At 38.0% G+C, this 144179-nt stretch overlaps 5 protein-coding genes across 8 annotated transcripts; 3 read left to right on the top strand and 2 right to left on the bottom strand.

Annotated features, from left to right (window-relative positions):
• Nucleotides 1-7896: 7896 nt before the first annotated feature.
• On the top strand, nucleotides 7897-29043 carry htr1d (5-hydroxytryptamine (serotonin) receptor 1D, G protein-coupled). 2 transcript variants are annotated; one of them, XM_056767820.1, is made up of 3 exons: nucleotides 7897-8366; nucleotides 9069-9453; nucleotides 26822-29043. In XM_056767820.1, exon 3 carries the CDS (start codon nucleotides 27364-27366, stop codon nucleotides 28492-28494), a length of 1131 nt encoding a protein of 376 aa, XP_056623798.1. In that variant the 5' UTR covers nucleotides 7897-8366; nucleotides 9069-9453; nucleotides 26822-27363; the 3' UTR covers nucleotides 28495-29043. The 2 variants fall into 2 exon arrangements, with proteins under 2 accessions (XP_056623798.1, XP_056623796.1); XM_056767818.1 differs by lacking the exon at nucleotides 9069-9453.
• A 33310-nt stretch (nucleotides 29044-62353) lies between these two features.
• On the bottom strand, nucleotides 62354-66535 carry tmem30b (transmembrane protein 30B). Its single transcript, XM_056767928.1, is given in 9 exon segments — nucleotides 62354-63453; nucleotides 64235-64441; nucleotides 64532-64642; nucleotides 64645-64674; nucleotides 64764-64854; nucleotides 64934-65041; nucleotides 65144-65251; nucleotides 65563-65755; nucleotides 66395-66535. Coding segments are annotated over 8 exon segments (1020 nt in total). The 5' UTR covers nucleotides 65749-65755; nucleotides 66395-66535; the 3' UTR covers nucleotides 62354-63274.
• A 479-nt stretch (nucleotides 66536-67014) lies between these two features.
• On the top strand, nucleotides 67015-76769 carry kdm1a (lysine (K)-specific demethylase 1a). Its single transcript, XM_056768573.1, has 21 exons — nucleotides 67015-67071; nucleotides 67817-68104; nucleotides 68438-68603; nucleotides 68682-68815; nucleotides 69035-69113; nucleotides 69454-69546; nucleotides 69664-69770; nucleotides 69863-69944; nucleotides 70060-70154; nucleotides 70529-70546; nucleotides 71048-71190; nucleotides 71272-71362; nucleotides 71450-71584; nucleotides 72674-72747; nucleotides 72878-72989; nucleotides 73118-73250; nucleotides 73331-73518; nucleotides 74580-74694; nucleotides 74784-74911; nucleotides 75404-75550; nucleotides 75647-76769. Exons 2-21 carry the CDS (start codon nucleotides 67841-67843, stop codon nucleotides 75830-75832), a joined length of 2490 nt encoding a protein of 829 aa, XP_056624551.1. The 5' UTR covers nucleotides 67015-67071; nucleotides 67817-67840; the 3' UTR covers nucleotides 75833-76769.
• A 2233-nt stretch (nucleotides 76770-79002) lies between these two features.
• luzp1 (leucine zipper protein 1) lies at nucleotides 79003-120270 on the bottom strand. The gene is made up of 4 exons (XM_056767417.1): nucleotides 119931-120270; nucleotides 88999-92128; nucleotides 84092-84272; nucleotides 79003-83957 (listed from the first exon to the last, which is right to left on the bottom strand). Exons 2-3 carry the CDS (start codon nucleotides 91930-91932, stop codon nucleotides 84114-84116), a joined length of 3093 nt encoding a protein of 1030 aa, XP_056623395.1. The 5' UTR covers nucleotides 91933-92128; nucleotides 119931-120270; the 3' UTR covers nucleotides 79003-83957; nucleotides 84092-84113.
• An 8087-nt stretch (nucleotides 120271-128357) lies between these two features.
• On the top strand, nucleotides 128358-132123 carry ptafr (platelet-activating factor receptor). Of its 3 annotated transcripts, none has more exons than XM_056767028.1 (3): nucleotides 128386-128440; nucleotides 129127-129284; nucleotides 129419-132123. In XM_056767028.1, exon 3 carries the CDS (start codon nucleotides 129419-129421, stop codon nucleotides 130508-130510), a length of 1092 nt encoding a protein of 363 aa, XP_056623006.1. In that variant the 5' UTR covers nucleotides 128386-128440; nucleotides 129127-129284; the 3' UTR covers nucleotides 130511-132123. The 3 variants fall into 3 exon arrangements, with proteins under 3 accessions (XP_056623005.1, XP_056623006.1, XP_056623007.1); XM_056767029.1 differs by having other exon boundaries at nucleotides 128388-128440; nucleotides 129097-129284; XM_056767027.1 differs by lacking the exon at nucleotides 129127-129284 and having other exon boundaries at nucleotides 128358-128440.
• The last annotated feature ends 12056 nt before the right edge of the window (nucleotides 132124-144179 follow it).

The raw sequence follows: 144179 nt of genomic DNA, 5'->3' as shown, positions 1-144179 counted from the left end.
TGCTATCATTAATCTCTGAATGTTCCTTTTTGAAAGAACAAAAATAGAGTGACTCACAAGCTGCCTTACATTAAGTGAATGTTAAAATCTCTACGGTATTGAAGTTTGGTGTTCCTTGTACCTGTGCCTTGTGAGATTGATAAAATGCAGTATACAATAGATGTAAGTGCCTTAGAGATTTCCATTCAGTGCCAGTTGTGTTTTTTGGAGAAAGCCTGACACTTCAGATTAAAGCTGACATATGATTTGGGATGGTACCTGGGAGGATATATAATTAAGCCGCTATATAATCAGCGAGCACATTCTTTCTTTCGGATCATTCCAAATGAGGCCCTCCGCACTAAGAAGCTGTTGATTTTTCTTTTGTTCATCAAGAAAACGGCTCTAATTAAAAAGACTTGAGATGTTTTCTCTTTCTCTCAATATAACTTTGATCAGATCGTTTTGCATATATACTTCGCCTAGAGTCGGATTCCATTCATCCACACAAGCAACAGCAATAGGAGCAATATCCGGCAGAAATGACCAAAAACATTTATAACTACTAAGTAATGGAACGAAGCTTTCGAGTGCTGCAACCTCACAATATCCACTCACCCACACATATACTATATCTGAAACCAGTGCACTCTTGCTGGTAAGAATCCATGCTGAGCCTTTAGAGTAGAAACTTAAATTTGGGCACGAGAGATAAACATACACAAACCATGAATATTTGTGTGTGTGTGATGCAAGAGGATATGAGACAGGGCAAGCCGGGCTGTCTGGTGATGTGCGCATCCAGGGCATAAACAGAAGCAGACATTTCTTCTTCTGTGTTTTGGGAACATATCTGGAAAAACGTGGACATGTTTATGCATCTGTAATATGTTATCTTAACATTCAAAAAATGCAACCTGCCTTAAAGTCTACAAATTTGCATGGATGTCTGGGGATGTGATTCTGGGGAGGAAACGGTCTCCGAAACCAACACAACAGTGGTTTGAACATGAGTTTGGTTTTAACATGAGTTGGTATACTGTATAGATAGCATTCGTCTCAATCTGATCATATTCATGGGCACCAGAAATTTGAAGAGGAAGACATTGTGTGTTGATTGAATGCCACGGATAAATATATCTAGAAGACAACTCGTAAAGATTGAGTGGAAAGGGTCAAGGTTTTCAATCCCATTCAATCAGAAAACAGCTTAATGTGAATTACAATGAATACAAGAACACATATTTATCCGCACAGTCTCTCACACAAATACAGACACAAAATACAGCACATGATTATCGCCATCGTTTGGTATGGCTGTGAATAATGCGTGATGGGCCAAAATATTGCAAACAAACTTATGTTTGCTAGATATTCAATTCAAGTTTATTTATATAGCGCTTTTCACAATGTGTATTGTTTCAAAGCAGCTTTACAGGGGCAAACAGGAAAAACAGAAAAGTTAAAACACAGCACAGTGCATGGTATTTATACAACGAGTAAGTTCATTCTAATAAATAACATCTAATTTCTAAATAAATAAATGAATGAATGCAGTCTCCCGGTGAGCAGGCCAACACTGCCCTGCTGTGGCGAGGAACCCAAACTCCAATGATTGATTAATGGAGAAAAAAACCTCGGGAGAAACCAGGCTCAACCGGGAGGGCCAGATCCCCTCTGACGTGTCATAGCTGCACTCAGACTGGTGACATGTGATTTTAGTTTAGCATTTAATACCAAATATTGTAACTTCAGCATTAATAAGACAAATAGTCCGTCTTTGCTCTTGGTTGGGGATGTAGTGGTCTGAGCTGGGATGGTCCGATGGTCATATTTCTCTTGGCAGATGGTGGAATTGCCTTAGATGGAGCTGGGATGGTCAGTCAGTCTGCAGCTGTATCTGGTGTAATCTCAAATTGGGGATGGGCATCTGTCGGTCGTCTGGACATGGTGGAACTTCTTCCTACCTCGGGATGGGCATCTGTCGGTCGTCTGGACATGGTGGAACTTCTTCCTACCTCGGGATGGGCATCCCGAGGCAGAGGCGGAAAGAGAATAAAGAGAATAATTAGCGTAGCTGCTGTTCATTAACTATGCATTAAGTGAAAGCTTGGCTGAAAAGATGTGTCTTTAATATAGATTTAAATTGGGAGAGTGTGTCTGACCCTCGAATAGTATCAGGAAGGCTATTCCAGAGTTTAGGTGCTACGTATGAGAAAGCTCGTCCACCTTTGGTGGATTTTGTTATTCTAGGTATTGTCAAAAGTCCTAAGTTTTGAGATCTCAGCGAGCGTGATGGGTTGTAACGTGATAAAAGCTCGGTTAAGTAAGTAGGTGCTAAACCGTTCAGGGCTTTGTAAGTAATTAAAATAATTTTAAAATCAATGCGATACTTAATGGGTAGCCAGTGAAGCGATGATAAAACTGGGGTTATGTGATCATATTTTCTTGACCTAGTAAGAACTCTGGCAGCTGCATTCTGAACTAACTGTAGTTTGTTTATCGATGATACAGGACAACCACTAAGTAGAGCATTACAATAGTCAAGCCGTGAGGTCACAAATGCATGAATAAGCTTTTCTGCGTCTGCAACACATAAACTATTTCGTAATTTGGCAACATTTCTAAGGTGGAAGAAGGCTGTTTTTGTGATATTTGAGATGTGATTTTTAAATGACAGGTTGCCGTCTAATATAACGCCTAGGTCTTTAACTGTATTTGTTGGAGTAACAGTGCAGCTTTCAATTTGCAGGCTGTAATCGGAGATATTCGGTTTACTTAATTTTGGTGCTATAAGTAATATTTCTGTTTTGCTAGAGTTTAAAAGGAGGAAATTACTAGTCATCCAATGTTTTATGTCCTCGATGCACTCTGCCAGTTTGGATAGCTTAAAGGAATCATCTGGTCTTGATGAGATATATAGCTGAGTATCATCTGCATAACAGTGGAAGCTAATTCCATGTTTTCTAATAATGTTGCCGAGGGGCAGCATGTATATGGAGAAAAGCAAGGGTCCTAAAACCGATCCCTGTGGTAATCCATAATTGACTTGCGTAAGATTTGACGATTTCCCATTTAAATGGACGTATTGATATCGGTCTGTTAAGTAAGATCTGAACCATTGCAGTGCCTGTCCCTGAATACCGATATAATGGTGTAAACGATCTAGTAGTATTTTATGGTCTACAGTATCGAAAGCAGCACTAAGGTCAAGCAGGACTAAGAGTGAGATGTTTCCTTTATCTGAAGCAATAAGAAGGTCATTTGTAATTCTAACGAGCGCAGTTTCAGTGCTGTGATGCGGTCTAAAGCCAGACTGAAACTTTTCGTGCATGTCATTATTTTGTAGGAAGGTACACAGTTGAGTTGACACTACTTTTTCTAGTATTTTAGACAAGTACGGGAGATTTGAAATCGGTCTATAGCTTCCAAGTTCATTTGGGTCTAAATTTGGTTTTTTGATAAGAGGCTTAATTACAGCCAGTTTAAAGGGTCCTGGGACATGTCCTAGATTAATAGACGAGTTGATTATGTTACAAATGGGCTCAATTACAGCAGGTAGTAACTCTTTTAATAAAGTAGTCGGAATGGGGTCTAATAAGCATGTCGTCGGTTTGGATGTTGCAATAATTTTAATTAAATCTTCCTGATTTATAGGAGAAAAACACTCTAGCTTTTCTTTTTGGGTGACGGTTGAAACTAATTCTTCCGACAAACTTGGAGGTTTGGTTTTAGCTATGTTGTCTCGTATTATTTCGATTTTCTCTGTAAAAAATTTCATGAATTCATTGCTACCAAGGTGCGGCGGAATACCCAGGTCAGGTGGAGTCTGTTTGTTTGTTAATTTAGCAATTGTACTAAATAAAAACCTTGGATTGTTTTTGTTATTTTCTATGAGGTTACGGAAGTGCTCGGCTTTTGCTGCTTTTAGTGCCTTTTTGTAACAGCTTGCACTCTCTTTCCATGCAATTTTAAAGACCTCTAATTGGGTTTGTTTCCATTTTCGCTCCAGTTTACGCGTTTCTCTTTTTAGGGCGCGAGTGGTGTTATCATACCATGGTGCTATGTTCTTTTCATTTATCCTTTTTGACTTCATAGGTGCGACCGCTTCTAATGTATTAGAGAAAATAGTGCCCATGTTGCTGGTCATGTCATCGAGCAATTTTATATTCGTTGGAAAGGTTATTAGAGAAGTCAGATCTGGCAAGTTCTTTACGAAACTATCTTTAGTAGTTGAGGTGATTGTTCTACCTTGTCGATAACGAGATATACAACTGATTTCTGCAGTGCGCAGTGTACATATTATAAGATGGTGATCGGAAACATCGTCGCTTTGAGGTATAATATCGATATTGGTTAGATCGGCTCCGTGAGATATAATCAAGTCTAGGGTATGATTAAGGCGATGAGTAGGTCTATTGATGTATTGTGTTACACCACAAGAGTCTAGTAGTTCTTTAAACGCCACAGCTAATGGATCGTTAGCACTGTCTACGTGGATATTAAAATCTCCAACAATCAGTACTTTATCGACGTTAACCAATAGATCCGATAAGAAGTCTGCGAACTCTATCAGAAAATTAGTGTAAGGCCCAGGGGGTCTATACACAGTAACCAATGTAAGAGAGACCAATGATTTTTTACTTTTGTTTGGAACTGTTATGTTCAACGCAAGCATTTCAAATGATTTAAATGTATGCATTGTTCTCCGAGTAACGGTAAGAAAGTCTCTAAAGATTGTTGCGACACCACCACCTCGACCAACCGGACGTGGCTCATGAATATAACCGTAGCTTGGAGGAGTAGACTCATTTAGACCAAAATAATCATTTGGCTTAAGCCAGGTTTCAGTGAGGCAAAGTATATCAAAACTGTTGTCTGTGATCATTTCATTTACAATAACTGCTTTTGGATTTAGTGATCTAATATTAAGTAGCCCAAACTTTAGGCGTTGGTTTTGCTCATTAAATATATTGTCTTTTGGTTTAATCATGATAAGATTTTTTCTCTGACTTTTAAATAAATTATTATTTGGTTGTATTATTCGGGGGACAGACACAGTCTCTATGCATTTGAAAGCAGTAACATTCTTAACAGTTGGGTGAGAAGAACACAGACTGTAGTTAAAATTTGTACTTACTAGTCAAATGGTTCGTAGTATATATGTGATACTCTCTGCACATTTTGTTTGGTGCCTTACAATTTGTCCACAGAATGAGTTGCGATAAACCTCTCAGCTCCCACATTATCCACACCGGCATTGGGTTTTTGACACACATTTCTTTTTGATTTATAGACTGGTGTCACACGTGGCACAATGAGCTTTCCATTTCTCATAGTAAAAATAATCATGCAGCGTTTTAATGTTTTGTTGGCTTGATAATGGATCCTGTCAGGACAACACCATCCCCTATTCTTCCATTCTAGGTGGCATCATTCTTTACCAGAACTGCCTGTCAGCGGTGAGTCAGGTCTTCACATAGAAATGACTGAACAAATGAACTGATCTTTGATTCATGTTGCTAAACAATGATGTGATCTTAATTAAGCGACTTATGAGCTACATGGCACAGAGATGACACGGTTATTTAGAAGAAGTGGTGAAGGCTTTGTCTTGTGGCTCAATCTGAATCCCTCAGGGAACATTTTAAGCATCTGATATATGGTGCCTCTGCCATGCGGTCTTCACAGTGAACATCTTAGTGAACATTCATGCTGCTTAGTAGGATTAAATATAGAATATTTATTTTAGGATACAGTCTCTGCAAAGTGGACTTTAAAAACGGCATAGAGAAGTGTATTGATCTCTCACTTTAAGAAGTGGAAAGGGAAATATATCTAACAGTCTGTTGAGTACCATGTGAAGTTTGCCAAAAAAAAAAAACATGTGAAAAGGGTACAAAATTTATACTTATAAATGGGTTGTTGAAAAATAAATGTGATCTGACAGCAAATATACATAAGAAAAAATGTATCTTCATTGTTATTTTATGTCATAAATATTAAAGGTCTGATTTAAAGGTTTTTACATACCAAAATATCAAATTCAATAAGTAATAGGTTATTTTCTGCCCAGGTTTTGAGGCCGGCTCTGCAAACGCTCGGTTTTAATGGGTGTGCCGCATTGAAGACACTAGGAAGTAAACGCCCACTGCTTTGATTTGATAGCAGTTTGCGTAGTTGGAGCCTTCTGTGAATTTGGTTAGAGATGTAACTTAAGGTTACACATTAGCAACATTCACAGTTTTCGCACTGCATTAGTATTATCTGGAGATCTCCTGTGATTTATAAATGACCTCCCCACATCAGTATTTCATGTGACGCATTCGCACGGGATGATTTTACTCAAATTTACTGACTTATTTCCCAGATGTGATGGCAAGGCTTTGCGAATAGTTTGTATAGCCTACTTGTTATCCGTTTAATGATATATGACCGTACCTGTCAGCATTTGAGACCCTTGATCCCGAACCGGACAAAAGATCACCGTGATCGCGGGTCTCAAATGTTAGAAAGTTTCCATGATAAATAAACAAACGGGAGACTCCCTGTAACTTATGGATATCACCCAGCACCCGAAATCATACCAAAAAACATCAAAACAGCCTCCATCATTCGCAAACGGTGGATAAAACCCACCGAGCCCTTCCAATCAAAGAGATGCCGATTCGCAAGGGCTTAAGATCACAGACAACTTCTGCAATTAATACAAAAGACTAGAGGTCCCCAGGTAATACTAATCTCGTGCGAATAGTGCTCAGGGAACATCAAGCGATCTTTAACAAAGCATAGTGACGCATAGTTCAAAAATGTTTAATTCACATAAGATTGCTGCGCCATTCCTATCAGTACCAATATTGAGGGCACAACACTGCTTTTTATCCCTTTTGCCTTGTTCACAAAGGAATCCTATGAGAAATGAAACGAACAAACTCTCCATGTTTTTCCCACATGAGCTGGAACATCTTTAAAAATAAACTTTAACCCCGCATTCCTAATATCGGAATACGAAGGAAGGTTATGGAGCGACTGTATTCTTACACAACCAGGGATGGCACAATATTTAGCTAACGGCATGTTTGTTTATTGCTTGCTCTTTCTACCTGGTTTCGCGCCACTTGTGGTACTTCAGTTCTGTCATGTGCGAACCAGTGGGCGGGGCAAGAGAAGTAGTCCTTGATATTTTTCTGTCAAGGCGGTGTTCAGCCTATCAATGTTGTCATAGATAGGTGCATTCCAGAACCTGCCGTTCGCTGAGCCTGGTGTCAGTAACAGATGTAATCTCAGTAACAAGGGTGTTTTCAGTTCTGACACTTACATGATGTTCGCGTGAATATGTGAATACTTTTGATAATAAAAACAATATATTATTAACAGTTTGTTTTCTAAATATTCGCTGTGTCACACCATGACAAGTGTATAGTATACTTGTCAACCCTACCCAAATGCACATGAATGTAGCCATTCTATATAAATATTATAAGAATGCTTTATTATAAGACATAGCCTAATATGTTACTAAACAGAAGCAAAAATAAAATAACAAAAAATGATCAGAGTGACAATTTGCTTAAGTGACCTACCACGATCTCCCCTGCTCAGTGTGCAGAGACCCAGTAGGAGCACAGCTGTGTTACCTTAAGCTTGTCTTAGAAAACCACCGGAAGATGTGATAAGTCATGTATGCATGATCACCTAAAGCTTACTGAGCGCTTTAATCGCAGACTTCAGCTATTATTATTATACGTAGCCTGCACATTGTCAACAGCGCCTTATTACAGCATTTCGGAGTGACGGATAGGCAACACACAATTGCAGCTGTTCCTCGCCAACTCTCCAATTGAAACGAAAACGAAACGTTTAATATTTCTTCTTTAAAAGCACTCGGGGCGTTGGATATAAATACGCTTTCTGAGAAAAAAACGTATACCTCGAAGAACAGGAACGTTGCGGCAGGACTTTGCGCTTCTGACAGATAGAAAGAGCGAGAGAGAGAGAGAGAGAGAGAGAGAGAGAGAGAGACAGAGAGAGAATGAAAGAGTGAGGGAACACAGCAGCACGGGACAGTCTACTCGTGGGTACTTTAGTATGGCTGTATACAAAAATACATGGTTTTCATTTGGATATATATTTTAAACATTATCTTTATTTGTAATGACTTCTTGTTTGGAGTCGCGTGCAACTATACATTTTCCTCAAGCGTAAAATCAGCTGGATAATGCGCGTGAGCGAGTCGGCGCAACACACAGCATTAACGTGCCCGTTTAGGTTTAAAAGTAACGGTGTTTTGGATACTCGCCCTTAAACGGATTGTTGACTTTTATATACATTCTCGAGCTTGTTGACATTTCTGCGGGGACAGAAGGAAAGATTGCGACTTCAGTTTGGTAAGTTTTTGAAACACCTGACGGTATCTTCCTTCATCTCGAACTGATGCGATTTGTGTTTAAAGAATGGCTATAAAAACTCTGTTCAAACGGTTTTTTTTTACTTTAAACTCTAATTCAACATGTATGATACTCAGTAGGCGATACATTACGTGAAACAAAATGGTTATTTAATGTTTTTCGTTTACAAAGATCATATTATAGAAATTTTGATCGTTTTTCGGGAAATGCTGGGTATGTTGAGTATATTAGATTACACACCGGACATAATTAATTATTACATAATCCGGTTACTGTGTCCTGAAGTGCTCCGGGATCAGAATGTAACCAGTCAGGCTAGTGGTCATTTCTGATTTGCTCATTTGTTGCTTTTTATGACACTAAGATGCTTTGATGACGATGTGTTGAAGTTAACTACTAACTGCTGCAATCACAGTCTTCCATAATGAGTATTGCCTATGGTTTAATCAACAGTGTTAATTACCAGAAAGAGTAGGTTGAGTGTCTCACACACCACTTACTGCGTAACATGCATGACCCAGAATCATAAGTTGTGTGATTGTTTATATGTAAATTATACAGTTTACAAAAGTGTTACAATTATAGGCTATTGTGTATAAAGGGTCGCAGCACAGCGGAACGTCAACACGCTCAATCAAGTATATGCATAATAGCTTTTTACTTCTCTCTCACTCTTTTTAGACTTAATGTCACTCCCTTTCACTATGCTTGGGCACCCTGTCTGATCTTCTCTCAAACACACGCCACACACATTCTGAGCACACAACTGCAGCGTGGAGATGGACATATAGTTGGTGAGAATGTGTTGGCTCTTTGGATGCCCAGCATGAATCATCAGTAGATAGCTGTGACTTCTCAGAGTAAATCCTCTGTCCAGAATGCCTCCGAATGACCAACCGCTGCACTATCAGTGAAATGAATGAGTGCAGAGATGGATCCTGAAACGTTAAATCTGAAGAAAAGATGTATGCCTGATCGGTCCTGATATTCTGGGAGAATATCCAGAGGAGATAAATATCATTATTTTGCTGAAAGGATGCACTTTCTTTTACACGTTTTACATTTGGTATGAATTGAATCCCTTTTTTCTTTTGAGGTTTAGTTTAAAACTCAGATTGATAAAAACACTTTTGTTTTCCTATCATTTGTTTTTCAATTGACCTAAATTATATTTCCATCCCCTGACCCTATACTTATAGAAAAAGCCTCATAAATACTTTTAATAGGGCATTGTTTACTATGTTTTAAGACATTTTCCTCACATTGACCGTTGGCTTGTCACCACTACGCTGGCAATTTTAGGTTTTACTACTCTTGTGGGGGACATTTGGTCCACACATGAGGCTGACACACACACAAAGAGGATTCATACAGTAGAGGTATTCTCTGTGGATAGCTGTCCATCCCTTGGCCTCATCCAGCTACATGAAATCAATGTAAGACGCATTATTCTGAGATTAAACGTAGAAGGAATGAAGGATTGGGGGAAGGGTTGAGAGGACTTTACACACCTCACACTTTTTCTGTGCATCGAGGTCCTCACAAGCTGCGAAACATTGCATTAGTGTAACCGTAGCAACCCCTCTAGAGAATCAAAGCAATTTAGGTCTTTTCTTTATGGATAACTGGCTAATGCAGGTAGATGGTGATATAGTCAATACACCATTTCATAGCCTAATCACTAAATTTATATTCCACTTTGATATTTGGTTTTATAAAGGGCATTATTAATTATGGATTTTTAAGCATGCATCTAAATATGTTCACCTTGCAAAGTTTTTCACTTAACATATTGGCAATTTCTATTTATATAAAATACTATGTTTGAGTCTTACAGGGATAGTTCATCCAAAAATGAAAATTCTGTCATAATTAATCACCCTCTTTTCATTTAAAACCTGTATGACTTCTTTTCTCTGCAGAAAACAAAAACCATTCACTTCTATTTTGCAACCATTGTTCGCCAACCAAAATAAATGATGACAGAATTTACATTTTTGGGTGAGCTATCCCTTTAAGTGTTGAGATTTAAGGATGGGCTAATTAGGCCCTTGTTCGTAGGAACCTGCTGGAGAATGGGGTTGTTAGGTGCCAATGTTTGAATAATGAATGCCATTTTCTTGGCAATCGCATGCATGTAAGCCTATGAAATTGACTTAGAAAGGGCATGAAGAAGGTATTCGGATACTCACCATTCAAGTGCATGAAACAGCAGGCCCAGGCAAAACCCATTTATTCCTATATTTAGAATAGAGAGGTTGAGCTTCCTTTAACCAGGGCTTCATTTTTGTGCAAAACGTGAAAATATGTTGAACCAAAAATGTCATTGTTTTACTACATGTATAACAGAATGTCCAAGGCAAGCAAATCTTTATTATACAGTGAAAGTGAATGGTGACCACAGCTGTTCAGCATTATTATCAGTGATCAAGACTAAATCAAAAATAGTCTAACAACACATTCTAACCAAAAGTGTTGTCATGAGATTTCTTCTATAAGCAATTTGTCTGTCTATACCTAACGCTGACGCGACAATCAATCAGAACAGTTTTTTTTCTGCAACTAAAGAGTGCACTTAGTAAGATGCGTCTTGTTCTCATGACTTCAGTTATGCCTCACAGGACGTATTCTATAATTTCAGAATCTTAACGTATGTAATCAAATTACAGATGCTAAATAGATATGATTAGATATGTAAATTTTGGCCCTTAACGATAATTCTTTTAGCCGATAACCGATATATTGGCCGATATACAAAATCTTAATATTAATATAAAATTCCGTAAGACTGAAACGAAAGGCAAAAAGTAAAACTGCTTTTATTTGAAAACATTGACTGCAGAAAACAAGGTAACAATTCGTTTTTTTTCTGAAGTAGAAATGGCTGTTGCTCGTCACCCAGCACTGTTGCGACTGGTTAGGACAAAACCTCTGATTAACATAGAAAAGATACCTTTTCAGTGTGGTCAGATTGGAAATGTCAAACTATCATACCAGAAGCTCCAAGCCTATCGTATTTGGAGACAATTCTCTTACACAATTCAAACGCACAAAATACAGCTATTTATCTAGACAAAGTTTTTTGACACGAGCGTCAGAAGGCTTTTGTGTCATTGCCTGAAACAGGTCCAACCTGCAAAACTGGCGTCCTTTTCCCATTCCCTTTTTTAGTTCTTATTTTTAGGCAGCTCTACAGAATCTGTCTTCTTCCTTGCCTTTCCCCTGTCTTCACCCTCCTTCAGGACTGATCTGAGCGCCGCTGTAGCGGAACGTTAACTTGTGCGTGGGATTGCTTACCTGTGCTCGTGAGAGAGAGTTATTTTCCACAATGAATGGCCGAGAAGACGTAGAGTGAGGCATGTGTTACTGCACGTTCATGTTCTACTTACAATAATGACAGCAGACAGTGGATCCAAAACTAGATCAATGATTCCCGAGAGCCATATAATTACAACGACCATCATTGGAAGTGTCACAAAATTCTGAAAATATTGTACATTATTGGATTTTTTCAATATTGATCGTACATCGTACAGAGGTCAAAGTTATGGTACAATTATTTTACCTCTGGCAACACTGTACCTTTTATCGCGATACCTTTTATGTTGCAGCTTGGTATTGTGTTTGGTTAAAATACAGTGTAAATCGTTTGATCAGCACATATTCTGCCAAACTACTTTGGTATTCCATAAATAGCTAAAGAAATATGTCTTGGAAACAATTTCACAGTGAGTAAATGATGACAGTAGGTCAAATCTTAAATGCAAATCATATCATAAACATATATATGATGTCCTACAATTTTGTGTTCTGCACTCTACACTATATTTGACATTAGACCAAATAACAAAACTGTTTAATCTGACTAATCTGATTTAATCCAGTTTTTATTTTTCTGAATCCATCAATATTATATTTCAACTCGCTTTGGCTGAGGTAATTCTGAACCCTACATATTAAACTGAACAAAAGGATCAAAAAGAAGCTATATCCGTAATCCTAATAGGATAACCCTAATCTGGGATTTTGTAGAGAAGCAATTGACAATATGAAAAACACAATATTCTATCACCTGCACCACATCTGTGCGCTGAAGTTATGTGTTGTGTGCTGACATTTACCTTAAAACCATTACCCTATCTGTAATTTGTTATACTGTAAATTTAAATTTTTCATTTACAGTATTTAGAGCGCACTCATATTTTTGCATGTTATTTGCTCTCTCTCAACCTTTCTTTGTAATCGTTTTCGCAAATGTGTGAGTTCATTGCTCTGTAATATATGATTACATAAGATATCTAAGTACCTCCAGATCATTAGCTGTAACTGCCTGACTGTTCTATTTCCACCCAGTCATTAGAGTTCGTTTCTATCCACTAGAAACTATGGCATAACATTTTTGATGAATTTAGCACATCTTGTTATATGATGCATATGTACGGAATTGCATACAACATTTAGTTCTGATTCTCTCATCGACAGCAAGTGGTGTTCCAAGAGTGCCAATATTTTCGAATAACAGCATCAGGACACAAGACTGATAGTAGCTGGCCTGTGTCCGCCATGTGGTTGATATTCAGCTCCTGTTGTGTGATAGTTCTTTAGTTGATCACCATATCAGTCTTTAAACAGCATGACACGGAGCTGTTCAATTAAAATTCACAGCAAAGACTTTGAGTGCTGTGTTTAAGTGCATGGTGTGGAAATGATTCTGTCATCTATTCAGTGTCATGAGGCTCAACTGGTGATTTCAGCCCCTAAAGTCTGAGTGCTATTGAACACATCAAATTCGGTGACAATGATCCGACCCCACCACAGAGAAAAGAATAATGCTTGCAGCTTCAGAGCTGTGAGGCTGTGAGACTTTCAAGTGAGGAGCCTAAGGTGGTTTCCGAGGATTTATCTCAGTTTTCCATTGTGCTTTCAATCTTGTCATGCTTTTCGAAGAATTACAAACACAGACAATCTCAGCACATTCTTTGAGTCATACCACACACAAATACCACATTCACGTATAGAAGCATTTACACAGACTTGGGTCTTGACTATTTTCTATTGAAACAGCTGGAGTGGGTCATCTTGAAGGGCTTGCCCTTTTTGAATTACGCACAGTTTTGTTTTACTGTATACAATGACATTAGCATAATTTACTTCTTGCGGTTGTCGTGCTATTCTCATTCTTTAAAGAACTGTATTGGATGAAATGAGTGAGTGCAGTATGAGTCATCAATTTTGGGTTCCATTTTCCAAAACGAGAAGAACTGTAGATTTTCATTTACCTGCTTAAAGTGAAACACAAACAGTAGATGATCTCAAAACTAATCGACATGAATGAAAAGCCAAGGGTTATTTATGGGGTCCCAAATCAGGGCCCAACATACTTTACTCTTCAATCCCATAATGAAATAAAACCCCTCGGCTGTATCAGAAGCTCCTTCATGAGGCTTCTTCGGCTCCTGCCTTCTTTGAACACATCTGATGCAACTTGCAGATGCTTTGCATAAACCTAATGTCTTTGAGGACTTTTGAGTTGCTGAACATGTATGTGGGTGTGTGGTATAGAGTTGTTTGGTGGTTTAACTGTAATCGCTTCTGCTCATCACCGCCTTGCAGTGTTGAAATAATAGTGCATTTTAGCCAATCTTGGTGGAGTGACAATGAGCCAATGGATATTTATTAGTGTCAGATTCATGTGATGCACAAGGAGAGCTAGTTTAAGAACACATTGTAGCTTCATCAACCAGTGCCCTGATGTTGTTCATATTTGTGCTGACTCCATTTCAATTGGAAATTCATCTACAAGACTTGTGCCATGTTTCAAATACACTATACAATAGAGCCTTAAAATCTTTTAGCCAGTGAAAAGATTTGCTTAACCTTCTGAAAATGCTGATGGTCAATCTGTTTTTATACATACAGCGACTGAAATAATTAAGACACCGTTCCAAATTTTCTTTTCAAATCAGAATTTCTAGTTGTATTGTGGTCATTCCAGGCCAGTGTCTGTTAAATATTAACAAACTCAAACCTCAGGAGTGAGGCATTGCTTTAAAGTGAATATGAACTTGTTTTTTTCTATCATGAATTTAACTGAACTTGTTTCGATTTTATTTAATTCTAATGATTTAACAAATTTGTTGTCCCATGACTTAAATCATGCAAAGCATCGTTTTGACTTTCTTTTTATTTTTGTTGTTATGATATCTCCTCTACTGCTGTATTTAATACAGACACAGGAAAAAGTAAGTTATTTTCATTTTTGTTTCGTATAATATTTATAGGTATTGTCATTTTTGTTTAATTCTGGAAAACAATGTTGCATTTATTTGCAGAAAATTAAACGGGAAAAGAGAAACGAGTCAAAATAACAGAAAACATATTCTGTATTTTTTCTGACTTCAAATACTGCAAAGAAAGCGTACAGATTTTAATATCTGATTTCAGCAAGTTCATGTCAGAGCTCTTTCTGCTTTCAACACTACTGATTGGTCTTCGCTCCACTGAACTATTAAAATCACATTTTTTCCAGGTTCCAGCATGTCATAGCAATCTCTGTATTCTATGGACCTTGACATGATGGACAAACTGAAACTTTAAACAATCATCAAGCATAAAACACAAAGTCTTCCATTATTGCTCTAGTCTATGCCTGGTTTAATCATGTGTAGAGTTAATAAACTACTGCAACAAAACAAAGGATTTATAGCCGAGTTAAGTGGCACGTAGCAGTGCGTCAAAAGCAATTTTCTCCTATTATAGTCAAATGAAGCTGTCTACACTGGACGTGTCCGTTGCGCCGCATTGCGATGCACCTTTTGACCAATGCTCTGCTCTGATATTAGGGCTGCAGATGTACTGCCGACATGCCTTAACGCCAGTTTATCTACAGTAAAATGACATTTAAATCTCATGTGTTCATATTTTTGTCCTTGAATTCTGATAGATTTTTTAAATGATAGTAAAAAATTTGGTGTTGCTTATAGTCTCTGTTTTACTAAATTGCACTGCTAATATCATAATAATATGTTTCTATTTTCAATGTGCATTTTTTGAGCTCATAGCTGATTGGTTTGCGTTGGTGAACATTCTACAAATGTTACAACTAAGCAAATGATGACAGATTTTTGAACACAGTAAACTATTAATTTCAGCTTTCTGCATTCTTTAAAGGTCCAGTGTATGACATTTAGCGGCATCTAGAGGTGAGAGTGCGAATTGTAACCAAAGGCTCACTCCACCCCTCCCCCTCCTTTTCGAAGCACTACGGTGGCTGACACAGAACTAAGATTTGACACATTTGACACTATTGCCCAGATGACGTATTAAGGAAACACGCTCGGTAGAGCAGTCTGTCCGTTTAGAGCTACTGTAGAAGCAGTATGCCATGCAAGGGGACCTGCGGTGTATGTAGATAGAAAAAGCTCTTTCTAAGGTAATAAAAACATAACGCTTCCTTATAAGTAAGGTCTTAATACACCTCTGAAGACATAGATATATATATTATATTGCATTTCTGTCTATAGATCCTCAGGAAAACTCTTGACATAAAAGCTTTGAAAGGAGTGAAAAAATAAAGGCTTATCTGCCGGAGATGTAGTAGTTAATTCAGGATTTTCTGTAACATAATTTAGTCAGTGGGATAGATGATTAGAGGAGGTTTAAGACGACAAGAGATTAAACCAAAGGAAAAAAATCACATAAACAATGTAACAGGCCTTGAGCTGCTTAACCAAATCTACGTCTTTGACATTGATAAATGTGGCCCTTCATGTCATTCTTTAGTCTGCTGTTTGGGTTTAGTTGGAATTGTAGAGAAGCTGATTGAGAAGCCCACGAGAGTCGACAAGCATCTTCTATAAAGACACAGTAAGATGCCGGCTCTGAATGTGATTAAGGAGAATCCTGTGAACAGATCAAAGCAGAGCATATCTCTTTTATTCAACGCATTCATTTCGACTATAAAAGAAAATGTATTTTATGTCATACTCCTTTCTGTATAACACAGCACTTGGAATGAGGACCAGTAAATGTACCACACTAAATCACTTCGCTTGTATAATCTGATTCGTTTTAGCTAACCGCAGAGATCTTTCTACAGATCAGTCTTAGGTTGACCATACTTTCAATCACCCAAATGAAAAAGTTAAATCAACCCTTGCTGACATTGATTTTTTTGTTTTCCAGCACATTAAAAGGATGTCAGCCTAGTGTTGTTTGTTTATTGATACTGTATTTACGAATGTCTGCATCTCACTTCAGGAATATTTAACCCGTCTTCACACAGCCAGTCGTATCTATCATTCAAATGCACCGCAAGTTGCATAGAGTCTGTGCCACTTTGGACGGATGCCCAGGTTTCAAACTCCAGTCACACACTTCACCTGGTCTTCAATATTTAACTCAGAAAAGCAAACAGCCATCTTGCCTCAACAAAACACCCTCACAACTTTCAATCCAGGTCTTCTTTCATGGTTTGGGTTCATCGAGGTCTGATGAATCACATCTATAGGACATTTACACTGAGAGTGAAAGGGTCAATAGGTCAAGGAAATGTAAGCTGTGCTTTTATTTGATTGGGGAGACCACAGAACTGTGAACGTTGCATTGCAAATGTTTAGCGCCTTTAGAGAACTCTAAGATCATTGCACAGTTTTATTCATTCTTTTATTTTATTTTCTTGTAATTAACAAATGCTTTAAACCTTCGTCAATGGAGACGCATCTCCTCGAAAGAGATGGAAAGCAGAGATTATATTATTTTATTATATCATTCATACTTTACTCTATCATCGCTGGATCGTTGACTGTAGCTATTTTTTGCAGCAAGCACTGTCCAATAGGGATGTGGATCTCCCGACTGAGGATGATGAGATACGCATCGCGATACATAGACGATGATGCGATACATTAAAGATACATATGAAGCAGCTACCGATGCTACGCGATCCGATTCACCCCCTATAAGTTTTTAATGGAAACTGGTATGTGATGGATTTTATTGGAGGGATGTTTTCTGGCAGATGGGAACCAATAGAACTTCATCAAATCCTATTGGAATTGCCAAAAACACAATACAAAAGTGAATTTTGTAATGGTTTACTGACATGCCTCCTGACTTTCATAAACAGGTCTGACGTGGATGAGCTAGCTATTGGAAGCACACGTTTTCAGCCGCATTAATGCGCCTCAGTGGACACAGCGCCTTCATTTTCTTATCTGTTTACAGATAAAAAAGGCGATCCAAAAAGTTTTCATAGTTTTCTCACTAGGCGTCCTGCTAGCAGTAGTGGTAGTCACGCCAATAGAAGCTACATCTAAATGATACACACGCTGCCTTCATGTACTTTTTTTATTAACAGTTATTTCAGTTTACATAATTATTTTAATAGTTTTGCTTTACTTTAGTGTGAAATTTGTTGAGGAACTGCCTGTAGAAAAGGAGACCCAAGGCCATGCCATCCGAGAGTAAGATTATGCATTCCTTGACTCTAGTACTTTATTTTGATAATAATTCTTTAAACAAAAGCAAGCTTTAGGAATATATAAGTACAATGAATGATAATTTTACCACAAAGCTAACACTAGACCAATGGATCTCAATATATGGCACTCTACAAATTAAGGTCATGGATTGAACTGGTCATTTAAGCATTTTGCCTACTAGTATCCACATCATTCTGAGGAGACATAGGCTACTACTAGAACTGTGTATCAATTTCACTGGCTCCGTACACAAGAGCTAGAACATCAGGTGAAGTCTGTGTGCTTGGGTTTGTCGATTACAATACCAGACCTAATGCTGATTGCTGGGCTCTGTTTTTGATTTTGTTTGTCTTATCGTATTGCTCTTGTAAATCTACTGTAAAACTATAGTCAACCCACAGGCAGCGATGAGAAGCAGCTCTGAGCTTCTCTTTTTTTTCCCATCAACAGTCCTTTAAACACATCAACACCCTGAATAATATATTTTGTTTACTAGTCACTGTTCAACACTGAACCATCTTCAGATCCAAGCACAAGTGCAAGGGATGGAGAGGTTAGAGATGGTGAAAGGCGGCAATGGAGGTCAAACGATTTCTAAGAGACACATGAAGCCTTGCGGCTTAATTCACACTAAGTATTTTTTTTACTGGGCGATGTTTTTGGTGCAAATGTAACTTATATCAGATCTGACAGGAGAGGAGAAAGGTCACATGAGCTCTCTGTTGTGCTCTTGGATTGTAGTACGTTTTTTTGACCTACTTGTTTCGTCCAGCATTTGAATTTCAAATGTACAATTATGTTCTAAGCATTTGTACCAAACCAACTCACAATAAAAACGTCTCAAAGAAAGGAAATATAAAAAGACACACGTCCTTGTAGAAGTGTGAGGACGTGACCCGATTATAATGTCTTTAGAAATGAAAAACTATAACACCGAAAAATGCAGTGTACTGTAGGACATTCAGCACCAGTAAAGTCACCTTGGGGCACCAATGCGCCATATTTGTGCCACTCGCTGGCTTTTGCATGAAATAAATCTGTCCTTCATCATGATGCTAAACATGTTTCAAACGTCCTTGAACAGCTGCCCAGCAACACACTTTTAAGTCTAACAAATTGCGCTGGAACAGGCCTAAAATGAATGTAATGATTTGGTTTGGTTTGGCAAAGCAACCAGATATCATGTATAGATAAAATCCAAATTTCATCGAGTTGTCTTGAATCATCTCAAGTCATATGTAAGAGCTCCATCCAGAACCCGGTAATGTTTTCAGAGACACTAAATAAAACTTCAACCTTGATGCTGTCGTTGCACTATTTTTCACCCCATCTCACCTTAATAAAATGACTCTTGACAGTCCTTTTGCCCAGAGGACACGGTCATGCAACTTCATCCTCAAAAAGGACAAAATATGCTTTTGAAGTATACAAACTGTCGGGATGTATCAGCTCAATATAGGACAACGCAAACCCCATTAGATACCAACATCTGCTTGAACAGAGGGTTAAGAGATATAAAAGTCCAAGGCCTTCAAATTTCAAAGCTTCCGCAGCTTTCAGCGCACTGTCCAAAGGTGCATCAAAACCTCCTACGATTCCCTGCAGTTCTTTATCAAATGCCCATAAAAGGGGCTTCTTCAAAGAAGTGTGAAATTGGAGCGCTTACCTGATGAATCATCCAGGGCGGTGGAGGAAATACAATAGTTTTGTTAACTCTGGGCTGATGTTCCTCCTACACAAGACGAAATTTACACAAAAGAATATCTAAGAAGATAGAAAACTGAGTCATTGTGGTGCATTTAGCGTCGAAGCCGCTGGAAGATGCAGTTAATCAGGGGTGTTGTTCATTGTATTCGGTCTTGGCTGTTGTCCAGATTTCAGTTAGATCTGAAATGAATGAAAATGAGATTATTAACTTGGCTGCTGTATCTTTAATCCACTTGTAAGTATGGAGTAGGCTGGAGAGTATCTCTGTTATGCCACGAGCAAGTGCACAACCCGGCAACTTTCTGTCGCATTTTGAGAAACTTTCTCAGCACGTCATATTTTTTCGAGAGCACTTTTGCTAAGGTCTGTTGGCTTGCTGTCCGCAGCTGTAATTGAACAGGGCTTTCAACCTTAAACCTTCAGAACAAAAAGTTTTGAGAGTAATATGTCACATTGACTTAGTGGTCCCCTGTCATCCTGTCATAACAAAACGGTTATTGGACGGCTTAACCTGTTATTGATGAGCTAGGTAGCAAAAAGACTCCAGCCAAACTGCATCAGATTTGAGGAAATGAAAAACGTGTGCCAGATATTGTTATCGGTCTGCAGTGTTTGAAATGGGTTGGGTTCAAAGTTATTTGTTACGTGATACAAACATTAATACGAGAAATGGCATATTCGTACTCCACTGACGCACGTCCCTGCACATACAAGACTGATGCCATTCAATATTATCCAAACAATATCTCGGACTGCTTTGCTACCATGACTGCAGCTTATTTAATTTCAAAACCATTGGGATGAAACTAAAAAAAAATACCTAAACTAAATCCCTGACCATTTTCCACTCACAGAACAAACAACACTTTATCTGAGAGCGTGACTTGTTTTGTATTTTTTATTAGCATTACATGACTTGACCTGAAAACCCCCATGAAATCAGTTTCTTATTCATGTATAATTGAAATAAGAAGTCTCAGTGGGAAGCAAAGAAAGGCTTGGCTCTTTCTGAATAGTCTTATATACATTACAGTCATGATTTTTTTTCCTAGCAAGTTACAGCTTTCCTGTGGGTCAGTGGTTAGTGCATTGTGCTAACGATGCCATGATCATGGGTTCAATCCCAGGGGATTGCACATAGTCAGTCAAACATATGTATAGTAATAGAACAATGCAATGTAAGTCACTTTGGATAAAATCGTCTGCCAAATATGTAATTGTAAAACTCTTGGGGGATGGAATGTTCTAAATCCAGCATCTTATAATAATATTATTCAGGGATGGAACGTTCTAAACCCAGCATCTTATTTGGCAAAAATCTCTGAAGATTTGTCATTAGTCTTTTTGGTCCATTTTCTAAAAGAGCTACAGTTTAGCTATGAAATAAACATTTATAAGGTTGTGAAAGGTTAGGAATTAAACTGAAGTCTTGCCACTTTGCAGCCAAGTTTGCAATGCCGCTTGGCAGATATTCACATCATAGCAAGTCAACAGTCCTATCTACTTAAATGGTGGAAGACAGATATTTCTAAACTCGTTGGCAAAAACCGAAACTTTATAGCATATTTCTGATCAATGATTAAACCTGACTGTAGACCACCATAACTTTGGTTTGCTAAGCTTAAATTGCGCTACAAATCACATTTTTTGAAGTCGCTTTAGCTACTGCACATCCACACTGGGTGGCAAGCGCCTCACAAAGATCCACCCCAGAGAAAAATTTAAGTTAATGGTTAAAGACTGACGATTGGATCATTTTATTGGAAGGCGGGACTTTCTTCGCTAGAGAGGACATATTGAGCGCATGTTGTTAATAACTTTAATTAGCATAACAGCTAGGATTTTTTTGCGAAAATATCATATACTGTAAGGACTTGGTCTATAGGCATAGTCTGGAACATCTTAAAAATGAGTGACAGACGGTAATGATCTGTGCCAAGCTGTTTATTGAAAACATCGAGTTATTGTTGCCATTTTCATTCTCTTGATATTGTTATGTCAACCATGCAAAATTTAAAGTCAAAATCAACAAATCTATAATAAGAAACTTCATGTTATGTGTTTGTCAGCGTGGAAGCATTCGGGCAATACCGACAATAGATGTCAAAACATTTTGTGCTGTCTGAACATTAGTTTAATTAACCCGACAGCCTCAAATTTGTTCTTCATCCTGATGTATTGACCAGGGTTTTTAATTTTGTTATTCTGCCTTTAACCAATTATAGAGCCGAGCAGAAGTAAAGACAACATCCTGCTAACATTTGGAGCATGAACCGTCAGGTGGCTCTCATTAGCAGGCTGCCCGCTGGACCTGCTGGTGTGGAGATAATCCACTGTTGTGTCTGCAGTCTCACGTGAAGTATATGTTAATGATTACGCTGTTCTACTGAGATAGAAGCAAAAGCACAACATTCTGTGCCTTATTTTGTGTATTTTAATCCCCTTCTTGCAATTGAACATTTTCCAGTAAACCACAAGTTTTTGCACAAGTTTGGGGCTAGTTTCAGTATCACATGTGACATGGAGTTCACGCCCTGATCACAGAATACTTCTGGAATAGTCTGTTTTTTTTTGCTACATGCTACATTTTGTATTTGCTACATGCTGACATTATTTCTACAAACTGTATTGGCATGGTTGTTATCCTGTTTTGAGCACTGATGCATGCACAACACATCAACCATAATAACTTATTCACCTGTTACTTATAAACATAATGTGTATAATTTGAATGCTGTTCAATCCTGGTGTACATGCTAAGCACCCTCAAATGAACATAAGAGCACCCTTGGTTGGAACAGTAATGATAGTTTGTATTGCCAAAGCAGCATCCCAGCCAACAGTTGCACAAAGTCCCTATATCAACAGTACTAATCGTGCATGATCTTGGAAATTAGTCTTCTAATTTGCAGTCGTCAATAAGAGGCATTCTGCTTTAACGCTTTCAACGTACACATGATAGCGTTTGATTTATACCTTCAGCTCTCGCATACAGAAAATCTCATTTAATCCACTTCAATTGCTTCTCAGGATAAAGCTCCCTATATTTGATGATAGGATCATTTTCCCATAGTTAAATCCCAAATTGAACAATTCATGAAATTGGAAAAGCTTAATGTAGATCAGTGGATGCAATTCTTTGTTACATCACTTGCTGCATATGTGAAGAAAAACATGCATTTATTATACATTTTTATACAACAAAGAGAGTATTTTTCAATTACATTGAATACTAAACCAATTCAAGAAAGCCTTTCAGGGATCTGTTCTTTTTTCATAAAATATGTGTTTAGGCTGTCAAACCACTTTTCACTAATTGTAGAACAAGATAAGTTGACAGTTTTGCTACATAGTGCTGGATTGTTCTCGATTCATGATGGTTGGGTAAATTGTGACCCTTTCTGTGAAAACATGGCCGTACTCAGTCAATATAAAAAATATCATGATTAAATTTCCACAGAATGTACTCTACAAAAAATTATGTTAAAAACAGTAAATCATACAAAAATGGCTTACGTCGTTTTTTTTCTGGCAGGGTCACAAATATGGAAAGAGCAAGAATTTCAACCCAACCATGCGTTTTAAATAAACCAACCTTTTTTATTCTTCAGTAATCGTGTTGTTATGTTCATGATTTAACATCGTCTCTTATTCTAGGACCCTGTGGTCGTACACTGTGTACTGTTTTGCAAAGATTTTGCATAATCACTTTATCACAATGTAATTAATTCAATCAAATTTCGTCCTACTCTTCACTACAGTTTATAGACTGGTGGGGTTGAGGTCTTGTTGGCGACACAAAGAGCCTGCACTTTAACTACTGGAGCAAGCTGACTAATTTCAGGAGCATCCTCATTGATTTTGCTCTGGAACAGGGCCTGGGGCTAGTTAATCTGATAAAAGGTTATTCATAGGTAGCTCACCCACCTGCAAACAAGACACGTGATACTGGGCCTGATTATATGTGAAACTCATCAATGAGTCTAACAGGTACACCAGCCACTTAGGGAACAAAAATATATGGGAGTAAACTGCTAAAATTATACAATATATTACATGATAGGGCTGGGTGGGATGAAAAAAAATTATATAACGGTGTTTTCCAGATTTATACCAGTTTCCCGGTACAATGGCTGTATTTTTTTTACCACATTTTCTACTGATTGAGAGAGGAAATAGTGCGGCTTGTTGAATTAAAATGCCCTTTTATACTGTCATGGTGAAAGTGACAGTTTCCCCTATCATAACTGCAAAGTTAAGACTTCAACTGAATAGCATGGCAAGGTAACTTGCATACATATTATTTAAGCAAATAAATACTGACCCTTATTTCTCATCATAGGATATAGAGAAACAGTTCAAACTAAAAACACATCATATCATATGCTTATATTGAGCAGATATGAGGGGAACACAATCGTCTTTGGAAAATGTTTGTTCGTGAGTATATTTAATATAACGTAATGGTAACTTGTGCTGCTATTCAGCCGCAAGGTGCGTGATCCCATTGCGGCGGGAAATAAATATGTAACGATACCGATCATGCGCGAGAAGCACGCAAACATCCAAACGCCTCCGTTAAGGGCATTTATATAGAAAATTATGATTAATTAGTCGATCAATTATGATAAAGTAGTGTCGCGGCATAGAAAGACGCATTCTGTGTGAATTGCTGGTCAAAGTGCAACAGTGAACCCACGGAAATGGTTTCGCGCTGCGCCCTGTTCCTCACGTTGTTTAATCGACATATACCGGTAATGCGGTATATTAAAAAATCGTATAAAGACAAACCCACAGACCGGTATACGGTATGGACCGGTATATCGCCCAACCCTATTACATAATACCTTTTTCGAATTCTGGAAATTGGTGCTAATATTTTTCAATATACAGCAATATATCCATTGAAAATATATGGCTATATATTGAACGTAGAAATACATTTAGAAACGAAGACAACAATACATCTAATATTCAGGACATTTAATCTGTTTCTGACTGTTAAAGGGGAGTAAAGATGTTTGATTTTAGGTGTTATTTCATGTATTTTTGCTAAATAATAATGCAGGGAGGGATCTGTTAGTTTTTAATGTTTTATTACTTTGAAATTTAGAAGGGTTTCTAGTAGGCCTATGTTTAAATTCGTGTTGTTACCGTGGTGCTGAAGAGTCGGGACTGTGGTTAGGGTAGCTATTGGCCAAACATCAATAAGAATATATTTCTTTCTTTGAAAAAAAATAACTGTGGAATTCTCAGTTAAGTAATTGTTTGTTAACAAAGTGTTTACATGAGCAGGTGGGCTTATGCTATTGTAAATCAGATGTATTTTAAATCATTATACATGTATAGTGTAAATGGTTGTTAAACATAAGAAATATTTTTATATTATTACCATGAGTAAATACATTTTGTTCAGTATATTTTATATATACAGTACCATATCTTATCACATGTATAACAATATATTATAAAAGTGTATTACGAATCTAGGAATGTCGGATTCCTCTGGACTTCATTCTCTGGTTTGGCTACATTATATTACATAAATGCACAATATACTTATAGGTTATATGCTAACCAATAAATTTAACTTTGTCCACCAAAGCGTTTTTAGACAGCTAAAATAAATAATACATGTTGCCTTTCTGATAACGACCAGCTGCTGGCGCCTCAGAATGCTTTGGAGGCACTGCACGTTATTCCGGAGATGCGTTGGTTGCTGTGATTTAGAATATCCGCAACAGTTAGCCTACTTGTAACTAGTGTCTTGATTTAAAGAATATTCCTTAATATGAAAATGCGGTAACCATTAATTTTAACTTCTGCATTGTTGGGTATGATGGTTGGTCAATGTAGTGTTTGTCCCGCCTCTTCTCCACTGTGACGGCTGTGTAAAAGAGGACAGTGACGAGCTCTGTGTTGTACTTAAAGTTAAAAAGTAAAGAAATCATAAAAGACAGGGCAAAATAACTTGTGAAATATCATTATGATACATAGTGCATCAAAATGCGCCAAAAATGAGTCATCAAGTTGTCTAAAATAAGACAGAACCTTATGTGTGGTTTAACGCACAATTTACAGGTGGTATGGAGCAGGTGTACATTTCTTTCGTCCCTACTAACATTTTGAAAATACAAACATCTTCATGAATCCGAAAATTTGCATCAAAACGACTTTACGAACAATTTACGCCAAAATATGAAAAGTGGCAATTTCTTATGTGGTATTCAATATATTATAATATATTTACACAATATATTATGCTGTTTATTTTCTAATATTGCATTATGTCATTTAATATATTTTTAAGTCATATTTTAGGAAATAAGTAGGGGCATCACACAGCAAAAATTTAAATCTGTCCAACTGGCATCTGATTCAAGTTGCATGTATTCAATTATTGTCTGAAAATGAGATGTTTTATATATGCAAGCATATGGTGGAAATTTCCAATCTGAATGCTTGGTCCTAGACAGCATCCACCACAATTTTGTTTCATCTTGTTTGACATGAAGGGAAGGAAGACAGGTTTGATATGACTTGCAAAAGGTTTTTCCATAAATATTCAGATATCCGCACATACTCATACACATACAACCTCCTTAGCGCAGAAGAAGACTAAATGTCAAAATGCTCCGCGGCGCATATTGGGGGCTGATGGTGTTGAAGTGAAGACGTTGTCAGTTGATTTGACTGATGTTTGACCTGATGGCTGTAGAGTGAGCCGTACGGTCTGCTGTATTTTTCCGTCAGGCTTGAAGCAGAGCGCTTGCGGGTGTCTTAGCGTGATGTTAGTCAGACACAAGAACTGGTAACTTTATGGTGACAGTTTTCCATGTGAGGCGCAATACTCAAGGTACTCATCAATCAGGACTTGAGCCTGAAAACAAGAGCCAGGGGAAAAGAAGTGTTAAATAAGGCAAAACTTTTTATGCAAAGATGTTAGAAAAATAACATTTTTAAGCCAAGTTTTTAATTAGTGCAGAATGTAAGATAAAGGCAGAATGTTAAATATTTTTGAAGCCCTTAAAACGTTAAAATGTTTGCCCTTAATGTTTCTCACTAAATTAATATAAAGATCTACTTTATTGAGGTTTATCCTGGATTCAGTAGCACTGATCCATTATTCATGATCATTAATGATGTAGATTTTCAACATATTTCCAATAGTTTAAAGAGACCTAAACATAAAATAAAATAAATAATGACCTCACCCTCTCTTTTCTCTCTCTTTCTCTCTCTTAGGATCACTTGGATTGAGAACATCAAGCTGATCTACATTACCACACACAGTTTGTATTACCAAACTTGACACTTTTCATCTGGACTATCCTGTGGGCAATATTTGAAACTTTTATCGTTACCTTTTTGTCTTTGGGGAAACTGTCAAAGCGACTTTCTTTTCAACCAACTGCAATTATCAGCGGAACTACAGGGAATTAAGAAATATTCTGGTCAATTAGTCTTAAACACAGGGGAATAAATTAAAAAGTCTTCTAACTATTCAGATGAGCTGCAATTGAGGGTTCTCATGCCCTTGTGGTAAAATAAGGAACATTAAATGAAATAATGAGGGCGTAAGAGCATTAAAGCACATTTTCGAGGGAGATTACATTTACTTCGCTAAAACTCACAGATAAGATTAAACACAGAGACTAATAAAGAGTTTCAATGCAATAAAAATAAAATTTAAACAACTACAGTATCTTTAAACATGAATCATTATTCACAAATATCAGTCTTGGTTTTCATAATGAAATCTGAAAGCTGATATAAAGCCATGCATTATGGATCAGGTCAACAGCACAGATGAGCCCCTCAGCAATGTCACGGTCAGTCCCACGACCTTTGAACAATGGGATGACTCCACACTCCTCGGCCTTCAAATCTCCATCTCTGCAATGTTAGCGATCGTGACTTTAGCCTCCGCTCTGTCCAACGCCTTCGTGATCGCCACCATTTTTCTCACACGCAAGCTTCACACCCCGGCCAACTTTCTCATTGGCTCTCTTGCTGTGACGGACTTGCTAGTGTCCATTTTGGTCATGCCCTTCAGCATCGTGTATACGGTCAGTAAGACTTGGACGTTGGGCCAGATAGTGTGTGATATTTGGCTATCATCTGACATAACTTTTTGCACGGCCTCCATCCTTCACCTGTGTGTGATCGCGTTGGACCGATACTGGGCAATAACCGACGCCTTGGAGTATTCGAAGCGTCGTACCGTACGACGAGCGGCACTGATGGTCGTGGTAGTGTGGGTGATCTCTGTTTCTATCTCAATGCCGCCTCTATTCTGGAGGCAAGCCAAGGCCCAGGAACTTACAGAATGCATGGTCAACACCGACCAGATCTCCTACACGCTGTACTCCACATTTGGCGCCTTTTACGTTCCCACGGTTCTTTTGGTCATCCTTTACGGGCGCATATACGTGGCTGCTCGTTCCAGGATCTTCAAAACGCCAGCGACGAGCGGGAAACGTTTCACGGCTGCTCAGCTTATCCAAAACTCGACGGGCTCCTCGCTTTGTTCCCTGAACTCCACTTCTAATCAGGAGGGACAGGTTCATCCGGGAGGTGGTGGCGGTGGAGGTTCCCCTCACTTCACGAACAGTGTGAAAGTTAAGTTGGCCGATAGCGTCCTGGAAAGAAAGCGTTTGTGCGCTGCTCGGGAAAAGAAGGCAACCAAAACCCTTGGGATTATCTTGGGTGCGTTTATTGTGTGCTGGCTTCCGTTCTTCGTGTTTACGCTGGTGATGGGGATCTGTAAAGACTGCTGGTACCACCCTGTGCTCTTTGATGTCTTCACCTGGCTGGGGTACCTGAACTCGCTCATCAACCCTGTCATTTACACAGCCTTCAACGACGACTTCAAACAAGCCTTCCACAAACTCACAAAGTTTAAAAGATGTTACTGAGAGCGAGAGAATATGGAGAATATGGAGAATATGGAAATCCACTTCCCGTGTTTTGACATCTACGTGACTTAATTAGCCGAATTCTCCTGAAAATATACGAAACCTGTGAACCTTTGCCATTCATCTGCTGTGGAGGACGTTACCCGTATCCATAGTCTGTATTTATTTTCGGGAAACTCCTAAACACGCTCATAGTGTCTGGTCGATGTACATCACTGTTTGATGGAATCTAATGAGACAGCTTGTAAAATATCGTGCCATATTGTTGATGCTTCCTTGTAGTTTATGAATGCATGCTATGAGTCTGAATCCTTTGCTAGAGAGCGACATTCTACTCTCTCTGTGATCAAAAGCTGTCTATAAACTGCCTTATGTAACAAAGGATGAGAATGAAAGATAGAGTTTATTTAAAAAAAATAAAAAGTTGCAGTTTCCATAGAAACAAGAAACAGTGCATGGTCCTCAGAGGACCACGCTGAACTAAACGTTTATGGACATTAGCTTAGACTCCCTAAATAAAACTGTTAATTAAAGAACATTAAAAAACAAGCTTTAAGTTTTGTGGATTTTTGTGTATTTATGTGCAACATGTTTGCTTTGAGTTCTTTCCATTATTTCAATGTCAAAATTTAACGGTTTTATGATTATAAAGATATGGGTCTAGATAGCATGGTTTAATCACATATACCTGAGGGTCAAAAAGACTGCATAAAAGCAGCACCTTTACATTTAAATCTAATATGCACACAGAGGATTTGAAAAAACTAAAACATAAAAAAGTTATGATGAGAAAAAAATAAGAAATACTGACAATATTAACTCCTTTGTACGAAAGGTCAGATTGTCTTGCTTCAGTTGAAGCACGCAAGATGCTCTATAAAACATCTGTCTGATCACAGTAGATAACATGGATCATTAGGTTTTGCACTAACTATAGAGTCAATGCCAGCTCGAGGGCATGCTGTCATTGAGGCAAAAGACTAGACAATAAGACATTCTGATGTTCATGTGCATTTCACTTAAAGTGAAGTTATGCAAAATAGACAAAAAAATTTCTCTGTTTGAACCATTTCTATGTGTCATGATGGATGGTATCCAGGACACAATGTTGCAATACAAGGCAAATAGACAGCTCTGGAAAAAAATTAAGAGACCACACTAGTGTTTGCATTTGTTGGTGGTTATTCCAGTCCAGTGTCTGTTGAATTTCAAAGTGGTAGTTCACCCCAAAATGAGAATTCTGTCATCATTTATTCATACTTACCTTTTCGTCATTTTAACCTGAATGACTTTCTTTCTGCTGCACAACACAAAAGAAGATATTTTGAATAATGTTAACAACAACGGTGGTACGAAATTCCTTCTATTCTATGGACACAAAACCAATGTCAATGTGTACCGCCGTTGTTCGGTCACCCTCTCAGACCTTTTTGGCTTTCTTTCTTCTGGATATTCTTGCAAATGATGACACAATTTTCATTTTTGGATAAACTATCACTTTAACGAAAACAAACCTCAGGAATGTTAAACACAGAGTATGCCACGATGCATGAAAGCTGTAAAAAAGATTTATTTTTATAAACAAATACATGTCGAAACATTAGTATTGCATTGTTTAAAAGTGAATAGACACTTTGCCGTATTTTGAATCTTAGAACTTCACACGTTTTATTGTAATAATATTTAAAAAAGTGTACATGTGTTGCAAGTGAAAGAAACAATATCTCGTTTGGACTTTTGTGAGAAATGTCACTATTTCACAGAAGGAAACAAAAATGACAATTTTACTTAAACACATATAAACAGTAATATCAACTGATTATGAATATTGGGAATGGTCTCTCAATTTCTCTCCAGAACTGTGCTATGATCAAAATTCACATCCTGTTTACCTTGCAAATGATAAATGATGGTGCAGTTTTTGCAAAAGAAAATCTGGCTGTCAGAAAATATTTTGTCCATACAAATGTTAGATACTCTTATAATGTGAAGGTCATTATTTTGTCCTTTTCAGCCATCCCATTAATGCCGCTCCTCGCTTAAACTATCTGTGGAAAGTGAGACACCCCTGACTACAGTTCAACATATGAATAATTGCAACCTAGAAATTGGAAAACTTTGCCCTCCATCAGTCTTTCGTATGATGAAGGTCAGCTATGGTGGTTCAAAAGGTTTTTTGATAAGAAAACACACCAATAAGAGGCTATACGCCTGAGTCAGACTGGAATAATGAGCCATATCCCCTGAACGCATTGCCCGCGGGCCCTCAAACAGCATTTGAGCGAGCAGAACAGAACTGTTCACATGAGATGGATGGTTTGGATATTCACAGTGTGTATATTAACAGAAAGGGCTCTCTCTCTTTCATGCACACACCAAGGATAAGGTCACACCTCATAAAACACATGTTTAGAGACTCATTATGATTCAAAACCACCACTAAATCTAAACACGAATACATTCGTTCAGCAGGCCTCCGCCGTCTGTCTGGTACATGAAGGGTGATATGATATGCGTCTGCCTCACCAGTGTGTGGTCTTCAGTAGAGAGGGATTTTAAAGTCTTTAAGGCCACATGCAAGTTTTTCAAGTGAATCTGCAAAGGATCACTGCAACATGTTGTCTTTTAACTGCTAAAACGATCCTGTGATCCTTTAAACAAACCACTTTAATCTTTTATAGTCAAGAGAACTTTATTCCAAACTTTAAACCTTTGTGCAATAAGAAGGAATGTTACAGATTTTTCATGGAGACAAATGACTTTGTCTGACAAAGAGACATTTATGTTTGTGGGAGTTTTATCTTCCAGGAATTTCAATAACCTGCAGTCCACTGAGCCGTCATGTTTTGTTTATGCTTGTTAGGCAGCTAATTGTAAATCATGTGCTCTCTTTGAAAGATGATGTGTGATTCACCTCAAGGAACAGTTGTGGAGAGAAACGAATGATTTCAAAATATGAAAATGATTCAGGACACAGATCTTTCATTGAGAAGTCCGATACAGATCCAACATCAATAGTTAGTTTAGACAGTCCTGTATACACAAAATATATATCTACTACAACAAACTAATTTTGGAACGGATTTCTCTGTGTATAGCTAAAATTGTATAGCTCAGGTTAAAGTTAATCTTTTATAGCTCATAAGACATGAAAATAGTTGTTTTCTGATAAATAAGAAATACAAAATACACTGAATCAAAATAAATGTTGATATACACTAAGAGTTAAGAGATATGAAATATCAGTAAATAGCTTCGCTCAAATAACTTGTTCTTGGACAAATTTAGTCTCACTTTAGTCTGCATCCAATTCACAGTGTGTCACATTCAAAAAATATGTAAAGCAGATACAATTAAGCAAAAGTCTCCTCTAACTCTCTTTGTTTACTATATTGCTGTTTCGGAGAAACATTAAGAATGTTTCAAGAATCTCATTTGGGTATTTTCTTTCTATGGGAACAATTTTTTTTATTTTTCTTTGCTTCCGATCTGTTACAACAAGATTTCTAGACTGAATTGGTTCATTGCTTTAGAAATATTTCTCCCTTCTTCCTTCCTAATGTTTGCAAGTTTGCAGTTTAGCTCAATGCATTATTCATATTCGGCTGGCAGAAAAATTTGCAAATGAAAGAAGTTTTGTCTCATAAGACACATGTATTTTGGAACGGCTAAATGGAGACTCTTAAAATGAAACAAATTGGTTAGCAGTAGGGTACTAAAGGCCCCCCAGAGTAAAAGACCCTTTGCTTACAGCACACTAAACCAATAGTTTATTAGTAACTGTTGATTACAGTAAGTGAGAGGATAATATCTGGGGTAAAAAAGCCCCAAGTGGCTGGATCTACAATCCCACTGTGGCCAGTAGCACTACCGAATACACTATTAAGTTAACGGGGATAAAGTGGAAGGTGATTTTTTTTACAGAGTATGTGCAAATGGACACATGGTGAGTGCTACAATGAACATTAGTTTATGAAATATCAGCATAGCTTCATGATGTAAAGATGTTAATTTACTAAAAGCACATAAATACAGGGTTTCTAAAAAACTTGTATGTGATTTGAAAAGTGAAACCGATCTAGTCCAACACAATCTCACGTCAATTCGTAACCATTTTACGAGGTGGCTAATTTGTAATTTCGTTTTAGTACAATTTGCTTTCGCGCCATTGATGTTAGGTTAAGGGGTGGGAATTGGCTTCAACATTTTGCTAATAATCATACTTTTTTTTGTATGATTCGCTTTGTACAAATTAATATAAATACGAAATGTTTTGGCTTGCTGACAAGTTTTTCTATATCACTACCCCTATATCTTTATTATTCTATCTATTTCTTTGAGCTCAAATGTGGTGTCATTGGTTCTTCTATATTTGCCTTTATACTTGAATCAAAACCTCTATACCAATCTTGCTTTCTACCATTTAACTTGACAGAAATTATATTGTTTCTATTTTCAATAACACAATGCATTAGACAAATACATTTTCAATCTCAGGAGAATGAACAAATAGCATAATAAAAAATAATACTGTTCATGAGTGGGGCTTTTAGCAACGATGTACCTTGGGGAATAGCTTAAAAGTATTCACTTGCATCAACCTAAAAAATGATCATTCTAATCTATGTCATCAGCTCATAAATGAGTCTTTTTTGTACTCTTTCAGTGGTCTTTTCATCTCTGTTTTCTCTTCCAGAAAGGTGTAGTGAGCGAACACTCAATGAGTAAAAGGTAATCACAGGTGACACAGAGAAGCAATTAGCTAGATATCAGCCTCAGGAAACGTTTACATCGACAGCATCGCTGAATCAATTTAAAACAAATGGAAATGGAAATTACAAAAAGGGATACGGTTGGGGGGTTCGAGAGGAGAAATAGCCTGCCACCTCACTTTAGAAGGTTTCAGATGACGTTAAGTTTGCTCTAAAACAGGATGGAGAGGGTCAGCATGCATTTAACCTCAATGGGTGGTGTCTGTCTGTCCGCACTCAGAGGAAACAGAGTTTTATGAGAAAGAGAGAGACAACAGGCAGACAAAACACAGGTACCCATAGAGAACATATGCAGAGTTTAAATGAGGATAAGCTAAACATTAACTGACACTTGCAGGCACACGGAGCGGCCATCGGAGACCAAACAGACAGGACGGCCGGAAAAAACAAACTGAGTTTGCCCTCTGCGTGCACTTCGAGGAGACGTCTGACTTCTGAGAGAAATGACTGCAGCCATCAGAGCTTCTGGAGAAATCTGAAGCCCTGAAGTTAAAGAATGAATGAGGTGAATGTGAATCAAAAGAAAAGACATTAAAAGTCTTTGGGCGTTCTATAAAAATAAGCTACAGTTTGTTGTCCCATAACTTTTTAGAGGAAAAGGGAAGGTAGGAATAGAGAAAAATCATGTTTTGGTGTAACAAAAAACAAACAAAATTGAGCAATAATTTAATTTCTAGTGAATTATTTTCACACTATTACAAATATTTTTTTGAATTACGCACATTTATTCAAAATTATATAAAAAGCAATTTTATTTAAAACAAATTTCCCATTTTTTTGTGTCAGTAAATATTTGCTTGTCACCCCGCACGACTTTCCATCAAAATAACTTTAATACGCGATATCTTTCATATGTATAAATAAAAATATATATCAACGCAATCTGACTTATTTTACAAGGTGGCTCATTCGTGTGAATTCCTATTTCCTACAATCTTATTCGTATGTTTTGTCACTACTGCTCTGATTAATGCATCTTGTGTCATGATTCAAAAGAGAAATAAATCTAAAGACCCAAAGGAAATATTTTCCATAAACTATAACAACAGCGGCTAATTATGAAGTGTGACAGTACTGATAATCAGTATTGATGGTTTTGTCTAAAATCTGTCAGTCGTCCTACTGAGGAAGGTTTGCTAACAGACGGGGTTGCTCGGTTGGGGATGTTTCTAATAAGCCTCCCTCTCATTCCCAGTTATTACAAATAATCAAGGGACACCACATGAGCCTGCTGATGTTGTCTTGACAAATGACTTGACTGGAAAGCAAATATGAAACAGATGAAAGCCGAGCCAAGAAATATTTCACCGGGACACAGAATTGAGTGGGAGACTCTGATGAGAGACAGTCTGCAGTCACCGATTCACAGACTGCGATAACTATAGAACAAAAGGTTAAGGTATAGTTGAAAAAGCGATTTTGACAACTGAAATAATGGAGACCCACGAGTCTTGCAAGCTTTGCAGGATGCACACAAAAGGGCTCCAAAGGGCTCCTGTCACTATCACATTGTTGCATCATGAAAGGCTGTTTTGCTCTTGGGTAGAAGAACAGTTTGATGTGATTCATGATAATGGCTTTCGCTTGTGCATAACTGAGAGCTGTGGCCTTGAAATCATCTGTAATATAATATTCTTCAGTTCTTTTCTTCACGAGAAATATTTCACACAAAAGTTAGGATTTTGTCATCATTCACCCACACCCTCATTATGGTCCAAACCTGTGTTTTTGTTTCTTTTTTCTTACTTTCTTAAAACAGTTCCCCTATCGTCAATAGTTTTATCGGTTCAGTGTATGAAATTTAGCTGCATCTAGCGGCAAGGTAGCAAGTTGCAACTAACAGCTCAGTCAACCACTCACCCCTCAATTTCAAATCACTAAGGTGACTGACACAGGACGAAGATGTCGTCACGTTTTCACATCTTTGCTGAAGGAGATAACGTATTTACAAAACGTGCTCTGTAGAACAGTTTGTTTGTTTGTTTTGGGCTACTGTAGAAACAACATGGTGAATTCCATGCGTGGGGGACCGCGGTGTATGCAAATAGAAATAACTCATTCTTAGGTAGTAAAAACATAACGCTTCATTATTATGCCTTTATACACCTCTGAAGACATACTATTGTATATTATATCGCATTTCTGTCAAAAGATCCTCCACAAAATTACACGTTAAACCTTTAAATCTCATATTTGATTAAAAAAATCTTAATGCTTCATATGCTATTTATATGACAACGATTCTGCAAAATTAAAATGGAAATACTTTTATGCGCTTTGGTTGTTTGTTTACGTGACAACGTTTCGGGTGACTGAAAAGGCAAACTTTTCAAGAATGTAAAGTAAAACCTTTTATATTTTACAATGTGTAAACGGGGCTTAAAATAGCTTGTATGTAACTTTAAACCCTTACAGCAGATTCATGAATTAGTCAAAGGAGTCAACCGTGTGATGTGGCGGCTTCAAATTGCGCTTTTGAGAGAAGTACTTAGCACTGTGATGTTCAACACGGTTTATTAAAGAATATTAAAAAAGCCACATAAACAACATTACAAATTGTATGATGTTGCATAAGGGTCTGTATCCACCGAGGCATTTCTGTGAACCTACTGCATGTTTTCAATTGTTTCAAACAGAAATGCCGTGTTTTTGAAAACGCTAGGAGCTGGCGTTCTTTTCCGCAGGCTCCCGCAACTGCCGTTTTCAGGCGTTTATTAGAGGCTAAACATTTTGAAAACAACCTCTTCTCAGAGTTGCCATGACGATAGCTGCTATATACAGGAACATGTTGTGTACATTCAGTCACCTGGACCTGTGCTGTCAAGGCATATGTGATAGTTTGTTTGTGTCAAAGGACCTTTGCTTTAAACTTTTGCTAAATCCTTCCATCTCATTGAATCTGTAATTCATACAGCCTAACTTCATACATTTTCCTTTCTGTTATGAGCTTTAGAGGGTCAGTCAGGTGAATATATGACTGACATCCATGTGAATGAAATATGGACAATCACAGCAATGAGCATTCAGTTCTAAGTCAAGTTCACTGGATGAAACCACATGTAAATGCAACATTTACTTGTCTGATTTACTTTTTACGACCATTTTCTGGTCTGTCCTTTAACAAACTTTCAGCTGAAGTTCTGAAGATGCTGTTTCAGAGTCTTTCAAGATTAACTGGCAATCACTTCTCATGCAGAACTCTTATTGTCAGATGTTGAAAGATCTTGGCTGAACTTGTTAAACTATGGTGCCAGAAAAGAGATTAAGTATCGGCTTTAAATCTTACTTCACAACCAGTATCAGGAAGCCCAAGTAGATGATGAGTTCAGAGTTCAAAAGTCTTCTCTGTTCTTTCTTTAACATTCTTTCCCTACTTAATGAAAATCCCAAGATAAGGTAGATGGAAGATTTAGACCCATCAATAGTTCAGCCTCCATGGTAACCACATTTAATAGTTGTATAATGGTAAAGTCTTGGATAGGCTTGATACATTCGCTCCGGTTCAAAGTAAAGATGGTGTGCGCAGCAGTGAGACGCTGGGAGCCGTTTATAATTCACAAATTCTCTGTTGTAATATTCTGAAAAATTAAGTGGTGAAAATGTGGAGAAAATGTTAGCAACTGTGATGAGTAAGTCTAAATTTATACTAACCCTACCAAGGTAAAAGGTAAATAAGCCAACGATATTGGCTTTTCAATTTTAAGTAATATTATAAAATCAAACTGCTTTGAAAATAGTTGTTTTAATGATCAGACTAAAATGCTTGTTTGGGCATTTAACTTCAATACCAAAAATACTGTAAGTGGACAAACACTTGCATAATGACATAAATCTTTCTCAACAGGAACCAGTAATGAACTTTTATACTTTATAAAACAGCCCCTGGCACTGGAAGTTCTGGCTCTCTGGGATTATTATTGGACTGGGATTTGATGCATGTTGTACCTTCTGAGACTACTGTTGCAATGTCATCATTCATTTCTCCCCAATATATAGCTTTACATGCATTTTTCGTGTGCCTTCCAATTCCCAGATGAATTCTCTCCAGCATGTCAGGTCTCAGCCTTTTAGAAATGAAAAATGTATGGCTTCTGTACACAATGACATCATTAAGTGTCAAGTAAAACCCCACCCCCAAACACACCAAACCCCATGACTCAGAACATTTTCAACAAGCAAGTTGGTCTTCCTGACTTGGCATACATCTGTTTAATTCTTTTGTTTTCCTTATATCTTAACAAATGCCTCAGTGACTAAAATGAGAAATTCTTTTAACTGAGGCAACTTCCATTTTAACCATTTCAGTACTGCTAGACATACCATACTTACAATAAAATAAGCCACTTACCTTTACAACTGCTTTTTACTCAGGAATATAAATTAGAAACCAGCCCAGTTTTGCGTTTAAACAACATTTCTTATTTTTGTGAATAAATTAATAATGTCCCATGATTCCACCAAAATCTTTCACTGTTGCTTTAAGGCTCACAAAGTTCTATACACATTCGAATATCACCAACATGAGATGTAGAATCCAGTCATATATTTTTCTAGACAAAAGTGCTTTATCTCACAACTTTGTGTGTGTTGCCCTGTTTAGATCATATGACCAATGATAAGGTCCAGTGTTTCATTTTTGGAGGACCTATTGACAGAAAGGCAATAAAATATAAATAACTATTTCTTTTGATTTTAAGACCTTACATAATGAACATAATGTTTTTTAAACCTTACAATGAGCTATTTCTATCTAAATACAGCGCGGGACCCCTTGCATGATTCTGCCATGTTGTTTCAACAGTAGCCCTTAACTGACAAACTCCTCTACAAAACGCGTTTCGTAAATACATTCTCTCCTTTTGCAGGAAAGCAAAAACGTGACGACATCTTTGTTCTGTGTCAGCCACTGTAGTGCTTCGAAAAGGGGTGTTGGAGTGAGCCATTGGCTGCGATTCGCAACCTCACCGCCGGATTCCGCAAAATTTTCAACACTGGACCTTAAACACAAAACATGCAAACCAAACATTACACCCACAATTAAAACAAAACACATCTGAACAACTCCACAAAACACCAAAACATAGTCACAGTGAGTTGGCATCTTCATGACTTTCTATCTCAAACAAGCAGTACTCTTGTAGAGCAAAACAACAAACCACAGCGACCTGCAGCTCCTACATCCCAGAGCGAAGGATAAACAGCCTGACCTCAAATGCCAAGCATAAGAACACAGCGGCACAGATGCCACACTGAAATATCTTCTCAGTGACCGTCCGAGTCACAGTTGCACTCTGTAAATACCCCCTGTGCACAACCCCTGGTCACACTGAAACCAATAACAGTGTGCAAAACTCCATTGTGATTGAATCCAAGAATGTCCATTTTATTGATGTGTGTACAGCATGAAACAGAGGAAAATGTAAGTCGTTAAAGGAGCAAAACAAAAAATAAACGGCTTCACAACATTCAATATGCAGTATGTCCAATACTGTTGTAATGAAGAGAAGTCAATGATGTAAAAACAAAAAACTGAGTGAATTCCAACAGAAATTGCCTTTGAAAAAAATGCCTGAAGCAACGTGTGGGAGTCCAATGGCCGCTTCTAACAGCATGTGGAAGAACCATGTCTATTAATTGTAGTTTATATTTAATAAGGTTCATTACACAATGTAACACAATGAACTTAATATACACTAAAACATTGATGCTACATGAAAATGTATATAACCACAGAATTGTACAAGAACTATAAAAAGGTCGGTCGAAACACAAATTTGTCACACCGTGTTATAAAGACTCAAAGAAACGGTCATATAGAACTTAAATTTAAGTAATTTTGATGCAAGTAATAATAACGACATTTTATCACTTTCATAGCTCACAAATCGTGCTATGTATTATTGTAATTAAAGATTAAAATGTCCATATTTTAAACTCATTGCTTCTGCATACTTATCAGATTTATTCATAAAGCGATTGTGAATCTCTGGTTGCTTGCAAAACATCCACACAGAGAAACCACCGCGAATAATGCGTGATTTCCCTGTGGGTATATTCGCGTCAGAGTGGCCATGTACTGCAACTCAACAAGCCCTCATTAATATTGATGTAAATTGGTGTTTCATTATGATCCTTCGGGACGACATTGGCCTATGCTGATGTGCTTTGAAGAAATCTTGCCTTGTGTTCTTCAAAACAGCAGAAGACATCGATTTCATATATTTCACAATCCAATCCCTTACTTTTGAGTTATGATACCATTATAAATGTATTAGAAATCAGTACTAAGACATATCTCACAAAATATTTTACAGTATATAATGTACACTTACATTTTTCTTACTCAAGATCACTGTACACATATCAGCATGGTAGTGTATAGTCTATCGCTGGTCATGGCTCCTGCATGATGGGATGCTTAAAGAAGGCCTTTGGCACTGAAGTACTGTTTTAAAGAGTGATTTTGAGATTTTCAGAGGCTACAGGTTTAATAACACTGCTTTTTGTGGAAATGAATTATCACTGCTGCTGACAAGATCAAAGGTCTCTTACCCAGGTGAACTGGGAGCTGAATGCATTCTTGGTGGTTCACGGGATAACTGCAAGACGGAATAATCTGTCATAAAACAAAAAATGATGCAGAAGGTAGACAAATATTCTTATGTTATATGAGCAGTGGATTAAGATGTATTTTGTAATATTCCTTATTATATACGGCATCAGCCTACTTGAAACATTTGGATACAAGCTAAAGCATGCCATTTTTTATTTTTACAATCATGTGGCAGCATCTCAAATGTATAAGCTTTAGCTTTAAATATTCCAACCAAACATCATAATGTGAAAAAACGTAATCTACTGCACAGTATGTTAGACTGACTGTGAAGTGATGGGGTATCTCAGATACCTCTGGACCTGTGGAGGAGTGCAGTGAAAGGTGTGAAGTACAAAAAACATCCAATGCGAGTGGCAGATCTATGGGCAAAAACACCTTGTTAGTGAGAGGTCAGAGAGGAATGGCCAGACTAGATTAAGACGACTGGAAAACAACAGCAACTCAAAATAACCACAGGGTACAACAGTGCCCTGTAGGAGATGAACACACAACATGTTCAACATTGAAGTGAATGAGCTGGCTTAACAAAGTCCTACACATGGTTCCTTATGTGTCAAATAATTGTAAACTTAGGGGAACAATGAAGTGAAATTCACCAAAACTGGACAGTGGTAGGAATCAACCAGATAAAATACATTTCTGTTTCTGCCGTAAATTGCATTAACCAAAAACTGCATAAACAATATTTATGCATTACACAACATTCTGCATTGTACACTGTAAAATCTAATAAATTGATTAAAAAAGTGAGGTAAAATAAAGTAGTGTATTCATTTAAGTTGGTAATTTATTCATTAAGTTTACTAAAGTACTGTTGACTCAAAATCATTACTTAGCTTAACTTCTTATTAAGTTCACTTAACTAGGAATTATAGGGAACCCGATTGCCTGACATTTCTAAGTAAACTAAACTTACAAAAATAAGTAAAGACAAAAAGTAACAACTTAACAAACTCAAAACATTTATTTGTGTAAACATGTAATAACTCTACAAAACAATTGTAATAGACATATATTTTCACCATAACTCTATGTCATCATATCTGGAAGGTTTCCAAGGTCATCCATCAGTATGGCTCCTTCTAAAGTTGAATTGAAGGGCTCCAAATCCATGAAGAAGCCTGTCTGTCCTCACGCATCACTGTCAGAATCCCATATTAAGTATGGGGTTTATCACAATCACAGTCCTATAAAAGAGAAAAACAATATTACAATCCAGACAATTAAATGTGAAGCATCTCATTTTGAACATATACATATACAGTAACAGAGATTTAAAAAGGTTTTAAATGTAAATATTATACAAATTAGAGATTACGTAAATAGTATAATGAATTACAGAACCACACAACAAAGAACATCCAGAGTTTAAATGAAAGAGCACTAACAATGCAATGTTTTTTATACGAAAGTGTACAAAGTTAAATGAGTCATGTTAGCTTTTGATATGGGATTATAGTTCAGAATGCACCTTTAATGAATTAGATGGCTTTGATCAATTCTTTCGGAAACCTAAGTCTGCAATTAGGAAAAAAGATACATTAACACACATAACCCATGTTACATGACACAATACATATTTAAAATATTCTAAATGGCAAACTATAAAATTCTTAAAAAATTAAATATTCTAATAACACAATACTTACTATTTATTCTTCCACTGCATTCCCAATTGTTTCAGAAACCAACTTCTGCAAACAGGAAAAACATACAATAACATATATAACCACTGGTATGTAGGTTAATATTAAAACCAAACAAAACCAAACGAAACATTTAAAATGAATATTTATTTATTTTAATACATTTTGTTCCCTATACAACACGGCTCTAATCTGTCAGAGTTACGTTGTTTTCCCCTGGGTAGTCTTTACTGTACACACAATAACAATAATTTGTGTTCCTTAATTTAAAACATATTGATCTTCCAGGCTAAATGATTAGCATGTTAGCTTCCTAGTCGTGATCCACAAGAGTGCAGCAATTTTATGAAAATACTATCACAACGTGTTGCAATGTTACGCTAACTCACCTAATATTATGGTTACATGGTTGAAAAATGAATTTTTGGCAATTAATCAATACAATAACACAGACACAGACCTCAACCTGCTTTCATCGTGCAAGAATTCAAATAGACTCCACCAGCAGATGAGATATTGGCGGGTAACAAATCACCTGGAAAGGTGCATACCGCCACCTACTGTGCTGCACCTGAGAAGCCTTAACATTTACCAAAACTTAAAATATTAATTAGCGCTAAATTAATCTGTTGAGTTGTACCATGTTCCGTGGCAAAAAGTTGTCATTACTTGTTTAACCAAGTTTAGTGAACAATCTGGATCAAAAAATGTACGTTTGCTTAATATTTTTAAGTACTCGGCAATCACATTTAATTATTGTTGCTGGTAGTGATGGGGTAATAGAATGAGGAATGTTTTATTTGAACACTCTTGGCTCCAAAATAATGAGCATTTTTTGTGCTATTTTTATAGTGGTATTGCCGACCAAGTGCATCCCTTTATGACCACCGTCCAACCCATCTTATAATAGCAACACCCAGTAGGACAACTAAAATGTGGAAATAACTGATTCCAATGCCCTCCAAAGCTCAAACCAACAGACCACCTTTGGGAAGGTGGAATATTCACAGCTGTAATGTACAGCTGACAAATCTACTGCAAAAGCGTGATGGCATCAATAGACAACATGAACATTTCTAGTGAGGAAAAACACAGTCTACCTGTAGATAAAAAGACTACAATCTTTTGGTTCAGGAACATGGTACAGTAAGAAATCATCAATAAAGTTATGTGACAATTCGCTCCTATTTTATGTTTAAGATACTACATATAAAATTATGCAACCTCGTTTGTACTTTTTTCAAACTGCTTTCGCCAGACTCACAGCTGTGTTTAGGGGTTGGGGGTGAACTCCTGCTTGTTTTTTCTAACAATACATACATATTTTATAATTTACATCCCACTTAAATTCTTATGAAATTGCCAATCTGCAAAATAGTTATTTTCCCATGACATCAGATTGATTGATTCACAAAACATTCTCTGTTCTTCAAACATCTACCTGTCATGGTTCTGCCCATCTTGTCTTGTTTTTCTTGATCTAGTGGCAGAATCATGACAGAACCTCTTGTTTCATATGGAGAGAGGAATTTTGGCCCTTTTGGTGTTCTGTACTCCATCCGGTCTCGTCTCTGTTCCCGCCCTCTCGTTTCCTCAATGGTATTGTTAATGATTGCATACCCCGCACCTGTTCCCCTCTTGATTTGGTTCCCTTTATAATGCCCCTGAGTTTTCTGTCATCTGCTGGTTCATTTTGAATTGTTTGGTCCTTGTCACCTGCTTCATTTGAATTGCTGTAGTTAGTCTAGTCTAGTAATTTGAAATTATGTCAAGTGTTACCTTTAGTCTTGTCTAGTATATTTAGTCCGCGTTCTTGTTTATATCTCTGTTATGTTACCCCCTCATCGGTTTTTGTTTTATTTTATTATTAAAGTCTTATGTTACCCCCTTACCTGCTGTCTGCACCTGGGTCCTCTATCCTTGTTCCCGGACCTAACGTGACCATTAGACTATTTTAAAATGCTGGGTTATTTTCAACCCAGCGTTAAGTGGGTCAGAAAGGGACAAACCCAGCTGTTGGGTTAAATTAATTTTTTGGAATGTAAACTGCTGTGAAAGAAAGCTGAATTTGATAATGTTTTGAAAAACTATTTAAGGGATTTTAATAACTTGAGAAAATCTCAGTGTTATAGATTTAAAATTTGCAGTTTTTTCAATTTAGCGTTAGGACGAAAAGGGACATCAACAGCTGTGTTGAGTTAACTTGTGCTGGGATGTTTTAACCCAAAATGCTGGGTTGTTTAAACCAATTGATGGGTCAAACGGGTACAAACCCAGGTGTTGGATTCATCACTTTTTGAACAAACACTGGGGTTGAAAATAACCCAGCATTTTAAGAGTATAACACGGATGAAGAAAATGACAAATGGATTCACTTGTACTCTAAGGATCTGACATATATAATAAATGTACATGTATGTAACTTGAATTACATCGAAAATGGCATTTCAACTAATTTACTAGAACTCCTTCTTCTGTAAACATATAAAGTGGTGTGATGTTTTCTAAAACAGAAATACAAAATTGCTTTAGACCCACCTGTTTATAGATAAATATTATGTTTGCATGTACTCAAACCCTAACCGTATATGTAATATTTCACACTCAACACCTGCACTAAATCACTTCAAATTCAGCCAGTCATGAATGAATCATCCTGTATTTTTCTACGCTGTGCTTTTTACACAAAGTGAAAAATTGTCAAACCAGTCACATTTGTGTTTCTGTGAGACTAAAGCACTACAAACCAGAACATGGTCATGTTTTTTGTACAGATCCCATGACACACCGCATTGCATAAAATGCTGATTTGCAACACAAACAGACTGAATGCATGCTTGAGGATTCCTGCTGTGCTGCTTGTTGATGCATGAATTCCATTGTTTTTGTTGCAGCCGTGGCTCGTGTCATACCGTAACATTGAGTGAAATGGAAAAGCGGGTGCCCTGATTCATTGCTTTAAGCTCATGAAAGCATGTGGAGATAACGGTTCAAATTTATTCAAAACAAGCATACATTTGGTAAATTATGCTGCACGGTGCAATATTTGTTCAGATGTATGTAGATTTGGGAATATGTGACCAGTCTATGAAACCCAGCTGAAGTAATTTTTTTGTGATTTACTGTTGTCTATATAAAATTCATAAAATCTATATAAAGATCATACATAATGTAAAAAACATTCTTATATATATATATATATATATATATATATAACCTTGATATCTTTAAAGGGGTCATATGGCGTGAATACGTGTTTTTGTGTCTTTGGTGTGTTATAAGTTAACCATGCTGGTATTAGACACGTACAATTTTTAAAATTAAAGTGTCGGAAGAAAAGATGCATTCAATCTAAAAGCAAAATGCAGAGGGCAATGCAATGTAAGTCGCTTTTAAAGCATCTGCCAAATGCATAAACAAAAATGTAAATGTAAGATTAAAATCAAGGTTAAATGAAAGGTTAAAATCAAACGTTGATGCTTATTATCGCATAGTTCGATCTTGAGACGTAAAGTAGTTTTCACAGACTGGGTCACATGGGTAAATAAATAATCATTAACATTTAGAAAAAAAGTTAAAGATAGATGGATAAAACTATAAAGGATTATAATCCTCAAAACAAATAGTTTGATTAATTTGCTTAACACTATAAATAGCTTGTGATATTTAAGCAATCTGCTTAACAAGTTTTGTTTGATGTTATGAAATCAGACAATACAAAATGTGTCTGTAAAATAAAAGATTTCATGGTTAATTATGTTTTGACACCAGGGATTATAATTGTAAATTGGGCTATTAGAATAAATTCTTATCTCAATGAAACCAGACTGAATAATAAAACCTAAAGCCACGCACTGCGGAAAATTATACATTTGACACAAATCACAGAACAAACACACAGCAAAACAACAGGTCGAAATACTGACTATCATTAAAAACTGCAATGCGTCATTTTGACTCTCTATCGCCATCTCTGTTGCCAAACATAAAATAGCAAGCTACTTTAAATCTCTTTTTTAATTTTTCGATAAAATCAGATGGGTCAGCTAAAAATCCTCATTTCAAGTTTACCATTGTGCAACTTTGTGCTCAACAACGGTTTTATTCTTTTTACCACAAAAGAGATTGCATCTTTAAAGTCACCATAATATGGAACCGGAAAATCAGAAAATTCCAAGTATTTTACACAATGTTGAAGTGATTATTATAAATGATTTATCCGTGCACACCATTTATTTTCAAAATGTATTTGCACTTGTAATCTTTAATCAAAAACACAAAGCTTCTCTCCCCCTCTCAACAACAATTCTTTGCCACATGATGTCACACCAAAAAAGAGGAAGGACTATACTGTCTGTCCAATGGCTAGGCATTTTTAGCCCTCCTCTCCAGGCCCAACTTGCTACAAACCAATCAAGAAATGCAGAATAAAGCCCACCCTACATTTTTTCATATTTCAGAAGTCGTTTCACTCGGATTTACGTCACGATACGGAAAAGAAGCAATTGGCAACTTCCGTTTCAATTCATTCTGATGAAACTTCACCCAAACACACTCAATTAACTCTGCTTAAGTCCATCCAGTCATTCGGTGTAGAAATCCTCCATATTGGCTGCTATACAGTATACTATATATCTTTGCACATGAAACTCATTAATCACTTAGAAAGAGGTTTCATCATTAAGCTCCTGTCAGCCTGTTATATTCCCAGTTTTCTCTCCTCTCTCTGGCCTGGTTTCCTGTCAGCTCTCTCTCTCTTTTGATGCCTGTGGGTATGATTGAAAATTGGTATGCATAGAGAGGAGCAGAAAGCCGTTCCGCTCTTATCTACTGTACGTGAACGACGTGCGGCATAGACCAACGAGAATTAAGCGAGTGTGGGAGACCGTAGGCATTACTGAGCTCACATTTGTAATTACAGGCTTTATGGTATTGATTCCATAGTCCAAGACCTTCTTTCAATTCCAAGTCCTCCAGCCAAAGAGATTTGCACACGCCACACACTGCTTAGGCTAACCAATCAGTGATGGCCAAAGAAAAGGTCTGAATAGCTGATGAAACAGATGTTTCTTTATTTGTGTCTGTTTCCAAGAGGAAAACAAAATGATTTACAACTGCCATGCACAAACAATCTGCACATGTAAAGAGACAAAAAAATATTAAATGAATTGAATAAAATTCTGCTTTATAAACGATATCTACTATAGTAGATACAGCATTAAAAGTAATACAGAGAACAGAGTGAAACGTCTCCATACCCCACACATCCTATTCTGACTCTCTCTGTCTAATGTTCTCTCCTCTTCAAAAACTGATTTAATGCTTAACCCTGCAGGAACAAAGTTAATATGAGGAAAATATGAATTATGCAGAGACTGAATGGAGGAGAAGAGCTGAAGAGCAAGATAGACAGAAAGACAATATACAGATAATAGACTTTGACCAAAAAAACACATGGTCCAGAGCCCAGGTTTATTTATCTGATCTTAGTTTGGTAATGGAAGGTGGTTTAGCAAATGTCAGTATTACATATTACGTTCTGCTTATGTCACTCAAGAGGAGGAATATTGGAAGGTCTGGCAACCCTTTCATCAACTCTCCCCACAGTCTCAATAATAAACCAACTCTAGCCATCTGGTGTTATCTGTAACTTGTTGTTGGGAGGATTGAAGAAATCTGGGCTACTTTATATCCATACTAATCAGGAGAAACGTTGATTATGTTTTTTTTCAATCCGGATGTGAAATCTTAGTTAAATATAGTTAAAAGGGTATGGGTGATTAAAACCTGAACAAACAAGTGGAAATATAAATTCTCTTATTTTGTCTATGGAGCGCCAACAAACAAGCTTTTAAAAGCTCACTGTGTCGTCTGTGTTTTTTCCTACCTGTAATTTGGTTTAACCAGGCACAAATAGTGCTAGGCTGTGATTATTTATCTCATCTTAAAATGTGTTTTTTATGCAAATTAGCCTTATTAAAGCTCTATACGCCTGATGAACTCAACGTAGCATTGTGACTGCCCATTAAAGGTAGACGGTAAAGGTATTATGAATGTATTGTTTGTGTACATTTCCCATCAATTACAGCAGGAGAAAATTGCTAGCACTACTTTTGTGCCATTGCTATAGTTGACTTGCATTATTCACGAATTCATTTATTTATTACGGATAAACATTCATGAATAAACTTTAATATAAACCTTAATTAAATATCAACGTAAATGTCTTCTATTATATATGAATTCTTTTTGGGTACATTGAGTATGTATCCATTAAAAAATAAATCGCACTAATGAGTTTGCTGGAACATGCAGCACTTAACTGAACAAACATGTTTCGCTCTGGTGCCTCGAAAAGGGAATTTGCATCTGCTGAATCATTCTCATCCTCTTCGGATATTTTCCAATACCCCAGTTTCTCTTTCACTCCCTGTTTCTTTAGAGCACAGGGAGTTCAGCTCTTTCAGAACTATATGGATGTTAAACGTATCTCTCGGCAGAGACCTGCTGGTGCTGGAGTGGGAGGAAATTGCTGATTTACTCAACTTTTCGGCCACCTGCGCAGAAAATCTGAAGATACGTTATGGTGTCATAGATGAGCGCTTAAATGACCAAAACTAACCTACTTCCTGTTGCCTTGAGCCTGAATGCCATGAAAATATCCTCCCGTAAAGCATGTTGGGATTAATTAAAATGATGTAGAGACGTGTGTGTCAGGGCTGCGTTTTTTGCTGATTTTCCTGCTCATTTACCTCTGTTCACCTCTCCGCTCAAAGTCTGCGCAGTCAACTGGTGCTCTGTCAAACAGCAACACTTCCTCAGTCAATGATCCTACAAACTCGAACAATCAGAGAGAAAGACAGACAGACAGAGATTTACAGATTTACACAGTCATCTGATGTTCCAACACAGCAACATTTGTTTGAAAAATCATGGAGTAAAGGCCAGAATACAAAACACTCCGGGAGTAGTCTTGGATAATGACTACAGACCTTGAAAATGTCTTCACAGACTTATCTTTAGCCATCAGGTCTCTGAGGTTGTTACTTTATGTTTCGGCCTATGGTATTCTGAACGCCCAAGCACTGTCATTTAAGTACAACAAATCATCATTAATTGGGAACAAGCAGTTGGTAAACAAAGTTGATGCTGACTAAACCTGCCTCGCATTCGCTTTGCATTTAGAGAGAAGTGTACAGATTAAATATCTGCGAGAGAGAGAGAACCTTTCAACTTCACGCTCAAACGCTGTTCCAAGAGCAAGCAGCTAAATTATAATTCTACATTATAAGATGCCTTTGGACAAAATCTAAGTCAGAATTGTATGGTGCATAATAAGGCAATGGGATGACATTTTTAAATACTTGGCCTACATCCATACTGTATATAGGAAGGAAGAACACTATATATAAGGACTACCTGGCTGGTCTACGGCTTCTGCTGAGATTTCACAGTTTAAATTAGATGGACACTGTTATATACTGTAGGTGAACTAAGCGGTTAAAGTGCCAGTGTTAAAAATTAGGGTCAGCATGTTGTTATTAGAGAATAAATTTAACCGTGGTGTGGGTCGAGAAGACTCTAGAGAGAGTCACTTCTACAAACCCATCTTTATAAATTGGCTTTTGTTCCGTAGGTTACATTGGTCATTGGAATCTCTTTTTAATTAATAGTTACATATAAACAGCAGTCAGTCTACTTTCAGTCACTACAAAATGCAGCTATCAATCTGTTTCTATTTCATAAGTAAACATTGCGTAACTGAATTTGTTGCATTATTTTCTTTTTATTTAAATCTTTTCAAACAAGATATTCTGTTCAGGCACCGTTCTCCGGTGTTTTAATTTGTCTCGGTAGAAGCTAAATTGACACGCGTGTAATGACGTGACACATTAGTATGACATTAAAATTCTATTAGTTTTCAACTGATGCAATGAAGTCATACATCTGTGAAACAAAATCAAAGTGATTGCATCTCAAAAGGATATTTAACCAAGCAGTGAATTTATGGTACAATGTGTAATTTACAATGTGGTAAACTGTCAATTGCCATGTATTGTATAGCTTAAAAAAACAGGAAGTGCATTTTCCTCTGCTGGGCCCAGCTGCATAATCTTAGTAATCTTAACTAGTCTCACTAGCAATAAATTTGAACTAATCAGTCTTACTTATTTTAGGGAAGTGGATTTTAAGTTATTAATTAACAATATTGTTTAAATTGGAAAAAGTTACAACAGCTACTCAGGTTTAAAAACAGATGAGTCACGCTATACTGAAATATATGTGTAAATTAGAAGTAGCAATGCAACTTTGAGTTGGTTACCCTATCTCATTATAAGTTTTGAAACAGCGGCATTGTATTTACACGAAATGCTACGGCAATTGCACCGAATCACACCGACGAAAGGGGCGCTTTCAAGATCATTTTTTTTGTCCTGCCTTGTTATCATTTCTGTTTATAGGTCAAATACCATACTCCATACTTCCAATCTTCTGTCTGCTTCTTATCTCTTTGGAAAGGCTGGCCGTTGCTACTACCTGAACTTCGAAGCTAGCTGCACACCCCAGATTAGGCCAGACAGCCACTTAATCTCTGAGCCTGAGAGCTCTATCGGCAAAGAGCCAATGAACATGTGAGGGAACTCGAAATGACAGAAGAGCGATAGAAAGTAACGAAGAATGGGAAAAGGGATTGAATAAGCAGCCGAGAGAAGAGAGAGAGATGGACAATGAGACGGCAAAACAGACTGAAGGTAGAGAGACAGAGAATGTATAAATGGAAACTCAAATGACAGAGGGATAAGGAGATGGGCCATTACACAGATCACAGGAGGGAGATGGTAGGGTGGGCAGCATTCAATAGAGTGTGAACTTTATCTGGACGCAGTAGTAGAGAACTGCACAACGGAAATAGAGAGAACGTAATCCCTTCCTCAATTTCCACTCCAACTGCGATCAAAACAAACTGAAGATAGAGAGTTGAGATTCCCAGCCAGCGGTGCGTGTACACCTGTGGGTACCTGGAAGGGTTCTGAACAGCTCTTGAAAAATATGATTTCTGCTTAACTTTAAAAAAATATTAAATAACAAAGACAGAAAATCTTAGGGATGTCAAATTAAAAGGCAACCAAGGACAAATTTTTAAGAATGATCTACTGAAGAACATATCATTTATTCAGTTTTACTCCAGATTCAAGATTTGATTCAATAAAATAAGCGTCTATAATAGTAATTGGTTTAAAATAGAAAGGTGACTGACTTGAAGACAATGACATCAAAACTGAACCATTTCAAGAAATGGGCGCAAATCAGAAATACCATTTCTTATAAGGGTTCAAAAGTAAATCATTGACATAACAGGCATTCTTAAATATTCATGATTATGCTTTGAGTAATTTGAAGAAGATGTGTGGTAAAAATCTAGTTTTTAATGTTGTTTATGTGCCACAGTTCCCCCAAAAATGAAAATTCTGTCATGAATTACTCACTCCAGTTGTTCCAATCCTGTATATATTTCTTTGTTTGGCTCAACGCAGAGAAAGATACTTGGAAGAATTCTTGTAACCAAACAGTTCTTGGCCACCTTTCACTGCCATAGTAGGCAAATGACAATGGTGGTAAAATTTGCCCAAGAACTGTTGCTGTCATACATTTTTCAACAACATAAAGAAGTGTATAAAATAATTATTCCTACTGTGGTAGTCATTGGGGTCCAAGAACTGTTTGATTACAAGCATTCTTCAAAGTATCTCTCTATGTGTTCATCAGAGCAAAGAAATGTATTCAGATTTGGAACAGCTCGAGGGTGTTAGAAAATGAAGTCAGATTGTATTGGGGGGTGAACCATTCGTTTAAGGCTAACCATGTGCAAATTCATCATTTTAAACCTTTGCAGAGTATTTTCTCTATAAAACTGAAGTTTTCCAAAGACAGTTTAAAAATGCAGTTTGAAACTGCACCAATTAATGATGTCATTTACATTTACATTTAGTCATTTGGCAGACGCTTTTATCCAAAGCGACTTACAGTGCACTTATTACAGGGACAATCCCCCTGGATCAACATGGAGTAAAGTGTCTTGCTCAAGGACACACTGGTGGTGGCTGCTGGGATCGAACCAGCAACCTTTGATTTACCAGTCAGATTTACCAGTTAACCCACTAGACCACCATCTCCATGTCATAAACCTGTAACCAATCACATCAACTCAGTTGACCCCTGCGGATCAGCAGTATGTGCCATAGATTTGCAAGGTTGGTGCTTAGATTTGGTGCTAAATCGATTGCTGGACTGCTGTGTCAGCGCTCAGTTTCACTTTCAGTTTTTGCAGCATCTGGAACTGTCCAGTGCGACTGAGTGGAGGCGGGGCTAATATGCATATTCATGTATCTATGCATACCGAATGAAGCTGAGGTGTAGAGTTACATTTAAGCTATTTTAAGGAAGGGGAAATCATTTTCACAGCGGGAAATAAATGTGTCATTTTGATGGTCAAAGATTAGTTTTAAGACATAAAATGATCGTCCATAGGGAGACTTTAGGAAGTACCTGAATGTTACTGGGGTGAGGAGGAAGCCAAGGCAAAAAAAAAAACACTTAAGACCACCAATACACGTATGCACTATAAACCCTGAAGTATTCTCCCTCTTGCCCACAGCAAAGATCTTATTTACTTTTCTACATTGAAATATAGAATAGAACAGCAAGGCAGTCTCTCTCTCTGTTTCTCAAACTCTCTTGTCTTCACATGGAAGGTGAATAGAGATAGTCTCTCATAACCACCTCTACAGTAACACACCCTTGCTTGGGAGTCCTGGGGATTGATACCTGACAGCATCTCCACCCCTCAAAAAAGGGAGCTGTCATGACGCAGATAAAAGAATGACGTCTCGCTCAACTTGATGAGCTCCTGCCAGTCTCTATCCATTAACCAGAATGACGGCAAGCCTGACCTTTTTGACCCTGCTGTCAGCACAAAGAAAAATCAGCAATCAAACAATGCACTCCTCGCGTCAGGCTGTTGTCAGGGGTTACACACCACCGAGAATGGAGGCAGAGGTTTTACATGCTGTACATGAGTGTTAGAACAACATTAATAGAGCCGGGTCAAAGCCTCAGGGGCTGTGGAAATATAAGGCAGTATGCTCAGCATCCTCTTCCCTACGGCATCTGTGGCCTCCTTGAGCACCCCTAGCAGGTTCACAGCATTTCTGCTGTAGAAAATGCTTGTGTTCACACTAATGCACTCATGTGTCAGTGGTGATTCCCTCAAACAGAGCAAAGTAATAGGGGAGACCTGGGCTTGTTGTTTTTAGATTTATTACAGTAGGGAATGCAAGTTTGTTTTATAGTCATTTTCTGCACGGGCACATGTACATTCCTAACATTCTTCAAAATATCTTCATTTGTTTTCGGCAGAAGAAAAGAGAGGTTTGACATGACGGTGAGTAAATTATTTTTGTATTTAGGTGAACTATATATAGTCTCTTTTGTTGATTCTTTGTTAGGGTGTAGCCAACCTTTTGTTATGTTCTCAAATCAAACAGATTGGACAAGTCGATTGTAACACAAAAAGATTCAGTGTTTATGAGTAGGTTGACCTTAAATACGCTGTTTGGCTTTATAAAAGCTTAAATTAGGACAAGTAAATAATATAAATAATTCATGAAATGTAACACCAATTTGTATATGACCATTGAGATATAGGTCACGTAACTTTTCTTGAGACCATTAATCACGGTCTCCTCTAAAATAAAAAAGTAAAGGGAAAATGGGCAAATTCTTGAAAGGTTGCTTTATTAGTGTAATAAAAAAAGAGTTAAATGTAATACACCTGCTACCCTCAAAAGCTCTGTTAGACAGCTCTGAAGGCTCATGTCAACAGCCTGTGAATTTGTCAAAAGCTCTGGGCTGAAAATGCTTTAAATAAAACTTCCCCTCCCTTCTATGCCAACTGTTGCTGTTTCCCAGTATCATGCATTTTGCATGATGTCAGTGTTTGTGTTAGATTTCCCTCTCTGCTGTAGCTTTCCATAGCGCTCCAGTCACTCTTTACAATGCGACAACCTGCCAGCTGCTCCGTCAGTCTAAAGGGATCTTTTGAGTGAGAGAGACAGCCTTAGGCGTGATGGGCAGAGGAAGACAATGTGCGTGAAGGGCAGTGTCATCTGCTCAGCTCTGAGTGCTTTTGGCAGTATGGCACAGAGCTCTTTCAATGCTTTACACCATCAGACGTTGACACATGAGAATCAGATTGCACTTATGACACTAGAGTCAACACAACGGGTATGAAGTTCAGCAAATGTTGGAAATACAATAAATGTTCTAGGTTGTTATGTTGCAATAGAGAGAAAAATATCCTAATGAGATCTTTGATTGTGTCTCAAATACAGCACTAAGATTAATGTATTCAAAGATTAAAAGTTCATATGAAATTACTTACTTTCTTCTGCCGAACACAAAAGAAGATATTTTGAAGAATGTTGGTAGCCGAACGATGGCTATATTGACTTCTATTGTACAGACAGAAAACAAATGCAAGTCAATGGTACAACCGTTGTTCGTTGTTTTTAAACATTCTTCAAAATATCTTCTTTTTGAGGAAATTATTAAAGATAAAATTGACATGTGCTATGCACATTTCACACTTTATAGTTATTATACACTTTACATGTATGTCAACAATTCTCTCAATCGTATCTCTGCATGGTCAATTTAAAGCTGAATATTTTCAGAATATCTCAGAGAAGTACGTAATACACGGTGCATACTATGCTGGGACAGAGATACAACTTATAATTAAACCGGCACTTTAAACAAAGGTGATTTTTCAAAAGTAGCTAAGGATGTCAACCGTAAAGCCCTACGATGACCAAGCACTAGATCACAGCAACATGAGAAACATGAAGTGCATGAAAAAAACCTTGGGTGCAACAGTGGAAGTTGACAAATTTGAATCAATTTTAGGGCTGGAAGCAAAGCCTAGAATGATTACTGTTCAAGTGCTCCAAAAAAAAATATAGATATATATATATATATATATACTGTGTATATATATATATATATATATATATATATATATATATATGAAGAGCTCTTTTCCAAAACGCTATAAATCCATTTTAATAGTTTTCATGAAAATGACATTTTTTTACCTAGACCCATACATTTTGTTAATATTCAATTTATCCTGTAAATGTCTGTTTGCTCAGTCTGAACATGTTAAACAATGATTGTTAAATGAAACAACAATATTGTTGATTATAAATTCAAATTTAATTTTTTTCAAACGCTACAAATCCATCCTTTTTTCAAAATTTTTTTGGTTTATTTCTTTTTAAAAACAAACAAACAAGAGAACATGAAACATATGACATCAGGGACTCATACTATAAATTAATATACATCAAATAAATGCAAATGCATGAAATAAATAACAGCCAAATAAAATGAATAGTAACAAACTAAATAGTAAAATATATTTTCATTTTCATGTTTCAATATTTTCCACCACATACAACAAATAATTTAGTAAAAACACAGACAAATACCACTAACGAGCGAATTCTGATCGGTCGAGAGGACATATCGCATTTAGGCTAAAAACAGGTTCAGGATTTATAGCGTTTTGGAAAGAAACTGCATCTTGCAGTACATTTAAAGCAGGAAATATAGCGATTTGGCATGAAACATTGATGGAGCAGTGAATAGGTTTAGTACACAGCAAAATGGCATTACAAACTCTTTTTTTTTTATTTGGCACTTAATGCGTTTTGGAAAAGAGCTCTTCATATATAAAACAGACCACAGCATGAATTATAACTACTAAAAAAATGAAATGCTATAGTAAAACTATACAAACATATAGTTCAGAAAAAAAATCATGGATAATTTTCAAACCTCATATCACCTAATTACAATTTCTGAACTTATTGGCACAAGATGTCAATAAGGGTTGGTGGCAAGTGGCTGCTAAAATTCATTTATAGCTTTAGTTGCACTGCATCCTCATTTAAACGCTCATAAAAACAACAATGATGTGTCGTGCATGCCCAGCATCAAAAAGAGCCTCCAGAAATAAATAAGAGAAGGCTGCTCATTACGATAAGCAAATATTAAGCACACCATCATGAAAACACCAAATACAAAATAGTGTATTAAATGATCTGACCACTGCAAAACATCCAAACACTCTGGAAGACGTTGCTGTCTTATTACAGTTCTTACAACCTAGAAACCACAATGGCCTGAATCCCAAACTCTGTATAAGTTTAAGTCTGTATCAGTGATGTGACAGGGAGGAGCTAAATTTATCCAAGCAGACTAGGAACGAACACCCTGTTTTGCATAAAGTTTCTCTCTTATGGCACACATCGTCCAGCAGTAACATCTCTGTGGCACCAACACGAAAATTAAAGAGAAATACGGACAACCAAACATAAATCAATCTTTTTTACACTGTCATGTGACGAGGAGTAACCTTTGGGTTCTCAAGATCTAAAATAAATATGCCAATTCCCATCACTGTCACACTGCAAAAACAACACAACAAGACACTTCCTCTATGTGGCACATAGGGTTAAGTAAAGATTCACTTAAGCGTTAAAAAATAAACTGCTCAATGTACAAATTAGCTTGGATAATCAAATCATGCAAAATGATGCCTATTATCTTTTTATATTTCTTATTGTGTGGTGCAGAAACTTGTGAATTCTGCACCATTGAAAATAATTATCTTAAATGAAATACACAGTCGTTTGGCTGGATATAACGCAACCTCTTTATCTTATTTGTCTGAGTGATGAAGTCAGAAACGGCGAGTTTTCAAGCACATTAAATGAGAGCACAATTACAGTGATTAGCGATGAACTACCGCCATTTACTTCCAATTAGCGGAAATCAGAGTTTAATGAGAGAGATCATGTAGAAAAATTATACTATCTCCAGATCTTCCAAAGCTTTGTTTGAGGTCAAGATTCTTGAAAACGTCTCTCTTATGCAAATATTTTTATTGCTTGAGCTTCACGATTGATGTTTTCAGTCTCTTTTCCATTTCCTCTATTCTATTCTCATCCAGTCTCAAATCAAGTCACCTCATCAGAGGTGATCATTCAAAATAAAAAAGCTCCTATTTTCTGCTGATCATTTTTGTTTACGTCTCTCCCAAACAGAGAATTGTGTGCCTTGACATCCAGTTCTCTCTCAAGTGAAGTTGGCTAAAGACATTGTGGATGGATCAGCACCTGTGGGGGAATCTTTATCTCATTAATTTCCAGATTGATGGTCCCTTACCAAACTCTGCTGCAGGCTGAACTTTTCATATGTTTCATTTCAACTGAATGGAAGACAATTTAGGGATCTTTGAACACTCTGGGGTAAGCACCATCATTTGTGTAATTCACTAGTAACACTAATTGTACTTTTAAAGCTGTAAATCAGCATCCAAAACAAATCAATGGCAGCTAAAATGCAACACTATTAAATACAATTTAAAGGGACAATTCAACCGAAAATAAATATTCTGTCAGCTATTCACGATGCATTAAAACCTGTACGACTGTTTTCTTCTTTGGAACACGAAAGAAGATTTTTTGAGAAATGTCTCAGTGAATTTGTGTTCACACAATGGAAGTCAATGAGGTCCAGTGTGGTTCGGTTATCAACATTATTCAATTATGTCAGCCTGTCAGCGGAACAGCAGCGCTAGCGCTTCAGGTCCCTTGATCTTGGGGAGGGCGGCCAACCCTTTGTGTTGGCTGACCAGCAATGACACTAGGGCGGCAGGGAGGTCTGGGCCGGCCTGTTGGCGGTGCAGGGAGCCGGGCCATTCTGTTGGCAGGGAGGTCGGCACAATGATCCGAAACCCGGACACCCCACAGGCTACCCTCGATCAAGCTGGCGTGTACCAGATACCTGTGAGTATTAAGGGGGCTTTGTATCAAGCTTTGGTGGATTTAGGGTGAAACCAAACGGAGTACCTTGTGTCCGTGGCTATTCAATTCCGGGGCCAAAAACATAGCGTAGAGGTGGTCAACCCGCACCTCCAGTATAGACTAATTTTGGGGACGAATTGGCCAATGTTTTCGATGCCATTTGGGCATTCATGTGCGGGTGTCTCTTGGCGGAACCGAGGGCCGGAAAACGGGGCAGTGGCACAGGTGGGAGAAGCCGGGACCACTGAGATCTGACTCAGGGGAACAGAGCGCTGTGGAGAGGAGAATCGCTGTGGACTAATCCTATGGCCGGACATCTAGGACAGGCAGCCACATTGAATCGACTAACGACCCGATTTTTCTGGACGGGCATTCATGAGAATGTGCATAGGCGGTGTGCATCTTGTCCTGAACGTTAGTTAGTGAACCCACCGGCCACCCCAAAAGCACCCTTGTGCCCTGTTCTTCTCGTACAGGTTCCCTTCGTGTGAATTGGTATGGACCTGGTCGGGTGGTTAGAGGGATCTGCTCGAGGGCATCACTTTGCATTAGTCATAGTGGACTATGCAACGCAATACTTGGAGGAAGTGGCGCTCCACAATATTCCTGCGAAAAGCGTAGCGGACATCCGGTTTCGTTTAATTTCCCGTGTGGGAATCCCCAAGGAGGTTCTCATGGATCAAGGGACGGCGTTCATGTCACGGACCCTCCGCAAACTTAAAGGGTTAAAAAAATTGGACTTGATGGCTGGAGCCCCTGTTGTTGGCTGTGCCTGAGGTCCCCCAAGCCTCCACAGGGTATTCCCCCTTCGAGTTACTTTATGGACGTCATCCCCACGGGGTCCTCGACGTCCTGAGGGAAGCTTGCAAGGACAGACCTTCGGATAGTAAAGACCAAATTCAGTATGTCCTGGACCTGAGAACAAAGCTCCACACTTTGGGGAAGCTCCCAATGGAGAATTTGTTACAGGCCCAAGACAGACAAAGCCGGCATATAATAAGGGTGCCCGATTACGTAAAATACACCAGGAGAGAAGGTACATGTATTACTCCCAACATCGATCTCGAAATTACTCATCAAGTGGCAAGGATCCTTAGAGGTCACACGGCGAATTGGGGATCTCAATTATGAGGTGGTTCGATCAGACAGGAGCGAGCCACATCAGATATACCACCTCAACCTCCTCAAAAAAAAGAGCAAGGTGGATGCAGTGAAGCTGGTGAGTAGGGAGTAGAGAGTAAGATCTCGGGGCAGAGGTGACTACCAAAGTCAATCGCTCATTCTGTCTCCCAGTGGAGATCACCTCTCGCCCACCCAGATCACTGACATTGCCAGGTTGCAAGCTCAATTCGCGGATGTGCTCTCGCCCCTGCCTGATAGCACTAACCTCATCGAGCACCATATTGAGAATAAGTCGGATGTGGTAGTGCCTAGCCGGCCATATAGTTTACCTGAACACAAAAAAATCCTTGTTCAGGAGGAATAAGGTGCTATGCTTGAGATGGGGATAATACAGGAGTCAAGCAGCGATTGGGCAAACCCGATAGTTTTAGTTCCGAAAACAGACGGCTCAGTGCAATTCTGCATTGACTATCGAAAAGTAAATGCTGTGTCGAAGTTCGACGAATTTCCGATTCCGATTCCAAATTGACAAGACGGCTGCAGTTGCAACCTCGCCGAGACCCAAGACCAAAATGGAGGAGAGGCAGTTCTTGGGGCTGGCGGGATTTTACAGAAGGTTTGTACCTAATTATTCTGACCTCACCACCCTACTGACTGACCTCACTAAAAAGGAGTCGCCAGATCCCGTCAAGTGGACGGAGTCATGTCAGCAGGCTTTTACCCATCTGAAGGCTTCTCTGTGTGGCGGTACGTTATTGCACTCTCCTGACTTTACTCTCCCCTTTTTGTTGCAGACTGACGCATCGGACAGGGGCTTCGGGGCAGTCCTATCCCAGGAGGTAGGGGGTGAGGAGCGGCCAGTGCTGTGCATCAGTCGTAAGCTCTCCTGGAGAGAGACAATGTACAGCACCATTTAAAATGAATGTTTGGCAATCAGGTGGGCCCTCCTTATCCTCCGCTATTACCTCCTGGGGCGGGAGTTTGCGCTCTGTTCCGACCAGGCACCCCTCCAGTGACTCCATCGAGTCCAAAGCCTCAAGATTGAATTCTAAGCTATTGTTGAATGTTAGCGCAGTGGCGCACAATTTATTTATTTAATAAAAAAGAATCTTACGAGTCTCAGCCAAAGCTGACCATGTCTCCTTACATCTGTACTTGAACCTTGCTACAATCTTCTTTAGTGTTTTGAAAAAGACATACAGGTTTGAAATGACATTAGGTTGAGTAAATAATGAAAGAAATTGTAGTTTTGAGTGAACTATGCTTAATGCACCATACTGTATAACACATATCATATAGTGCATGCATGCCCATCACATTTGCATACATGAGTCTTATATATTTCTTAGAGCCGTACCTGCAATGGTTTTCACCAGCCCACTTTTACAGCAATGGAAATTCAATCCTATTCCACTTAAATAATTCAGCACAGAACGATATATAGATTTGCTTCTAACATCAGCCCCCCTGTCTCTCTGCTCTTCACTTTTTGGCCATAAATTTCACTTAAATGCCTGTATGCTTACTGGTCACGGAACTGCTCAACGTTCAAAAGAATGCAATCTTTGCTGTGTTGCAGATAACATAACCCCCACCCCCAACAGGCATTGCGAAGGCTGCCCAGAAACATTACCACAGGTGGATAATTGCTTGCTCATTTGGTGTTTACCCATTATTACGGAATAAGCGAAGTTGTGCACTCATTTGAATAAGCTTGTTTTCTAAGTAGGATGTGAAGCATTTTGAATGGTTGAAATCTTTTGAATGAATGTTTATCCACACTTCACAAACACTTTAAGACTGAAGCACTGTGATGACACGGCACAGGCTTGCAGCTCGGATCTCCTCTGTTACTACCAGGCATCAATATCAGCCATATGAGCTCTGTAAGTCTTTAAAGATTTAGCCTTCCATTTAAGTTTTCCGATGCTAATGGCACTCGAGATGCATGCTGCTCTCCCTCACTTGGATCTTTCGTGCTTGTTACAGTCATAAAATTGGCCACTACGTAAAGAATCTGTTGTTATGGCAACAGTTATTACTTCAATAATGACGCTCTCCATTATTGGTGGGAGTCCAATAAATGAAATGGCTGTGAAGAATAAAACGACATATGTGGAGCTTTCCAGACAGGCGGAACCAACAACAGGACAATGTCTAATACTCTTCTGTTTATAAAGTCTTTGCCACTCTTCTACAGCCGAAAAACATCACCCACACATGAACCATCATCCCTTGCACTTATAACGCTGTGCCTATATTAGGAAAAGTAAGAAAGAGAAAGATGCACCTTTGGCCTTGTTTTTCTCACTCTCCTTTCCGCTTTTCCAATATCAGGCCTGTTTCACCCATCTGAAAGAACAGGAAATGAAGGCAACCATATCACAGGCTAATAATACAAAAACAGTGATAGCAGCCCGGCCAGAACAGGCAGTGTAGACAGCATACAGCCATTAGTGTGCAAGATTTGCTGCCACCAGCTCTCAAAACCTAAAAACATGCCCATCCTGTCCCAGCTTGTGTCATTAAAGTTAGCAATTCACCAAGGTGAAGTTCTCATACTATGTTCCAGGTTTAAAGGACCCAGTCTTTTGCTGTTTGAGAGGCTTTGATTGTGTTTTTGGGTGTTTAACAATGGATGTCCATGTTTTTTTAATTTCAAAACCACTTTATATTTCACATGTTTCAAATCTATAGTCCGCCCCTGTCCTTCTTCTCACAAAACCGCTGGATTTCTACCAGTGCATATAATGTCCCTCCTTCTGAAACGCTCTGATTGGTAAAGCTGACCAGGTCTGTCGTGACTGGTTCACTTAGAGCCATACCATGCCTGTGTCCCAATTCGGGGGCTGCGACACTTTTATCATTTTGCAGGTTGTTTATGCTCTAACATCAACATTACACACTAACTAAAGGTTGAAAAATGTGATCGAGGGGAATGTGGCCTTTAAAACTAAAATAAAGGGATCTAAGCAGAGCTTAATTCTATCTTTCATGAGAGAGCCAATACAATAAGGACTGAATTAAGGCAACACTATATATGTTTAGACAACAGCTGCAAGTTTACAAAACAGAGAGAGAGAGAGGGAGGACGAGAGAGAAGACAAATACAAACAACGTTAACCCTGGCCGAACCATGCCATCTAGTGCACGTAGATTGGTATAACAGACAGTATCATTCTGTATGCATTTTATGAACACATCTGGTTATTTATCATTAAGTAGATACTGTTATAGATTCCTTCAAAATTAACATAGAAGGGATGTTTACGATATGACGTTTGTTTAATCTTATTGGATGAGCTACCAATGTGACCTGCATCAACATGTTTTATTATTATTTTGTGTACAATTATTTTATGTCAAGAATGTCTCCCTTATGGTTTTATTTTTAGTGACAATTCTACATAATTTCTATACAAAATTTTAAACACAATATATATTTAAAATTGTGAATGTCTAGGAAATAAATCAGTTGTTTGATTTTTGCTCTTTTTTTTTTTTAACTCTTGTTTGTTCAAAATATTGTAATACACCCATAACATTATCCCCAATAATGATATTATTTCTTCCCTTTGTCAATCATAAGGTTAAATGCCTTACCTAAATTCACCGTGGACCGAAAAATTTCCCTTGGATCCGTGGCAAACTAAAAAGTGCTGATTTTGTATTTGATGATAATTTATAAAGTTTGAAATTTCATACAATTAATAGCACTGCAATTAAGTTCTTGTATAAGAAAGAAATCAAAGCATTTTAGTAATAAGAGAGTCAATATAAATGATTTTATCCGCAATCTTCAAACATATACAGTACATGACTGAACTACGGTTTAATTAAGACTGGATCCAGCGGCACACAATGAGCCATTCAAATCAGATTTTCTTCACTTAAAGGCATCAATTATTCAATGCGTGCTAATGAAGTCACAGTGAATCAGTAAAGAATTGCCCCTTCACTATCAGATTTAAGTTTACAGCACTTATGGAACTCTTGAAACCTCTACATGAAAATGGTTGAGCCACAGAGGTGCTGCCATGGAAACATTAAAAAGGCAGCACGACAATATACATGTATACTCATTTAATAATATAAAACCGCAAATATTCAGGCCAATGAATTTCAACACTCAATATATTAGTCTAAATACACACAAAGTTTTAACAAAGCTATACATTTGACATCTAAACATTGCACCTGAGATCAAACATCATCTGTTTTTTATTTTTAAGGCAAGCTCTTTACTTTGTAAACAACATTTAAAACTAAGATTTCCTCCGTATTTGTCTAGCTTTAGGTTAAGCTTAGCAAAGTGCAGAGGATGACGAGAACAAACTTTAACATCACATTTTGTAAAAGAGCAAGTTAAAGTAAGCTGGTATTTTACCTTATACAACCTGAGACGGTGAAAGAATTGTACGTAGAAACATTTGTAACAGTTTCTGAGTGTCCATGACCTCTGACCAAACTTCATCGTTAGATTCTGTGACATGAATTCATTCGATTTCTTTGAATATTATCATTACAGGGTTTCCTGAAATCAACACATTTTTTATTTATAAATTCCTTATTTAAAAGCTAAGTTTTATCACGTTATATGTGTAACCATTAATGGATAGACCCTGTATGTCCCTTAAATAACCTAGTTTTTTTCTGACTATTTTCTTTTTTAAGCACAGGTACATTACATTATCACGAATCTTCTTTAAATTTGTATTTGGCATAAACAATGAGCATAACCACAGACATGACCACACACAAGGATCCAACCACTAAATAAGCAATGCCCAAGAAATCGTTTTTCCCCCCCATCCAGGACACGTTGCTGAAGACCACCATCTTACGTCCATTAAAATTCAGCACTGGGTAGTCTGGAAAAGATTTGGTTAAGGAACAAACATGTTTTTCGACAACTCATCCTACTGTAGCATAGTTTCTTAAAGCAATGTTTAAGAACAAGAGAAGATGCGTCAGAAACAAAACTTTACCTTTTCAAAGCAAACCTTTTCAAATCTCAACAGCTCCTTTGACTGCCATAGCAAGGTAGCAATTTACATAGGTACACAATGAATATTCAAAGCCCTGTTTGTTGGTTCAACATTCGGCTGTGGAGAAGCCGAGACACACCTAACCAGTAAAACCTGTTTGCCTGGATAAAAAGCATACACTGGCAAGAGATGGCGTCAGAATTTAAAATAGGACTTGTTGAAATGGAGAAATTACCAAAACAGAAATAACTAAACTAAACAAAAAGTAAAGTTACAACCACCGCTCATGGTACTGCAGTTACAGCGTTCCCATGACTTGTTTCAATGATTTTGATAAATAGATCAATGAATTTGAGAAATTTTGAGTACAAAAGATGACCTCAAACATGCTTAATTTGATAGTACTACAACCTTTGAAAGTATTAAATAGAACAGTTTAGTGTTGTTCAATACCTATATTATTCGTTCTATCCGTGACACACGAAAATAGAGATTGGAGAGCTCCATTAAAGGAAAAGAACAGCATCAACCTTTTCCGCTGAAAAATAAATACATTTTGGATTTGGAACAAGATGAGCAGTAAAGAATTTTTACTTTACTTGTGGGTGAACTATTTTTTGATCCTAAATTCTCTAATATGTTTTGATATTTAGATGAAGGATACTGTAATGAATTGTCAGAAAATAATCTCCAGCAGGGAGCCCTGCGGCGTAATCGCCCTCTGTGATTCTCCGATACAGCTTCCTGAACTGAGGTAACGCTGCCCTCCTCATCCACACAAGAAAATCCTGGTTCATAAAACCATTATTGTTGGGGTCTGTGAGGTCCAGCTCATATGCTGACTTGGCCCAGTTTATTGGCTTGTCTGTACCTTTAAATAATCATTTGAAAAACAAAACAATGTAACCTGAATCAAATTGTACAGCATAACTACATTATAGCAAACTTTAAGGTTAATTACCTTCAAAAGCATTTGCCAAGGAGCCGTTCACATAAGAAGGGTTCCTGTACTTTATATTGTAATCTGTCCACCAGGCGATTCCTTTACCATCAAGTGGCACACGCTTCTTGTGTTATTGACTTCGTGGAAGAGCTCAAAAGAATCTTTGTGGAAACAATAAAACATTAGCAATGCCCTGGAAAATCTCACACCATGCTTAAAACAGATTTCAGCTTAAAAAGTCAAACAATACCGTTGAACATGCTATTTGATAAAGCTCCACATGGAACGATGGGCTTATTATTGGAGTCACGTTGATATGGAAAGCATGAATCTTGTGGATTCTGGAGATAAACATAAAATGAAAGAAAGTTCTATTGCTTGAAATTAAAGTCCTAAAAAATATATCCAAGTTTGACAAACCTTGAAGTAAGTTGTATCGCCAGAAAGCTGGTTATCGTCCTTTGAAACACCATATTTTCTAAAGCTCTGATAGTAATTAGTCAGGCCATAGTAGAAGAAAACTGGACCCTGTAAGCAACATACACATTTTAAGATGCATTACAACATTTAACGATTTAAATATCCGATTTTAACAACAGACGGAAACAGATGAATATTTAAAGACTGTACCGTAAACATCTTGTCAAGGGAGAATGTGATTTCACAGGTGCAGTTTTTAGTACTTGGAGATGAACAGCTGAAACAGGGGGAGTCCTTCTCGTAGCCTGTGTAATCTCTCTGTGATATGAAGGAAGCATTAATCTTTAATAAACATTTCTCACCCTTCACAAACACCCCAGTATGACACCACCTTCAAACAAAATACCACACAGTTGTTCGGCGGCAGAGAACGCAAAAACTTACATTTGATTTATCTGAAAGGTTATCTTGTTGAAAAACAAAAATCTTTCAATTCTAATGGATTTAATAGTTAAATGGGAATAGCATTGGTTTAAAGAGAAACTATAATAGTCTCAGCAGGTCCCTACAGCGTTATAACTTTACAGTAAATGCCACACCAGCGTTGTTGCGTTTCTGTAAGCTCTTACCTCTAGTACTGTGATGGTCTGTGAGGTCAAAAAGAGGGCGATTCCAATTCCTATGAAGGCCAAGCCGATGATGAGAAACCCGGGTATGACAATGCCAGCGGAGAGTATAGGCTGCCATGCCGGGAGCCGCTGTTGAGTAAATGCTGTGTTATCGGGTCGCTCAGATGCCTCCTCTTCTTTCTTCATTCTTATGCTGTCCGAATAGAAAACAAGGTTTATTTTGTGACCTGTAACTACATTACATGTAGATTATTGACACACTATGAAACAATATAGCTTTATCAAGGAAAACTGGTGGTAGCGTTACATGTAGGAATGAGTTCAACTATTTTGGATCCCTTATTGATGTTAACCGTCATTTTATTGTTGTAAAAGCGTATCCATAGATTTTTAGTAGATTGAGATGACTATATGTACTACTATAGTTTTACAACAAATACAATGGTTAAAATAAAATAGGGCTACTATAGTGAAACAATGGTACATTTGTACTATGCTTTTACTATGAATATCATAGTTAAACTATCAAAAAACATTTTCATGTGACCTAACTAGACTTTAATCAAACAGACGAGAGGAACAATATTCCTTTAAATGCCCATTCATTAAACAATAGAAAAGTCGAAGACCATAGAGACTAACAGTATGTGATATTGATGTTTCACAATTTACACTTTTGCCACAACAATGCGATGCGTCGCAGGAAGTAAAAAGGAGTAAAAAGAATTGTGTTAACGTTACTTGAGTAAGATCAGCACAGTTTACGCGATCGCTCACGCTGAGAGTCTCGATCACATCAACTTAAACACATAAAGATCGCATGAAAACTCACCTTTGAAAGTGATCTATACGCTCGGTTTGGTCGTAGCTCGCTTTACAAAACAGTGAAAAAAACACAGGAGTCACACCCTCACGAATCCCGTATCTGCATTACCTGTCCCACCCACACCTGGATCTGCATTTTCCGCTTTGCACATGCTCCTCCCACATCCATACGTCACCGACTTGGTTCGCCCCACCAAGGAGAGCATGCATTTCTAGTTTGTGTGTGTGACAGCGCCACCTGTCGCATGATTGTAATAGTGCAACCAGGGCAGTATCCCTGCTTACTGTGTTAAACTTTGTTTAATAATCTAAATGAATGATGGACATGCGTTTTCACAATTCCTTATGACAATGAATATTTTATGAAGAGTCTATGTAACCGCAGCTTCTCGTCTTCTTTTTTAGGCAGTCTTGACCTCCCAGGCACGGGCTAAAGTAGTCAATGCGGAATTGATGCATATTTAGTCTAGAAGTGTGAAAACTGCGCATGCGGTAATGTTGGATAACGCTTTTGGAGGTCAGTCGAACCTGATTGTGCTTAAACCTTGATCGATTAGAACTTTGTCCAATTACAGAACTGTGCAATCTTCATTCCGCCTTCGTCTTTCTCTGATTGGCTGCGTTGGTTCCTGCGGGGACAGTCGTTCTGTTTCTTTGTGCTTTTCTCTCAGCAGCTGCGGGGAGGTAAATATAAATATTTTGATACATGGATCAGAGCACTTAATATGTAAACCTAACGTTTATTATATATACGCATAATTAGCATTTATAATTGCTGTATATAAATAATAAACAATACCGTTGAGCGGTTTAGAGGTTTTTTGGATTTAGATATGGGATGGGAACTCGTGCCGCTAGCAATAGCATCTTTGCTAATGAGCGCACGATACCTTTTGTTATTCTAATAGTTTCTTCAATTTTTGGATGTATTGTATTTTTTAGTATGTGTACAGTTGATAAAGTCTTGACGGATTAGATACATTTAGAGCTGTGGTTGGTTGCTCTTATATAAAGGCGGTACTGTAGCGTTTAGCTTCTAGCGCTATTAACACAAACGTGTAACGTTATAATACATTTAATTGTATTAGTGTCTGTTTAAAAATGTGTATAATAGTCGAAGTAGCATAGATGCAGTTTAAATTGCGAGTATTTTACGACTGCGATTGTTTATGATTCTGTCGTCATCTGTTAATTATTGTGGGATTAGACAGAAAAATTGGCTAAAACAAGTTAAGTTCATTGATCATGTATAGTATAAATGTGCAATGTTTACAAGCTTCCCTTAACTCCTATTATAGCTGAATAGCACGAGTGTTTTCAAATGGCTCTTGTTGAGAGCAGGTGCACAAGCACATTTGACTCGCCTTGTCTTGGCAGTTTTTTTTGCTGCAGTCTTCTCCACAGCCTCCTTCTTTCTTCCGTATTTTAGGAGAGGCATCTATCATCATCTGTAATGCTGTCCACTAAGAAGTCAGACCCAGGCTCCTCTTCTTCCTCCGGAGGTAACGGTGGTGAGCGTGCTCCTGACACCCTCTCTGCCCCCCAAACTACTACCGCTGGGACCTCTGGCCCAGGTTTACTAGATGTGAAAAAGAAAGAGAGAGCCTCCCCGAGTGGAGAACCAGGTGGGCCTCCTCTCCTGCATCCTCCTGGACCTGGAGGTATTGATCAGGACACCGCAGAAGGTCGCAGAACCAGTCGCCGCAAGCGGGCAAAGGTAAGCATCACTATTAGCTTGACCTGCGCAGATGCAGGATTCGCTATTTAGGAGCCAAAGTCAACTTCCAAATTGTTTGAATTAATCTCTGGAAATCAGTGAGTCTTGTGGCCGTGACGGTGAGTAACCTCTTTACCATCTTATTTATTGTTTGCTGGCCAGTTGTTTATACGTCCTGAAAGGAAGAAACTTTGTAAACCTTGACCAGATGTGTCATTTTGAAGATCAAATGTAAGATTCTGCCAGCCCAGTATAGGGAATGATTTGCTTGTTTCAACCCAGCTGAGCCAGAGCTAGGTTTTTATGAAGCCTTTATTGTGCCCCCTGCTGCAGGTGGAATACAGGGAGATGGATGAAAGCCTTGCTAATCTGTCGGAGGACGAGTATTACTCCGAGGAGGAAAGAAACGCTAAAGCTGAGAAAGAGCGGAAGCAGGTGATACCTCCTCCTGCTCCACCTGTAGAGGAGGAAAATGACAGTGAACCAGAGGAACCATCGGGTACGCAATGAACACAAGACATTGAAATGTTTGTTTTGCTGCAGTTTTGAAACGTTATTAGTCAACGTCTGTTGTCAGGTGTTGAGGGGGCCGCATTCCAGAGCCGTCTCCCACATGATCGTATGACATCACAGGAAGCTGCATGCTTCCCTGACATCATCAGCGGGCCACAGCATACTCAGAAAGTGTTCCTTTACATCAGAAACCGCACGGTATGCTCACAGCAATGCGTTTGACAACTAAAGATCCGCAATTGAATCCATTTGTGTTTCTGCTTGGCATAATTTGAATAAGATGAAAATGATTGAATTAGAATAAGCAAAGTGTACTCGTTCAAACTTGCCATTGCCGAAGTGGTTCTTGGTTATTAATTGGTTACAAAACTGAAAACACATGAAGAACAACAGAATGTTTTTTTTTTTCATGTTCAGCTTCAGCTCTGGTTGGACAACCCCAAAGTTCAGCTGACCTTCGAGTCAACTGTGCAGCAGCTAGAAGCACCATACAACAGTGAGTTTACTGACTTCCCATTTAGAGAACCCACGATCATATGTCACTTGATCTGGTATGTTGGATCATTGTGACCCAGAAAACAGAGTTTTACGCAATAAAGTGAAAAATAATAGTCTTAGCTTTCAAATGATATTGTTTTGCTCCAAACCATATTAGAAATAATTTAAATGTCGGAAGAAAGTTTATTTTTATAACATAAACCTCAACATGTTTCTGGGTCAGAGTGACTCAATATTAGGGGATCGGTCACATATGCATTTAATAAACTTGTGTTTTTGTAATTTTATTTAATATTCGCATGTTTGAGCTCAGTTTGGTTTTGCTCTTCTCTTCATAGGTGATGCTGTCCTAGTGCACCGGATACACAGCTATCTGGAGAGGCACGGGTTCATCAACTTTGGCATCTACAAGAGAGTAAAGCCTCTGCCAAGTAATAGCACTGAACTGTTATATCAAACACAAAGATATTTCATTACCCAACTGGTTTGCTTAATGACAAGATAACAGGATGACATCAGTGACATTTCCTGGTCTTATCTTCTTGTAGCTAAGAAGACAGGCAAGGTGATAATAATCGGAGGCGGGGTATCAGGGCTGGCGGCTGCACGACAGCTGCAGAGTTTTGGGATGGATGTGACTGTTCTGGAGGCGAGAGTGAGTACACACTGCTACAATTTATATTAAAGGTGCATAGATAGATAGCAGACATGTGAGTTGTTTCTTATGTCTTTACGTTCTCTCGATAGGATCGCGTAGGCGGACGTGTGGCTACGTTCAGAAAGGGGAACTATGTAGCTGACCTTGGGGCCATGGTAGTTACTGGTCTGGGTAAGAATTACTCTTAAATTCTCCTCTCACCAGCAGGTGGCAGAGTTTTTAAAAAATTTAATTGTTCAGCTGGCATGTGTTACTTGGCAACAATCTTATTTTATTTTTCTTTCAGGTGGGAATCCAATGGCTGTAGTAAGCAAACAGGTCAACATGGAGCTGGCAAAGATCAAACAGAAGTGCCCACTCTATGAAGCCAATGGACAGGCTGTGAGTGCTCATAAACATAGTAAAAATCACACATACAGATGTTTGTAAATAGATATAATGTTATAAATGTTTTAACGCAGAAATAATTTAGTCTGCATAATGTTCGTGTAAAGCAAAGGGATTCTTAAGACAGTGTATCCACGTGATACATATTTGTGAAGTCTCACATTTTTTAGCTAGATCGTGCTTTCTGTTCCGATCGACACTTTAGCAGTGTTAACGTTTTCTAATAAATTATTTACAAATGTTAATAGAACGAGAAAGATCTAATGTTCTCTTTCACTTTCTGCCCCAATCCCAAACTTTCTTTTTCATCCCGCTCTCTTTTGTTTTTATCTCTCTCTCAATTTCACTCCATTTTATTTCTAATACAGGGCGAGCGCTGTACAAGTGTAAGTGTTTCCGTTTCAATTTGATGATTTTGTAATTTGGGAAATCTAACTATGACTTAATAATAATAATAAGAATAATAATAATAGAAATGAATGTTTGTTGTCAGTTGTCTGCATTGTAATGTATTGAGAAATTAAGTTCTGTGTTATTTGAGGGCTATTTATTCCCTTAAGAAAAGTCTCCAGAATTTTGACTGTCCCAAAGTGACTTGGAAAGAAAATGTAATAGTAATTTTCTTTGGGGTTTATTGATATGAACACCGGATTTTAATATGGAGTAGAATGCCCACATTGCTTTTTTTCTATAGAATAAAATATAGTGTCATGCTTTAAAAACATAGACACAAATATAACCCATGTTTCTTTTAGAGTAGTATATTTGTTAAGTAATAGATTCAAATTGTTTTGTTTTTTGATAACTCTTCTGTAATTACACACATGTAACAAAGATAGATACTCTTGAGCTCATGGACTCACTTACTGGTCATATCTCTTCTGAAGGTCCCTAAAGAGAAGGACGAGATGGTTGAGCAGGAGTTTAATCGTCTGTTAGAGGCCACGTCGTACCTCAGCCACCAGCTTGACTTCAACTTTCTCAACAACAAACCTGTTTCTCTGGGACAAGCCCTGGAAGTTGTCATACAGTGAGTGGACTTGTCCTTTGTTTGTGTGTTGAAAAATATAATTTAAAATGACACTAAAATCAATTATTTTACATAAAACAGGCTGCAAGAAAAGCATGTAAAAGACGAACAAATAGAGCACTGGAAGAAGATTGTGAAGACTCAAGAGGACCTCAGAGATCTTCTTAATAAGGTAAAACACATCAACTTTCCATAGCTACAGCTTTGTTGCCAATCACATCCATGTACAGGGATTCATTCATCTATGGCTGTTGTTCAGATGGTGGGTTCGAAGGAAAAAGTAAAGGAGCTGCATCAGCAGTATAAAGAGGCCAGCGAGGTAAAGCCACCCAGAGACATCACGGCTGAGTTCCTGGTGAAGAGCAAACATAGAGACCTCACAGCACTCTGCAAGGTAGTAGACCAAACCAACACAGACCAAATGTGCATGCTGCAAGCTAATATACTAATAAGATGAAATGCCATATTTTATATAAATAAAGTTGCGGGCCGAGGGACTGAAGTACTTGCCATTGAAATAGATCAGACATTGGACAGCTAAATATCACCATATGAGCCTCTCTGGTGGAGTTTGCCAATATTTTCAGATCTTCAAAAAATCTTTTTACAAAGCAGCTGTGCTTTCCAATTCCTCCAAACACCTCTACACTCGGTAATGGAGCATAATACTATTCAGCCCGCTGTTTCAGTTGTTTTAATCTTGTTTTCCAAACCACAGTCTTACACTGTCTAACTCTTTAGCACCCACAGAGCTGAAAGTGAAATTCCTCCACTTGAACGCTTTTCACTGTTCAGATTTTAGCATGTTAATTCACATAATCACTCTCAATTTGCTTCCAGCTGTAGTCGAAGCGCATTAGAAGCAGTCAAACCATTTATGGTTAAAACAAGGATTTTGGCACATGCTCCCACTAGCATTTGACTTCATTTTAAACGTTTAATTGAGATGCTTATTTATAGCATCTGATTCACATCGAAAAAACTTCAGCGTCTGTTTTTGTAGAGTGCAGAATGAAACCAGCCACTATTGAAATTAAATTTCAGCATTCAATAGATCTCGTGCGTTCCTTTTAAAGAAGTCACTAAACAGCAGAAATGTGTACCCATACTTCTAATTTCCTCTTTATATAGAAGTAAAAACAGGCTTTCACAGACTTTGTTAAAAGACGGACATAGAGAAACCGTGGCAGGATGTTTTTGAGTTGTGTGATGTGGTTAAAGGGAAGGATTTAGCTTTAAATAGACACGGACTGGTTAGCTGGTTTGAAAGTCTGCTCAGAGGGATGACTCTGCCTTCTGAGACCAAACCACCACTGCTGGCCTCAACAGTGCCCTTCAGGGGACAATGTACACACGTGGAAAAAAAGACTCAGGTGCTCGAGTCAAAGGCAACTCTGAATGATTTTGCACTGTAAGGCCACTTTTTTGTTGTTGAAAATATGCATCAGTGTTCTGATCTCTAGTCCCCGTTTTTATGTTGCAGGAATATGATGAGCTGGTGGAGTTGCAGGTTAAACTAGAGGAGAGATTGCAGGAGCTGGAGGCCAACCCACCCAGGTATTCAAATATAAGCCGATCCAGTAATCTAACACAGTCAAATGAGATGTTGTCCTTCACATGCACGACTGACCTCTCGATTGAGATCAATATAACAGACAACGACCTTGTCTGATTTTGTCTTTCTCAGTGACGTATATTTATCTTCGAGAGACAGACAGATTCTCGATTGGCATTTTGCTAACCTGGAGTTTGCCAATGCAACTCCTCTCTCCACACTTTCCCTTAAGCATTGGGACCAGGTATTATACGTGCCACTTTTCTTTTTACTGTTTGAAAGAGTAGTTACAATAAATGAAAAAACAGGTTTTTCATATAAAAGAGTGTTTATACGTTTAACTCTCATGCTTCTCTTTCACTCTCTGCGCAGGATGATGATTTTGAGTTCACTGGCAGTCACCTGACCGTGCGTAACGGTTACTCGTGCGTCCCCGTGGCCCTCGCCGAGGGCTTGGACATAAAGCTAAACACCGCAGTGAGACAGGTCCGATACACATCATCTGGTGAGTCCATCAGCCTCTTCGATGTGTTGAAGTGAGTTTATTTGTGTACGTTAAAAGCCGTAACTTTCTCCCTGTCTTAGGTTGTGAGGTGATAGCTGTAAATACTCGCTCCACTACACAGACCTTTATTTATAAGTGTGACGCTGTGCTGTGCACTCTTCCTCTGGGGGTCATGAAGCAGCAGCCACCAGCAGTCCAGTTTGTGCCTCCCCTGCCGGAATGGAAGACCGCTGCCATTCAGAGGATGGGGTTCGGAAACCTAAACAAGGTAGGTTCACATTTGTTATTTTTGTGGGTTCAGATCGGAGTGTGTAATTTAATACGTTTACATTCTGTTCAATTCTGGTAAGGTGCTGTCTGTAGAATTGATCTAAAAGCCCAAACGGACTGCTTACACAGAGTTGTGTCAAGGTTAGGTCAAATAATAACTAATTATTTGTCACTAGTGTGTTTAATGGGTACGATTCTATCTGATCCCCCCAAAAACTGAGTGCCCTGAAGCGTCATCATACTCCTCCTCTGCACTCTTTCTATCTCACATCAACTGCAGCAGAAAAATACTGCAGTATTATGCAATTATCCCACAGCACTTCATGCTTTCTGTCACAAGAGGGCATAGTGTGCTACTCGATTCTGCCATAATGCTGTTCTATCAGAAACTGCGGTCTGCATATACTGCAGATTTTGGGATGTTAACTGAAATGCTTTCTCGTTGAATTATTGTATACTTTTTTGATCATTGCGTAGACTGCAATAAAGCATCCATTTTTTGCACTTTTGATTGTTTTGGTACCCAGCGTGCCTGTGTGTTAGTACAGCTGCATGTTTATTGTATTTATTGTTTCGAAAGCATTAACTGAAAGGAACAGTTTACCCAAAATGGAAAATGTTATCATTTATTCACCCTCAAATCTGAATGAATCTCTTTGTTCTGTAGAACATAGAAAAATATATATTTGTTCTTGTATACAGTTCTTGGACACGATTGACTAACATAGTAGGAAAAATTGCTTTATAAATTTCCTGTTCTGTTGAACACAAAAGAATATATGTTGAAGAACGTAGGACAGCAAAGCGTTCTGAGGCACTTTTGATTACCATTGTCATTTTTCCTACTATGGTAGTCAATGGTGGCCAAGGACTGTTTGGTTATAAGCATTCTTCCAAATTTCTTACTCTGTTTTAATTGTAACGAAGACATTTATACAGATTCGGAACAACGTGAGGATAAGTAAATGAATAAGAATTGTTTTATTTGAGTGAACTGTCCTTTTAAAGCAGTTTGGGATGTGCGCGTTATGAAATAATCTGTGTCCTTCATGTCTCCAGGTGGTGTTGTGTTTTGATAGAGTATTCTGGGATCCCAGCGTTAACCTCTTTGGACATGTGGGAAGTACCACGGCCAGTCGAGGGGAACTGTTTCTTTTCTGGAACCTCTACAAAGGTGAATGTCATTTAGTGTTATCAATATCATTATGTCCTCTTAAATTGGGATACTAAGATCAATTGTATTTTTGTTTTCTACCATCTCAGCACCCATACTGCTGGCATTGATGGCAGGAGAGGCCGCTGGAATTATGGAGAATATTAGTGATGATGTCATCGTTGGAAGGTGTCTGGCCATCCTCAAGGGAATTTTTGGAAGCAGTGCGGTACCTCAGGTGAGCCCAAATCCCTTTAATTAATGCCTTAGATCTCTTTAATTTTATACAAAATAAGTTGTAAAAAGGCATCTTGGTTGCCGACTAGTAAAATGGCATAATTCAGTTAATTGAGAATGTAAAAGTTTAAGTGGATGGCTAGAGGCTCAGAAGTTTCCATTTAAAATACGATGTTTTTATTTACTTGCTAAAGTTATGTTATAAGTAGAATAACAAACAGCATTTTATAGCAGAAAATTCCCTGTGAGGCGGTCTCCCTTCATAACCAGCTGTGACTGTACATTATACATACCATAGCTTTCTTGATCAGTTTTGTAGAGTTTTATACCATACGGCAAATACCTCTGTGAATAACAATTACAAGAGGAATGTGACAACACACACTCGTAAACTCAAACACACAAATTGTACAGCTCATAGTGCTTTGGGGTTTTTGGCGATCCTCCAGTGCCAACAAACTAAATGTGTGTTCTGTGTCTGTTGTCATGGCAGCCAAAAGAGACTGTGGTGACTCGCTGGCGTGCCGACCCCTGGGCTCGGGGATCTTACTCGTACGTAGCAGCCGGGTCGTCTGGTAATGACTATGATCTCATGGCCCAGCCCATCACACCTGGTCCTGCCATACCTGGAGCTTCACAGGTAGACAATTGTCTAAAGGACTGTTCACACAAAGGAGAATAACTAATAATTATTTTTGTATATAATTTTTTATGTTGGTTTTTAATGTCTTTACAGCCTGTTCCTCGTCTGTTCTTTGCTGGCGAACACACCATCAGGAACTATCCCGCTACTGTCCACGGCGCTCTGCTGAGCGGGCTGAGGGAGGCTGGAAGAATTGCCGATCAGTTCCTGGGGGCCATGTACACTATGCCACGGCAAGCTACAGCCAACCCAAACCCACAGCCCTCACCCAGCGTCTAACAGATAACTGAACATGTAATGCAGCTGAGAGAAGGACGGTGATGGTCCACGAAAGAATGTCTTGGTAGATAAAAATGGGGAGGGTCGAGTGAGGACACTAGGTGACTCCTTAGACTGGGAATGCGTGTGTGTGTTTATGGGAGAGTTTGTCTGCAAGAACATGCCTTTGGGGAAATAATTCACTAATCTGGGAGCTGAAGCCGGGATTTAATGAAACCTTTCACTCAGTTCCCTCCTGCTGATGCAGCTTTACTGGCAAAATTCTGGCTCATCTATAGTTAATAGGACAGGTGGAGGCTTCCAAAAGAATTCCTTGGGACGTTTTCCTGCTTTGCTCTATTGAAAGAGACATAAAATACTGGGATGATTATAAACTCTACTGATCTGCACTCTGGAGTTTTTAGTCGTGGTTCAAGACAGAGCATTAAAATTTCACTTGCAGGTTAAACTAAGTAAGACTCTTTTTGTCGCTAAAGGACTCAACTGACAAGGAGCTAGACATTGGATGCACCGTATAAACTCAAGTCATTCTGTTGCTTGTTAACCCATTCTGTTTTATTTTTTTCAAAAGAAAAATGTAATGTCAAAAGCAGATGTTATGAATTTGTCCCCCACATGTGAGTGTAGGTATCATAGCTTGCCCTTATTTGGCTTGTACTTTTTTTTATGTGGGAAAATTATATTAGCTGGAATGCAATTGTGTTGCTATTAAGTCTGTTTCTGTTAAATATTAGTAGGTTAAATTATAGCTGATTTGTAATGTCTTTTTGCTAAATATGTTGTAGGTCTTTATTTTTTATTTTTTTCTATATTTTGTTATTTCTTTGGCTATTAAAAATGAATGTGATCTCAGCTTCTTACCTTCTGATGTGACCTTTTTTTGTGCAGTATCCCTGAATAAATGTAATCTTATTAAATTAGAAAAGGTTGACTAATACTTGAACTTGAATGTTCTTTCTTCAGTATTTGTTAGTCTATACTTATGCTTCTGCTGATATAGTGGTCAGATGCTCTCTTGACCAACCTGCTGTTTTTTGCCCCTAATCTTTGTCCCAGTTTTCAAAACTTAAGTCATCTGGCTGGCCTGAACCTCTGTTGTCGTCTCTTTTCTGCTCCCTGTTCTCGCTATAACCCCTTTAGGCCTCTGGCCGTGGCCCCAGTTTGTGCGGTTTTGATCCTGGCAGCTGCATTGCATTGTGGGAGTCTGAGAGACCTGAGCTGATATTAGCTCCAGCAGTTTGGTTTGTGATTAGAGCCCTGTGCAGCCTACACCACAATGCCATAACCGTACTCTAGTTTATAATGCTCCGGTTGTACGGTTTTGATAATGTAAGCATGTTCCGTTCATTTACCACAGTGCTGGATCTCCCTCGGATCACGTGGGTATTGTGGTATTTTGCGAATACTTTCTTAAGATGGCTGAGTTACTATAACCGAGCTTTAATGTGTTGTGCAGGCTAAGGAGACAAATATATGGTGGTTTTATTAGGGGAACTAATCGATTTAGCTAAATATATTTTGTTTGTTGATTCCTCACCATCTTCATGGAGTTCCTCTAGAGCTTTTCCCAATGGACCCTTAAAAGGACAATTCACCCCAAAATTAAAATCTGCCATCATTAACTTGCCCTCGAGTTGCTAGAAATCTGCATTAATGTCTTTGTTCTGATGAATACAGAGAAAGATATTTGAATGTCAGTAACAAACAGTTCTTGGCCACCATTGACTACCATAGTAGGAAAATGACAATGTTAGTCAGAAGTGCTTCAGGGCTGTTTGCTTTCCTGCATTCTTCATAATATCTTTTTTATCTTCAAATTCATAAAGCAGTTTTCTACCATGATAGTCAAGGGTGGCTCAAAACTGATTACAAGCATTCTTACAAATATCTTCTCTATGTTCATCAGAACAAAGACATTTATACAGATTTGGAACAACTTGATGGTGAGTAAATGCTATTTTGGGAGAACTGTTCCTTTAACAAGACTAGACTCACAGCTTAACAGCTTTAAATGTTATAATATTCTCATCCACACCTGTGTGTCCTTAGGGACCTTTTGTGAATATTTTATTGCATTTCTTTGATTACGTAATATCTGGTGCGTAGGCGAGGCTGTAATTGGTACGTACGGTTTGAGCATGTCTGAACTCCAACCTGAATCATTTTGTATCACGTAGCACCCACGCAACACTACAGCAAAATCAGAACGTGCTCCACACAAAACCCCCCACACACTGACCCTGCAGCCTAGAGTGAAGATATGCAATGTGAACTTCACATGGAATGAAGAACCAACATATATGTGCAATAGTCTCATGTTACACTACACAGCTGAGTGCTCAGGCTTTGGTAGTTTACGTTTTGAAAATCATCAAAATTTGCTATTTAAATTCTTAATGAGTTCCAGTTGAATGCTCCATTAAAATAAAAAACATCTCTGGTAATACTGAAAAATGTTCGAGACTAAATGAATAGTTGATAAGATTGTTTCTTTTCTGTCTAGACCTTTCACCCTCGTCCAGTTTGTGAATGTTCTTTTAAATTCCCATGAAGTAGTGATTCATGTTCAGAACAGGATTACTGCTTTCGCAGCTATTTCAAATATTGCAAGCAGAAAATATTAATAGACTCTGGTTTTTAAAGGTTTGTAAGGCTTTTTTGTCTTGAATTCCTGTTTTTCTTGATCATTTCTATTTTCTGTATCTTTCAGTATTCTCGGCAATATAAAGCATGTGGAAAATGGCATAAAAAGCCTTCAGATCTTTAATTCTTAAATTGTTTCAGTTAGAATAGTTTTAAAGAGCAAAAATACATTAAGATTTAACTCTTTCATGCATTAATTATGATAACCTCAGTCTGGATAATTTGTCCTGTTTTGATGCTCTTATAAGGCGTAAAAACAGAATGCAAAGTAGATGGTCAATTCCGTGAAAATGTCAACCCAACATTTATTACTATACTAACAGCACGGATATCATTTTCAGGATTGTCATACATGACGGTAAATATTCCTCATAAATGCACAAATGAAAAATAAATTACATACTATTTTATGTTCTATAAAGAGATTTAGTAAACCATCAATGCTTAATTACCTCTTATTGTTTATCCATCTGCACAGGTCAAATAAAAAAATACAGAATTAAAATTAACACACAGAAACCCCAAAATGTTACAAACAAGTTGCTTTATTATATTAGCTTGAATACATACAGTCTGCAGTTCAGCCTAGAGATTTCTATCTTCATGCAAAATGCTGAAAACATGATAAACTGAAACATGCACAAATATTACAGTACAAGGGTGTTAAACACAATTTTGCGTGTTATTGCTGACACTGACAGGCAGAATACAATGAGCATCTGCCACTACACCAGCACCCGATTGGATCACAAACACTGCTTTACTAAAGAAACACACCCCCATATCTTCCTTCTTTTACTTACAGGCCTGTATTTTATGTGTGAAGAGTTTATGTATAAGGGAAGGTGGAAGCAAGTATCAGTGAACTTTTATTTTCTGTGGGTTACAGCACAATGTGTTCAGGTGTTCGTTTTTGTGTGTTTAAGGCCTGAAAATCTTTCTTTGGCAACACTTTTAATACGGCACATAAGATAAAGGAACCCTGAATGAATGTAAGGAACAACAGTAAGCCACAGTCTGAGTGGATAATAAAAGATGAGGCGCTATTAAGGAGAAACTATCCCAGTGGATCAGCATTATACAGAAGCCCTGGCTCAACATATCCATCTTATTTTTGAGAAACAAGTCACCCTTTGACTTTCCTTATGAACAAGAGCTGGCAAATGTTTCGAAAGCTAATGAATTAACACCTTTAACAATCTACAGACTGTAATACTTTATACAAACACAATGTGAATTTAACAAAATGGAAATTAATATATCAAAAAAATCACTCTCCAGGAGCCCGATAAGGTACACATCTAAAAAAAAAACAAGCAAAGAATAAACATTAAAGAAAAAAGGCCCACTTTACAAAATTACAATTTTTTTTTAAATTAAAACATCCGATTACAGTTTCTGAAATCTCGTTTTTTGAAAAAAGAAGTTTACAGAGAAATATTTACCCTTTATTCATGCTTTTGTAAAGCGGTTCGTTTTATTATACCCTAGAAAAATACATTGGAATGATATTTGGCACGTTGTGACTTGAACACATTATAGAGCACTTGGCCTTTAAAAAGAAAGAGATTGATTCTAATTTAAATCACAAAATACTTTGCAGTCTACACAAATGAACTGGACAGTCCATCTCCCCGCCCAGTCGGCTCAAATATAACCGCAAGTTAACTTTCTCTGTAATTCAGATTTAGCCAGTGCAAAAACACACGTACATATATATACACATCTTAGATGGCTGTACATTCAGTTAATTAAAGGGGAAAGCAAAAAGAGAAAAAAGACTAGAGAAAATGTATAGAGGTTTAAAAGCAAAAGAGTAATTTAAGTGCTGGTTAAGTGCAGATTCTGGAGTGTGATATATAGCAGAGACCTTTTGGGATCAATGGCAGCTCAACCCGTGGGCATTACACAGCAAAATCTTCCTGATTTCTCCAACGTACATTCAATATCACTTTATTGCTTAGAACTGACATTTATAAAGTAATTACTTTAAGGCTTAGAAAAATTGTTACTAAATGATTAAAACTATCAACAAATTTGGGACACAATATGAATGCATTAATGAACTACAAAAACAAAAAATATGCTTTTTCCTGATTTAGGTGAATCTGACTTAAAGGGATAGTTCACCAAAAATCACAGTTTACCCTCATGTTGATCCAATTGAGAATAGTTAGCTTTTTGGGATGAATATGCAAAATATGCTGGTAAACAAGATGAGTCGGGTTATACTGCGCTTTGTAACCTGTGATCTGGCGTGAACTCTGTTCTTGGAATCCCTTGTGTAACCCAACCTCACAGTGATCATATCCACAGCTTTGGACAGCAGTGGAGGTATGAAAATCACATACACGTGTTTGATGGCTTCTGAGGGTGCACAACATATTGACACATATTAGTAAATGGAGTTAGGAAAGGAGGAAAGATTCCAGGAGAATTGCGGTTTCAGTTCTATGCTTTCAAAAGACCTCAAAACTTGTCTCTGGAGTTGTCTTGTAAGCTCATAAAGCCTACGGTTTCTGACAGCTGTGGTCTGGTGCTGAACCCATGGAGCAGCTGAGACACCTAGGCCTGGCCAGGGGGTCGGTATGGGAAGATCCTGGAATTTGCAAAACTGTACAAACTTGCACTATATCATCACACAGATCACCTGAGTTATGTTTCTGTTTTACACTAATGTGAGTATGTTGGCCTGCTTTGAGTGCAGCCCTTTTGAAATTTATTAGAGGAGGATTTCCTATTCATAATACCCCAAATTTATTACGGAATTTGGAAGATCTTTCCTCTGGCCGTCCTTCTTGGCTCTTCTTGGTACCACACATGGACACCATGCCAACAGGCTGCAGCCCACACATTGGCCAGTGACCTACTTCCCTTCCTTTTTCCTCATATCAAAGATCATGCTTTTTTGCAAGTCCCACTTTCATAGTTGGCTAGTTATAAGCCCCCAGACTGGGATGAGGGGAACTCCATCGAATCCAAAGATGACCTCTGACCTAGAACAAACCTGCGGGCCGTATATCAGTCCTGCTGCTACTTTAGTCAGCCAATAAAATGGCTTTAATTTGGATTACAGGAGCCCAGAGCGCTAGGGTATTCTGGGATGGCAGGGGCACGGGAGATACGGCATGACCGCTTCAGCCCAAGACCCCCTAACAGGAAGCAGAGGTGAAGTCTGGGATATGCATTTGGAGAGCTAAACTTTGTGTAGAACAAAGGCCAAATCTGTGAAGTCCAAAACCCAACTGCCACCCCGGATCAAATTGAACAACAGTATAAAAAATCAAGTGCTACATGGCCAACTTGGTTAAGCCATTGAAGTATGTTTGAAGTTGAATGGAAAATGTGATTTAACTGATAATAAGACTTTCTTGCTATTCACAGCCAAGCCGACAGAAGCTTCCAAGAACCTTCTTGTATATACTGTGATGTATTTTAATCAGAAATGACCCATTTTCACAAGGACCTAGTTTTCGTTTTACTTATAAGACTGTTTTAATGATTTAAGTGCAATTACAAATTCATTAGAATGACTTAAATAAAATAAAATGAAAAGTAAACAAAGAAATATCCATTTTTGTTTTAAAGAATCCGAGCAGAAAAACAAGATGGATAAAAACCAGACGAAAACACAAAGAGTACAGGAACCAGAACTGACCATGAAGGTGATTTGTGGATTATTTTAAAGACGTAATCGAGTGAGATGCTGCAAAGACAGTAAGCATAAAATACCGACCCTATCCACATGAACATCAACCCTTAGAACATTAAACAAACAGCATCAGAATAACACAAAACATAAAATATCCCACATTCCAGTGAAAATGGAGATCATTGAGCGGGCTGAGGGATTATGGACCCTTTGTTATCACCACCGGGAGTAGAGAGAAATATGTTGACCAAGATGTTGTCTGTCAGAGGACGAATGGTATCTGAGCCTGAATGAGTTCATTGGCCGCATCTCAACAGCTTCACAAACTCCACCGGGCTGTTAAAACGTTAACCTGGTAGATACAATACAAAACATGTGAATCGCAGCATATCTACTCAAAAACTTTAAAAGGTACTAACTGCGCGATGAGCATTCCGATGTATTTTCCACAAGGCCGTTTATCCAGGCACAGGCATTCTGGATCTTCTGTGGTGTCATGCTACCCACCCTCAAGGCTCAACAAGCTATACAGCTGAAATAACATACGAAAACACCACCCGTCAAGGGGTCGATTCTCACACTGCATTATACCGCTGACTGACACGGACTATCAAAATCCCAAACACTGGTTTCCTATAACTGAGTGCTCAGCACACGGAATTGGATCAATGTCTTTCTGTGCAAAGTTTGCAAGTCGAGTCACAGAGTGGCAGCCCTGAAAATCCTCTGTAAATGTCCAGCATTTGGGTTAATCCCGGTTTGATGTTCCAGATGTTCTGCGCAAGGTCACGCCACGCCATGGACCTACAAAATGAGTCCTGGATTATTCCTCTCCAGTGGTTTGAAATACAAAACCAGTCTCCCGTCTGAGCTACCGAGACATGAACATGCAGATGCATTTCCCAGCTTTCGCTTTAAATGTTTGTCAGGGATATGGTGGCCGTACGGTGGGGACCAACGAGTTCAGTTAAAGAGAAAATAAAGGAATAACAATAACAGAAGAAACGAGAGACCTGACTTGATGATCGGATACAAGGAGCAAATTACAAACTGCATCAAATAAATTTGGCTATGTGTGGAAAAACCCCAGATGTTTGAAGGATGGAGAGATTGGGTATCATGTATGAAAATCTATTGAAGACTTGCAGTCTTGGCATGTACTCCTACTGTAGCATGTGGTTTGACTCTAGTTCTCAGCATGAAAAAATGTGCTTGGCATTGCGCCGTATTGCAAAATCATGTGTACCCCAATGTAAATGTGATGGGATTGACTGGATAATCAATGGGTTTTGTGCAATAATCCGAATCAAATCCTGAATTAACAAACACCATGCGGCGAAGGAAAAAAAATCAACTAAACGTGTGAGATTGTCAAACTAAATGAAATACAATGAGCTGTAACTTGCTCCTTGTGAAAATAACACAAAAAAAAACAATTTTCGATCACCCTTTTGCACCAGAGGTGTAAGGGTTTTCCAAATTTTATCAAATGTCAAGAGTGCCCCAAACCCCCCGATTCTCCTGTTGTCACATGTCTATGCGCCTCTTCCTTGTCACATATGACGACTTTAATACACCATGGAAAGCAGAAGAGGATTGGATGCTGTAGAAACATGTGACTTCTTCATAACAGCAGGAGAATGGTGGATCCATACAGGTGGGGCTGGTGTGAAAGGATAATCTGAGGGTCATTTAGGTCTGCTGGAAAACATCAGAGCTGGTGAGTCTTTAAGAAGTGATGTAACTGATGGCTGTCGGAAGAGATGAGCTGAGCTGAGCTGAGCTGAGCTTCCGACCTTCTGCTCAGGAGCTCATTCTGAGATGGAAGAACTGAGGTAATAAAACACGTCATTAGTATGAAAGTAATTAGTTTTTATCTTGCTTAAATTAACGCAGAATCCACTGAGACATCTAGCATTAGATTATATTTAGGTTTAGTAATGTAAGGAACAGGTTATACACACCTCAGTGAATTGGTTATCTGTGTCAGTTGTCTAGATGGCGGTTCGAATACAGTCGGCTTCCATCAACTGCACGGCCCCTGCTGGTCCACGCTTCACGATTTCCAGGCCTATCGTACGAATCCATATCACCTGAGGGCTGCCTCCTGCATGAAGACTGATCAGCTTCTCTATCATCTACAGACTAGATGCAGAGAAAAAACAAAGATATAACAAATGTGATTACGCTTATTACCAGGAACGAAATTTACTAGAACTTGGGGTAAAGGGTTGCTGACATGAAATGTTTCTATGCACATAATATATGTCTGTGTACTGTGCATATATTTTGTGTGTATAAACACAAACACCCATATATTTAAGAAAAATATTAAATACAATAATGATATATAATAAAATAAAAGGTGTATATATCATTTAAATACTTGGTTAATATAAATATTCCTAAATATATATATATATATAAACATGTATGTGTATGTTTTTGTGTTAATAAATCTAAAATTATATGCACAGTACATAGACATATATTATGTAAACATTTTTTTTGTTGTTGTTAAAAGTACATTTATATCATGATTAATTGTTTGACAGCCTTAATTTAAATGTATTGAGTTTGACTGACCAAAATGAACATAACCGTTTAACGTGGTTAAAAAAATGCCATCATAAAACTAATAAAGTTCTAGAAAATCTGACGGATATCGTTTAATTATTTTATGTGTATATAGACAACTTTTACCCATAGTTTCATAGATTGAGAGCTATTGGTCAGACCACATAGTGAGGCCTTATATAGAACAAGTATTGTCTCTTTTCTTTACCATGAATGTGGAGACTTTACACAGCCAACCAAATGGTTTATGACGTCATTTATATAAAGTTCCCAAATGAGGCAGCAGGATATGCCACACATTGCTGTGGAATTTCGAACACAGCAGACAGATGCTAATTGTCCATAATAGGGCTTGAGGCCTGCTGGGATACGAGAGGTGGGTGTACAGGAAACTGGTTACGATGCATGGGCTGCCAAATGGGCAGGCACAACCTTGTAACTTCCTGTGTCATTCAGGAAGGGGCAAACGGGCGGAAAAGACCCAAGCACAATCTTAAAGCAAGATGTCATGGCAGAACGGGTTCCATGTAAGTTCTTTCTTTCAGGAAGCTCAAACCGCATTATGTGAACATTTGGAGCGATTGCTCTGCAATGGCTAATGCTTTTGAACGCAGTAACAGATCAAACTATGAACTCAGAAAACCTATGTGATTGAAACTCATCACAGAAATGGATATTAGTTTCTAAAAATTGATTTCTAATCAGTTAAGCTGCTAAACAAAATCAACAAAAATCATAATTTCTGAAGGATGAGCAGCTATCCATACAAAACCCGACACGACATCTGGCCAGGTAGGATTATTTAGTCTTTACCTCATATATTTGACTCGGATAACTTTAATGTCAGAAACACTAAGAATACACGGATGACCTTGATCTGTGCTTCAAACATGCCTTCATTAATGACGAAAGAGAAAAAAAACCCATTCATCAGCACAAAGTCACCGCATTATCCACGAACAACTCAGATCCCCTTCAGATCACTGGTGTATTGATCTTATACTGTATAAGACGCAGGGTGAAAATAAAGACGTTCATGGTGAAGCACATAAACAAGGAAACTGTTTGATATGATAAAGGCCAGGAGAAATCAATAAATGTATCAACAATTCACTCCTGCAACCGCAGCTGCGAGTCAGATTCATTTAACAGATCTGTTTTTACTAGCTGAGGTCTGATGAGTTTACAAAGCTATTTGTAATGGCCCCAAACAGGCCAAAATTGTTCTTTTTGGGGTTCTTTGTTTAGCATTCTGAGGAAAGAATTATCTACATGTTTATCTTAACAATAAATCAGCATGTCTTTAACTTTTTTGTTGGTACTTTTTGAGTTAAAGATTCACATTAATGTAGCAGGCACTTTTTCTGTTGTCAATAGCAATAGATTCTTGGTGAATTATTATTTTACCAGCCAAGGTGATTTTATGTTGCTGCTGTTAGTTGAAAAATCACATACTTTAAAGGACACCATACATCAGAGGTTTAAACTCTGATGCGTTACTTATAATAGTGATAACCCTGAGGTATTTATTAAAAAGATTACTCCAACTTCAGGGAAAAAAGAAAACCACATGTCTTGAAGGTAAAGTTCAATGCATGCCTGACCAAGTCTGATTACATAAATCCTTTCTAATAGACTCCAGACGGAGTGGGTACAGATGAAGATTGCTTTCAATCACTTGTTGAAGTCTGAGTATGTACTTTGTATGTACTCCTTGGACCAATCTGTTTTCCATTTTTTACCCCATTTCAACTTGGAATAGAAACTGAATTTACCTCTATGGATTATAAGAGACTTTAAAGCTGAAAGAGATAAAAGATTAATGATAGTGAATCCCGGACAAAGAGAAATGAGAGAGTGTGCTTACAATAGCGGTGTATTAACTTTCGGCTGCAATGACAGCATGAGGAACCATTTGTAGTACAGAGAAAACGGGCATTCAGTGACAGATAGAAAGAAGAGAGCAAGACAAATGATCTGACCTCTGTTCTAGAATTGACTTGTGCATACATCTCAAGATGCTCGCAAATAAACGAAGAGGCATTCGCTATCCATCAGTGCAACGGACAAAGACAACAAACACTGCATGAAATAGAACGTGAGAAAGTCGAGAAGAGAGTTAATGAGCTCATGTGTCGGGAAGGGGCCGTGTTTGAGGGGCTTGTCTGTGATTTAATTGAGTCTTGTGGATAAATATGGGGGCGGAGCTGTTTGTGATGTTTAATGAGAGTGTGATACTAATTGCCACTCTGATAAGATGAGCTCTATTCTCTTGTATAGTCTGTAAGCAAAAATTGGTTGAAAGCTGGTAAAAAGGGGCCTGCTTGCTTTGTTTTGACTGGAAAAGTGACGCCAGCCTGAAAATTGGTTTAGCTGTCGAGACAAAAACTGGCAGTTGACCTGAATAACAGCTCCACTAAAAACAAAGCCGTGCCCTCTGACCTATAGGTCATTAGCTTCCAAACACCCTTTATTTATGTTTTACTGTAACACTAGTGGTAGAAAACATGACAACTGCTTTATTATTAATCAAATTAAATGTATTTTTTTCCTAAAAGGATTTAATTATTGTTATATCTAGATTACTAAAAAGAAGAAAAAATATATAACTCCAATAATGAAACCAAGTTATTATGTGTGTAATACTTTATGATACAATATCCATACAGCGCTAAGTCACATTTTAACAACTGTACATTTCCTCCAGTGATGTGTGGCAAGATCTTATCTAACCGGAATAGTTCACTCAAAAATGAAAATTCACACTCTTGTCATTGCAAACCTGTACGACTTCCTTTCTTCTGTAGAAAAATATATTTCGAAGAATGTTTTAACCGAACAACGGCGGTACCCATTGACTTGCATTGGTTTTGTGTCCATGCAATAGAAGTCAATGGGTACCACCGTTTTTAGGTCACCAACATTCATTATTTTGTGTTCTGTAGAAAAAGAAACTAATACAGCTTTGAAATGACATGAGGGTGAGTAAATATTGACAGATTTTTCCTTTCTGCGTGAACTATCCCTTTATACACTTGACTTTTTTATATTCTGTTTGTCTCTAGAGTGTACATTTCTACACACTTTATAATGCATTTACGTACAATGTGTTCAAACGGCAAAAATGATTAAAAAACGGCATAAACCACTGGAACTGGAAAACACTGTTTCCAGCAAGGATTCTGTTACAAGAAAGACGGAAAGGAGAGCAAGAAAAAAACCTCAAGGACATATTTTTTCCTCTTTCAGATGCGGAAAGATCTAAAAATACTTCATGCTTATAAAATATCTGTAACCTTCACATGCAGTTGCACAACTTTTAAATCAAACAAAACCCCAAGGAACAAATGTGCTGAATACCATGACTAAGACATATTAATCATGACGGTGGCACAAAATATGTGAGCATGACTTCTGCTGTTCTATGGGGATTATAAACAGCTGGTATGATAATCCGTACAGTCACAACTGGATGCAAATGATCAGATGATTTGCTCCTTTCAATTTGTTTTAGTATGATACTGTATGCCCTTGTTTGCTGTTTGATTTCATTGATTTTATGACCACAGTTCACCCAAAAATGAAAATTATGTCTTCATTTACTCCCTCAAGCTGATCCTAATTTGTATAAATGTCTTTGTTCTGAAAACACAGAGAAAGATATTTGGAAGAATCAGTTCTTGGTCACCATTGACTACCATAGTAGGAAAAAAATATTGTAAATGTCTTTCTGTTGACAAAGTCAAGTCAAGTCAAATTTATTCATATAGCGCTTTTTAAAATGTTCTTTGTTACAAAGTAGCTGTACGTAAAACATATCGACTATTAGCAAAACATTTAAAGCACACATTTAAAATAAGGGAGAGAGAAACGCATCCAAGAGAGAGAGAGAGAAACATCACATTAAACAGACTATAAATTCCTATATGTAATATAAATTAAGTAAAACTTTAAAATAAATAAATAACACTACAACATATATTTTGATAAATGTCTGAAAGCAAAAAGTTCTGAGGAACTTCTGACTACCATTGTCATTTTTCCAACTATGGTAGTCAATGGTGGCCAAGAACTGTGTGGTTACAAGCATTCTTCCAAATATATTTCTCTTTGTTCATCAAAACAAAGATATTTACAAAGATTAATCCAGTAAATGAGGAGAATTTTTTTTAAGGGGTGAACATTCCCTTTAAAGTCATTAAGTGAACAGAACCGTTTCAAAAGGGTAAGCAAACTCTAATGCATGCACTTAAAAATCTCTTTAGACATAATGGTCTAAAAAGCAATGACTCACCATGGGTTTACGGCCTCTAGGTTGAAGTTGCTGAGCACTTATAGGCTCATGTGCAATAGCCCTCTCTGGAGAAGAAGTCTTTTTGTTCCTTCGTCCCGGCTCAGGGACAGACGCCACAACATTGCTGATCCTACGCATATATACCTCTGCTGGGCTTGGTTTAACTCCACAGTTAGAATGAATATTGGAGTTTGTTGGAGTGTCCAACACTGTTGTTGCCCGATATGCTCTCCACATGGTAGTAGACTCGCCATCATCCTCTGAGCCATCTAGCCTTAGTGCTCGACCAGATTCATCTACAGAAGCTGCCCCACGGCTCCTCCAAGTGCTCCTGACAGTGACATTTCTCATGTCTGGAAAACTGTCATCATATGAGAGGAGGTTTTGACTCTGGCCTTTCCAGCTAGTGCTGCTCTCAAACCCAGACTCATCGTTGTTGAAGTTTGAAACATTGGAAGACTGAAGCCTGTAGCTGCTTTGAGACAAGAGAGTTGCCTCCACAGGAGCAGATTCCATAAAACTGGGAGGTTCAGAGAAGTATGAATCAGTATCACTTGGACGTAGAGTGATCTCGCTCTTAGGTATGGAAATCTCGTAAGGTACAGAAAAGCTTCCCCTGTGCTCACTGCTGGGGCTAATGACGATATTACTGGTGGACGTGTGCCTTTCTTTGGAGGGGGGCTCGCTTGATATGCTGCTGCTCCGACTGCTTGTTCGAGAGGAGCTGGGGTCATTGGGGTAGAAGGTGATACTGCTGGTCATCTTGTTGGACACCGCTGGCTTTGCAGAGATCTTGGGTTTCCCAATTGTAGTGGAAGCCTCTGTGACTCCCCCTGACATAATTTCCTTTCTTTCAATCTCAACAATGGCTTGCTTGATAATAGCTTTTGAACGGAGAGCTTCACGCGGACTGCAGACCCTCCTGATTTCAATACCTGGAGTGGTCTGCATAGTCTCATGAGTTTCCCCTTCTGCCAAATGAGGCATAGGTTGCTCTTCATTGAAGGAGCCCATTGAGGTGCCATCTGAGCGAGAATCTTGCCGACGTGAATATCTAGGGTATATTGATGATGTTCTTACACTTGTACTTGACATTATAGTGTCACTTTGCTCACCTACTGATCTCCTAGAGCCAGTAGATTCGGTTTCTGAAGCTGAGGAATGACCGTCTGAACCATGATCACTCAGAACAGATGAACATACATGGGATCTGTAGGCACCATACGATCCATTTGCCTTGGACAGACTCAACATCCCAGAAAGATCCTGTGAGTTATCTAAACTCTCTTGATCGGTTAATCCTTTGTCAGGTGACACAATGCTTGAGGCCCTGGCTGATATTAAATGGGCCGCATCAGAACTGCTGGATTCACTATCACTTCCATGGTACCTGGAATACTTCTCAGTTGGGCTCTGTTTTTTTTCACTCTCATTTTGCTTGGCTGTGGGCTTCCAAGATTTTTGGTCATTAGCAGCTGGAGGATAGCGACTTAGGACTGAGACTTTCTTGCTCTCGCTGAGTGTGCTCGAAGATGACTGTGTAGCATTTCCAAGTTTTTCATCTTTCTTTGCATCTTTTGTCCCATTGTCAGATGGAGGAACGGATGCACCCGTTCTCAAAGCTTTCCTGACATTATGTGCTGGACTAGAAGCCCTTCGTACAGTCTTTGGGGAGCTCTCTGGGGTGTGACAATGGTCTTTATTCCTCAGCTTGCTTTCTTTTCTCTGCTGCGGAGAAGCATCTCTGCTTTTGTACTTGACTGGTTCAGCAGCAGGACTTTTGTTCAATAATTTCGGCTTTTCCTGTCTGAAGCCTCTTCGTACGTGGATTTCCTCATTTTCAGCCTTACCATTTTCCAGGACCTTTGTGGTGCTGATAATTTGTGTGTTCCCATTACCATTGCTGTAACCAGCTAGCTGCATTTTCATCTGCTCAACCTGGTCATGGAGTGTTTGATTCCGACTCCTTTCCTGCTGGTACTTTTCTGTCAGCTCAACATTCTTGGATTCCATGTTCTTTAAATTCTCCTCCACTAATTCCAACTGTTTCAAACGATTCTTAAGCCTTTCCACTTCTTGGCTGAGATCTTTAACTTTATTATCTTCCTGCCCCTCTAATCTATTTTTCTCATTCTCTGACTTATTCCACAAATCTGAGTCATCCGAATGCTTTAAGTATTCCAAACTTGTCTTCCTGGTGAGTTTGCAGGTAAGTCCTGTTGAGAACTCATCCTCAATTCGAAGGTCTTTGGAATCAAATTGGCCGTGATCTGCTGTGCCTAGTTTTTTTTTCTGATGCTCAAGTTTCTCATTCAGTTTAAGAATGATTTTCTCATCCTCTCTCTGCCTTTCCACAAGTCTTTTGCGTTCACTGACAAATGTTTGAGTGAGACTCTTTAGTTTTTCCATTTCCGTGGTAAGGGATTTTTCAGCACTGTCCAGTTGCGCTTCAGAAGATTCAATTTCCTTTACACGAGCCTTCAAGGTCTCAAGCTCAGAGGAGAGCTTTTTGGTCAAGTTTTTCTCCTCATTAAGACTTAGGCACAACTGGGTACAGTTTGACTTGCTTTTACCAAATGCCTCTTCAAGTTTCTCAACTTCAGACATTCGGCGCTGAAGTCGCTCAATCTCCGCCTTAAGCTCCTTGGTTAGTTTCTCCGCCTGATCTAGTTTTTCCCTAACATCACGGCAGAGATCTTCAGCTTTCCTCACTTCCTCATCCTTGCCTTCAATTTTGAGCAGTCTCTTCCGCATCGCCTCCACATCAGAGAGGAGTGAGGAATTACTCCCCTCAGCCTGAATGATTTTGTCCTGAATGTCAAGAAGTTCATCTTCAGCTTTCTGCAATTTGCTTTTGGCCTCCTCAAGCTCATCCAGACGTCGCCCAAAGCTCTGCAACTTGTGTTTTAGGTGGCGATTAGTAGTTTCTGTCATTTTTATATCTGATACTAATCTACTGTGAGGTCTTTATGGTTGTTTGATGGAGTGGAACACATTTGTATGGTGGTGTTTCCAAGAAATTTGGGGATTCTAAAGAGAAACTATGAAAAACAGGCTTGAAGTTTGGATCCCTGTACGTAGACTTCTATCTTGGTCTCCACTCTCACTGGTGCTCCAAGCGAGTTTGGACCTACAAGACAAAAAAAGAAAGATAAATATTACCTCCTGGAAGAATAAAGGGCAATGGATTATGATAAATAAACAGTCTGTGACTGTCAAACTGTTGCTTCAAAATTGAATACCAACTTCATATTTTAACTAGGAAAACTAGGTGGTGTTTAACAGTCAAAAACACAAAAGCAAATTTAACTGTTACCAAGAATCTTTGTGACTTTGGAAATAATTTGTTGTGTAGCAAAGCCCTTTATAACAGGTCCACAGAAGTATAAGGGCGATAAGCAAAAGACTTTAGAGTGTGAAAAAATTAAAGCATAGTACAAAGGACATCAACTGATGTCCCACCCCAAACACACTATGAAAGTACAGCATTGATTTCTTGCAAAGAATTTTGCTGACATCAGCACAACTTGCTGACCCTAGCCTCTGTTCACGTGTCTGTCACCATGGCAACATTCGTAGTGACAACAATCCCAAATCACATCTTCAGGACACTGAATAAAATTTTGAATGGCATACAGGCCAAGGACAGTTCTGGCCACAGCAACGCACACTATAAGTAGTCCAAAGGACAGTGCTACTTATAAATAAAACTCTTACTTGTGTAACCATTTTTAATTATAAATCTTATGCTATCAGGCACTATGTTGCTGCCTATTACTAGGGGTGTCACGATTCTCCAAATCGTCGATTCGATTGCATGTTCCATTCTAAGGTCACGGTTCGATTCGATTCTCGATTTTTACATTTATTCTTTTTAAAGGACAGATTGTCATTTTTCAAACTAGACTTTTATGCAATATAATATCTGACCTTTGTTTCAATGTACCACACTACATTGTCAAATTTAAAACTTTTATTAACAACATAATGTAACAATAACTTATATCTTTAGTCAATTGAAAACTTAAAATAAACTGCCATCTTCTCGTAATGTGCTGTGACAGTCATGAAGCTCTGTGTTGCTCTGGATGTCCAGCAATCTGTAGTCAAGGCAACTAAATGTGCGCTGCTCAGACCTTCAATAACTTTCTCTTTTACATTATTGTACATGGAGGGAATCACCGTAGCTGTGAGATGCGTTCTACTTGGGTGCTCTAGCACGCTAATTAAATGCCTAAAACCGGAGTTTTCCACCACCGAATAAGGTCGCATTTCCGCGGCTATGAATACTCCTACCGCACGCGTAATTGCATTTGCACGAGTTGAGTTGCTTGGAAGTTTAATTCCAAATGAAAACGGAAGAGTAGTTTGTGTAGTTGTTGGTTTAACAGATAAATGTATATTTTTGTGGTGCCTGCGGAGATGCCCTGCCATGTTAGTCGTGCTGCCAGTGAGAGAATATGGTACACGCACATAGCACAGCTTGCAAACTGTTGTTTTTTTTCTCGACAACGCGAACGTTGTCAACATAACTCACTGGAAATCCAAAATACTTCCACACCAGCGACTTCAGTGAAAGAGGAGGGGATTCGAGTTCTGTCGATGGGTCTCCTGCATCTGCAGTTGCCATGCTATCTTTTGAGTGGCTGTTAGAGGAGGTTGACTCGCAGCACTTCAACACATGTGTTTTTCTCCGCTTGGCAAGTATCCAGACGCAACATGGGGGCGTGGCAGCATCGACTATTCCATTTTTTAATTCGAAGTTTGAGACTGTGACTTAATTTCGTGACACCCCTAACTATTACTTAAAAGCACTTTTCAAATCTCAGGCTTGGATCAAATAAAGCATACAAGGTTTTATATCAAATGTATTAGAAGCAGTTTTCAACTAAATACAAAAAACGATTGTATTTTTTATAGTTTTGTTTGGTCCAAACCCCAAGGTCTTATTAAATATGCCGTTAACTACACTTAATGTAGATGCAGTGGCAGAAGGTCCAGATGTTATCGAGCGTTTTACACAACTTTTAACAGATTGTTAGACTGGCAGGCCCACCAACAAGGAGACAGGCCCAAGTAATGAGTTGCTGTTTGTGGATTGAAGGAATTCTGTCATAATACTTTCTAAATCCCATAACTTTTTTGCGTGTGAGGCACCAGCAGAGTACTTCTGGGGTTAGAAAGGAAACGAGTCATTCAGTTAATGTACTGGCCAAGTGGGAAAAAGGCCCAGCACATTTAATGCATATTTCCATGAGACATGAAATTCATAATCACTCTAGTAAGGGGCCTCAGCAATTTACGCACAAATGATTTTCATGCATGTAAGAGCAAACAGGTATGTGTCCATGTCAAAGATATAGAGCAAACATTGCCAAGACCCAACCCTATGTGAAAACAATGTTTAACAGTATCAATCTACTCTTGGGCTTTTGCAAAGAAGTGTGTATTGCATTTATTTAGCAGATAATATTTAACACAGTTGTTTGTTGACTCATTCCTGTTTCTTTGGAACATTTAAATGTGGGGGAAAATATAAGGGAATATACTGGAAAATATAATGCAATATATTATGGGTCATTCCGTGTCACCTCAACCAGAGGTCACTTGCTCAATTATAAGATGTTTTCCTATTTTTACAGAAGCAAGAACAACATCAGTAGTGATAAAAGACAAAATATTAAATGCCACTGATTAGGGCTGCACGATATTGAAAAAAACGTACATTGCGATATTTTTTTCCTGCGATATAAATATTGCGATGTGTAGAAATACAGAACTGTTCATCAGATGTCTTGAATTTCTCCAAAAATAAATAATTGATTCAAGAATAATTGGGGTGATTTTGTGGGCATGTTCATGGAAAGTAAACGATGTGAATCCCTGAAAATGACTTTTTATTTATTGCTATTTAATAATAAATGTTGCTTCTTACCCTAAAATAAGGGAGCTCATTTGTGAATGAAGAAGTGCAGTCTGGCGTCTAGAAGCGATCTAGTTATTGGGGATGCTATATGCATGTATTCCAGGTTAAAAACAGAGCGCTACATTAAAGAGGACACATAATTATCACATTAGGGAATTAACATGAGTGACAAAATAAGCTTTGCACTCGTCATAGAGAGCTCTGTGGTGCCGACTTAAATGATCAAACAAATTAGTTGTGTTTCCGCGTGTTGTGGCAACTACTGCACGGCACTCCCGACAAAGTACCTGTTTTTGGTCAACATCATCCTTTCTGTAGCCAAAATATTTCCAAATAATTGACGATGCGCTTCTTTTTGCGACCAAGTCGTCCATTTCGGTGCTTTTCTCCCGTTCCTCGCTCATTTCGCCATGCGCACGCATGCAGAGGCTCCGTGTCAAAAAAGTGAAGCAACAACATGTGCTATGTAAAAAAAAAGCACCCATAAATCAGAATTCATTACTTTATATCAGGCAAATATAGAAAAAAAAACTTTCCCTGCATCGCACCTCGTGCGATGTGACTATTGCGCATGCGTACATTGCGATATCGATGCTAAAACAATATATCGTGCAGCCTTACCACCGATGAATAGTAATTAAGTAATCAATAAATTTGTAGACGGACGTAAAATGACAATTTCACTCTAAATTTGGATACATATTAGAGGGGGTAAAAAATACCATAAGAAATATTCCAGCATCATAATTTTATTGTACACAGAGATCGTTATAAATGTGTTAGTAAATCTGTAAATTTTAGCAATGCTTTATGTATTTTATACCAATGGTGATTGCTCAAAAAAGAAAAAAGACCAACTTGTCTTTTGGTAACTACATTTTTTAAGGCCCTATGTGGTTCAGTCCTAGAGATATGAGTATCTTATTGTGGCTTCGTGAGAAAAATGTTAAAATGTACACATTTTGAGTACTCAAAAACTAAATATGGGTCAATTTTAAAAAGTCTGGTACTTCATTCACACAGGATTGTCTGCAGAACAAATAATGTTGAAACTAGAAATGCATCTTTTCCCCTTCAATCAAAACAACTGCACTAAACATAACCATTACAGTGTCCTTTTGGCAATGGTCAAAATTATTGGATTGAGGCACATTTACTTGCTCTGAATAGTTTATTTATAAGATTCTATATGTCTTTTAGTTATATGAAAATGTGGATAAAGGATGTTGTAAATTATGGTCCGAGCACCTATGATGTGAGGACTTGGTCCGTTTGTTATAATCTTCAAAATGAATCAGATTTTTGAGAGCCTAAACATGATTGAAAACACATGAAAGCCAGTTGGGCCTTAAAAATGTAGTTACCAAAAGTTGCTACAAGTTGATCTAGTACAAGAATGTAAAAGGGCAGCAAGGTATCTCTAACGTTTCAGGAGTTACAGGCACGCAATATTTATTAAAATAACAAAAAAATGCCCTTTCTGCATTTTTGAGCTGTCTCCATTGGCATGAAATGCATCAAGGATTGCTAAAATTAACTGATTAACAAAAACATGTGTCGATCTCTGTGTAAAAAGTAAATTATGCTGCTGATATAATTCTCATTTAATTCCCCCTCTTCTAATGTGGCTCCAAATTAAAAGTGAAATTGTCATTTTTGCCTTCCTCAAGAATTACTTAATTTTTATTCTTCGGTGGCATTTCTTTTTTTACATCACTCCAGATGTTGGTCTTGCTTCAGTGAAAATACAACAAAAACTAAAAATTTGAGCCGGGGAAATATCAAATATTTGTTTGATTTGACATGGAATGATCCTTATACATTTCCATATATTGTAACCAAGTGCTTATATTTTTATGAAAATATACAACTACATTTTAAAAGCGGCATATACTTCTACAAATACACATTAAATGATTTAATATATTGACAGCTAATATATAGGATAACATATTTTCTTTGTGTTAGGCTCTCACAAAACGTGGACACTTTTACACAAATACTACAGCCTTCCACTCACCAACATATTTATAATAACCTAATAGAGAGATAACAAATCTTCAGGATGGAATTTTGTTGGAATGTAATAGCAACCAGCAACAGTGATAAATGTAGCTACAGTGAGCACCATTTAATATTTATCTTGTTCCTCCATGTGTAATATCGTCAGAGCTCAGGATAGACCCCAGAATTAGATTCTACATGACAAGTTCCATTTCAACTGTATAATAACCAGTACAGTTCTCTGCTTTCTCTTGAAAGCACTAACATGAAGGAAAATAAATTAAAACCAGACACAAAAAGAGAAATATCACAGATTCTGATGGCACACTTAACTACCTGAAATGAAATACCTCCCTCTCTTGAAATTCCTAGCTTATTCTATCTCACACACACTGTTTCTTTTTTCCTCTAGAGTTCCACACATGCAATCATGCAGCATATCATTAGTCCAAGCCACGCTAAGTGATCCTTCTGCCGCCTGAACATTCTGTTCCCCGAGAGGAAAGGGGAAAAAATACTGTTCCCTGCACTTGACATCAGTTTGGCGGGTGAGCCCGAAGCTCTATATTCTCTATAAACATCCCTTACCAAACCCTCAACCCCAAAAATTAGAACCAACAACAGAGAGGGAGCACAATGTAGCTTTGAGGAGGTAGAAATAAAGGAAAAACTATCTGTGATCACTGCAAGGTGAGGCAGCGAGTATGCCGCATAAAATATGACAGAGAAACTTTAAAAATACTTTAGGCACACCCTGAAGCTTCATGAGTTTGACAATGAACCTCGCGACCAAATGATCTACACCCATCCATTCAGATTATTACAATTGTTCAATTTGTGTAGGCATTTGGGATCTATTTATGGGCATAACCTCTATTAAATATATGTTCACTAATGTATGATTTTATGGTGGTCTAATAATACAAAAAAAAACCACTGAATTTGGATAAATAAGAGAGAGACCATCATGTGTTTGGCCTCTTCTGAACTTGTGCTGTTCTGGCAGAAACTTACAAGCCACAAAATAGAAACTTTTGTGGCAACTTGAAGCTTGGAGTAGCTTTTTTCTTTTAGATTTTTCCATAAAAGTGAAAACCAGCCTATAATGTTCAGGTTTTTGATGCCCTTGCAGTCATGTCATTTTCTTCTTTCTGTCGCCGCTTTTGGAGAAATAGAAGGACAGTTTTAGTGGGAATGTGTGTCTGAACGTGCCGACACGAAGCAGTGCAGCAGAAACTCGGGTGTAAAAAATGTCCTAAACTGTCAAAACTGATTTGTTGTTTTAATTTAAAATATGAAGCTACTAGGCTGCCTAAAATTTGGCTATAATTCAATGTAAAATATTAGTTAATACATGATTTTTGATGCAAAATTGTTAATGTTAACTAATATTGAATTAACTGAAAATGTAAAGGCAGCCAGGTAACGTAATTTTAAGTTAAAACAACATTTTTTTTAAGGTGCAGTGTTGGAAAGACATGTAAATTCAGATTTTTGGGGCTTGGAGTCAAAAAAAAAAATAACAAGCCTCATTTTAGCCCATTAAAACTAAATGAAAACACAAATCGTTCAAAAAGAGTAGCACGTGTATTGCATAACACACAGAGAAATGCATGCAAAGCAAAATTCAGTTTTGATCCGACCCATTTTTGGATGGCTGGCTGGAATCCATCGTAAAACTGAACGGAATGAACATGGATGTCATGCTGCTCTAACGAGGCTAAACCATTTAAAGAGATTTAAAAAATGTTGGCACCAGTATCATCTCAGCATGCATGGACTCATCTGCTGAGTGTGTTTGTGTGTGCATGAAAGGGTGATATTTTCTACTTTGTGCGCTTGATTTAAATGTGACAAAACTGCATAAAGAAACAGTATGTAAAGTATTTACACACCCTTGCGTTGTCTTCGTCTTTCATTATCTTACATTTCATCTCACTCCATCTGCCCTGAACAACATCACAGACACTCATTTCCATCCCGTGGACATATGCCTGAAACATTCAGAGTCTAAACAGATCAAACAAGCTCCAAAAACCCTCTTCACTATAAATGTCTTCATATCAAGACAGAATGATTCTCATAAACAAAACTGTCCGCTTACAGTTCAACAGTTTTGTTTTGAAGTAATTTAGTTCTTTTTTTCAGTATGTATCAAGTTCAATAGAGGTTTATTCCTCTTTATTTATAGCTCTATCCTTACTGATGACTCAGCCACTCTACAGCAACCCAAACATTTATACTTCCGTCCAACAAGTCCAGCAACCAGTTCACTGTCCCAAACAAAACTCAAAAGCACGATATGCAGCGTAACATCCACGCTATACAAACAGGAAAATCTGAAGAGAGGTCAAATGCACGGGTTGGCCACGAATTATAAATAGTTACTTGGTCAGTGTTTATGCTGTTATTTGAATTTGGTTGAGATGTTAAGTCTCGACTCTCATTGTGTGCGTGTTTGTAATTCTGTTTTGATTATATGTGCATTCCTAAGAATACAGTTTAGATCCCTATAAAGCAAGTATACTATATTTCACTGCCGTATCGAAAAAGTCGCATGCTGTGTAAGTATATTAATTAATGCTAAACTGTAAAGTATTTGTCCTGAGAATCAGCAGATTTAATACATTGCACACTTTACTGAAAGTTAAAACTGTGCATAATTGCTATTTACAGTCATCCAAGGGTTGAAACAAAACTGTTTATGAGTGTGTTCTGTACAACACATTGTGGTGCCGCATAACAGCTGTCGGGGAAGTGTGTGTCGTGACTAAGCCTATACCTTCTGCCTGTCTGTTTGAAAATCATTAAGCCAAAAGTCAAGTCATATGACAGAGAGATTGCGTTTTTTTATTATTTGTTTTGGCAGTGCAAACAGGAAGGGCAAAGTTAATCTGCTGAATAAAACAATGCCAAAAAATTACTCCGTAATGTTTTTCTTCACACACACAAAAATCATTCAAAAAGGAGAATGTACATTGAAGAGTCATTTTTTAAAACTGAATTTTGTGAGTTATGCGTGTTACGTCGCACTAGGTAAACAAGTGTAACACTGACGTAAAGATTAAAGGTGGATCGCCAGGCTGGACTGTGTGTGTTTGCGAATTTGAGTGGCGCTTCCAGAGAATCTTATCTCTAAAGACATAAACAAATTGAATGACTAGAGACAAGAAAGTATACAAAGAGAAAAGCACATCAAATAACCTGGAAACCACTTCTCACATCCTGGTCTCAATCTGGATGACCCAGAATATAAATGGTCTGTGTATGTAACCTGCTTTAGTTTTCACTGCTCTGGGATTACATCAGAACTACAACTAAAATAAACTTGAAATAAATCTGGAAATATTACCATCCAAAATAAGAATCAGGCCTCAGGAAATCCACACAAATTTGGAAAACAGTTTCCTAGCTCGGCTACCCTGTTGAAAAAAAACAGCGTATGCTGGTTTGGTGTGTTCTGATGCTGGTTTGCTGGTTTAAACTGGTCATGTGTTAGTCCTTATCTGGTTTAAGATGGTCAAACCAGCATCAAAATATACCTAACCCAGCACACGCTGTTTTTTTTCCACAGCGCGCTGAACTGTAGAGAAAATACAACTCTGATCAGACAAAACCACACAGCCACAAAATTAAACGCATTAAGGTTATTGATTGATTACGACTGACAGAAAAAAATCATTCTGAACAAAGTTCAGATTCCAAAAACCAAACCCTAGCAACAGAGGTACTACAAAACACAACACAGTCAGAACAGTTGGCAGAATACGCATGGCCGGTACAGAATTGCGTACAAGGTACAAGAACATGTTGTGCCAAAAATGTACAACAGAACAATACTGAGGCAGTTCTGCATTCCTAAACGAAGGCTCCCCAGGTCAATACAATTCCCTACAAGGACTTGATAGTGAACATGTCTAATTTCTGCAGCACTAGCATGACCTAACAACAATGCTAAGGTAATTCCCTCCATCTGCCACTGCTCAGCCAGACAGTCCTGCATTTGGTTATTTAGTCTTTTGTATCTCTCTCCAAATCCTCAACACATTCTTTAACTTAAAGTAAGAGTTTTATCTTACCTGTTATCTTATTAACGGTCCCTGACAAAGAAAGAAAGTGACACTGACTGGCATTTACCAGTATAGATATTTGAAACTCATCTCATATCTTTTGAGCTAAGAGCATAAATGACATCTCAAATCTTTTGGACTATTGAAAAGAAGGATACTTCTACTTTCAGAATATCTTTGACTACCATTTGATTTAGGAAACTACCCAGAACACCCCAGCCACTATGTTTCCTATAGTTAATTCAAGGTAATCAAAGGTACGTTACTGCTAAGCATTGCCTAACATATCCAAAATGTGTGTGTGAAGAGGAAATGGTTGGTTAATGTGTGTATGTATGGTCCCAGAGTCCATCTGAACCCTTTGTGAGTGACTTCCTCTAAACCCGGCGCCACTGTTCCTTCCCTCTACACACACACACAGCACAACACAACTATAAAGTATAGGGTTCATGTGTTTTGTGGGTCTCATTCGCAGTGTGATCCTGCTGTAACCAGACACACAATACTCGCTCTCCCTCTCACATTGTAAGGACACACTCCAGTTTCTCCTCATCTAAATATTTAACATGAGCCTTCTGATTGTCCACGACGTTAATACAAAACATAACACAGGCCATTGTAAATATTAATATAAAAATATTTCCATGTTTGATTGGATTAACTTTGCAACTTTACTCTAGGCAAATGTCTTCCTACAGATTTGGTAAATGACAAAACCTCTCTTTGGAGTCATTTGGGGGTGTCGAGTGTGTTTGATAGTTGTGCTCTCTCTTCTAGACAAGTTTGTAAGATGCTGGCCAATGTAAACAAGGATTTGCCAGAGAAACACATACAAACACATATAAACACACTCAGTTCATTTGTGGTGATTTGTTCCAGGTCTTCCTTCTTTCTGCTGTATGATGTGTTTCACTTTTTCTTCCATTTTGTTTCTCCGTTTATCATGATTATGTGTTATTGCACAGTACTGTGTTACTGACAGAAGGGGGAAAGAGAGAGGGAACCACATCTTCATTAAGTAACTCAGGTAGAGCCAACACTTCATTCATAATTTTTTAAACGTATAATAGATGAAAACACGTATTAATTAATAGAAAGTTAATAAAAACTAAATTCAGCCATTGAGTTTGACAGTGGATATCTGTCCACCAATGTGGAGAAAAGTAAAAATCAGAAATTATTTCCAGGAAACACTACTTTTACACCGCCGCTTCTACAGATTGCTTTGACAAATTTCTTATTGATAAGACATCAAAGACTGGACATATCGATCTGCTCCTCCCTTTTAAATTGGTTATCGTTATTAATTCATGGCCACTTATTATTTAATAGACTTTAATACACTGCTCCATGTAATGCTTGATTCTGATTGGCCAGTCACAACATTAGCAGGTTCCTTACTACCAGATACTTTACTACATCCGCTCAAAACTAATAACACACGGAAACCCGGATGGAGCAATCATTTTGACAGTTTTTTTGACAAATTAAATAGTGTCTTTTAATAATATATATGATATTATATTACAAATTATTAAACCAAATTGCCTGTCCGTCACATTTGAACGTCGTTTCTTACTTTAAAACCGAAAAAAACTGCTTTTCCTCACAGAAGGCACTGTTAGGTAATCAAATATTTCAAATTCACATTTCATATCCAGTAGTCGTGTAATAAACCTTTTTTCAACAAAATTTAATTGGACAAACGGTCATCTGTTTTTTTTTTACGTTTTCTAAACAAAAAAAATACTTTAAATTTGAGCAAAAGCACAAAAACACTGAACCTGAAACGTACCAGAGGACAAAAAAATCATCATCTCAATAACCTCCATTTCAGAAACCCATGATACATCTGAAGCCTGTTTTGCTCTCTTTGTCTAATGTTGTACGGAAGCCCATTTCCTGTATGTGATTAGAGAGGGGCTCACGGTCCAGAGAATTTTCTCTCTTTGTTGTTGTTGTTTTGTCTGCGAGTGAAGGAAAGGAATGCCCCGAATTAAACATGAGGAATGCGGGACGCCCAAAGAGGTACGAGGTTAAAAAGATGGCATGTACGCGTGTGCGTGAGAGAGCAAAGGCAAGAAAAAGAAAGAGTAAAAAACAATTCAGGGGAGGGAAGAGCGAGTGGACAGATTAAATATAAGAATAGACAAACGTTGTAACATCTTTGGAATTCTGTTTTTATTGTCTACTGGCACATTTGGTTGGCAGCATGTTTGAACTTTCTGACAGGTAGGAATCCTGCATAAAACGCCTGCGTCCTTTCTGAGTCCAACCTGTAGAACGTGTTCTGGAATGTGTTATTACACACAAAGTATGTGCTTCATGAAAAACACTCACACCCATCTTATGAGGAATTAGCCTGATTTGAAATGACAGACTGCCTTCACAACTGGGTGAGCAATTTGTGAAGATGCCGGTAAAGAAGTAGAAAAATGATTTGAAACTACGGCTTTCGAGTGAACGACCAAGTCTGCGTGAAAATCTGCAAAAAGCTCAGCTAGTGTTGTGTTGCGATGGTCAAATAGCTGTACAACTAATCAGTTAGTCAGGTCGATTATTTTGTCTAAATATAGTCTTTGACATATTAGAAAACAAGAATGTTGTTTCGCAACAACATTAAGGATCAGCTATAACAATACTGATAGGTGCTGCGTAAAAATATGAACATGGTCACAGCTGAATATATTTATGTTTACACTTATAATATATGTTTGTATAAATATATATACACATTTCATGTTTTTATATTTTATGTATTTAAATTTATAGTTTTTACACTTTTATTATATATACCTACATACTTTTAGGGCTGTCAAAATATTAATCTTGATTAATCACATTCAGAATAAGGGTTTGTGTTTACATACATTTTGTTTTTATAAAACACATACACACACATGTATACATATTTAGGAAATATTTACACTTATTTATATTTACATGTACTTAATTTATTTTAAAATGATTGGCAAATATAGATATGAAAATTGTCATTATTTGTTTATATTTTTCTAAGATATACGCATCTGTGCGTGTGTTTTTATAAATAGTACAGTACACAGACATATATTTTTATTTTCCTTTCAGCCAGTCGATCCAACAGTATCTGTTCGCATCTCTGGATGAAAGACAATCATTTGAAACTGACCCTTGCAAAGACTGCTTGTGAACTCGGCTGACCCAATGTTTCATCACAACCTCTCTATTCAACTAGGTTCATTAGCCATTTCACCTTCCAGGACAGTCAGGAACACTGGAGTGGTAAATGATGATTACCTAAGCTCCACGGATCATGTTGCCAGCATGACCCGGTCATGTAGATATGTCCCGTACAACATTAGGAAAATTAGATCTTTCTTATCAGAGGATGGTACGCAAGTCCTAGTAAAAGCACTAGTCCTGTCCAGAATGTAATGATCTACTGACTGGCCTTCCAGCTTGCACAACCAAACCTCTGCAAATGATCCAGAACGCTGTGGCAAGATAGGTCTTTAATGGGCCAAAGAGAGCACATGTAACACTGCTCTTCATCAGGTTGCATTGGCTACAGATTGCCGCTCGCATCAAAGTCAAAGCTGTGGTTTTGGCTTATAAGATGACCACCATTCCTACACTTAATAATTCAGACGTATGTACCATCCAGATCCTTGCACTCTGCAAGCAAACAGCATCTTATGGTGCCATTCCAAAAAGCCACAAACTCACCCTAACGCACCTTTTATTGTACTGTTCCACGATGGTGGAATGATCTGCCTGTTTCTATAAGAACAGAGGAATCTTTAGCCATCTTTAAGAATCGGTTGAAGACACATCTCTCCTTCAACACCTGACACAATAACTCAGACTCCTCTTGCTATCTGTTTACTGTTTCTCCTTTTCTATACAATTACTGTCTGTATGTATTGTTTATATGTTTTTATTTATAGAGCTTTATATTGCTTTGTGCACTGTGTTAGGCAAACTGAGGCCAGTTCTATGGCACTTACACATAACTTCCCCTTTGTTGCACTGATCGCTTGAATTGATATGCCTTATTTGTAAGTCGCTTTGGATGAAAGCGTCTGCTAAATGAATAAATGTAAATATATGATGTAAACACATTATTTTATTCTGAATCCGATTAACTTTGATTAAACGTTTGACAGCCCTAATATTTTAACATGGCTAAAAATAAAATTATTGTTTGTTTTAGGTGTAATGCAATCTGTATACCCGGTTTAAGGTTTAAAATGCTGTATAATTTCCACATACCGTGCATGTTTGTATCTCATCATTGCCCCGCCTGTCTGAAAGGCGTTGATTTCTACAAAGTTCATGGCTCTGAAAAGTGAGGTGTGCTGTGATTTGACAGTTTACCAGTGCGTAGTGATTGGTCAAATACTGCAAGAGTGTGACGTCTCTTGCTTTGGAACCTGATGTTCCAAACATGGTAATTGTACAGACAGGTACGCCGTCCATACTTGCCTTATACATTTGCGCGGTCTTAGTCAAATCATACCACAAACTGAAGTAGATTTGTTGGGGTGCGGTTACACGAGGCATTACAGGCAGATCTGGATGAGCATTCGCTTTTAGATAATGCATCTTTCAGAATGCATCTTTTGTTCCGACACTTAAATATTTTGCAATTTTTTGTGTCTAATACATGCATGGGCAACTTATTAAACACCAAAGACACATAAAACACATTTTCGCGCCATACGACCCTTTTAAGGTGATAGTTTACAAAAACAAAATTGTTGTCATCATTTACTTGTCATTTCAAACCAGGACAAAACTTTTTGAAAAAAGGTATAATCTTTTCTTAAGTATAAGCTATTAAATCCATGTGAAACGTGTGGCTCTGTAGGAATACTGGATAAAATGCGAGTGAAAGAACGAGAGGAGAGCGGAAGGAATGCCAAGCGTAAATGTTAAAAGTGAGATTTCTGCATTGCGTCCTTATATGGCCTGAAAAAGAGTCTTTCTCACCAAATCCATCTGGTTGGCATGGACTAAAAACCCAATACCAGCAGCCCAAACAGATAAAACTACTTCAATTAGGCAACATTTTCCTGAAAGAGAGAAAGAGCAGAGACAAAGACAGAAAACAAATGTCACCAAAGTGGGTGGGCGCTTAATATGCTTGACCTTTGACAGTATTCGCTCACTCTTGACTTTGGGGTAGAAAATAAAATAGATCAAAAGAGTTGCTTGAATGTATGGTATGTTTGTGCAGACCTCTCCAAACAGCCCTTAGTAATTGGGTGGACAGACACATGCACACATAGACAGAATTTACCAGGAGAGCTGGGACAGTTACTTGAAATACAGCAAAAAGAAAAGAGAAGCAATTTGGAAGCAAAACAGTCTCAGAATCCCATAAGCTGAATATCACAACACAACTATATTGTCAGAGTAACGCTTCCCAAACACTCTTTAGATGTAAGGAATTCCAAGTTCAGAAAAATTGCTTAATCATCAAGTAAAGTTGCTTGACTGTCTGGGAATTCTGATACCCATCATGAGTTGAGCCACTCTTTTAGCCTACTTTGGACAAAACACTCCTAAAAAAATGTGTATGTGTCTGTGTGCTTTGAGGACAAAGGCATAGAATTCCTCCTGCAAAAGGCACAAATCCCTCAGCAGGAGGTTGTGTCCATATCCTATTATGGGCGGGAAATGAGTCAGAGACTCATGAGTCAAGAGTCATGTTGATATAGTTCGAGGCAGCACAGCTGACAGACTGACAGCTCTGAGCCGCGAGTACAAACTGAATGAAATAATAATTGTGAACGGTCTGATTGTGCCATTTATGAGAGTCTGATGAATGGCCTTGTTTGTCGTTTGACCAGATATTGACATCATGAGACAGACTGAGTCTGTGTATATCGAAAATATGACTAAGAATTTTAAGAACAGACATTAATAAGCTATAGGAAATCGTTACTATTCCATTTCAATACTTTCGAGATCCAATAAAATCCAAATTGTGGCTTTTCGTACCACCTTGTACCAAATTGCAAGTAGAAATTCATTCATGTCTGACAACATCCTATTGGCTTTAAAAAGTCAAATAAATCCTTGTTTGAGTTTGAAAAGATATTCATCAAAAAAAAATTATACACCTTAGAAGTGCTAAGACATTGCAAGCAGACCTTATGACAGATTAACAGCAGGTTTTGAAAATGACTGAGTGTGGTATAGAATTCATTGAACAAACCACATTATAAATACAGGTATTGATTTTTCTACTATAAATATCATGATTAAACTAATGACAGGGAAGAGAACACATATATAAAGGAACCAGCCGGACGAAACAGACTTTGATCTAGCCACAGTGACGTCAGACATGGAAGTGAACGAATTTGCCAAAATATTAGGACTGGTAGCAAAAGACTGTCAAATAATGATGAGAAAATCATGAGTGTGTGTGTGAGAGAGAGAGAGAGAGAGAGAGAGAGAGAGAGAGAGAGAGAGAATGAGAGTTGATGTGTCCAAGTGTGTGTGTGTGCGCGTGTGTCCGTGTATGTGTACAGTCAAACCTCAAGTAAAATCCTACTTTTAGGAGAACAAACCTGAGGTGGTTCCAAAACCCCTTTAAACTACTCTAAAAGTGTAGTCTGAGTGGCTTTAAAGGGATACTTCAACCAAAAATGATAATTCTGTCATCATTTACTCACCTTCGAGTTGCTCCAAATGTGTATCAATTTCTTTGTTCTGATGAACACAGAGAAAGATATTTGGATAATGCTTATAACCAAACAGATCTCAACCCCCATTGACTCCCATTTATAAAATTCTTTAAATGTATACATAGTTGGAACACCTCGAAGGCGATTAAATGATAACAAAATTTCCATTTTTGGATGAAGTATCCCGATACTTCACCCAAAAATGGAATTTCTGCCATCATTTATAAATGCTCCGCTCATTTCAAACCTGTATGAGTTCCTCCTGCAAAACATATTTTGAATGTTTTTAACCCAACAAGGATGGCACCCCTTGACTTACATTGGTTTTGTGTCTATACAATAGAAGTGAATGGGTGCCGCTGCTGTTCGGTTACCAACATTCTTCAAAATATTTTCCTACGTATTCCACAGAAGAAAGACAGTTCTCCAGGTTTGAAATGACAAGAGGGTGAGTAAATGATGATAGAATTTTTATTTATGGCCGGGTGAACTATCCCTTTAACTACGACATCTAACAGACTGAAACTAGAAAGTCCATGCTAATTTGTACTTATGAAATTGAGAATTTCAGAGAAAGTGGGAGAGCGCGAGAGACAGAGGTACAGAAAAAGTAAGAGCCTGCAACATGTTACCCTGTGCATTCTTGTCTGAGAACATGTATATTTTCACTGATCACAGAGGAAAATAATCCAGCACAGGAGGGCCATGAGATCGCATGCTTGTGGAGAGAGAGGGAGTGAGAGAGAGAGAGACAAGCTTAAACAAGCATTAACAATCTCTAAGAACCTCAAACTGATCCAAACCAGAGCTTTTCGAATGTGTATTGAACTTGAAGACATGGTAAGACTCTAGAAAGTCTTCAAAATCCAGGACTTCAGTAGGATGCTACATCAAAGTTTTAGTTTATTCTTAAGGTAGAAAGCTTTATTTTTTGCCATTTAGGTTTGTTTTGTACAAGTGTAGTCAAAATAAATCATCTTTCTGAATGCTTTACATGGGGAGGAAACTATCTTACCCCTTAAGTGACATTAGTGGTTACTGGTTTGAGACCAACAAGTTTAAGGTGCCAACACAGAACCAATTTTTCCAACCAAGAACCACCATTTCTTCTGTGGAAACGTGCGGAACAGGGCCAGGTGGCCTCTGGCTCTATAACCAGCACCATGTCAGTGGAAATGGGGTATGAAAGCTACAGCAAGCTCTAATTTTATTGGACAACACAAGCACTGAAGCCTCTAGCTAATATGCCTACGATTCATCAAAAAGTTAATATGCTCTTAAATCAGCGAGAACAAGTTGTACTATACATGCGCTACAAATAATCAGCTACAAGAGTCCTGCTGACATTCAATCAGGTGAATCCAAATTAATCGGTTGAACATTGTGCCTAAAGATCGTTCACATCAAAGAAAGACCAAATGACAGAATGTCGGATGTGGATAACAAATAAATGTTACTTTTCTTGAACTAAGCGTTGATACTTTCGGCCTCCCATTTCTCTTTTTCTGCATTCTCTTGCATCTCTTTTACACAATTGATAGAACGGTACAATTATGACATGGGAAAAACATCATAATTTTGAGTTATTTACATATTACATTTGTAATTCTGATTAATTTCTATAAAAGTTACAAAATGCACATTAACGTAATTTAATATATCCTTTATATTGATTATTCATTAATTATACTGTAATTAGAACTGTAATTGAAGCTTTGCACAATAATTATAATAATCACCATCATTGCAACCATAATAATAATCACAATTATATTTTTCATAACTGAGCAGCTTTTCTTGATTTCTTTTACTTGCTTAGTTTCGTTCTTTCTTTCAGACATGTGGCTATAAATCAAGCTTCTTGCACAGAGAAGAGATGAGTGTTTCGTGAATTGTCTGGGATTGAATTTCCCATGAGTTCTGCTTACACGCTACTTCCTGTTTCAAAGAGTCTGCACTTCTCTTCCCTCCTATAACTAAGCAGAGCACTGGGCCCACCACAGCACAGCATTTATGAAAACCAGCCTCAAGATGTTGATACAGGTGCCTGTCCCACCTCTCTTTCTCTCTTTCTACTACTTTGATTTCTATCTATCCATCTAATTTTGTTTCTCATGTGTCTGTGCTCTAGAGACAGATCTCTACACACCAGACATCACAGTGAAAAATCCTTTTGCTCGGAGACAGAAACAGTAACCCAGAAAACTGTCAATAATCAGTTTGTTCAAGAAGCAAAAAAGGCTGAATCTCTATTCAGCTCTTTAGTCATGTAGACCCCAGACAGACTGGCATCTCTAAATCCAATTACCTCATCACCAATTGACAGGAGGTGGGGCTGTCAGCGTGCATGCGCGATGTATGAACCGCACAATTCTATGTGGGTCACCAGACATCACAATGATGTCCGAAAGCCTGGTCTGATGCCTTGAGCGTTGTCACAGCTACCGTGACATCGATGTTTATTTAAATCTGCAGGGGCTACGCCTCCTTTAGAGAGATAAGAACATTCTTATTGCAGTGAGGACGGGAGATGGGCACAAGGGGGATGGTTCACACAAAAAAAATGTCAATTTTGACATTTACTCACCCTCAAAACTTGTATATGACTACTATTTGGAGAAATGTCTCAAATTGTAGTTTCGTGTTCATACAGTGGAAGTCAATAGGGCCCCAATGTCATATGTCAACCAACGTTCTTAAGAATATCTTCTTTCGTGTTCTGGAGAAGAATTTTTGGGCTATATCCCTTTAACAAACCATAAAACACATTCTAAATTACAGTAGAAAAGAGTACAAATTTCCAGCACACAGCCTGAACTTGACCACCTCTAAAATACATCAAACACAGATTCTAAATTACACAGCACATCTACCAATGTTGTCAAAAGGTTGGTATCTAAAAATAAAAAAGTTGGCGACATCACTTTTTCTTAAAAGGGGGATGCAACGGTGATTCATGCATTCTGACTTATTTACAATGTGCTCTCTTCTCATGCTTGACATGGTCAACTTGTCAAAAACAAGTTGGATGTATGACATCCATGTATGTATTTGTGTGCTCAATACACTCCTCCAGCGTTTGTGTAGGTTTAGGAAAGTTTTTTTCGAACATGAAAATCTGTTTCGTAACAACTTTTCTTATTCCCTTATTGGGCAATTCTCCCGGAAAAGCACACCCACGCCAAGACGAAAGAAACTATCTTGCGATAGTGAGAAGTTTAGCTGTATTTGTTTGTTCACTGCATTTCAGTGACGAATGTTCTATAATCTGTGGATATAATGCTGGATTTGGAGATTGTTTGAAACTGATAGATTGCACGGTCCAAGCTGTAAAAGATATCGGAAATGAACCGCACGAGGTAAGTCAAACTAAGTCACGTATGTTGTCTGTTTGCAATGGGTGCGCACGTGTTTAGTTCGAATCCCCATCCTCCCGCACACGTCGTAGGTTTTCGGAAATAATTGCACAGCTGTATCTGTCTTTTATAAATGTGATCAAACAAAAGACTGATATTTGAAGGGTGCAATACTATTCTGTAAGTACTCAAATTAACATGAGATATGCAGAAACTGTATGAGATATGGCCACTTTAAGATTCTTAAGAACCCGCAGCTAATATACTGACTGACAGGTAGTCAGTCGGGAACTTTTTATGGACACACCGTAAGATGTGACAAGAGGCAACAGGCAATTTAAATAAAACGGGGACAAAGTCTGGACTTAAGAACAGGGCAGCACAGTACAGTAACCCTAATATACATTGTCTTGTGTAAATGTAATAAAAAAGCATAGGCTTGATCTAATATTGCTTAAGTGTTCATGTTCAGTCAGTTATCTTCTTGAACTTTTACAGAGGCAAACAGCAGATTGTACTGGTTTTGGTAGAGACTACTAAATACATTAGAAACCAATGTCAAAACTAGTCTATTTCTCTAGTAAATGCTTGTTTAAGTTACTTTCAAGTCCTCTGCACAGAACATAATTCTGGGTATCACATAAGACATGTACAATTCTCTTTCACGAAACATTATGAGGAGGCCAAAAATGGGCTTTAAAGCGAGCTGGAATGGCTTCTAAAAAATGCTAACTATGCCCCTTTTCCCCCTCTTCCTTCCTAAAGATTAAGTCCATCCCAACTTAACCATCCAACCCAGAGCATTCCTGTGTTCTCCAGCCCTTTTAACAAAACACTCGGCACACACAGCGAGTAAGACGTCAAACACATTAATAACACAACTTTCCACTCAGCTGACCCAGACATCCCTTTTAAGGGCAAGTGGTTCAGATTTCTCTTTTCATTAAGTTCCAAAAATACCTCAGCAACAGAGGGAACAAGAGCAGGGAAGAGAAATTATTTCGCTGCCTGGTTTGAATTGACAACTTGTGGCTTTGATGACTAGAAAAGCAAACGGGCCTTACAGACTTGGATGGACCTGATAAAATCCCACTGAGGCCACAGCCAGAAAAAATATGAGCCAGTCTAGAGGACCCAGAACACATGTTATGTGACATAGGAATTTACAATAAATATATTTAAACTCTTTCTTCTCTTCACTTCTTCTGCAGCGGAATTGAAGAACAATAGGCAACACTCCCAAACCATTTTATGTTCTGAATTCTCACTTTTGGAGTGCTATCCTGTCCATTTAAGGCCTGAAAATCCTAAAAATGAAGTCTTCATGAGAAAACCTCAAAAATATTGGTTAGTACTTAATCAATCATAATCACACCAATCCAGATGGTGCAAGATTGAAAGAATATTTTTTCCATCTTTTCTTGGAAGACATCCTGAATAAGTTTGCCTTGTCGACACCAAAACCTAAATGGACAACAAAACATGTTCCATTGCTTCTGAGATGTTACGCTCCTGGATGATTTTTCATTTGTTGGGATGTTTCATCTTCATTCATAGTTTTCTCTTGACATTGAGAGGTCTAAAAAGCTAATCAGAACATTCTTTTCCATTGCCTCACAGGTGTAAAAGTAAAAGTAGAACAAGTTTCACAACTTTCAGGCATGAAGTCTGAACAGGAAGCGACATGCAGGGCAAAGTGTTCAAACTTCAGAACTTTCACTCCAAACTTTCGCTACAGCATGTCCATTACATAACAAACTCAGAATGTTTTTAACAATCTATAGTGTGAAATCAGAAACGTGCTTTCTATTGGAGATAAAGTACACCTAGAACCGAAACAGGCAAAGCCTGTATCTGCCTCAGCTTAACTTTATCAATGTGTTTGCACAGTTCACAGTAATACTGCCTCTAATAAAAGCTATCAAAGTTTTAATGTCCTCAAATAAACCAAACAAGAGACACATAGACTTTGTCGGTGGTGCATTTTGCTGTGAGAGTCAAGACAAAAGATATGTGTCGTGCCTCAGACAGGATTGATCTTGATGTACTGTTTTACAGTGCTTTGCTGAATCATCTCCTCTGTATACTAATGCATGAATGCTGTCAGCCAATCAGAGGAATACTTCAAACTGTCAATCAAATACTGTGTTCCTATTACCTAGTGCACCGTGCCTCAGAGCAATGCATTAGGCTGTCACAGGGATTCGCAATTAGCAAATTTAAAAACATTCTTGTTTGTTTCCAAGACCCCCCTCTAGCGATTTTAAAGGACATATTTAAGCAAACATTTTTAAGCATATGGCTAAACTCAAAACCATAATGTCCAACCACATATTATTGATAAATTTTCATTTAAATTCATTGTATTAAAGGTCCAATGAGTAATTTATTGACAGAATTGCAATAAAATATAACTATATCTTCAGAGATGTATAAAGACCTTACATAATGAAGCGTTTCCACCTCCTGTCCCCTTACTAGAATTTAGCAGAAATAAAGATTCGCAAAGAAGCGAATATGTGACACCATTTTGTCCTGTGTCAGCCACCGTAGTGCTTTGAAATAGAGGGCGAGGGGTGGAGTGAGCCATTGGTTGCAATTCGCATCCTCACCGCAAGATGCTGCTAAATTTCATGCACTGGACCTTTAAAAAGGAACTGTAGCAGTAAGTTGTCAAGTTACGTAAATGTCTTAAACTATGGTGCAGTAGTCAACAGGCTTTCTTTGTTCACTCTACTACTTGCTGGTCCTCAGGTGTTTCAAAGGGACAAGCGAGATCTCTGCCAAAAAACAAATGCTGCACTGAACAATTACACACCCCAAATCCCAAACCAAACAGCAAAGCCCCGGCCACGCTTCCAGTCCAAACCACACCCACTGAGCCTTTGATATAAGACTGTCTTGAATACAAATTTGAACACACTGTCAATAAAAAAGGATTTAATGAATGACCTGCCAATGTCACAGGTCATTATTATTCCACAAGCAAACAATCAATGCAGATGAATCCAACACAGAAGCCCAAAAAACTCATAAAACAAGTACACACTCATTTGGTTGTTGCTGTCCTTTACAGGGCACAAAAGCACAATAGTGACAGCAGATGTTCAAGATAAAGGAAACCATGCTAAGGGTTTTGTTTGTCAGCTTTCAGTACAGTAATGAACAGTAAACAGAAGATGATGGTTCACAGTGTCAGACTGTAGGATGAGACTGGCTGTGTTGCCCGAGGCACGCTTTTGTCAACTGCACATTCAATTGCAGGTGCATGCGCAGCCAATTGTCATTTTTCACTGTCATTTTTCTCTGCCTGCACACTGTTTACATTTTCAACTCATTTCAACAGACAGCTGACAACCTAAAACATCATTAGTTACAGTAGAATGAAACAAGTTAGTGACAAAAGGGGTTCATTCATCATATGGTCAATAACATTCAAAGCTACGTAGAGAGCAATGTGGCCTGTCAACTAAAACTAAAGTTCATGCATCAGTGAGAGACTGTGTGGAGAAAGGGGAGCGAGACACAACCTTGTTCTCTTCCCAGCTCTGAACCTCTCTGCTGGGCTGGAAATGGAAATCAGGTCAATGCAGGGCCCGCAAGTCCTGGTGTGTTTCCATGAGGATTGTGTAAATGGGTCAATTCTACAAGTGCAGTGGCATTTTTAATGACTTTCAAAATTAAAACAATCATATCTATGCTGTTATTTAGAAACATTGGATGTCCAAATATGTTAGAAGATTAAATATAAAAGATTTCGTAAAATAAAGCTGGGAAAAAGCTGGGAACGACTACTATTAGCACCCAGTGGCACACTAGACTTCATTACGCTAGACTCTGGAGAGGAAACCAGGACAGCAGTTGAGAACCATTAGCTACATCCCTAGTGGAATTCCCCACCTCCACCCAAAACAAACATGCACATAGACGCGCACAGAAGCTAACGCACATTAATGTAATCATTTCATTCTGTGCAGCAGCGCTGCAGCTGTGTCCGGCATTCTGTCCCGGATACGGAGGCAATATTAAGCCATCACAGAGCATGTGGGCTGCTGTGTGTGCATCATTCCGGTTTAGATTAGCTATTTCAGGAAACCTTTCGAAACATTTTAAACACACTCGCACTCTCTCACACACACCAGGACAGACACAGACGAGGGGGGCATATTTTGGGGGTGGTGTTAAAAACACTGTCAAAGGTGAATGGGGAATCATTTCACAATCTTTCAAAGACAAATAAACTTAAACATTCCTAGTATCTCATCTCGCTTTGGCTTTAGATTCAAGCCTTCCTTCAACGCACAATAATTCTTTAACACGCTCCTGTGCACACATACAAATGTAAACACGGGTGTGTTTTTGCGCAGGTGAGAGTGACAGGGTGGGGCATTCCTATGAAGGGGAGACATCATACAGATGAGACAGAGACATGACATCTTTTCCTTATGAATATGCGTAATATCAGCTGTAGACTCTGTTGAGAAGTTTTTCCTGTGATGTATAAGCCTTCAAGCAAAGCGAGTCTAAGCTTATCCCTGCCCATCTGAAATCATATGCAGTTACCTCTCAGGAAATAAGTTTCGGCTGTATGCCTTCAGGACATCAGCTATGACCCTTGTGTTTGTTCAACATCAATTAGCAATTCTATTTTCACCCAAGTGACAGTTGTGTTTAGGGGTGGAGCTCATCATAAGAAAATCAATGAGATTTACCATTATCTTTGTACAAATCAATACAAAATTGTCACCTTGTAAAATAGTTACGGTTTCTGGTGAGATTTTTTAGAGAGCAAAGTATGGACAATATAATGTGGATATAAATAATCATAACCAACAAAATCATTGCTAATAAAAGTCCTAAATATATAAGAAATTATTCAACATTTATAAAAATATGAGGACAGTCTATTGACAAGGATGCCTGTAGTTGTAAAAAGCTGTTTGACGAAAGTAATTATTAGCCGTCGCTCACATTGACTGACACTTGACTCAAAGTCAAAGGTGTGCTGCTCGTGATGATTAAATGATTTAGGTAAATATGGGCTACATATGTGAATGGGTCATATAACGCACAAAACAGCCTGACAAACTGTGCTACTAAATAACAGAGGAAGCTGTGACATAACATCAAGAACATGAATTGTCAACCAAACAGACCATTTTAAAACTAGACCGCACTTTCTATTTCCACAGGAATCTAGTGATAATGAATTTGCTAAGACAGTGGCATTTTTTTATTTACATAATGTTTTAGATCTGTATTTACCCAAAGTAAAAGTTCATAAAGAAATGCCCTGCAGATATTTTGTGGTGATCTGACTGGGGCAGCTGTACTGGTTTAGTGTGTGTTTGTGTGTGGGAGACGCTTCTGTAATCTTCTCATGTTCACACGTTGACACCTCTTTCTTAACAACCAGAATATCTGTCATCGAGCTCTCCCACTCCCTGACAGCAAAACACAGAAGATATATTTAGCTGGCCAACAGACCTACTCATCACAACCCATAAACCTGATCAAACTACACGGAATTCAAATGAAATATGAGACACCATCTTTATAATGGGAATATGCAAGATAAACATCCCAGTCGACAGGTTTTTAATGTCAAGGGCAGCACTGGAAGTCTGTTTACATGCCGCCAAAAGTTAATCCAGCACTGACGTAAATAACGACCTGTTTGACATGAAAGTAACTTCATCTGTCTGGAAGAAGACACAGGCAATTTCACTTCCTATCTTGCTGCTTTGAGGAGAATGAGTTCAATTAAAAGCCATGGGATGTTTGTAAACTTTGGTCCGTTGTCTTCAAGTACCTCTAAATTGCATTTTTCATTTACATTATTTAACAAAATGAATTTGAGGCATCAAATCCATATATTAGTGCTTTTTTATTGATTCAATTGACAGAGTGTTAGATTTAGATATCTGTGTAATGGCAAAGGTATATAAAGACAAATTTCTTGTGAACACAACTTGGCCGATGAAAAGATTTTTCAGATTCTCATGCCATCTATCATTCAGTGTTAATTTTTAACCACATTGTTAATGTCATAACACAATAAAACCTTGTGACAATCTTTAGCTTGCCTTAAAATAAACATTAATCATTCTGTATAATAATATTGTGATTCTCTTAAGCAATTGTAATGATTAAGTTTTGTTTATAGTGTTTCATTTTATATTTTCAGACATTTTCAGCCATAACATAAGTTGCAGCTTATCAGTAATTTACAATTTTAATACAACTGACAATGTCAGAAACTTTCAGCTCATTGTGAGTGATGGAGGGAGAGAGGAAACACCAGGAAAGAACCGCAATGTTGAATTTAAACCTCAGACTTGTCATTTAGCCTCTCCGTAATCCCTTGGTCTGGTGCTAAGTCTGGTAATTACTCTTATTGGGCAGCACTGATACCCGGCCCTCAATTTCACCAGCAATTCACTACATGACATGAGTGGAAAAGCCATCAGGGCTCTGGCAAAACCAGAAGCAGGGCCTGCTCATAAAGAAAAGTACAGAGGACAGGCAGAAATTACACCGCTGCGCAAGCATTCATTACTTGACCATTGTGCAAACTGTCTTTTTCTAAATTTTCCTTGAATGAGAGGCACCCCTGCCTTGTTTCTCACAAATACACACCCGTCCTGTTTTACCTTACAACGTTCACCTGCATTGTCATTTAAACAACAGCAACAACTCATCATAATGCAACCTTTAACCTTTTAAGCGTGGAACGAAACTGCAAAACAGGTAACGAAACGCAACAAATCACACAAACAAAGAAAGAGTTAAAGCATATGCAGAGTAACAGACGGTGTTTGACTGAAAGCACATACAAATGAGTCCAGAATCCACTGGGAGACAGTACAGTGGCTCACAACTGTTTTTGCTTCAGGACACAGATTTTAAATTGGAAATCAAGTGAGGATCCAATACCTTAATGTATTTGCTTAATGTAATCTGGCTTGTGTTAGGTTGTGTATCTAATGCAACCTCCCCTTGTTGGCATCTGTCTAATTTGCATAGCTTCTACAAAGAATTAAAAATACCATAGAGCCTGACTGGATAAACGCCTTTAACATCAATGACAAAAGATATGAGACAGGTTTTCGTCTTTCTTTTATTTTATGACAATCATATTGATTTTCGATAGGGCTGGTACAATAATTTTTTCCATCGACTAATCATCTTTTTTCCCCTAATAATCGATTAATCTAACATTTTCCCCTATCCAATACATAGTTTTTTTTCTGATAAAATTATTATTTAGCTAACTTAAAAATAAATACGTGTAAAACCTGTCATTAATCTTTCAGCATATTATGTCACAAGATCCAGGAAATGTGAGAGGTGCTAGTTTATGTTAAGAAACCATCAGAGATGAGAGATAATGTTTCTTTGACACTTTATGTAAATTTTCTAGTGCTTCCTTTAAGATAACACTAATTCTTTACATTTTTTTATACCAACACACATTCACTCTGGAACCACAAGAGATAAATGTTGCCTCTCAGGCCTTACTGGAAATCCATCAATATCTGGGACAGGCCTTGACAGGTCCTCTCTTTGCTCTTTTTTTTTGCTTTATGCTTTATGAGCCCCACCTGCCAAGTGTAATGGAGCTTCTATGGGGGTTGCTGTTCTCCATGTTTAGTGTTTTAGTTTTTTTTTCCAACTCCCCAACCCCCAACCATCAGCACTACAGCCAACTTGACAAATAAATACTCCTGTGTGCCTGTGTCTCCATGGTTTGACATGCACATAGAATAGCACATGTGTATGTATTAAGGCTTTCACAGCCCCAGATATATAAACGGGTATATTACAACACCTCAGCCTTTCGTCATCTCTTTAAAGCACGCATGTCAAAAATAAGTAACTTTTTGTGACCAAAGTAAAAATAGCACTTTCCACTAATAATAGGCCCAAAATATGAGCCGACGTTGAACTTCCGTCTAAAGACACCAGACGCATTTAATCGTGCCTGTCATAATATACAGTATGAGATGGTCGAGCATCTCTAATAACTTATTTAACGGCTGTCAACATTAATAGCCACAGCTTGAAATACATTTTCTATTCGCGTCCGTGGCCCGACGAAAGCAGAGCAGGTCGAGACACATGCTGCGTCAAAAAGCTACAAGTTACGATACAGGAATCCAAATTTAACACGGAATGTCTCTCAGATGAACATGAGCTATACTTATGCCCCTTAACTGTCCCGGTCTGCTTATTCGGCACAAATTTTACGCGAGAAAACGCTTTCAAGGTTAGACGTTGAGAAAAACGCGTGGAAACGCGATTTGTGTGAGAATGAAAACAGTCCAGTTTGAGACATTTTGTCTCAATTTTGTCAAAGTCAAGGTTTTCTGAGAAAGCGACTTATGTTTAAAAACAAATATGTTCTCCGAAAACCAGCGTACGTTGGGTGTACGTGGCAAGGATTTCAAATCAGTTTGACATTTCAGTGCACGAGACAAATGAAAACGTGCGAATAACGCTGTTTAATGTTACATTGTAAACTTTCTTTCGCTACATTTGTGACGCCGTTGACGTACAACATACCACTCTGAATACAGAGGAAATCTCTGATTCTGTAAAAATCCCCATATTCTCCACTCGTTCAGCTATCGGTTGGCTACTAAACATCTGCTGTTCGGAAAGTCCCACTTAAGTTAACTCGAGCGTCGCTAGCGAACAAGGTTATCAGATGCAAAATGTCCTGTCTAAAATCGCCGCAGTCCCTCTCATCGAGCACCTCCGCTGCGGTGAACAGGAGGGGGAGGAGGATGGGAAAGTTGCCGCAGTTTGGAGTTGTGTGCTAGGGGCAAGATTTCACCATTTAGCTCCCCCCGCGCAAAACTATCTCGGTAGCCCCGGTTCGGTTTTCTCTTACCTTGAGCACGCAGGAGAGTGTTGACAATTCCCAACAATTTTAAGAACAGGTCTTCGGGCCGAGTCAGCGTCCGGGAGGTAGCGCTCCGATATGGAAAACTACTCAGTCGCGTTTGACTTTTGAGGATTGAACAGAGCAGTTCTCAGCAGGATCTTTGCTAGTTCCTTCTCTCGCCCCCTCCTTTGCGCCGCAAGATCAAACCATCACATTCCTTCGAGATCCAAACAATGAAAAAGGTGGGTTTTCCTTTGCCAAAAGAGACCCACCCCTAGGACGTCTACGCTGTCTCTGACCGCAGAAAGAACGCCCTGCCCGGCTAATACGGTCCCGCCTTCCCCGAGTAAGAAGAGAGACGGGACAGACCTGTGCACAGCTCTAGAGGAAGCTGGAGGAATAACGGGAACGCATTTCACTAACAGCTTTACCTTATCTTTTGCATTTTTTAATGAACATTGGCGTAACTGATAATTTGGGTATCCATAGCTTACAAACACCTTAAAATAAAAAAAATGTTTATATTTTTTTCTTTATGTGTGTTGTTATATCTACTTCCATTGTTTCACTGTCTTTAGCATGCACTGAAGTTCTTTGACTCGGAGTATTTCAATAACTAATTCAGAGACTACTGAACAGGCTTTATTCCAGTACAGAGGTCCTTGAGTTTCCAGTGCAGGATCTGAACCAGCAACCATTTGATTGCTGGTGCAGAGCCTCAACCCACAAGCTACCACCAAAATGATAAACAGCGTTATATTTTCAGCAGCAGAGCCATTTTTGATTGCAATCGTTTCACTCTTCATTAGAGTTATTTCAAACCAATGGCTTTGGATGTTTCTTATTAAGCAAACCAGCTTACTTGCTCTGTATTATACTCCATGGCGAGAAGGACATTATTATTTTCAGTGGTGAGTTCAGTGCAAATCTCTGTTTACTGCATTACTGTGGAGGGTCCAGAGAAAAGAAAAAGTTAAACTGAAAAAGAAACAGCAATTGCGGTGGACAAGTTTTTTTGTTGTTCTTCAGTTTGCTAGACACATCTACTATTATTATTGCATGAAAGGTTTATCGGCAATGCAATCAGGGTGGTTTGTTAATGGCTCTGCACTGATTCAGATCGCATTTCAGTAATTTTAGATATGTTAATAGAGCTCATCAGACTAACTGCACTTCAATGAAGTCTGAGATCAAGCTTTATGTGCTTTGTTGTGAATATAGCGCTTAATATTGCTTTCTCCAGTGGCAGTGACCATGGATAAGCACTGCAGCATGGTGGAAATTTCATTTACATTTACATTTAGGCATTTGACAGACGCTTTTATCCAAAGCGCCTTACATTGCTTTTATCCTATACATTTTACATAGGTATTTGCAATCCCCTGGGATCGAACCCACAACCTTGCGTTGTTAACGCAATGCTCTTACCACTGAGCTGTAGCTCTAGGCCTATTCAGCTTGAATAGGCCTTGATGGCCTTAAGTGACTGCCATGTTGACTATCGATGCTTTGTGCAGCCTTGGTTAAAGAATGCCTCTTGCAATATAGCTTCACTGTATTAAATTACCTTCTATTACTTTTCTTGCAGAATTAAAGAGTCGTAATGGCTGTTAACTAAGTGATCTCATTTTAAAACGTTAAACTATACCACTAGGTACAGATCGTGTTCCAGAGGTTGAACATACTGTTGGGTTAATGTCTACTACAGTTTTCATTGCACTCTTAATCCATTTAAAAAGCCTTTTTTTTAGTTTTTAAACACAGCTTTACACAAGACTCCCAAGACTTACAGCATACAGTAGATTATGTGACTATTGACATTAATTATCAACATGATCGCTTGATCAACATTTAGAACTCTCAATGAAAAATTTAATTTAATATTTCTAACAGAAATTCTATTAAGAGAGAAAGGAAAACCCTTTTTTAACACTTTATAGTTAATAATAATATCTAAATAATTTCCAAAAATTATCTTTTTGATTAAGCTTCTGTTCTACATTACTCCACCTGGAGCGTAGATGGCATATTAAGTGTAGATGGAATATTTTAAATGGGGCTCTTTTCATTACCCTGTCTATTAACATTTGTTCTTATTAAAATATTCCTAAAATTATTTCACCAATATTAAAAATGTAAGAATTCTATATACTATAAAACATTTTTTTACTAATAATACAAATAAAACTAGTGTTGGAAATTGCAGAGACTCACTCAGGGACGTTAGTTTGGAATATACAGTATTATACAGTATATTTTTAAACCACAGATGTAACCACTTCTGTAGGCCATTTAAAGGAATTTTGTCCCCCCCTTAAAATTCACTCTCCCCTCATTTCCAGCCATGAGTTCAACTTTATGTGATGTTTTTCTCTATTCACAGAGTAGGCAGGATGGTAACAGTAATGTCAATGTTTCAAATGCCATCAGTGTAACCACAATTGCCTCTCACATTGGAACACCATAGCTTTGGCTATCTGTTTGAATGTCAAGGGGTAAACAAAGCACACAAGTGGCTTTTAACATCATTCCGACTCATAAACAAGCTGTCATCTGTTGTATAAAAAAAAGCCTTCACTCTTTAAATATTTTTTTATAGGGCCACTGCATGTCACGGCAGGAGAAGTTGTAGGTGGGAAGAATATTTCAAATTCACACTTATATGTAAAAGGTGAGGTAAACGGGGTAATATACACTCCTGGCATAATAGAAAAGTTACATTTAATAGATAGTTTGCATGATTTTCCATTGTGAACAAAAAAAGGTCATCACCAGGACAAAAAAGTGTACCAGTTCATTCAGTACACATTAATTTTATGTTAATTTCAATAATTTTTTTTCACAGAAAATATGAGTGTTCAGCTGTTGTGATGTTTTGATGTTAAACAACTATAAAGATCAGCTTGAACCCTATGAAGTCTTCAAATGCAAGGCATGATGGGACATGTTCAGATACCAGTGTGCACACAACAGCTATGTTTTTTTCTCTCCTTCTTCTGCTATATCTTTTCAATCACTTCCAATGTCAGTGTGCTCTGAATATAACTTTATTTTAAAATCAATACATGTTTGAATAATAGATTTTTTACACCTAGGCACCTGCTTAAGATTCATCTTACATCTTTTTGTATCAGAACTACTAACATACACTTCTCAACCTAGGTTTTCTGTAACTCCAAGCCAATTAAAATCCAGTGACATTACAAACAGAATCCACTGAATCAAAGTGGTTTACAGCACAGAGATGTACTGCAAACAAAACGTGTTCGCATCGAGTAAAGAGCAGCAGGTATTTAACATAATGGGTTTTAGCTTCCTCTAGAATGCGATTCTTTCTATCTTCACAATATCGCATGAAGCCTTCGGGCTGCAGGCCAACATTCCCCAAAGAGCACCTGGGTAAATTCGGCCCAACACTTTCTCAGATTCCATTCGTAGGCCCTGGCCTGTGTGTGGAATGATTGAGGTTTAAAGAATTGCATTGCATGTGAGAATGTGCTGCCCAGGCGTAGCCCATTTTTAATGTAGGCCTATTCACATTTAGATATACGTTTAGGCTTTTAAGTATGGTAGGCAAATACTGCTGAATTTAAATAAATAAATTAGATAGGGAAAAAGAAAATTAACAATTTATGCGTGTACAATATGTGCCAAACTGAAAAATAATATTAAATAATTGTATTATCTTTTTTACACAGATAATGCGTTGTACCTGTCAAATTGAAAAAGAAAATGCAATTGGTGATTTGACATTTAATTTTCACAAAAATCTCGAGGAAAGACTGCCAATAAGAAAGTGAAAAGTGAAATTTGAAAAATAAATTGCAAAATCACTTTTACAAATGTTTGTATTTATGCTTACGCAATATTACTGACACAGTTAAAATTTAAAGTTTGTTGTTAATTTTTTTCTTCTCTTTTCCTTTTCATTTTCAAAGTCATGCAAATTATTTTAGGGAAGCTTTTATGCAAATGGACTTAAATTAGTGAAGAAACAATAAAGCAATCTGTCCTAAATTCACTTAATTATGTCACCATTGAATTCAGAAAAATTAAAGGCAGTTTGAAATTTTAAAGCAACTTCCATAAAAACATTATACTTTTTTCAACTTTTATAACAAGCCGCATCTTATATTTTAGATCATTTTGGATCTTATCTGTAAGAAGTACTTGGAAACACAACCAATAACAAACACACTGGTGAAAAGTATTTGCCTGAGACCTATTTGTCCAGACACGTCTATTTTCATCATGCATGCACATTTATGTTAGGGATGATTGGTGGGGAAAACATTTTACATCCTATGCTTTTTTTATGGAAAAATAACAAACAAGATTTTGACTACAGCATAGCACGATTTGTCAGTTTTTACAACTGAATCAAACCACCAGCATGTGTGGTATCTTTGAAAGAGAAAGACATGTTTTATGGAAGCTCAAGCACATTCAGAAATTTCCCTGAACTTCTTGGGTAATGTCTCCATCTAGAGGATTTTGTCTGCATTGTATATTTATCCTAAAGCGCAATTAATTAATTTAGAGCACGGCAAAATTTTTATGAAGATGATTTGAAGATCATTTATTGTTGTAAGTTACGGAGACTATATTATTATTAAATATTTTAACTTAACTTTTACATTTAAAAGACGTTAAAACGCATTAAGTATCTAATCACTGTAATCTTAACTTTTGTTTATGCTTGTATTTATTATTTGACTGATGCAGCTTTGATTGTTTGAAACTCTACCGTTGTGCAATATAAAAATACATTTTCATTTGGTCAAAAATGTGAAGATGTGGTCTCATCTCGCTTATTTCCCTATCTGGTGCAGCCGTACACATTTCTGAGGTAAATAACATAAAATAATCTAAAAGAACTGCTGCTGCTTAACATACCACTTTTACATTAGTTTGTATATTAATAGCAAAATGGATGAGTCCTTACACGCATATGAAAACTAGTTTTTAATTGCGCAATAAAATGTAAATACAAAGAAATACATTCATCACCTCGAATGTGTAGCCTTCCTAATAATGCCCAAAAAAGTGAAATAACATATTTACGTAATGTAAACCAGTACTTAATATAATTAACAATAATTAAATAAACTTTCACATTGTACAAAAGGCATGTGTAAACTCGTCGGTTGTTTTTCTGACTCGTGACGTGTAGTGGCAGTTGGGAAATTTTGCCTTTCGACTTCAAGCGAAGTGCTGTGTTGATGTTCCCTGATTCCCTTTCCCAGCACCCTAGGAACTGAACATGTTCCCTCCCTTTGGATTGGAATCTTACTGGAGATGGCAGAACACCCTGTGAAGTCCACTTCGCAGTCCACCTACGGCCAAACAGAACGCACTACGGACAAATAACTTTCACTGACCACGTGCGGTTCATGTCCGGCATCTTTAAGCACTGGGACTACGCCATCTACATTTACATTAAATTATTTAGCAGACACTTTTATCCAAAGCGACCTACAGAGAGTTCAGGGAGCAATAAGCGATATGTCACACAGGAGCAATAATATATTAGGTGCTAATGCAAAGTTACTAGTTTCAGCAAAAGCTATACCAATACCTCTTGAGAGAAAGAGAATGGGTTAGTGCTTTATTTTATCATTTGTCTGTCAAGTATTCACAGAAGAGATGGGTTTTAAGTAGTTTTTTTAATGTTGTGAGAGATGTTGTTGACCGGACTGAGTTAGAAAGAATGATCCACAAGGAAGGAGTTGTGAAGGAGAATGAGCGGGAAATCGATTTACTGCCCTTTTTGAGAAGGTAATACAAGATGCTGCTCGTTTGCTGAATGCAGGGTTCTTGATGGGGAGTAGGAGTGTAGGAGGGTGTGAAAGAATGCCGGTGCAGATCCTTTGGGCAAGCATTAGTGACTTGAATCTGATACAGGCTTCAACTGGTAGCCAGTGGAGAGAGATGAAAAGGGGTGTCACATGAGCCATTTTGGGCTGTTGGAAGACGAGGCATGCTGTTGCGTTCTGAGCCAGTTGGAGGGGTTTGATAGACTTTGCAGGAAGACCAGCAAGGAGAACTTGCAGTAGTCCAACCTTGAGATTACCAGGGCCCTTTTTAAAATTGAATAAGGCATATCGGCATGAACGCGTTGTCTTTGCATTGTGATCATTGAAGTACAGCTGTTCATCAAATATGACTCCGAGGTTCCTGGCTGTTTCGGAAGGAGTTATTGTGGGATTGCTAAATTGGATAGTGAGATCATGGGGTTTGCCAGAAACACAAGTAGTTCTACCTTGCCAGGGTTCCTCTGGTGGTGTTGCCCTTTAATCCAAGCTGAGATGTGTTCTAGGTGGTATCGTCTGCTTGAAACGAGATGCAGATCTGGGTGCCATCAGCATAACAGTGATATGAGAAGCCGTGTGCCCATATGATGGGTCCCAAGGATATTGTGTGGATTGAAAAAAAACAGCAGTCCAAGCACTGATCCCTGAGGGACCCCAGTGATCAGTTGAGTTTACCGCACCAGACCAGAGGTACCGCTTAAGTATGTGTTGAGATAAGCGTGTAAAGAATACAACTGAACACACCTTCTCAATTAGCCAAACAAAGCCTGAACGACTTAAATGGGCCACTGATCAAACAACGATCAGCTAGCTCCGTGCTTTTAAGTGCAAAACTATAATGTCTAGCCGTAAAGAATGGCTAACGGCAACTTATTGAGACTTTAGTAACACAGTAACCAACCATTTAACGTTGTAAATTAGTCAGAATGCATGAAACACTGTTGCATCCCCCTTTTAAAAACATTTTCAACAATAAATATACAAATATAATTATACCAAACTTATACATATACATCAATTTACATAACATTAATCACATGCTTGTGTTAGTGTCTTCACAATGTTTGGAATTTATTTTAGGCTTGCATTAATATTCAGACTAAACACTGCTATGTGCTTTATCTTCGTTTGTCAGTGCACCTTGCTGTAATTAGACAAGGGCACAAAGAGGACAAACAACCTAACTTGATTACTTGAGAAAACCCATCCTCTTAAACTGATTAAACTGAATCAAATGGCCCTAGAGTTCTGAGAATCATTTGAAAAAAAAGCTCTTAATAGAAAATTGTCTTGTTATTTTATATAAGTCTTTTTGTGAAATAGTACACACTAAATATGTAATTATACAAATGAGACAATGTTCGTAGAATTAACAAAAACACAGAGCAGTTTTCAAATCCATTTGAAACAAGATAACTATAAGGATCCTTTGCATATCATACAAATGCTCTTTCTCTTTACATGCAAAATTTACCTTAACCGGTTTAACAGATAACAAATAAATGATAAGGTAAGTTTGTTTAACTTGAAACAGGATTAGAGCAACACATATAATAAATTTGGGCATTCAGATACACCCTGGTCAACATCTAAGAACTCCAGCCATATCATTTTTCATGGCTAATAATGAGGGTGAATCATCCATTATGAAACCACTCAACAAGAGAATATGAAATCGACATAGTTGGGGAAGTACACAGATAAATAATTTATGTGTGGCTGTCATTGTGTCATCTCAAAGCAAATTTCCGGTATTTCTTAATGTTGAAAATGCATTATGTAACCCAGTCTGTCAGTTCTTTCCTATCTATTCCAATAATGTTTCAGTATGTTGGGCTAAAACAACCCATTTCTTAGAAATGGATATTTGACCCCGGACAACAAAACCAGTCTTATGCGTCAATTTTCTATAATCACTGAATAAATATGATTTCTATTGATGTATGAGTTATCAAAACAGGACAATATCTGGCTGAGATACAACGGTTTAAAGATCAGGAATCCGAGAGTGCAAAAAATCAAAATGTTGAGAAAATGACCTTTGAAGTTGATAATCAGGGGCGCTGTGGCAGGCCATCCACTCACAAAAAATGTAGTTTTTATATATTTAAGGAAGGGCATATACAAAATATCTTCATGGAACATGATAATTTATCCTAATGCTTTATGGCATAAATGAAAAATCGATCATTTTGACCCATACAATGTAGCCTACTTTTGTCTCTTACTAAAAATGTTCACGTGCTACTTAAGACTGGTTTTGTGATCCAGAGTCACATATGAAAAATATGACGAAAACAAAATACACGCACGCACGCACACAATAACAAGGAACAACACTTAAATTTGCTCAATGATCACATTTCCTTCGAGTAACTTGAAAGACGTCTTAAAGGGATATCATTTTATTGTAAACTCGCCTGCATGTACAGATCCTCAACGACTTTTATTTTTCTTTAATCGTTTCTGATAGAGTTGTTGAATGTCAAGCTTGGGAATACGCAAAGTATTCTCTGGAAAAGAGTTCAACAAATTTCCTGAGAGGAAGTGAGAGAGAATGACTGACTGACTGAGAGAGAGAGAGAGAGAGAGAGAGAGAGAGAGAGAGAGAGAGGTGTGACTGATGTGAGCTGAAGTCACATTTGAGAGTTCTACACGAAAGGAACAAGAGCTGGAGCGATCGCATTGAACCGGAAATTCGAGGTGGGTTACAATTACTAAATTATCGTTTTAGTTTTTCATTTAAGACATTCTCATCTTAATGATCAGCATCCGAGGTTAATTTTTTTTCTACTTCAAGTGTTGTCACAGCGAGGAAGCTACGCGCCTAAATTTAAACATTCCTATTTAAATGATGGAAGCTTTCACTAGTAGATAACTTATGTTATGATAATCGCTCTGTTACATTTTGGGGAAAACAACAGGGTTTATTGATCCGTTTTGAGCTTTTTAAACGTGTAGCCTATCCAATAAGGCACAGTGACATATGCAATGCTGGAAAAAACACTTGCAAAACTAGATCGAGGATGTAGTAGTTACGCAACCACATTTACCTTACCAATAGAACATTGTTATATTAGCGTGTTTTACAAAAACGCGACATGTGAACAGCTTCTTGCATCATGACGCGATTATGATTAATTATGATTAATTTTTATGCATTAATAATGCATGTGCAAAATAATGTAAAAATGTTTTTACAAACAAAATGTAGAATTGCACCATTTACAGCATTGGGAGTTTATAATCATACTCTATTGTTTTTAATACCTGGTAGTTTGTTACTGTACATGCGGCCTAGAATTGAAACTGCTTAAATAAAATAAAAACTTTGATGGTGCAATCTGTGGTTTTCACAGAATGGAGCATCGTCTTTTTTCTCCTTTCAGATAAAAGAGATTTCAGATGCAGTGATGAGAACAGAAAACCTAATTCAATAACATCAAAACATGTACATCATTAAAGAGAATGAAACTAGAGTAGAGAGAACAGTTGATAGCACTCTTTTTGCTCGTCTCTCTTGGTTTCTTATAAAAAAGGACAGCTGGTAAATATTTGCCTTTCCTCCAACACACACATACAATTATATATGGAATCACATTTTGCTTTTGATTTTCATTACAACTATAAGAATGGGAATATATGATGCTTATAATATCTTATGTGTCTGTTTTTTCTCAGATGCACAAGATGGTGACTCCAACAGTGTGGACCTCACCCGACTACAGTTTAAATAATCAAACGACAGAAGAAAACAGATCTACTGAATTCATAGACTCAGAGTTTCGTTACACTCTTTTCCCTGTGTTCTATGGCCTGGTCTTTGTCTTTGGATTGGCAGCCAACATCTACGCACTTTATGTACTGCACCATATGCGAGAATCTAAAGCCATGAATGAGATTCGTATCTACATGACCAACTTGACCGTTGCAGACCTGCTCTTTGTTTCTGCTCTGCCATTCTGGATTGGCTACTACGCGCATCGCGGTGACTGGAAGTATTCGGATCCCATCTGTCGCATCGCGGGTTCCTTCTTCTTTATTAATAGTTACTGTTCTGTCCTCTTTCTTGCTGTTATCAGCGTTAACCGTTATTGGGCTGTTACCAAGCCACTGGTGGCTGCTTCCTCTGACTGTTGGAGACGTGGCGCTATTATCTCAGCAGCGGTCTGGGTCATTACTCTTGCAGCTTCAGTTCAATTCCTTATTGAACCCGGGGTCCAGGAGGACAAAGGAATCTTACGCTGCTTTGAGGGCTATCATAATGTCAACAATGATACTAAAAACTCAGTTGCTGCAACCCATTTCTTAATTATAGGCTTATTTTTTCTCGTCTTTTCATTGGTGATTATCTGCAATATTTCCATCGCTCGAACTCTTCTGTCCCAACCCATCAGTCAGCCCCGAGCTAGCACGGGGAGGCGACCCAGCGGCACCAAGCGGAGAGCTTTGAGGATGCTTTGTGCTGTTGTGGGCGTGTTTGTGATCTGTTTCCTGCCCCACCATGTGGTTCAAGGTCCCTGGGTGCTGTCGGTGTTGAGGATGAAGAATTGGAGGAGGGAAACTCATCAGCTGTTAAATGATGCCCACCAGATCACGCTGATGCTGATGGGGTTTAACTGCATTCTGGATCCACTGGTGTATTGCTTTGCCACCACAAAGTTTCGCAAATACATCAAGGGTCACTTAAAAATGGTGAAGAATAACAAAAACTGCTCACACAATACGTTGAGCACGGCTATCTCTCTGAAGAGCAGAATCCTGAACGAGTAATGATCAGTGCCAAAACGCGAAAAGATGAGGCAGGAAATATTTCCAGGGAATAAATGCACTCGCTTCATGTCTAATCATTCAATATGTAATTTATTTTATAATTGAAAATTTGGTACTGTTAGGATTCTTCAAATGATTGACATTTAAAATTAAGTTATCAAAAAACAGATTGTATCAAGAATGATTATTCCATGGATATGTTAAAGGAACAGTTTGCTGAGAAACAAAATGTTGTCATTGATATCTTACACTTGTCCGACCCCGCAAAACTGTTTTTGCGTTTTTTCAGGCTTGAAAGCTTCAGCACAGTATTTTATATTTATTGGAAGAAAGTCATATGGGTTTGAAATTAATAGGAAGTAACTCAACAAATTTTATTTTTGGTGTTTATACTTGGTATTGCTTTATATAGTTGTGTATATTATTGTCACATTATTGTCAGAGAGACAGTTATATGAAGAATAACAACAGGGATTAATGCCAGAATCTTCAGAATGAGGAAGACAAATTTGAAAAGAGGATGCGTCTGGTTGATTTTATGCATGATTCAGAGAAAGCCATGATTATCAGTTCATTCTCAGAAAAAAACCAAATATCTAGTTTGAGTCGCATTGTAAAAAAGGCATTACATTTAAATGTATTTAAAATCAGATTTTCTGAAAATCGGACACAAAACGATCAAACACCTCAGAACTGTTTTACAAAATGCCTAGTTTATTGTTTGATATGATATAGTAATACTGGCATGAGTTAAAAATAGTGCTAACTTTGTAAAAAAAAAAAATTTGTGTATATATAGGCTAACTGTATGCATATATTTGTGCCATGCACTTGTTGCTGTGGATTTCTTTTTAAACCTTTTTAGTGTAAATCTCCATTTTATTTTGAAATTATTTTTTGTGTGAAAAGAAGAACTTGAACTGCACTCACCTATCCACACCCAAATACCATTTCAAAAGACCAAAATATATTTTTATATGCAACAACAGAGATATGTTTTAAATGTTTTTAAATATTTTTTATGGCATCATCGCTGTTTTCATTATGTTCCAAATTTAAGTTCAGTGATGGTCCTTTGAATTGTGAAATTAGGGTATGTTGAAAAATGTTCTAGAAACTTTAAAAACATTTTATCTTGCTTGTTTTTTATTGTGATGTTATTTAGTACAGTATGTTTTATATTTTTTTGTTTATATATATATTTTTTTGTATTTTTGTACATTTAATTAATTTAACATTTAATCTATAAACCTTGTGAAAACTATGTATTATGTTAAAAAATGAGACTTCAAAGTCACATCTGTAAGGCATAATTGTTGTCATTGCTCATCTTGATTCCTTTGAAGTAACACATTTAATATAGAGTAGTGCTGCTAATGGTTCGTTGTTTCTGCATGAAGCAGGAAGTTTCGCAAGAATGTGTTGCTAATGATAAGTTATGCTTGCTTCCGATCTACATTGTGTGCAAAGTTCAGAGAAGTTAATCGAAGGCTCTTTCTCAAGGATGCTGTTATAGGACACCCATTAAATTCAATTATCATTCAATTTCACAAGAGTTCATTCATCGATCATGTCAATGTACATTTAAACCAATAAATATTACGCTAAATGTTTTGCTGTTTATTGTATAATATTCTTTTGCAAATTTTGATACATTTATTTCCTTTGAATTGTATATGACAAGAAAAAGATGACGAAACAAGGATGGGATAAAATAAGGTGTCGGAATTAGTCATATGAACTTGTCCTTTGCTCATACAAAAATGACACTCACATGAGCCCCTTTAGAGAGAGATTCCAACTGCAAAAAAACAGCCGAAAATTCTTGAGTGCTGACACATAAACAAGTACAAACTTGACTAGTCTTTTTTTACAGAACAGATTTAAAGCCTCTAAAACCATGTGACATTTAGCCTGTCTCAGGGCAAATTTGCATTCCAACAGCCAAGTCAGTTATAGTAAAATTACTGGAAACTTGATCTGGCTGAACGGTTTACTGTAAAAAGGTTTTGACTTGCCCCTAATAGGTTTAAGTTGAATACATAAGAATAAGAATGAATGTGGCATTTTTATAGCGCTTTATTGTGTATTGCTGTACACCCAAAGCGCTTCACAATCATATGAGGGTGTTCTCTCCTCTACCACCAGCAGTGTGCAGCATTCACTTGGATAAAGTGTCTATCAGATAAGCACATCATCCATATTTTATCCTAGAAGAAAAGCGATTAGTTAAGATGAATGCCTGTTAACATCAAATGACAGGCGAAACAAGTTCCTTAAAGTAATGCCTAAATCAGCAGAATGTTATGATGCAACTTCCCCTCCAAAGTGTTTGTGTGGTGTCTTTACTATATGCACGTTTTCAGATTTGGCACTTGATAGCAGGAAATAACAACGTCTTTGACTTTGAAAGTAAACACATAATTACAAATTTCCAGATATGCAGCCGCGAAAAAATAAAACCAAGATTTAATTATTTTCTAGATATGTGTTTAGGTAAAATAATTATTTTAGTTTCATTCTTTCAACTACTAACACGATTTCTTCCCAATTTCCTTTTTTTTTACATCTATTTGCATAAAATGAAAACGTCTAGGTTACGGATGTAACCTCATTTCCCTGATGGAGGGCACGAGACTTGTGTTGTACCGACAGATGGGGTTCGTCTTGAGAACCTATAAACTTCTGACTAGTTTAGAAAAGGCCAAAGAAATTGACAAATTAAATTTGCATGCCGGACTCCGCCTCCAGATATCCAGGTATAAAAGGGAGACAGCATGCTGCATTCATTAACCCTTGGGCTTAGGAGCCTGAGACCTCTCTCGACTGCTGCAGTGGGTGGAACAAATTGTGACATGAAGGACACAACGTCTCTTTCCTCCCATCAGGGAACTGAAGTTACATCCGTAACCATGACGTTCCCTTTCTGTCGGTCTTTCGATGTGTGTCGAACCAACAGATGCGGTTCCTATCCGAAACGCCACAGTGCTGTGCCGTCTCACAATCTCTAGCGAAGCGATGGTGACTAGCCTTGGCGTGTCAGACGTGAGGGCTACCGCAAAATTGTAACCTTCCAGTGGATAGGTAAGGCACTGTTGGAAAAAGTCCTCGACAGTGTCATCAAACAGCCCACCCTGTGAGAGGGGTGCGTCGAGCGTCACGTATCTGCGTAAGGTCGAGCCAGAGATGCCTCTCCTGGACCAATAGTGTGGACATCGTCCGGCCCAGGGCACACAGGGTCACCTATGTCACCCGTAAGGCGAGGTCTGTGGCGGTGTGGAGTTCCTGCATCAACCCTGGGTTGGTCTCACCCTCGAGGAGCTCTTTCCACACCTTGGCTTGGTGGACCTGCAGGATGGCCATGGCGTGGAGAGAGGAGGCAGCTAGGCCCGCAGCAGTGTGAGCCTTTAACACCAGGGATGCCAAAAACTTAAATGCCTTGCACAGGAGTCTAGGCCGATTTCTCTAGATGGCCGCCGTCTGCGGGCACAGGTGCATTGTGACTGCATGTTCCACCTGGGGCCCATCGAAATAGCCTCGGGCTGCCACACCATCGAGCGAAGTAAGGGGGTGTTCCAGTTCTTACTAAGCTCCTCATGCACCTCCGGGAAAAATTGCACCGGAGCCATTCTCAAGAGCATTCTCAATGTGTCTTTTTTTAAGGAGACAAATATAATATAGTCAAAATTGTACTTACTAAGACACAAAGCGACAATATGCGTTAGGTTCATAGATTTATCATGCAGACTTGCAGTTCAAAACTGAACTGTCACATACTGTAATACAAATAATAAATAATAAAGCAATTTTTGTCTCTGTTGTCGAGACAGGAAACAAATATAAATCACACTACATGTTAACAATGAGTCACTTTTTATAATTTTTTTTAACTTATTAAACAAAGTCACCATACAGCTAAATTTAAGAGTAGAGGTTATTTTCCCATACATTGCACTGGCTCCGCCAACAAACTTTGTTCATGTTCAAGGACCCAAACAGTAACAGTGACAAATGCTTAAATTCTGTGTTGCACTCGTGGAAGAATCGCCCGAGTTTCAGTCGACTGAATGTTTAGCTAAACCTCCGTGGACACACTGCACAAAGTAGATGTGGAGAAAACGACCTTTTCCAACTGAATGAAAGCTGTGCACCTTTTGTTGACCAAAGAGGTCTGAAATTCGCTAAAATAAAAGTCACTAAATTGTCACCGGGACTGTGTTTGAAACGGAACCTGAATGGCAGGATCGGTGGCTAATTGTGGCCGTTAATGTTAACATCATGCCAGTTTGTCACATATAAAACAATGCATGGGAAACAGCTTTGGTGCGTTAGTTGCAGTGTGTGACATCCTTGTGAACAAGCCATTATAAACAAACTATCGTTAACTAGGTAAGTAACGTTCTAATCACTAACATATCAGATTCATAGAATAATTAGCAGAGGTCACATTTTGGGTATGGGTCACCATATCTGACTAATAAGTCACTTCACTTCAATATATTGACCACAATAGACAGTGTGAGTTTTAATGATTTCGGGGACAACCCGTTGATGGAGGGGGACGTGTCCCCTCCGTCCCCTCCGGGACTTAAGTCCATGCTCGACCCTACGAGGGAGGGAGCTCCGAGGAATCATCGGGGTCGGATGCCAGCAAGTCAACCTCCGATGCTGAGATAGAAATCTCACCATCATCACTCCTCGTTTCCGAAAAAGGAATAAGACGGGGTGGGACCGCCTCCTGGGGAACGGCCAGACGAGCGAGAGGTCATCCGCCAGCAGTGCAGGCAAGATGTATCCACCAAGGCTGCTTCAGCGTGCTGAAGACCCAAACACTTGAGGCAGACATCATGTCCGTCCCCCTCCTCGATGAGCGTATCGCATCCACGAGGACAGAAGGACATGCCACGCTGTAGAAATTAGCTCTTTTAGTTTCAAACACCTCTGGAACTGCCGAGACGCCCAGTGGAAGTCGCTTTTCTTTGTCCTGATGATGGAAATAACTATTTTTGTTGGGGCGGGGACCCTTGGTGAAAGAAGGCCCTAGGGGTTTGCACGTTCTTTGGGATTTTATTTTTAGGACATCCTGTGGGAAACATCCGTTTTTTGGGGATAGCCATTATGGTTATAACATTTTTGTATTCTCATAGAACTGATTTGTTTTGATTCTATACCAAGTATAAAGTAAAATATGTCATAGTTTTCATTACTTTCAAAATATTAATTTCAATATTAATGATTTTAAAAGCCTACTTTTTTAAACTCATCTCTGGTCATTTGTCTGCTTTGCACAAAAAGTTATCAAAAGAAATTTGGCTATTAACAAACCAAATTTCTTTTGATAACCTTTTGTCAGCAGCGTGCTTAGAGGATATATGCCACATTTTGTGCAAAGCAGACAAATGATCTGAGATTTCCTCAGGTATTCTACCTCATGAACAATTAAATGTTCCACCATCATGCAATTAATAACTTTGTGCAATAAGTGCAATACAAATTATATCTACCTGATAATAATACCCTACATTTCTATTCCATTTTTGTGTAAATTATATTTCGTTATGCTGTACATAGCCCATGTTCTGTACCTACAATAGTCTATTTTTTATTTGTGCATATATACACAAGCATAATTAATACACTCAATATGTTTATCTTGATTTTTTTTGTAAAATATTGTTTTGTTATATATGGATTATCTGTGTATTGTATTGTGACATGGTCTCTTTGTACTGCCATGGTTCTTTCTGTGCACTGGATGCTTCTTTCAACAAAACAAATTCCTTGTATGTGTAAACAGTCTTGGCAAGGAAGCTCTTTCTGAAAGATGTGGTAATATAAGCATGAATGGCCAAGAACTCTCCAGTAATTACAGTTGCAAAATTGTAGAAATCACATTTACATTTAGTCATTTAGCGGACTCTTTTATCCAAAGCGACGTACAGTGAGGGAAATAATTATTTGATCACCTGCTGATTTAGTAAGTTTGCCTGCTTTCAAAGAAATGAAGGGTCTTTCATTTTTATGGTAGGTTTATTTTAACAGATAGAGACAGAATATTACAAAATCTGGGGAAAAAATGTTTTGATTTGCATGTTTGTCAGTGAAATAAGTATTTGATCCCATTCCAACTAACAAGAATTCTGGCTCCACAGATTGGTTATGTGCCTTTATGGACAACAGATTAGTCCTGTCACTTTAAGGAGGTACTCATAAATCAGCTTGTTATGTATATAAAAGATGCCTGCCAACATAATCTTTATCTTATTTGAACCTCTCCACCACCTGGTCCAGACCAAATAGGTTTTAAAGGGGCGATTGTAGACCTCCACAAACCTTGAATAGGCTACAGACAGAAGCTTGGTTAGAAGGAGACAACTGTTGGTGTGATTATTTGGAAATAGAAGAAATTCTAAGGAACTCTCAATTGGCCTTGGTCTGGAGCTCCCTGCAAGTTTTCCCCAATGGAGTAAAGATGATCATGAGAAAGGTTAAAGATCAGCCCGGAACTGCACGGAAGAAGCTTGTTAATGATTTCATGACAGTTGGGACCACAGTTAGCAAGCCGTCCATTATGCCACAATAAATTGAAATCATAAAGCACCAACAAGGTCTTAATCCCCAAGAAGGCCGTCTGACTCATCTGAAGTTTGAAAATAAACATCAAAATGATTCAGATAAGGCTTTGGCGAAAGTACTGGAAATGCTGTGTGACCAAAATTGACTCCTGTTTTTGGAGGGAGTGAATGTTGGGGAATGACCCCAAGAACACCATCCCTACAGAGATGCACATTGTTGGAAACATTATGCTATGTTTAGGGCTTTTTCTCTGCTACATGCACAGGATGACTTCACCGCGTTGAGGGGCTGAGGGACGGGCCAGTGTACCGTCATAACTTGGATAAGAACCTTCTCCCCTTAACTAGATATCCGAAGATGGGTCGTGAATGTGCCTTTACCATGACAAAGACCTAAAACATATTGCCAAGACAACCAAGAGTGGCTTAAGGAGAAGCACATTAAATGTCCTAGCCAGTCTCTAGATCCTATTCCTATAGAAAATCTGTGAAGGAGGCTAAAACTCTAAAATGCTGAGTGACAGCCAAGAAACCTTTAAGATTGACAGAGGAGTGGACTAAAATGTATACTGACACATGTGCAAATCTGGTGACCAACTATCACAAATGTCTTACCTCTGTGCTTGCCAACAAGGGTTTCTCCACCAAGTACAAAGTTATTTTTTCTCAGGGATCAAATACTTATTTCACTCACTGAAATGCAAATCAATTTATAACCTTTATTTAAAAAACGTTCCCAGATTTTTTTAATATTCTTTCTCTATCAGTTAAAATAAACCTACCATAAAAATTATAGACCCTTCATTTCTTTAAAAGCAGGCAAACTTACAAAATCAGATGGGGATCAAATTATTATTTCCCTCACTGTGCATATGAGGTAAACAATGTAAACAACATAAGAACAACAAAAAGCATAAGTGCAATAAAACTGGTCTCATATATCCCGCCACAGTATACAAAAACACAAATTAGTTGAATCATAGGAAAGCCTGAAAAAATATGAAAAAACACCAGCTTTATCATGGCTAGGACAAATGAAAGTAAAAATCGCCAGTTGCTGTGGTCAAATGAATGTGAAAAAGAGTATTCTGGCAGCAAATATGGGTTTGGTGAAAATATAAAAAGAGATCAAAAGACTGCCTATGTCTACAGTTAAATAACACATTTTTTTTACGGATTTTCCCAGCCCCGCACAAAGTCTCCTTATAATTTCTTTTTGAAATTTACGAGTCTAACTTGAGCCTGTGGAATTTATCTTTATTATTATACATTTCTATAAAACTTAATAAAACTATAACTTTTTTACAAATATGAAGCTAAACAGTAAACGTTAATGAACACACTAATTAAACAGATAAAGTAGTGTATACTTATTTTTCTAAAAAAAATTACTAACTTACATTTACACAAGTTAATGTGAAAAATTTGAACTTAATGCATGACAGCATTGTAAGCATAAACTTATTTGATATTTTAAATGTTATTTCATGTGTTTTCAGTAAAGGTAAAGGATTGCTATTGTTTAATGTTCTTGAACAAGTTTGTTATACTCTTGAGTTTTGTGGTTTCCATCATTTAGAAGAGTAGTGCTTGTGCCTTGGTAGGTTACAGAGAAGCCAATGTGTGTAACATCATTCATTGAGTAATAACCGTGCTGTTGCCATCACTGAGATCAGTCTTGGATTACTGTATTTTAGCTTTCATAAATCAGTACTTCATGTAATTAAAATGGAGACTAACAAATATTAAGTTTCCTTAATATGTGTCTTTTGCGTACTTATTAGATTCGGTTAATGGGGAAAATGAATGGAAATTCTAGAAATAGGATTAGTTGCACAAACTTATTTTATTGCAAGGGATTGTTAACATTCTCACTTTAAATGAGTAAATCATTACTTGTGGGGTTTATAACTCTAAAAGTCTACAAAAAGAGTGATGACTTATTTAGATTCACTGAGGTTTACTCGACAGTGAGTGCAGCACGTGTGGCATGTAAGGGCGGTAACATTTCTACATATCACTTCAGAAGAACTTCTGTCGAGTGTAATTAAAAAAAAGATTTAGGATCTAATTACATGTAGCAGTTTTCAAATGTGTATAATGCAAGCAAATCAGAATCATAAAGAGCTTTATTGCAAAGTATGTTTGCACATGCAAGGAATTTGTTTTGGTGACAGGAGCATCCAGTTCACAGAAACCAGTACACAGAAAAAGCAACAACAGTAGACACAGAGACCATAACACAATAGAAAAAAATAACAAAGTCCTATGGGTTTAAAAATGAAAGAAATTTAATACAATAAACATACAATAAAGATATAGAGATTAAAGCTATGTGTGTAAATGTGTTTAAATTAGTGGTGGGCCGTTAACGCCGTTAACGCCGTTAACGCAGTGAGACTATTATCGCGCGTTAAAAAAATGTCGCCGTTAATCTATTCTCAAAGTTGGGTTGGGAGATGGGTCTATACTACGCAAGCTATGATGACTTTCACCTTGATATTTTAGCGCGGATGTATACCAGCTTAACTGCACTGTACGGGGCGAGAACGAGATTTTTCAACTCGCGTGATTCGCGTCATTCGCGGAAGCAGAAGCCGCCTCATCATCTCATAACCAGGGCTTCATTCGCGCGATTCGCGCAGCAAGTAGGTCTATTGGCTCTTTGCATTAACATATAAATCACTCGCGCTTGACACGCCATTCGCGTTTGGTCTGAACACAACATAACGTTACTGTGAAATTACCGCATCAAACGTGACGTGCTAACATGGATGCAGCTATGAAGCCGCCGGGTTTGCTTCAGGGAATATTAATTTTTAAGAAGCTTCCCAATAGAAACATCGACAAGACTAACGTTGTTTGCACCTTGTGCAATGCGGAATTGGTTTAAAAAAAACACTTTCTCTCAACAGGTAGTGGTCTAGCTTTAGTTGAAACCAGTAACTTTGTATTGAGATCTAATGTATTATGGCTCCTGTATGACATATCGCTTGTTGCTCCCTCACTCTTTGTAAATCGCTTTGGATAAAAGCGTCTGCTAAATGATTAAATGTAAATGTACTGTAGGAGCTCTTCCAGTCTCAAGTACCACCTAAACGGAAATCATCCCTTAGCTAATGCGGAAGTAAACGCAAGTTCATCTTATTGAACATAATTTAATTTTCATCACCAATTATCATAGTAGAACAGCTTTCTCAAGCAGTTTGTGATGCATTTTGGAAACAGGAGATGAGCCACTGGTCTAATGCGCCACCTGGCTTGAGAAACCCGTTCTCAAAGACTTACTTTTAGTCATTATTTGGGTAGCACACATATTCTGAATGCCTTCGGCAGAATTCAAATGAGCAATTTTAATCTAGATTAATCTAGATTAATTTTGGAATTAATCTAGATTAATCTAGATTAAAAAAATTAATCTATGCCCACCACTAGTTTAAATGTAACAGTCAAAGGTGTTAATTAAAGATGTATATGCTATTCCCCTCTCTTTCACTAGAGGGGGCCCTCGTGCAAAATGTAAACCTTTTCAACATCAAAGTTTAAAGTACTTTCACACATCACAGCATTCATTGAACTGACACAAAATGACCAAAACTCTAGGCCAATACAAATCTAAAACTACATACTCAAATTTACCAAAATGAATCAAGTTCAGTGTAACATTAATTTAATGTTAATTAGAATTTTTTTAAGGAGTACAATACTAGGGATTTTTAAGGCCCTACTTTGCTTAATGGAGTGTTCGACAACAAGTTTATGAACATAGGTGTAAAAACACTATTATTTCGCAATATTAGGCAGATATTCGTACCTTACTTCTTGACTGACTCTCAAATGATTTGTTCCGTGATTCATCTGTCTGATCCCCTCCTTTCTGCTAGCCTAGTCTGATGTGATTGGTCAGATGGTCCAGTCTGCTGTGATTGGTCTTCCGAGAATGAGGCTCACGAGCTTCAGTGTTTGGGGGAGAAGGATGAAGTTTTCGAGATAATATGCAGTGACGTAAATCCGCGGCGGTTTGCGAGTTGGACTAGGGACGACTCGTTTGAGTGATTCAGAGTCAACTCCCTTTTTTCCAACCCAATAACTTCAATCCCCTTCGGATTTACAACTTAGCAGACTGCTTACTTTCAAACACGACAACATTACACACTGCATGAAATTATTAATACACTTTAAGATTAATGTTCCTATTAATAATTCCCTGTAGTGGTGTTACTAAACCTGCTGAATGAAAGCAGCCTATGCTGGTCTCCAAGTCTGGTTTTAGCAAGCTTGTTTAGACCATAATACACCGTAGATAATTGTATACTACAGATATATATACATATGTTGCACAGCACCTGTGCCCAGTTGCATAAGGCACCTTAAGTTTTTTCCTTAAGTGTTACACTTAAGGGGTGATTTCCCTTTCCCAAAGACAATAGGAGAATCACTTAAGTAAAACTTAAGGTATATTTAAGCGCACACTTAAGGGAAAATTAGACTTTAGCCTGCACTTAACATGGACACTTTCCCAGTCCCCTACACTATTTATATTTATATATAATTTATATATAGTTTAACATTCCTTCCTTTCCGATCTCTTTTCTACTCTTTTCGGACAGTTGAAAAAGCATTTTACTGCATGTCGTAATACATGGTTTGTATGTGACTAATAAACTATGAACTTGAACTCTTTTTAAAATGTTCACCATTTGACTTGGCCCACCAGCTAAAACTAGCTGAACACCAGCTTGGGCATGCTGGATAACAAGTTATAACCGGTCCTACAGTCCAGTCCAGCTGGCAATAGGTTAGATTTTACTGTGTGAGTCAGCTGCAACATATAGAAAATGTAAGGCACACCTGTGATGAAGTACAGTTTTACCTGGTGTCTCCAGGTTTTAGTGTAAAGTCTAACGAGACAAAGCGAATGTCAAGTGATCATATGAAAAAACAAATCCCTTATTAATGCAGCTTATTGTATGTTTCCCTGTAGTATGGCAAGGATAGCAAGATAGAGAAGAAAAAACAGAACGAAAGCAAGAAAAATGAATTTGGTTTGTAAAATCCCTCCTAAGTTGAACTGAAAGTGGTTTTACTAAAAGACTTATTACAGCAATCAATTAAGTTGTGTTTCATTCGTCCCTCGGAAACCAATTAGTAAATTTAATTTCACTCAGATTTACTACAGTTTTACGTAGTTTAGGATAAAGTGTAGAAGAAGCTAAAAACACGATTGATCTGATGCTAATGGGAAAATCTGTACGGGGTGGGGTGGTTTCATTGGGATGCCACTGAATGTAAGAGAGAGAGTGTGTGTTGTTGTTTAAAGTAAATATTTGATTTCCCACTGGGAAATATAACAAACTAATCCTAGCACAGACTTTCTGCACGGCTCAGCAGTTGACTCAAAAGACCAGTTTTTGTCTTGTAAGAGGTGACATCCTAATGAATAATCATGGCCACTGTGGTGCTGAATAGCTGTATTTCTGTTGTCATTGATCATCCACACTTAAGCTGTGGTAATATTATTCACCGCTAGGTGGCAGCGCTTGGCAGCAAATGTGACGCTCAGGCCTGAGGAGCCGCACCAGTGCGGGTCATGACGTCACAATGCTCCCATATCGACACAAAAGACGTCACTTAAATTCAAGCTTCACTCGCATTTCACTCCTTACATAGTTGGGAATGGTTCTGTCAGTGTGAAGACTATTGTTTTACACAGCCGTAACAAGAGGTCATGATGTCAGTTATTAAACAGCTTGTCAAAACCTCACATAGCCCACTGCACTGTCCAGGTTGGCTTTGTCTCTACTGCTAGAACACAACAGACACACTCGCTTAACGCACATAAAAACCGCCACCGCATGTCTTCCCTCATCTTTTTCTTCCACCTGCCCTGGTCGTTCACTTAGCATAAGATGAGATGCCATTCATGTGTTTGATGGCGCTGGTTGTGTGGATTCCTCCCCTGAGGCAGAGGAACGTTGCTGTTTATCATGAACGGGGTTTTGCAGTCTCATCATCCATTTTGTAGGAAGCTGGCGCGCATGGGGGAAATTGGATGTCAACTGTGTTTGTCACATTAATGGGAAACATGTGTGATTGTGACAGACAGGAGCTCGCTGTGGCGCTTCACTGCTTCTCTCAGAGCCCTCCAGAGAGAGAGAGAAAGAGAAAGAGAGAGAGTTAAGGGGGATCAGGAGAGAGAGAGAGTGAGAAAGAGAGAGATGGAAAAGAAAGAGAGCTAGATAGGTGGGTAAAACAAAGAGAATGTGAGATAGAGATGCATTAGTGTAGAAAGCATCATGTGGCATTTTCCTCCCATCACAAGAACTCATGAACTGTTTAAAAGAGTAAAACATTGGATTTTTATTTCAGATCACATATTTCCTATTCCCATTTTCCTCCTTTCTATTTCTCATTGATGCCCAGAGGTAATTAGGCAATTAAGGTCTAATTGAAAAGCTTTGTCGAGAGAGCCGAGGGCTAAGAGATCCCTTAGCGACACACTGAATCACCCTAACAAGGAAACATCTGAATAGACAAACATGCACACAGTTTGACAATGAGCACATGTTTGTGTTAAGAATAGAATAATCTTCCTAAACAAGGTTTTATCTCTATGAAAGCTTTAAAAAAATCAAATAAACTAATACTATTTCATTTCAAAGCAGCATGCTGGTCAGATTCAGTGAAAGCTATTGCTTTGGAGTAAAGGAATGTATTTTATAAAAAGAATAAAATAAATGTTCATGTTTTTTATTTTTTTGACCTTATGTAGTGAATGTACACAGCGGCCATAATTAGTAGATTCATGAGTGTTTCCAATTGTAATATGTCAAATATCCAATACAATATAATGGGAATTTGTGACTATTTTACGATTTGGCTTATTTAGGCTAATTTGTATGAGTTCATAATGTACATAATCGTACGTTTTAGTGCGATTCTCTTTGTGATGTTAGGGTTACGGGGTGGTGTTAGGGCAGGTGCTACGTATTGCTTTTTCTAGCAATCGTACGTTTTTGTGCTATTCACATCGCACAAATGTATGCCAGTTAGCCACCTCGTGAAATAGTTTCATATTGCTGTGAGATCAGGCT

Source organism: Triplophysa dalaica, chromosome 15 (genome assembly GCF_015846415.1).
Source record: "Triplophysa dalaica isolate WHDGS20190420 chromosome 15, ASM1584641v1, whole genome shotgun sequence".
NCBI lineage: Eukaryota > Metazoa > Chordata > Actinopteri > Cypriniformes > Nemacheilidae > Triplophysa > Triplophysa dalaica.
This window is presented reverse-complemented; position numbering and strand designations above follow the sequence as displayed.

Excerpts from the sequence above, each read along its gene's own strand:
- htr1d (XM_056767818.1), top strand. The coding sequence starts at position 27,364 with ATGGATCAGGTCAACAGCACAGATGAGCCCCTCAGCAATGTCACGGTC.
- kdm1a (XM_056768573.1), top strand. The coding sequence starts at position 67,841 with ATGCTGTCCACTAAGAAGTCAGACCCAGGCTCCTCTTCTTCCTCCGGA. Across the intron at positions 71,191-71,271 it reads GCCCTGGAAGTTGTCATACA|GCTGCAAGAAAAGCATGTAA; the intron begins GTGAGTGGACTT and ends TACATAAAACAG. Across the intron at positions 73,251-73,330 it reads GGTCCGATACACATCATCTG|GTTGTGAGGTGATAGCTGTA; the intron begins GTGAGTCCATCA and ends TCCCTGTCTTAG.
- luzp1 (XM_056767417.1), bottom strand. The coding sequence starts at position 91,932 with ATGACAGAAACTACTAATCGCCACCTAAAACACAAGTTGCAGAGCTTT. Across the intron at positions 84,273-88,998 it reads CTAGAGGCCGTAAACCCATG|TCTGTAGATGATAGAGAAGC; the intron begins GTGAGTCATTGC and ends CTCTGCATCTAG.
- ptafr (XM_056767027.1), top strand. The coding sequence starts at position 129,419 with ATGCACAAGATGGTGACTCCAACAGTGTGGACCTCACCCGACTACAGT.